We start from the raw sequence: 144,179 nt of genomic DNA, 5'->3' as shown, positions 1-144,179 counted from the left end.
CTGTATCAGAAATAGTGTGGCAAGCAGGAGCAGGGAAGATATTCTGGCCCTGTACTCAGCACTGGTTAGGCCACACCTTGAGTATTGTGTTCAGTTCTGGGCCCCTCAGTTTGGGAAAGATGTTGAGTTGCTGAAAGGTGTCCAGAGAAGGGCAACAAAGCTGGTGAGAGGCCTCGAGCACAAGCCCTATGAGGAGAGTCTGAGGGAGCTGGGATTGTTTAGCCTGGAGAAGAAGATGCTCAGGGAAGACCTTATTGCTATCTACAACTACCTGAAAGGGGATTGTATACAGGTGGGGGTTGGTCTCTTCTCCCAGGCAACCAGCACCAGAACAAGAGGACACAGTCTCAACCTGCACCAGGGTAGGCTCAAGGTGAGGAGAAAGTTCGTCACAGAATGAGTTGTTTGCTATTGGAATGTTCTGCCCAGGGAGGTGGTGGAGTCACTATCCCTGGAGGTGATAAAAAAAGGATTGGACATGGCACTTGAAGTCATGGTTTAGTTAGTCATGAGATGTTGCGTAATAGGTTGGACTTGATGATCTCTGAGGTCTTTTCCAACCTTATTGACTCTGTGATGCTATGATTCTATGAAATGGTACCACATCTAGGTAGCTGTGCTAAATCAGTGGTGAAGGAAAAGAATTTCAGACAGAAGGGATTTTTCATTTTGTTAAGGAAACTAAATTAAAATGTTCTTAAAATACCTGAAACGCTTCTTACTCAATGTGTACAACTCATTAAGGCTTATTTTATATTTCAATAAGAAAGTAGTTTTGAAATAAATGAAATGGGAATAGTAATGTTATTTGAGCAACAAAAGAGTTTGAATTTGCCATTTTCTAACAAAGAAATTTAATAAAAATTACATATATTCTTTAAGAAATTCAATACCAATGAATGAACTTTTCTCTGGGAAGCTCACCTAATTCTCCTTTATCTCAGTTTAATGCATGGAAAATCAATAGGTATATTGAATTGCTATAGATATAACTTGCATATACCCCCTTCTTGGTAACAATTAACAATTTCTGGAGACTTCTAGGATTTTTTTTCATATGTTTAAGTACTTTGCTCTTGGTACAACTTATGATGTCGTAGTTATTATACACTATGATGTTACACTGTAACTGCTTAAACACCATAGTAACTAAAAGTCTTATGAAAGGAATAAACTCACAGTAAAATGTAAGCACTGAATAAACCAAACCAAACCAACCAAATAAAGAAAGAAACAAACAAAAAGAGTTAATGACATCAGGTCATTAGAGCAAGAGTTATGAACAGAGAAATGTAAGAATAGGAGCACTTCTCCTGTGAGGACAGGATGAGAGAGTTGGGGTTGTTCAATTTGGAGAAGAGAAGGCTCTGAGAAGACCTTATTGTGGCCTTCCAGTACCTGAAGAGGGCCTACAAGAAAGCTGATGAGGGACTTTTTAGGCTGTCAGGTAGTGACAAGACTAGGGGGAATGGATCCAAGCTGGAGGAGGGGAGATTTAGATTAGATGGCAGGAAGAAGTTCCTCACCATAAGGGTGGTAAGACTCTGGGACAAGTTGACCAGAGAGGTGGTGGAAGCCCCATTCCTGGATGTTTTTAAGACCAGGCTAGATGAGGCTCTGGACAACCAGACCTAGTGGATGGGGTCCCTGCCCATGGCAGTGGGGCTGGAAATAGATGACCCGTGAGGTCCCTTCCAACTCTGACAATTCTGTGATTCTGTGAAATTCGTATTTTACATAGTTATGCCACAAAAATGTCAGTCAGAGCAACCTCCACAATATAGAAAAATGGGCCATTAGTCAGTTTCTTTGCTTTTGCCAATGATGTGTGTGGCAGAACATGGGCCAGCAGTCCTAAGGACAATGTTGACTATGCATGAGGGGAAGACTTCCCCATCTAAGTGGTGAAATACAGCAGCCTGATCTAACTTCAAGGCTTGTTTTCATCATGAGGCTGGATTAGATGACCTCAAAGCAATGCTGTGATTCAGGGAGCCTCTCAACTCCTAGCAACTCCTTTCCTGAGGGGAACAAAGGCCAAGGCATTAGCCAAGTGGCACAAACAACTGCACGCACCCACCACATAGGATCCTTGTGCTACTACCAAGTATGAGCATAATTCCAGCTTCACACTTTCTATAGGCTAAAACCAGCTGTTTATGAAAGTGCCCATTGGCCAATTCCAGCCTCAAGAAACTCAGAAGTATTACCCCAACTTGTAAATAAGTTGCCCTCTTTCTCATTGTCCCCTCCCTCATTGCCCAAGCTGCTAAGCTCGTTGCCTGCATGCCATAGCCTTTGCTATAGAATAGAATAGACCAGGTTGGAAGAGACCTTCAAGATCATCGTGTCCAACCCCTCATCCAACACCACCTAATCAACTAAACCATGCAACCAAGCACCCTATCAAGTCTCCTCCTAAACACCTCCAGTAATGACAACTCTACCACCTCCTCTGGCAGCCCATTTCAATGGGCAATCCCTCTCTCTGAGTAGAACTTCTTCCTAACCTCTAGACTAAACCTCCCCTGGCGCACCCTGAGACTGTGTCCTCTTGTTCTCCCACTGGTTGCGTGGGAGAAGAGACCAACATCCACCTGGCTACAACCTCCCTTCAGGTAGTTGTAGGGAGCAAGAAGGTCACCCCTGAGTCTCCTCTTCTCCAGGCTAAGCAACCCCAGCTCCTTCAGCCTCTCCTCAGAGGGCTTGTGTTCCAAACCCCTCACCAACTTTGTTGCCCTTCTCTGAACTCTCTCCAGCAAGTCAACATCCTTCCTAAACTGAGGGACCCAGAACTGGACACAGGACTCGAGGTGTGGCCTAACCAGTGCAGTGTACAGGGACAGAATGACCTCCCTGCTCCTGCTGGCCACACTGTTCCTGATGCAGGCCAGGATGCCATTGGCCCTCCTGGCTGCCTGGGCACACTGCAGGCTCATGTTCAGCCTATCATCTACCAGCACCCCTAGGTCCTTCTCTACCTGGCTGCTCTCCAGCCACTCTGACCCCAGCCTCTACCACTGCAATGGGTTGCTGTGGCCAATGTGCAGAACCCAGCACTTGGATGTGTTAAATCTCATGCCGTTGGACTCTGCCCATCTGTCCAGCCTGTCGAGGTCCCTCTGCAAAGCCTCTCTACCCTCCAGCAGATCAACTCCTGCCCCCAGCTTGGTGTCATCCGCAAATTTACTGATTGAGCCATTGCTACTAAGTCTACTCTCTCCTATATGCAAGCAAACTAGTGGCCTCTGCAAGACAAAGAGAAGCCAGCATCCAGGCAGGCTCTTCGAGCTTCAGCCCTGAGAGTATCTCCAGAGAAGGGACCTTTGCTGAAAGCCTGAGAAGCTACAGCATTGTATTGCCAGCCTCACCGGTCAGAAGAACCCGCCATATCTTCAAGAGGACTGAACTCCCAAGGATAAGATCTCCCACTGCTGGGGAAAGGACTTAGCTGAGTCCAGCAGCCCAAATATCTGCCTCGGCCTTAAGCAGCAGACTGATGAGCCACCACCATGCGTACCAGCTCACATAAAGCAGGAGCAGCGCTTAGCCACATGCCTGCATGACCTTGCCATTGTGGGAAAGAAGAGGAGCTGCCATTTCTGCCACTCCATACCCTGTGAACCCCAGGGAAATTCACAGCACTGTCTGTGCCCTGTGCTCTAGAGCAAGGACCACTCTGAGAGGGTCTCGCCTGCTCCTTCGAGCCAAGCACAGGGGAAGCTGCTGCTCTGTGTGGCTGTGCCTCTTCCACAGGGCCATCCTCACTGGCCCTGAAGGTTGGTGCTGTGAGGGCTGACCCCGTCAAGGGACCAGCCCTACAGGCCCTGCTGGGCCGATCCTGCAGGACTGCTCCCTGCTGCCTGAGTCCTGCCAAGGGAACCTGCTTACCAGCTAGCCTACGTTCTGCCCCCTGTACACTGCCGCCGGCAGGAGAAGGTTGCCCTCACTGTCACCATCTGAACCAGCCCAGGAGCTAGGCCCAGCAACAGCAGCCTGCCACAGCCTAGCACCAAATCTTGCTACAAACAAAGGACACAGTGTACCTTCCACATGCTTTCCACTCACTAGCACTCAGTTCAAAGCAGCCAGGACTAGCAGCGTAACGTTTCCAGTTCAAGCCCCTGACACAGCGTAATATTCTCTGCACATAGTTAAGCAGTCACCAATGTCCTGTCAAGTTGCCTCCTGGTGGACAAGTGGTGGAATTGTACCCTTCATTTTATTAATAGAAATTAATTCTGTAAATATTCCAATTGGGTCCAAATTGTAAATACTGAAGTACTTATGAGATGTATTTTACAATTGTGCACTACAATATGTATATAAAATAGTGATTCATTGGTTATTGATAATTTTAATAATAAAAATAATATTTGTCTAAGTCATATTTAATATTCATAAAATAATAACCTCTTCATTACATATTTTCAGGAAGAGCCTACCAAATCTATGAGGTGTACATAGAAAAGGGAGGTACATTTGAGGTGGCTGTTACACATCCACAAAGATGTTAGGAAGATATGTCCTTATTTTAATGACTAGAAGGAACTGAAGCAGCAGATTGATTAATTTTCAGTGATTAAAAAAAACCAAGTATTTAATCTGCAGTTGTAGATAAGGGCTGAACAGGAGACACAAGAGTGCCAACAGATACCTACAGAATCAGTGTGGAAAGTAGGTATATGCAATGAGAGGAAATGTTGCAAGGAAATTAGTGAACAAGTCTTATAAGGAATGGGCAAGGAAACCAAAATTGGTGAGCCTGAAGAAAAGGAGACCTTACCACTTTCTATAACTACTTGAAAGGAGGCTGTAGTGAGTTGGGTGTTGGTTGCTTTTTCCAGGTATGAAGGAATAGCACAAGAAGAAATGTCCTCAGGTTGCATCAGTGGAATTTTGGATATTAGGAAAAAAATTGTTTGCCAAAAGGTTTGTTCAGCATTGCAACAGGATGCTCAGGAAAGTGGTTGAGTCACCATCCCTGAAGGTGTTTAAAAGACATATAGATGTGGTGTTTATTGACATGGCTTAGTAGTGGACTTGGCAGTACTTGTTTAAAAGTTGGGTTTGATCATAAATGATTCTATGATTCAGCAATTATATATTTTAAAGAGTTCTAATTCTAGAAACTCAGATTATATTAAGTTATCTGAATTTTTTATTTGAATTTTTTTCCCAATTTTTAATGCATTTTTTTAATAGCACACTCTTAGTAGATAAACAAAGGAGATGAAGTTCAATAATGCTGGTATGACTTTCATATTAATTAAGGTTAACATCATGGGCTAGTTAAGAGTTTTGGGGGATTTTTAAGAACTGCCTAATCTTTGATTCCCAGCTCTAATCCAAAACTCAATTGTATGTATTATAAGAGTAAATCATGCATCTAACAAATCTTGAATTTCAGCATCAAGAGAAATGGGCTTTCCTTTGCTCTGTGAAATACAAGAAAAGGCAGAAGTCTACAAACACACTTCCAAGGGGTTCTGCTGACTTTTGTCCCCTGAAGAAATTTATTTCACCAGTACACTTTGTACCTTCAAGGATTTGCAAAGCACCTATTCAGCTGATGATTAGAACAGTTCTGACTAAGCAATTAGTAAAAAAATAAAAGTTTAAACATAACTGGTTCTGATTAATTAATAATATTTTGTGTGTGTGTACAGCTTTTTCACATGTATAATGTAATATCAGTCAAAATTTTCATTTCAATATCCTAGTGATTAATAAAATAATTATAAAATCTGACAGGTTTACCTTGCAAGTTTGGGGTTTTTTTATCAGTCTCTGTGAAAATTAAAAGAAGCATATAATTTCTTTGTTGTTCAGACACTTCCAATGAATTTATGGAAATGAATATATTGTATGTAATTCAATAATGGAATCTTGTCAGTTAATTCTTTCAAGGGGTGACAGAGTCATTCTGGTGAATTATTTGTGAATAAGAAATTATCCAGTTTCTGCAAACAAGGTTTCTGATTATCTAAAAAGAAATTGTTTAGTCATACTCGAAATTAATTTTTAAAGAGCTATAAACTGCATTTGTAAGTATTGTCCTATATATAAGCTCTATAATTAGGTAATTTTAACATTAGAAAAAAACCAAAAAACAACATACAAAGCTCTCAAAAAAAGAAGTCTGGGTTTTCTTTATTGAACAAAGTACACACTGCTCCATTGAGGTCTAGAGTGGTGATTTTATTCCTATCACAAGAGATTTGATCATGAATATCACTTGCTTCCAATGATCAGAAGCTGTTTCTTGCACTTTAAAAACAGAGAGGAGAGGAAACATGATACTACAAGACCTCATGAAGCCATGCATGTATCTAGGATGAAGAGACAATGAGCCTATGTAACTTTATCTATATAGACTGCCCTAGTTTTAAGCCATGAGCTGCCCAGGGCAAAAGGATGGAAAATATATTTTACCCTTTTCCAAGGAGTAAAGTAAAAAGTCTCCACACTGGATTGGAAGTTGCAGTGGAAAATGTATATGCAAATACATACAAAAGGCATTCAGGTAAACTAAATGCATTTGGGAGTACCAGGCCAAAACCTTCCAGAGCCTTCTGGAAACTTCCACCCCACTCAGCCTCAGAGAAATACAGGAAAATGGAACAGAATAACAGATTACAATATCCTGGGACAGACTTCCTGTACCTCTGGGACTCTCTAGCCTCTGGAGGACTCTTGGTTAATTGGTTAAAACAATTAACTCTTGATTCCCTTTAACCTACAGCATATGCCTAAGCTGTTCTTCATTGTGAAAGTCAACTATCACTTTAAAGTCAAACCTTCCTCAAACCCCTGTTATTTTTTATCACATATGTTATGAGTTTATGAATTTAATATGGTAAATGTGAATATTAATAAAAATATTGATAACTTTTTATTAATAAGAAAAACTTTCCAAAACCTATTAAATAGGTTTGATATACAGTTGGAATATGTATTTACAGAAGGAATGTACAATATTTAGGCAATATATTATATTAGGTGGTGGAGTCACCATCCCTGGAGGTGTTCAAGGGGGGATTGGACATGGCACTTGGTGCCATGGTCTAGTCATGAGGTCTGTGGTGACAGGTTGGACTTGATGATCTTTGAGGTCTCTTCCAACCTTGGTGATACTGTGATACTGGCAAATATAATGATTTTTTAAAATTTTAAGCAAACTGGGAGGAATAACAGGCAGAGAGAATTACCTGGTGAAAAATGCCACTCAAGCACATTGGGGAGACTCAACAAGAACCATAAATACAGGAGGCAATGAATTACTGTCTGGGTTCTACCCCAAATAGGGGAGTGTTGTTTCTGTATTATTATTTGGGGCACTCTTGTGCACCCAGCACCTCTGGTTGCCAACAGGAATGCCATGTGTTCTTCTATGGCTGATGTGGTTCCAGTATGATTGTGGGTGATACAATGTATTTTCCATGGAGGCACGGCAAAATTCTAGTTGCAAGGGCAAACAAAGCTTGGATCCTAAGGCTTGTGGCTTCTCAGCTTGCAGTCAGTAGGTTCATGACTTCTATCCCAGGTCTTGGACCACGCAGCCCAAGGCAGGGCAACTCAAGGCAGTCCAGGCAAGGCAAATTAAAGCAAGGCAGTCCAAGCAGGCAAGGCGAGGTGACTAGAAATCAGTCCGAGATTCAACTGGGCTAATAGGGCAACTGAAGACAGCAAAGTTACCCAATAAGAAGGGATTCTACCAGGCTATGGTCATAAAAGGCAGAAACATTGGCCTGGTCAGGGACAAGCAGTGGCAAGCAGCTGTAATACAGTGCAAATTATCTGCTGAGATACCAGCAACACCATACCATACTTTATAGAATTTATCAATACAGCATAAAAATCTTAATACATATATTTGCAGGCAAATATTAAATATTGGAATATTGTTAAGTACTAGATATCATGAGCCAAAAAAAATCTGAGAACTCAAAATGTTGCGGGACTTGGTCATTCTGCTTCTAACTGAACTACTTCATCTCCTCCTTGATCTTAAATGAAAGCACTTAGATTCTTTATCCAAATTAAATGCTAGATCTCTGTTGTAACATTATCAACATTTATAATTCAATTCATATTGATACTGCTAGAAATGTTTATTCTGGTACTTTAGAATAGAATAGAATAGAATAGAATAGAATAGAATAGAATAGAATAGAATAGAATAGAATAGAATAGAATAGAAAAAACTGGATTGGAAGAGACCTTCAAGATCATCGTGTCCAACCCATCAACCAATCCAACCAACCTAAACAACTAACCCATGGCACCAAGCACCCCATCAAGTCTCCTCCTGAAAACCACCAATGATGGTGACTCCACCACCTCCCCAGGCAGCCCATTCCAATGGGCAATCACTCTCTCTGTATAGAACTTCTTCCTCACATCCAACCTAAACCTCCCCTGGTGCAGCCTGAGACTGTGTCCTCTTGTTCTGGTACTGGCTGCCTGGGAGAAGAGACCACCATCCGTCTGTCTACAACCTCCCTTCAGGTAGTTGCAGAGAGTGATAAGGTCACCCTTGAGTCTCCTTTTCTCCAGGCTAAGCAACCCCAGCTCCCTTAGTCTTTCCTCATAGGGCTTGTGTTCCAAACCCCTCATCAACTTCATTGCCCTTCTCTGGTACCTAAATCTATTTGATAGCTCTTTTTGGTTGGTTAGTTGTTTTTTGGTGGTTTGTTTTATGGTGGGTTTTCTTTTTTTTTTTTTTTTTTTTAATGTTTCTTTGGTTTTGTTTTAGATAAAAAGAAATTAAAAGTTCCAGAAAGTTAATGGTAAACTGAATTGTGGTATGCTAGAGGACAGAGGAAGGAAGAATATTCCTAACTCAGGAATGACTGAGATGCACTATTGTAGAAATGTATTAAGATTTTTCGTATTTATTTATTTCCAAGATGTTTTGCATGCCCTCAGCTTCATCACTGAAGAACATTCCAATCCAGAACCTGTGGTACAGAGTCCTATTCTTGCTGACTACTGTTCACCTCTCAGTAGGTCGGTCTCTTCCTAGTGCATGTCTGGCTTTTTTAGTCTATATTGTTAAAGAAACATGTATTGCAAAAGTTTCCAGTTTTAACTGATTAAGAGGAGAAATTCATAATTGCTTTTTAATGTGTGTAATGAACCAACTTCTCAACATTTATATGTTAATGCAGATGACAATTTTTTGTCTCAGTGAATATGACGATGAATTGTCTCATAAGAGAAATCGTCACCTAACAGAATCACAAAATCACAGAAATATTCAGATTGTGAAACACCCTCAGGACCAACAAGTCCAACCAATAACACTGGCTCTGTGAGGTTTACCCCTAAACCATATCCCCAAACACCACATCCAAATAACCTTTAAACACGTCCAGGGTCGGTGACTCAATCACCTCCCTGGGCAGCACATTCCGATGCCTGATCACTCCTTCTGTAATTTTTTTTTTCCTAACATCCAGTCTAAACCTACCCAGTCACAGCTTGAGGCCACTCCCTCTTGTTCTGTCACTAATTACCTGTGAGAAGAGATCAGCACCAGCCTCTCTACTCCTTTCAGGTAGTTGAAGAGAGCGATAAGGTCTCCCCTCAGCCTCTTCTTTTTCAAACTAAACAGCCCCAGCTCCTTCAGTCACTCGTCACAAGATTTATTCTCCAGGCCCTTCACCAGCTTCCCTGCCCTCTTCTGCACTAGCTTCATCTCAGCTAACATGTATCTTTGAGGTCAATAAATCATAATGTATTTCCCTGAAGAAGTTAATATGCCCTGATTGGTAGCATGATTATGACTTGAAAACATATGTATAAATTTCTATTACAATACATTGGTAAACTCATGAAGAATCATGACAAAATGTGTTCCACGCTTTAATTTTAATTATAATACAATATTTCTACCTTGTTACAAGCTGATTGGATGTTATTGTTTAGGACTTTCATCTACTTGAATCATTGACAAAAACATTCCAATTTTATACATGTATATAGAACAATGACTATGTGCTTAAAATTCAACAGAAAATGCCATAACTGCATACAGCTATCTAAGCAGGAAACCAAGATTATTTTTTCTTTTGTGACAGGATTAAATTGGGCCATCTAGAGATAGACATAACCAACCTGGCCAGTACCCATCTGTTTTATATCCAAGTAACAATATGTCTTCTCAGTCTTCCTTCTCTTCGTAAACACAAGGTGTTTACTCAGTGTCAACGTTTGTCTCATACTCTTTTCCTCTTTCACCACTGCAAGAAAATTCAAAGCTATTAGTTTTACTGAGTGTTTATCTGTTGATAGGCTCTTGGTGAGGAAGGATTGCTTTTTAAGTCTTTAAAGAGTATTGAATACAATACTTCATGCTTAAAAACCGTACCTGTGATATTTAACAGTGCTATTTAACATTTGAATAGTCCATAACCAGGGAAAAAAATTGCTTCTGTTTGATTTTGCCAGGCATGTGACCAGATCAATAGAGGGTGATTAAAATTAATGAAGCTTTGAAAACCTTGAGGCCTCAACAAAAGAGAATGCTTAAATTTGTGAGATTTTCAGTCTAAAGAGATCTTAATGAAATTCTTGCCAAACTCTTTCTCACCCTAGCACACACAAACATTAAAAACAGCTAAACTGCTAAGCTTCATTCCCATGCATCCTTTTTCTTTCTTCTGTATTGCAGACACAGCGTTTTAATTTTTTTTCCCCCTGGCAAGTTTCACTCAAAAATGAAACAAACAAATCCTTGGAACGAAATATTGGCAGCTTTCAGGCTGGAGTTTCACCCTGGCAAGTGAGCATGCTGATCAAACAGCAAGGAATTTGTGAACTCTTTTGCCATATCACACTTGAAAGGATGCAAAAATAGTAAGTGAGAGACTGATGATACCTCTGATGATTCACCAGTCTTTAACTTCTGTGGAGAATATTTAATCATCACGGGCCTACACACATCTAGACTGAGTACATAATGCTATTAAGGTTAGATTGAGCAATTACTCTATGTTTGTACAGACAGCTTAATTCATTCTTCAGCTCTAGAAAGTGCTTTTGTGTATCTTACTAATACTTTAAGAAGGCTAAAACTTCAGTTATGAAGTTTGAGCTCTCACCTATGCAGATCACAAAAAAAGTGTCTTGCCATTCCTTAATATAGCAAAGTAATAGAAAAACTAATAACTAACTAAGTACTGAGTAAGAGTATCTTTTAGTCCCAAAATAACTCACTTTTTCACAAAAGCCAAAAGTAATTAAAAAAGTATTTAAACAAATTCTTCTCTTTCCTAACTTCTTCAACTCATGGGCCAGACTGCCAGCTTTGACTCTGAAGGTCTTCCAGAGCTATGTTTATTTTGTTCTACTTATCTCTAGATTCACATCCACTGGCAAATATCTTATTCTTATCTGCTTATATTCAGAAATTAAAACTGTAAAAACTAGCCCTCTCCAAAGCTTTTCTTAGTGAGGTCATAAGACATTTCCTATTAACTGGATGTTGCATATCATAGCAGGGATAAACATCCTATGACAGTGATCAACAAAAAATGGGATCTTTCCTCCCACTTTAATTTCCTGAAAGATCTGCTGAAGGCATGATATAATCTGTACTTTGCCAGCCAATTCTAAGAACAAAATACAAAAAAGGTTATTTAACTTTTATACCAGTATACAAACTAGGTATGTGACCTACACAAACTTTAAAATAAATTAAAAGCAAACAAACCCAAACAAAACCAAAACAACCAAAAGTTGTCAGAACTGGTTATTTAAAGTCTTTGGGAAAGTTGATGGAGTATGATTTCCTGCTTTTCAACATCAACAGCCCTTGGCTGGACTTAAAAGTTATCTCATGATTTCTGAGTGAAACAAATTAGCTGACACTAGAAAACCACCTACCATGCAGATGGACCTTTTCATATTGATTGCATGGGAAGTGAAGGAAACCTTCACAGGCTAGAGTCTGAAAGGAAATTGAAGAGCTATGTGGCACGTTCAGGAGGAACATGTCATGCTAAGCAGAGGTCAGCAAACTGTGTACAGCAGAGTAACCCTATATGTAAGAAAGATGCATTGTGTTGTTCCTTGCTGTTACTAAGTGAACTAATAAAATCCAACAGGCACTAGGATATGGGCTATTTTTTGAAGTGAAAAGTATAAATATTAGAACAATTCTGATAAAAATTAGATCTGTATTCCTGAACCTCAAACCTTAGATGAGAAGAACACAGGTTAGAATTTTAACTGGCCATTATGGCTGCAGTATCCAAAACCTAATTCCCAGATCTGAATAGCTTTATTCAGTCCTTTTAAAATCTGGATCTGTATCCAATTTTGAATGTTGTGATTCATGCTCTTATTAATGCAATTAATGTGAAAGGTGAGAAAATACCTAGAACAAATCATCTCCCACTAACAAATACAACTGCACTGTCTCCTCTTGCTGCTTTTATAAAAGCATGCTATGAGTCTTACATAGTCTGGAAGAAGTGATATTGACTGAAAACTCTGCCAAAAAGACACTATTTTCAGAGGGAGGTAGCATGTCTTGGTGTTCCCCTAGTCCTTAGTATTTGTTCTCAAATCACCTTTTTGCATGGAATTTTTTGAGTCAGGTTTCTGAAAACCCTGAGTGTCCTAGGATACTACTCAGAAAGCCTTTAGTATTAACATAAAGTTCAGGATTACATCTGGGAACCAGGCTCAAAGATATTGTAACAGCTTACTTATAAGAACCTATGGTTTTTATTGGTGCTGAATCCTAATGCAAAAACAAATGGATACTAAAATTATATGTCAATTTTGCAAAAGCCTGTGCCTAGTTACCTTTTTGGGGGGGGTCATTGTAATTTGTGATAGATTTGATGAATATATTTATCTGCACTAGAATAGATCACTACGATAATATTTGATTAGTGATGGTGAATTTGCCATTGATTATGAACGCACTCTTACCTGAGATGTCATTTAAAGGAGATTCATCACAGAAGTTGAAAGAGCTTAAGGAACACGCAGCTCAGCTGAATGACCTTGCATATGTCCATTGCTGAGAACTTTGCATTGCCTGGCTGCAGAAATTTAATGTCTTTACACGCAAATTTTTTCCAATTTAGAGAGAAGTGTTATGGTGATAAATTTCTACATGGAAAATCTTCTAGTCCGTGTCCTGAATTAATATATTTGAAGGCATCAAAATCTGTTGCACTGCATTGCGTGGAGATCTGTAATTCAAAATCACATTTTGAAACTGAGGAATAGAAATACAGATAAGAAATGTCTTTCTCAGTTTTCCATTACAATAAAAAAAATCAAAGATCCTGGACACAATTTGCACTAGACAATTAAAAGAATGAATAATAATAATTACTCTACAGAGAAGTTCTTAATTTATAATTCACTAATTGCAAACACCTTAGCCTTTTAGGATTAATTTTGTGGGAATTTTATACAGCCTGATGATACAGATTATTATAAAGATGTTAAGCAAACATTCACCATGCTGGAGATTCCTGTAGAGTTCTTTAAGATGAACATTTCCTATATTCTTTACTTCACAAGAATTTATTTTGGATATTTGTTTATAAAATGTCAATTAACCTAACATATTTGGTGTAAAGGATATATAAAGGTTTCAGATTATTACAAAGGAAAAAAAAATCAAATCAAGTTGAAAATAACTCTATCAAAATTTCCTGAGATGACTGAAAGATGTTGTACCAGGCAAACCACACTATTGATTTAAACTGAGAGGTTCACACATATATGTATTAATACTTGGAATGCTACTGCCGGAGACATGATCTGGGACAAGGGGTGTCTGCTCCTATGTGACAGACCAACAATCAAGGCCTGCAGTCCATATGCAGCAGAACTCCCACTGCACTCATCAAGTTTGATAACTTTAGAGGAAGATTCGTCAGTAGTTGTGAAGCAGGTATTAGTTTTATCTCATACTGTGAGCACCAACCAGTAACCTCCATTTAGTTGGGACTAGACAATTAATTTTTATGAAACTCCAGGTATTATACAGTGTTTGCTTCTGTGCTTCAATGTACTTCTTGCTTTGCCAGAATTCCCATTTTAAAATATTTCTTTCTGGCTTTTTATATGTCTACCCTAAAATTGTTCCTTTGAACTGAAACTTGGTATTTAAGACTAAAGTATTTCTTGGTCTAAGAAGAGGAGTGGAATTCAAAGCTAACTACTTCTATAAAACTAAATTGAAACAGATATTTGAAATTAATTTTATATACTCTTCTTTGCAACTCTTGTAAGTACAGAATTGAAATAACTATATTTCATGAAACTTTATTATTTATTAGTCAATAATTTTAGTCATTGGATGTTTGCTAGGAGCCCTGTTTTTCTGAAAAACTGGTGCAACAATTAAAACATTTGCTGCTGATATGTTCCTCAAAAATAAAGAGATTACATGAAATGAACTTGTCCCAAACAGGGCAAATATCACCAGTGGAGACAGGATACTGGACTAGATAGACTGTATTGGGTTAGGCTGGACTAGATTGAACTGTTCTGATTTTATGAGACTATTATTTTACATACACCTCACAGAAATGTGTATACATGTTTAAATAATTAAAGTGCCCATCTCAGAAAGCCATGAGGGAATGTAGATATAAATTACTTAAAAAATATGTTAACTGTAAAAAGGATTTTAAAACCCATGTGAAATCTTAATAAAAGATTTCTCATAGTGACTATTAATCAAGCACTATTAGAACAATACATACAACAACTGAAGAAAGGATATTTTTCTCTCTTGAAAGATCATATGTCAGAATTTGTTGCAGAAAGATATGAAATTGGTTGCACTAATTCAAATGCAGCATAAGTACCTCTCCTTAATTCCATCTTCCTAATAGCAATAATAAAATAAATGTTAGCATTTGTCAATGAGTGAAGACATCTGTTCTTCAATGACTGATGACTGGCAAAGGTCTTTGAAGGGATATTTATGCAAAGTCCACTCTTCAAAAGTCTTTTTTACAATGTCAGTTTATTTTTCAGTTAGGAAATTAGTTTTTTTTCTAATAAACTAAATATTTTCATTTAGACTATATTTCAACTCAGCATTTGCTTCCTTTTCTTTCTTCAGACACTTAATGTTTGCCCTTGTATTAAAATTACTGTAGAGATCCATTCAAAAGCACTGCCAATATTCCATTGGGAAGGTACCATAATGAATAGAAAAACAGTGACAGAAAAGTGAAAACAGTGCCAGAAAAGTGTAAACAACAGGTAGCTTATAGATAAGGGTGAAACATTACCTCTGTCCCCCGGAACTGAAGCACAGCAGGATACTCTCTGACATTGCCTCAGAGCCCATTGTGCCTAACTGCTGCAGGGACATATGGTGTCCGAATTCCTCATCTTTACAGTGTCATGTCTCACTTTTAATACTGTCTTCAGGAAGAAAAGTACAAAATAGGGCAGTTCTGGGGAGCTGTACAATCTGTCTGCCTTCAGTGCTGGTCCTTATCAAAACAAAAGCTTGCACAAATAGGAAGTTTTGTTAGAGAGCAGGTATAAAGCCAGAGCAATATAATATAATGACTTAGCCATAAAAGGGTTAAAAGACCTGATGTGTGTAAATTGTTATCTTTTAAGGATCAGGGAAGATGCAGTATAAGTTTATGCTTTATAATCTCATGTGAACACAATAACCGAAACAACTGCAAAGCAAGATTGCTTTCTAAGTTCAATTAAAACATGAATGTATGTGTCTGTACGCATTTTTCTCAAATACTTATTTTTTTTCTCTTTGGGCAATTCTAGCTGCTGTGCACTTAGGATAAAAGAGATTGAGTATTACATTCCATTCTCTCCAGCAGCTGTAGGAAGAACAGTTCCTGAATACCAATATGGATAGAAATTAATGTGAGTTTTACTATTTGCAATCCTAGACATGTTGTCGACATGTTGTCAACATATCTATTGCCAGGCTTCTCAGCCAGAATGCAGGTTTTCAACAACAACAACAACAACAACAAAGTCTTTATTTCCTAATAACATAAAAATTATAAACAGCAGAAATGAAGACTGAATCGGCCGAAGGGAGAGAAAGTGCTAGCAAACATTGGTTGTGATTACACTACTAAATAGGGGGAAAAATTGCAGTCATATTACCTGGTGAGTTAATACAATACATTGGGGAATGGGCATGTTATCTCCAGTAACAGGTCTGCTATCTGTTTTGTAACTTGAATACACTTTTAAATCTGCAGACTGACACTAATGAAAGGGAGAGAAAGAATATAACTCATAGTCAAATACTTTCCTCCAAATTGGGGCAAACAGGAACCTCAACAGTTGTATGAGTATTTATAGTTAAGGATAACCCTGCTAGCATATTACCAAGGTTCATGTTTGTGTAAGTCACATGCCTAGGTATGCAAACAAAGGCTCACGCACCCCCACAGTCAGAGTGCACACCCACAATCACCAGTGAAATGCCAGTGGCATGGCAGATACTATGTCATCTATGCTGAAAAGTGTACTAGTACTGCTCTGGCAGCTCTGGCTTCTCATCACCCCATTTGTCTGCTCTCTGCCCCATCAGCCAGAGATACATGGAGCAAGTCAGATAATGGATAGATCATAATTAATAAGAAAGTCTAGAAATGGTTGGATTTCTTTGACCTGTGTGAGTGGTGGAAGATTTCTGCACTGTCTGATGTACAAATAACCTGTCTAGAAGGAATAAAGTTGACCTGCTTCTGACCACAACCAGTGTCTTAAGACTAGTAGGACCATTTATTTGATTTATCATGGAAATTATTCTATTCCTCCCACAAATACAGTGCTACTAAGAGCCTTTAGTAAATCCATTTTTAGCGCTAACCTCTCTTAAAACTGAAATATTTCTCAGTGCTGGAAGAAGCAGCTCTGTTTCCTGAAACTGCCTCTCTTTACCTGAAGGTATTTTATTTGGAAAAGGTGACATCTGCCTTTTCACTGCCAACTTTTCCACCAGGACCTTTTCTTCCTTTCAGAAGTGTACCAAAGTGCTAAGAAAGGCAGGAAAATAAATCATTGTCTTTCACGTCAGAGTTCTACATAGCAATGTTGACAGAAAATTACATAATCTCAACTAGGTCCCCATGATTCGGACTATAGCATTTAAATTGCCCAGAATCACCACACAAGCCAACAAAATTCCTAATTAAGAAACTCTCAGATGACCCTTGTTGTTACCCACAAAGAATGTCATGAGAGTAGAGCCTTGCCTGTTGTCCCTTATTGCACACCTTTCAGACCAAACTATGCTCCAGATTTTACTTTGCTCCAGTATGGATGCACATGACTCACTTCTCCTAAACCTTACCAATTTCCATAATAGTCCCAGATTTATAGATTCCCAATTAGCCTTTTACAGAAAGTAGGAAACTTGGGGTTGATAGACGTGGATTGGTGCAACACTCAGGATGGCAATTTTCAAACTGTGAAACTGTATACAACTTCTTGAGGGTTTAGCCTGAAATTTCTTAATCCCCAGGCAACAAGAAGCACAATTAAAATTCCAACACACATAATTTGGACTGTATAGAGGTTTACCTTTTTAACTTTCTTTTAATGAGGGGTTGGCACAGCTTTTTACTGGGCCATTCCTGTCTAATTAGGAAAATTAGCAATAATCTTAAAAAAATATATATTCTTTTTTAAAGTGCAGCTATACCTTGCAGTAAAGCTTAGGTCTTACTGGTAATTTTGAAGTAATTAGTAATTTAATACTGTGGTAGGATCAATGACATGACAGTAGAAAACAAAGGCTTTTCGAGGAGGTAGAGAAGTTGTCCTGTAAATGCCAGTCTATGACACTGTGAACTTTGAACCTAGGGGAAAAAAATTACCCTGATTATGTTTGACAGGTGAAAAAGACCATTGAATATACTTGTTATTAATGCTGTTGTATTAGCATTTATTCAGGCAGTACTGCTGCTTGAACTGAACATGATGCTTGTACATATTCAGTCATACACATATATGTTCCATATGTGTCCTCAATCTCTACAACTGACAAGAATCACTTTCAGAGGCTGAGGCTGTTTCTTCTCACAACAGTTTTGTCAATGCCTCCATCTTGGGCTAGGGGTCCTAACTGCCTGCCTTCTCTACCGTCCACCTGAATGGAATTGGCCTCATTATCCCAGTATAAGAGCAACCAGATGTTAAGTTATTCATTTTCACTATAGTTAAAATCCTTTCTCACATTTCACAACTTCTTCATAGATAGAAGTTTGACGATGGACTCTGTGACTGCCCATTCAATGGATTTATTCAATAAGACCCACTCCTTCAGCCATCACTGTGTCAAATAAGCTGTATTGGTAATGTAACTGTTTTGTTTGTCTTTTCCTCCTTACAGGGTCAGCTTGTATTGATGTGAACTGAGTGGAGAACTAACTACTAGATGAGTGACAGATCCTCTTTATTAACCCTTCTCCCGTCCCAAAGGGGACTATAAACTGACAAGAAAGACAGACATGAACTGGAAAAGAAAACTAAACCAGCTTTCATAAAAACAATAAAATAAAGTATATACAAATATATACAAATCCAACACTGAATCCAACTGGCATAGTGGCAGTTGAGGAACCATCACCACTGATGATGTGGACGAGCACTGGAGAAGTCCCAGACTGGTCTCAGTGGCAGACAGGGTACGGATTCAGGAGCTGGAATCTGGAACTGTATACCACAGATTCACATACAATCAACCAGGTTGGAAGAGACTTCCAAGATCATCATGTCCAACTGATCACCCAACCATAACTAATCAACTAGACCATGGCACCAAGTGTCTCACCCAGTCTTTTCTTAAACACTTCCATGGATGTCGACCCCACCACCTCCCTGGGCAGCCCATTCCAGTAAGTAATCACTCTTTCTGTGAAGAACTTCTTTCTAAGATCAAGCCAAAACTTCCTTCTACACAGCTTGAGACTGTGTCCTCTTGTTTTGTTGGTGGTTACCTGGGAAAAGAGACCAACCCCCCACCCAGCTACAACCTTCATTCAGGTAGTTGTAGACAGCAATAAGGTCTTTCCTGAGCCTCCCCTGGTACAGGCTAAACAGATCTCTCAGCCTCTCCTCATAAGGCTTGTGCACCAAACCCTTCACCAGCTTTGTTGCCCTTCTCTGGACATGTTCCAGCAAGTCAACATCCTTCCTAAACTGAGGGGCCCAGAACTGGACACAGGACTCAAGGTGTGGCCTGACTAGTGCTAAGCAGAGGGGCACAGTGACTTCCCTGCCCCTGCTAGCCACACTATTCCTGATACAGGCCAGGATGCCATTTGACTTCTTGGCCACCTGGGCACACTGCTGGCTCATGTTCAGCCTAATATCAACCAGAACCCCCAGGTCCCTTTCTGTTTGGCTGCTCTCCAGCCACTCTGACCCCAGCTGGTAGCACTTCATGGGGTTGTTGTGACCAATGTTTAGAACCTTGCACTTAGATGTGTTAAATCTCATGCTGTTGGACTCCACCCATCCATCCAGCCTGTCAAGGTCCCTCTGGAGAGTTCTCCTACCTTCTAACAGATCAACACCTGCCCCAAACTTGCTGTTGTCTGCAAACTTACAGATAATGGACTCAATCCCCTCATCCAGATCATCAATAAAGATATTGAACAGGGTGGGGCCCAGCACTGATCCCTGGGGGACACCATTAGTGACTGGCTGCCAGCTGGATGTGGCACCATTCACCACCACTCTCTGGGCTTGGCCCGCCAGCCAGTTCCTAATCCAGCACAGAGTGCTGCTGTCCAAGCCATGGGCTGACAGCTTGGCCAGGAGTTTGCTCTGGGGGACGGTGTCAAAGGCCTTGCTGAAGTCCAGGTAGACTACATCCACAGCCTTCCCCACATCCACCAGCCAGTCACCTGATCATAGAAGGAGATCAGGTTGGTCAGGCAGGACCCGCCTCTCCTAAATCCATGCTGGCTGGGCCTGATCCCTTGGCCATCTTGTAGGTCCTGTGTGATTGCACCCAAGATGACAAGCTCCATAATCTTGCCTGGCACTGAGGTCAGGCTGACAGACCTGTAATTCCCTGGGTCCTCCTTCTGGCCCTTCTTGTGGATGGGCATCACATTGGCCAGCTTCCAGTAATCTGGGACCTCTCCAGTGAGCCAGGACTGTTGAAAAATGATGGAGAGTGGCTTGGCCAGCTCATCTGCCAGCTCTCTCAGCACCCTAGGATGGATCCCATCTGGTCCCATGGACTTATGGGGATCCAAGTGGCTAAGCAGGTCCCTTACTGCTTCCTCCTGGATCACAGGGGAACTATACCGCTCCCTGACTCCATCTGCCAGCTCAGGAGGCCACTTGTCCTGAAGGCAATATATTCTATTATTAAAGATTAAGGCAAAGAAGGTGTTAAGTGCCTCTGTCTTTTCCTCATCTTTTGTTACTACATTCCCCTCCATGTCCAATAAAGAGTGGAGGTTGTCCTTGCCCCTCCTTTTGCCATTAATATATTTATAAAAGCATTTTTGTTGTCCTTCACAGCAGACGCCAGTCTAAGCTCTAAATGGGCTTTTGCCTCTCTAATTTTTTTTTCTTACATGACCTAGTAATATCTTAACCAATTCCTGGGTTACCTCTCCTTTTTTTCCAAAGGTGATACACCCTCCTTTTTGCCCTTAATTCATTCAGAAGCTCATTGCCCAACCACGCCTGCCACCTACCTACCCTTTTGACTCATCTTCCGGCACATTGGCACAGCCTGTTCCTGAGACCTGATTTCTTTCTTGAATTAGGTCCAGCCTTCCTATTTTTAAGAGCCATTTCCCAAGGTACTTTCTGAGTTAGTTCCCTAAATATGTATGCGAGAATGGCCTGTCCCCCAAAGGTAAAAACATTCTGGGAAGGGAATTGGCAGGTCTCATTGACAGGGCTTTAAACTAGTTTTAAAGGGGAAAAGGGATGAAACTAGTCCCCTCAGGCAGGAGTCTGGGGGTGATAAGCTAGAGTCAGAGGTGAAACCAGCAGCCCAGATGAAGTGCATGTACACTAATGCATGAAGCATGGGTAACAAACAAGAAGAGCTGGAAGTCTTGTTGCAGCAGGAAAGTCATGATGTAGTTGCCATCACAGAGACATGGTGGGACGACTCACATGACTCACATTGCACTGCAATTGACAGCTACAGGCTCTTCAGGAGAGACAGGCAAGGAAGAAGGGGTGGAGGGGTGGCCATGTACATCAGGGAGGCACTAGATGCCATTGAGATGGAGATTAGGGATGATCAGGTTGAGTGTTTGTGGGTAAGAATTAGAGGGAAGACCGGCAGGGCAGACATCCTGGTTGGAGTCTGTTATAGACCACCCAACCAGGAGGAAGATGTTGATGAAGCATTCTATAGGCAGCTTAAGGCTGTCTCAAGATCACGTGACCCTGTCCTCATGGGCAACTTCAACCTGCCTGATATCTGCTGGGATCTCAACAGAGCAGAGAGGACACAGTCTAGGAGGTTCTTAGACTGCATGGAGGACAGCTTCTTATCCCAGGTGCTGCGTGAGCCTACCAGGGGCAAGGCTATGCTTGACCTCCTCTTCACCAACAGGGAAGGGCTGGTGGGTGATGTGGTGGTCGGAGGCTGTTTAGGGGCCAGCGACCATGAAATAATAGAATTTTCGGTATTTGGTCAAGCTAAGAGGGGCAGCAAGAAGACCTCCACCCTGGACTTCCGGAGGGCAGACTTCAGGTTGCTCAAGGAACTAACTCAGAGGGTTCCTTGGGAGAAAGCCCTTAAAAATAAAGGGGTCCAGGAGGGCTGGACCTGCTTCAAGGAAGAACTGATGAAGGCGCAGGAACAGGCTGTGCCAATGTGCCGGAAGATGAGCCGCCAGGGCAGACGGCCAGCCTGGATGGGTGATGAACTTTTAATAGAACTAAGGGAAAAAAAGAGGGTGTATCATCTTTGGAAGAAAGGTGAGGCAACCCATGGGATGTTTAAGGATGTTGCTAAATCACGTAGGAAGAAAATTAGGGAGGCAAAAGCACAATTGGAGCTTAAACTGACCTCTGCTGTGAAGGACAACAAAAAGTCCTTCAATAAATACATGAATAGCAAGAGGAAGGGCAAGGACAACCTCCACTCCTTGGTGGACACGGAGGGGAATGCTATAACAAAGGATGAGGAAAAGACAGAGGTACTTTACACCTTCTTTGCTTCAATTTTTACTAGCAGGACAGAACGTCTTCCAGACAGCTGGCCTGCAGAGCTGGCAGAAGGAGCCAGGGAGCAGCATAGTTTTCCTGTGTTCCAGGAGCAGGAAATTGGAGCTCTCCTCAGCTGCTTGGATCCCCACAAGTCCATGGGACCAGATGGGATCAATCCTAGGGTGCTGAGAGAGCTGGCAGATGAGCTGGCCAAGCCACTCTCCAACATTTTTCAACTGTCCACTGGAGAGGTCCCCGAAGACTGGAAGCTGGCCAACGTGGTGCCCATCCACAAGAAGGGCCAGTTGGATAGCCAAGGAATTACAGGTCTGTCAGCCTGACCTCAGTGCCAGGCAAGATTATGGAACAGGTCATCCTGAGTGCAATCACACAGCACTTACAGGATGGCCAAGGGATCAGGCCCAGCCAGCATGGATTTAGGAAGGGCAGGTCCTGCCTGACCAACCTGATCTCCTTCTATGATCAGGTGACCCGCCTGGTGGATGCGGGGCAGGCTGTGGATGTAGTCTACCTGGACCTCAGCAAGGCCCTTGACACCGTCCCCCATAGCAAACTCCTGGCCAAACTGTCAGCCCATGGCTTGGATGGGAGCACACTGCGATGGGTTAGGAACTGGCTGGAGGGCCGAGCCCAGAGAGTGGTGGTGAATGGTGCCACATCCAGCTGGCAGCCAGTCACCAGTGGTGTGCCCCAAGGATCAGTGCTGGGCCCCATGCTCTTTAACATCTTTATTGATGATCTGGATGAGGGCATCGAGTCCATCATCAGTAAATTTGCTGATGACACCAAGCTGGGGGCAGGAGTTGATCTGCTGGAGGGTAGAGAGGCTCTGCAGAGGGACCTCAACAGGCTGGACAGAAGGGCAAAATCCAAGGGCATGAGATTTAACACATCCAACACATCCAAGTTCTGCACATTGGCCACAACAACCCCATGCAGTGCTACAGGCTGGGGTCAGAGTGGCTGGAGAGCAGCCAGGTAGAGAGGGACCTGGGGGTACTAGTCAATGGTAGGCTGAAAATGAGCCTGCAGTGTGCCCAGGCAGCCAAGAGGGCCAATGGCATCCTGGCCTGCACCAGGAACAGTGTGGCTAGCAGGAGCAGGGAGGTCATTCTGTCCCTGTACACTGCACTGGTTAGGCCACACCTCGAGTACTGTGTCCAGTTCTGGGCCCCTCAGTTTAGGAAGGATGTTGACTTGCTGGAAGGTGTCCAGAGAAGGGCAACAAAGTTGGTGAGGGGTTTGGAACACAAGCCCTATGAGGAGAGGCTGAGAGAGCTGGGGTTGCTTAGCCTGGAGAGGAGGAGACTCAGGGGTGACCTTATTGCTCTCTACAACTACCTGAAGGGAGGTTGTACCCAGGTGGATGTTGGTCTCTTCTCCCAGGCAGCCAGTACCAGAACAAGAGGACACAGTCTCAGGCTGCACCAGGAGAGGTTTAGGTTGGATGTTAGGAAGAAGTTCTACACAGAGAGAGTGATTGCCCATTGGAATGGGCTTCCCGGGGAGGTGGTGGAGTCACCATCATTGGAGGTGTTCAGGAGGAGACTTGATGGGGTGCTTGGTGCCATGGTTAGTTGTTTAGGTGGGTTGGATTGGTTGATGGGTTAGACACAACGATCTTGAAGGTCTCTTCCAACCTGGCTTATTCTATTGTATTCTATAAGCCAAAGTCCACTCTCTGGAAGTCCAGAGTGGTGCTTTTGTTGATGTCCCTCCTAGTTTCGCTGCATATTGAAAACTTTATTATCTCATGGTCACTGGATGCCAGGCAGCCTCTGACCACCACATCTCCCTTCAACCCTTCTCTATTTGTAAAGAGTAGGTCAAGAAAAGTCTCACCCCTGGTAGGCTCACACAGCAGCTGTGACAAGAAGCTATCCTCCATACACTCTAGGAACCTTCTAGACTGCCTTCTTTCTGTTGTGTTAATTTCCCAGCAGATATCTGGCAGACTAAAGCTGCCCACAAGGACAAGGTCTGGTGATTTTAAGACAGCCTCTAGCTTCCTACAGAATAATTCATCAACCTCTTCATCCTGGTTGGGTGGTCTATAACAGACTCCAAACAGGATGTCAGCCTTGTTGGCCTTCCCTCTAATTCTCAACCACAGGCAGTCAACCTGATTGTCTTTAATCTCTAGTTCAATGGCATCTAGAGCGTCCCTAATGTGGAGGGCCACCCCTCCACCCCTTCTTCCTTGCCTGTCTCTCCTGAAGAGCCTGTAGCCATCAATTACTGCACTTTAGTCATGTGAGTCATCCCACCACATTTCTGTGATGGCAACTACATCATAGCTTTCCTGCTGCACCAAGGCTTCCAGCTCCTCTTGTTTGTTACCCATACTGCATGCATTAGTGTACATGCACTTCATCTGGGCTGCTGATTTCACCCCTGACTCTTGCTTACCACCCCCAGCCTCCTGTCCACAGAGACTGGTTTTGTCCCTTCCCCCTTCAAATCTAGTTTAAAGCCCTGTCATGAGCCGTGCCAACTACCTTCTTAAAACCCTTTTCTGCCTGTGGCATAGGCTATTCCTATTTGTTGTCAATAGGCCTGGCCTCTTGTAAATCAAGCCATGATCAAAAACCCAAAGTCCTGTTGGAGGCACCAGGCTTGACGCCAAGAACTGATCTGGTGAGTCCTTCTTAGACATTCTGGGTTGGTCCCTGCAATTGGGAGGATAGAAGACAGCACTACCTGCACTCCCACTCCCTTGACCAGTTGACCCAGGGCCCTGAAGTCTTTTTGAAGTCTCTTTAGCTTCCTTTTTTCAAGGTTGTATATTTAGGAACGCATGTGTTGGGATTGAAAACAACAGATCCTCAGATGTCAGTCATTGAAGAAGAAAGCTTGACTTTTGTGATCCCTCAGCTTTATACCAAAGATGACATATATGAAATGGTATTCACCTGATTGGTCAGTTTAGGGTCATCTGTCCTGTCCACTCCTCCCTGCAGATGAAGCCTTTTGTTCTGCACCCCCAATGTGGTACACAAGATTTATCAGTGACCTTGGTCTGCACACTAATCCTTAGTAGAAACTATACACATCTAGTGTTATCACTACTAAAAGCAGCAACTCTCTGTGAAACATGCCTTGGATTGCGGGAAGTGCAGGTGCTTAGGAAAGACCGAGCTGAAAAGTAACATTACTGAACAGAATCAGTTCTGTTTTAAATCAAACCGGCACAATATATTAGTGCAGAGCAGGTACATTGTACATAACCCTATTTTCCTATAAAGACAAATGCCCATAGGAGCTGAAATGAAAAGGTAAGCAATGTCGTTATAGGAAGAAACCCAGTGATAGAGAAATCAGGCTAGTTTAATATAGCCTTGTTATATGATGAAATTGACTAGCCATTTATTTATGAACACACCATACACAGATCCTAGTCTTCACTTATGTATAACAAATGCTTCTTTAGAAAAAATGTGAAGTCAAACACAGGTTGTTTAACTGTTTGTTAAAGGTCTGAAACAATGAAATAAAGTGTCCTTTCCTGTCAAATGGCAACTATTAATAGTTGTTCTTCCTCATACTGTTTATAGTTGTACAACTCTTTACCTGGACTCCAAAATAAATACACTAGGAAGAGTTTGAGAATTTTCCATAGGACATTAGCTATGTTTTCCTCTAGAAATCTGAATCTGGGAGTGTTTGTTATTATGCCAAACTATTGTTCACTATCAGCTGATTTAGAAGCTGAGAACAAGTCTTTTTCCAGGCTGTTCTTATTTATTTTATAGATACTGATGTCAGTCATGTTGCTGTATTACCCTAAACATTGTAGACTTCGAGTTTCATCAGAAATGTGCAGGTAATTAATAAATAGATAACATAGGATAGAGAGAATTCTTTTTCCCTACATATATATTAATTGATGTATTGCAGTTATGATATGCAGCAGCCATATTCCAGTTCTCTGTGAAGAGAACTATTTTGTAACCTACTGAATTATTGTATACTTCTGTTCATATGTGACTTAGCTATGTTAACAAGGTGTCCCTTGTGTCATCACAGCATCCTTTAGGACTATAATCTAACATGGGCAATATCACTGCAGTAAAATATGCATGTGATAGAATTGGGAAGACACTTTTCTGTTCTGATCTGATATTAAAACAAAAACTAGCATATTGTTGTTGGAGTTATATGCAAAATATTGCATTTCTATGATAACAGGTCACAGAATACTGCATGTCAGGTTTGGTGAAGGGAGACAAAAAGGTGTACTGTCTTCTGGGGCTGCCTGCTCACTCCCTGACTTTTCAGGACAAGAAACTGTTCTATCATGCATGAGCACTCCTATGCAGATGGGGTCTGCTGCTGAAATCCCAGTCCCTGCGACAAATTCAGTCTCTTCTGGGGACTTCTGTGGGAAACTCATAGCACTTACTCATGTTAAGTAGAGGTTACAAGGGTCAAACTAATACACTGTAAGTTTTATTTGCAGCTGGTAACATAGCCTCAGGATGAATTATGAGAACCAAAATATAACCCTTGGATGAATGATCAAGGAGTACTTTGAGATCTGATTTACTTAGGAAATACTGCACTTAACTACTTTCAGTAATTTAGATTGTTTGATGGATATCTCTACCCCCACACACGTACAACCGCTTTTGCTTATCTGTTAATTTAAAAGAGAGGTCAAATGTTCACTCTTTCCTTGGAAGGAAATGTGAATTGTTTATGCTTGAGAGGAGGAACTGGGGGTAATCTACACATTCTCATTGCTCCACTTGATTCATCAAGGAGAAGTGTTTTTGACTGGCCCAACAGAAGCACCCGGCTGGAGTATGGAAAAATAAAAAAAAAAAAAAATTAAAAATCAGTTCTCTGGAGGGCAAATTCATGCAAAAGCAACATGAAAGGATGAACTGTTCATGTGAAAGGAATCAATATTCACATGCAAATGAAGTCCCTGAAGTTTATGAAGCAGCCCGATGCTTAAATGACTTGCTTTCAAATAATCATGTGAAGGTTCAACTCTAGTTTATTCTGCCACAGGGAGTTTGAAAATGTTATTTCCCCCTGCATTTTTTATGGCAATGTAAAAAGGGAGAATTTGGGATCACTTACTCATAAAAACATATTTTGCCCCAGAAAGAGGAGCGTTGTGGAATAAAACCCAAGGTTATGTTAAACATTTTGCACCTGCACTGTCAAAACATTTCTTTCATGTTCTGATAATATGTGTAGTCTTAAGTCAGCAGAGGGATGTAGATGAATAGTCAAGAGAAATAAGAAAGGCTTTATGAAAGCCTTTTAAAGAGGTTTCTCTGGATATTTGGACGCACATTATTCCAGAATAGCTACCTGCAGTACAAAAGGGCATTTTGTTTTGGGGAAAAAAAAAATCTAGAAGGAATCCAGGATGCACTGTGCTGAAAAACTATGCTATTTGTACACTCCTGTGTTTTGGTAATTGTCTTTGTTTTGACTGAAGTCTATGAGCCAAGATGATGAAGACAAAGGGGACTAGATTATAATGGTACCTTTCATCTCTAGAGCAGTTAGTTGGAGGGCAGCACTAAATGTTTAGTCTGAAAATTTACTTGAAATGTCTTTATTTAAAAAATACAAATTGGTGAGTGGACTTCTCTGCTTTTTCCCATTAAAAAAGATCCTCCTGTCATAATGATCTTTATGAATAGAATAGAATAAACCAGGTTGGAAGAGACCTTCAAGACCATCGTGTCCAACCTATCATCCAACACCACCTAATCACCTAAACCATGGAACCAAGCATCCTGTCAAGCCTCGCCCTGAACACCCCCAGCCACGGCGACCCCACCACCTCCCTGGGCAGCCCATTCCAATGGGCAATCACTCTCTCTGTGTAAAACTTCCTCCTAACCTCCAGCCTAAACCTCCCTAATCACAGAAGCAGCATATTTTTATTCCTTTACAGAGGACTTTTATAATTTTTATAATTTGTAGGCGGTAAGAAAGTAAGTGTTCACTTTGAAGGAACTGGTTTAACCATTAAAACTAAATTTTAAGGTCCCAGTCCAGCATCTACTGAATGTAATGGAGATTACAAATTGACTTCAGAGCACAGAGACACAAGCTGAGAAACTTAAAAGGCCTATTTTTTTTTCAGCAGTATAAGTTTATGTCTGTTTAAATGGTTAAGAGCTAAAGAAGATGAAATCACATAGTCTGACCTCCTTGACGTCTGTCCGCATGAAAACTGTCCATGTAACATTATTAACATATGCCTTTTTCACCAGATTATTTCTTCTAACCTCCAGAACTTCATACTATTGGAGAAGAAGACATGCTTTTCTTAGACACTCAGATTTGGAATGCAGATTGTGGGATGGAGACATGAAATTGGAAGTTAGTGGCTCTGACTAATAGAAAGAACTAGGGTTCTATTCTCATCTAATATTTGCAACTGTGCTCAGGTTGAGTGCTACAAGCTAAATGAAGTAGGTCACAATCTCACAGAGTATGATCTGATGCTGGTGGAGCAATCATTAAAGTATAATTTCCTAGCTGATAATCTGAGAGTCTACAGATCCTAAAGTTTACACTATTCTACCTAGTTTCTCCAGGAAAACTTTTAATAATAATTCTGCAATTCACTTGGAACACAGAGTGGATATCCTCAGTGTTTTTATGTGCAATATGAAGGTTCTATCTCTTTATCTTTTTTTTATTTTTTAATTTCTCACATGGAGTTGATCTATACAGTATTAAGAGCTGTTCATGTTCTCAATATATTCATAATTTTAATGAGTAAAAGATAAATTCCAAAAGATGTTGTAAAACTAGGCAGGCATTTCCAAAAAGGTAGAGGGCTTCCTGGTTTGTTTCTTGGTAAATTAAGCAATATTTTCAATATTTCCCTGGAGCACCATTTACCAAAAGAAATACCATCTTGGTTTGTTTTCTTTAATTTCTACAGATCCAGGTTTGGAGCCCCACAGTTTCCTCCTGGATGAGTGTGCTCCCACAGCAAATGTAGCAAAACTTTTATGAAAAGCTGGAGCCTGCAATTCTTAACCCTCAGCTAGCTCAGGCTTCATAAGCCAAGGAGTAAGTGGGTTGAATGATCCCTTCTTCATTTTGCATATAACTTCAAATACTTGCATACAAATTGAATATGCCTGAATATATTCCTCACCATGAAGTGAGTAATCTTCACTTGTTTCCTCTAACCATCAAATGACAAGCCTTCAGGATGATCATGTCTCTAGAGGACACAACTAACAGTATAGCAGGTAACCCACTTTGGCCTTGAGAGATGTGCGTGAGTCTGCTCTTGAACAACAGTATATGCTTATTGAAATACAGAATAGCACACATAGCCCAGAGTAAACTGCAGATCAGGCTCTCTACAGAAAGACAGTACAGCAGAGGGGTTCAGTTACTCTGAGGAAGTGCTTGCTGAGTGAGTGGTATTCTCTGGTGTTTTCCAAGTGAGAACATCACATCCCTTAAATTCACTCTGTCATTTAGCCTCATTCAGGTTCAGAGCATGGATTTTCCATGAAAACATATGCCAAGTAGATCATCTCACACTCTGCCATATTACTTTTTGTCTTCTGGAACAATGCTTCTAAGAGTATCATGATAGAAAAGAAATTGAAATGTAGTTGGGCAAATAAGGAAGATGCAAAAAAATTATCCATATACTGCAATTCTTGTTTCAGGACTTGTGGTAAATTTTTTCATTATATTGCAGTTCCTCCTTCAGGACTAATTTTCATTTCAAGTTGGACAAACACTGACTGAAAAAAAAATCTACAAACCATCTCAGGAGCAGATAAATGTTGAGTCATAAAATTATACCTTGTTTTTTTCTTTCTTTCTTCTTTTCTTTTCTCCCTTCCCCCCCCTACGCCACCCCCCAGCCACTGTAAACTCTAATTGCACAGACCTTTCAGCTGGTAATTACATTCTGGATGAAATAACTTTACATTCCTTGCTACAAATCTGACACAAATCTGGAAGAGTCTTTCTCTACCATCTTTCCAGACTGGTCTAGAAACCTTGGTTAAGAGATTCTTTTAAAAGTATGTGGGTTTAAATTCTGTTAGCCTCAGATTACAGCTGTCTGGATACAAATTCTGGCCCCAGTATTGCTGCCTGAATGCTGAGAACCACATCTCCTCTAGAAATCGTAACTGCAAGGAAAAAAAAAATAAAGGAAAAAACCAGTCTCTTCCAAGTGGAAAATCATGAAAGTTCTGGGTCCTGAAGAGAAAGAACAGTTTCTTGCAATCTTTTGGCAGGTGCTAGGAATTTGGAAAATTGGTGAAAACATAGACACATCTTCATGTTTAGTTTTCATATTAACTAAGTTGCTGCATTTTCCTGTTCAACATATAGGGAAACCATTAGGAGGTGCCTGCCTTATTCTTTGTATGCTTAGGAGATTTAATAGGTGTGTCACTGATTCAGTTCATTCTTGGGGTCAGAAACCTCACACAGATTTTTCTCCTGTTTTCAGACATATTACCTTTAAAAAACTAAGACATTTTGAAAACTAGCACTGCTAAGAAAAACATTTATAAAGGTGCAGCTGTTTTCGTAGGTGTAACTACATTTCATATAAGAACAAGCCTTGAGAAGTGCAAAGCTTGGCAAACATCTTGTGGCAAGGGGGTTTGATTTTTATTTTTTTCCTTTCTTTCATGTAATTATACTGGGTGCAATTTTCATACTTTTCATTTCTAACTTAAATAAAAAATAATAAAAATGTTCAGATCTTGCTTTGAACTCATGAAGTGTGACTAAAGGACATGGATGCCAAGTAGTGATACAGAACTTTCTGAGGTGCTAAAAAGAGGTAGTTTCTCTTCTCTTTCTCCCAGACACTGTATTATTAATGTACCTTGTTTCCCTGTGTAGTTGCTGTTCCATAGTATAAAGCACAGTAAGCACTGTGCGCTAGATCTGAGATAATAACTTTCTTTTAGTATTTCTTATTTTTTCAGTCTTAGTTTTCATAGAGTTTCCTAAACAGAACATGAAAACAGAAAATCTCAAATGGAACTTTGTAACCCTACAGAACATACAGAATTTTAAAATTATTTAGTAAACATTGCTTGCTTTTTTATTGCTTGTATAAGGATAATTTTTTGTGATTACTGACCTCAAACAGCAATGACTTCTTGTGTTTACAGAAAAAAAAAACAGGTTCTGTCTCCAGCTGTTTCCTGACTGAGTCACCTTGCTTAACTAAATCATTTGGTCTTTTGAATCTCATCAAATCTGAGAGTTATTTCAATAAACAATGCATAGTACAGGAAACATTCAGAATACGCTTTATAGTACTGCTGGGACCTATATAACAACTATAGTAGAGCAAATAGTTCTTTAAATTTTATATCTGTGCATCTTATTTGTAAAAATAAGACGTCCTGACAATGCTGTGTGAAAATACTTTTTACTTTTATCAAAGGCAGAGTGTTTCTAAAGTGCTTCAGACCTAAATTGTATAGTCTGGGTATTTTATTGGGTGTTTTAACGAACCCTACAGAATGGGAAGAGACATTGGTACTGGTGTCTAGAAAAAGCTACTATGGCTGCTAAAGATGACTCTGTAGGTCAAGTGAGAATACAGTTAGTTTTAGTTCTGACTGTCTTGTGATAGTTATAAAGTCAATATTGGCACAGCATGCAGAGTTGAAAACTGGTGTGAGCTCATGTGTAGCTAAAGAACTATTAAAATATTCTCAATTAAAGTGCATGACTCCTCTTCCCCAGTGAATTTCAGTGGGATTTTGTGAACTTACTGAATAATTCTACTAATCACTCAAACAAAACATCATTCTATTACTCAGAGACTTGAATATGAAAAATTGGGGTGGTTGTGCTCCCTTTAAAAGTAGAATATAAGATGACATCCAGTAACAGAATACAGGCATAAAAGTCTATAGGTTTTCTTTTTCTAATTATTTCTCCACAAATCAAGCATACAAAGCCATAAACATTAGCCCAGTTTTCTCTCTCTTTTACTACTACTCTTTTACTGTTAGAAAATGGAGTGCTTTTTTGTTGGTTTTTGTTTGGTTGCTTGCTTTTTGGTTGTTGCTTTTTCTTATTGTTGTTGGCATCTTGGCCTCTAATGAATGCAATTATTTCATAGGTGTGTCTCTTTTCTAATGATCTTTGTTGCAACAATCTTTTAAAAGCCATCTTCAACCCTCCTGGAGCCACAGAAACCTGATATTGTATTCTGGCAGTTTTTATATAATTAAAAGACTCGGCATTACAACTAATCCTCCGTCATGCAATATTGTTGAGCTAGAAAAAAAACCGAGCTCATTCTTCTAATCTCACCTAATGAAGCAGATTCAGTTCTCTTGTGTTCACTTATGGTCCCAAGTTTGTTTCTTCTCTTTAATCATAAGCTTCATCAAGTAGTGAAGAAACTCATCAAATGTGAAAGATATTTTTATAATGAAGTGTAATCTTTTTTTAAAAAATGAAGGATGAAGATTAGTTGAATACAAGCTACTGTTAGTTATATATTACAGAGCTACAGCCTGGGGTCGGAGTGGCTGGAGAGCTGCCAAACAGAGAGGGACCTGGGGGTGCTGACTGACAGCTGCCTAAACATGAGCCAGCAGTGTGCCCAGGTGGCCAAGAAGGCCAATGGCATCCTGGCCTGCATCAAGAATAGTGTGGCCAGCAGGAGCAGAGAAGTCATTATGCCCCTGTACTCAGCACTGGTTAGGCCATACCTTGAGTGCTGTGTCCAGTTCTGGGCCCCTCAGTTTAGGAAGGACATTGAGACACTTGAATGTGTCCAGAGAAGGGCAACAAGGCTGGGGAGAGGCCTTGAGCACAAGCCCTACGAGGAAAGGCTGAGGGAGCTGGGATTGTTTAGCCTGGAGAAGAGGAGGGTCAGGGGAGACTTATTGCTGTCTACAACTACCAGAAGGGTGGTTGTAGCCAGGAGGGAGCTGGTCTCTTCTCTCAAGCAACCAGTGGCAAAAGAAGATGACAGTCTCAAGCTGCACCAGGGGAAGTTTAGGCTTGAGGTGAGGAGAAAGTTCTTCACTGAGAGAGTTGTTAGCCATTGGAATGTGCTGCCCAGGGAGGTGGTGGAGTCACCACCCCTGGAGGTGTTCAAGAGGGGATTGGACATCTTGGTGCCATAGTTTAGCCATGAGGTCTGTGGTGACAGGTTGGACTTGATGATCTTTGAGGTCTCTTCCAACCCTGGTGATTCTGTGATTCTGTGATTTGTCCTGTACATGCATTTTTCATTTATGAATGACCATATCATGGTAAAGAAATTAGCGTAATTTCTGTTGGTGATTTGCTGCTGTGGTGTTTTAATAAATTAATACTGACTTTAATATATTTTTAAAGTTTTAATTAGCACATTTTTATCAGCTATACCAGTAGTTATTTGGAACAAAACCTTATATGTCTATAGTGACATGGCCTCAATTTGTGTTGTTATTATTATTATTATTTAACAACATTGATATTCGTATTATTAGTGTATATTATTTCCTGGTTCTTGAGAGATTATTGCTAAATTTTGGCTAGCCAGAGCCTTGGAAAAGACTACAGGATTTCCAGGTGTTAACTAGGTGAACTTGGTCAGTTCCTCAGCCAAACAGATTCATCTGATTTGTCTTTTTCAGTGACCTTTTGACTTACAGCCATCTGCATTCTGTTCATGCTTTATTTCATTTTCTTTTACTGGAGAGCACTTTGGAATGTTTGTCATGAAAAGAGCTACATAAATATTAATGTATTGATAGTGTTATGGCTTTTCAAGCCTATTTTTCATTTCATGGGTTTTAAGAGCTACAAAATTTACTGACTATACAGAAAATATAGTATAATGGACTATCTGAAATGGCTTGAATGAGATAAAATATATGAATTATTAATCCCACGGAAGGCAGTGTTGTCTTGATTATAGACAAAATTTTCTGTGCCAATCCAAGTTTTTTCTTTTATTTTTACTGTAAAAAGTTTATGATGAATATACTCTGTACTACTAGTTTGTAAGTAAGCATATGTTCCTAATTACATCCTGAAAATAGTGATAAGAATTCATTTTATATGAACAGTGTTGTCACCAGAATGTACTTTGATCCTCCAAAAGCTACATGGGACATAGAGGCAAATATTCATAGGACTGTTCTTACAGGCAGTGCTAGCAGGCACCCTCTGCCATAAAATGCCAGCTTTCAACTCTGAGGCAAGGGGATGTTCTACGAATATCTTGACTTCATTTATTCCACCCTCTTTTTTTTTTTCATGACTTGCTGATTCCCTATCTTTTTTTTTTTTTTTTTTTCCTTCTCCTTTTCTTCTTTTTTTCTTTGCAGTGGATATTGTGCCATCTGGTCTCAACAGCTAAGTTATAAGCTGTGGGGCTCATTTATCACACCATGGGAGGGAAGCCGTCAAAATCTGTAAATCTGCAGCAGAGCATCTAATACAAACTAATGAAAACAAATGGAGCTCAAGGTAAAGGCTGCACTCAAATCATAACTTACTCATCTGTTTTCAAAATCATAAATGTTTAAGGCCTCTGAATCTGAGATAGGTTTTATAAGGTAGTGGCCAGATTCGACTGAACCAGATGGAGAACGCATCCAAGCCTGGACTGTTGCCCTTCTTTCTGATTTGAATCAGTTGTCAGGTTAGTGTGAGCTGAGATATGTTTTCCTATTAAAAACCAAACTCTAAACATGAATGTTCCATATGGAATAAAGGCTTGGAAGGTGTTGGATGACTTTTTTTTTTTTTCCCCATAGATTCATCTGCAGTCAATTATATCCACCTTCTCATAGCTCAGTGTTTCTTGCTTTTCATCACTGCTCACTGCTTTAGTGCATATTGAACATCCTTCAGGAATGCTTTCCCCCTACGAGTCCTAGTTTCCTTTCATTGTGTTTGTATTTCCAGCTAAGGCATACTATTAGATGTTTCTGCACCTACAGATCCACACATGATCTACTCACCTTCATGCAAAATTATAGTTACTTTGTCCTGGAAATCAACACCAATCCTCAAATTAGGTAAAACTTGAGTAGTTCAATACTATGAAGATTGTGTTCAAAACCAGGCTGCAGCTGTGTAACCTGCGCTGTATGTCATTACAGCTTGGATTTGTTGACCTTCAGAGCATGGATAAAGATTCCAGCTACTAACTCAAGTGATTGCCAAAGTGATTCTAGGATGTGTGTGATCACAAGTTATCTATTTATATTTTTGATCTCTAACCATTCTTTCAGGATTTGCTATATAAGGGCATTTTAGAAACCAATCAATCAATAAAGATCTCAGACTCACTTCAAGGGCAGAATATATACCTCCCTCTGAGACAGTTACACAGATATTGCCTATAAACTAAGACAAACATCAAGAAGTAGCACAGCTACTTCTGTACAACTACTTCTTTATTTTAGTCATTTTTTTAAATTGAAAAAATGTTACAAGACAATAAACCTGGGAGACTCTGCATGCATAGTGACTTTACTTTTAAGCTTACACAGGATAATATAACTATGTGTGACAATGAACTCTGTGTTGTTTTCTTCCATTGTTGTGCTGCATTTCTTGTTATCATGCCCAGAGCTGGAAGACAGTTACAGCCCAGCTTTCAAAGCATCCTTTTATATTGACAGGATTTTTATTCTTACTAGCACAAAAACTGAACAGCTATTTAGATGTTGAACTACTGTGTTCCATACTTTTTGTCTGAAGGTTATTTATTGGGAAAAGGAGAAAACAAATAAACCAAACCAAAACACAACAACAAAACACAAGAAAATACAACTCACAGCTCAAACTATTTAGCTTTAAATTGTAGATGTGTTGACTACATGTAGTGCATATGCAAGAGATTACGGGTAATGGTCAGTACTATATGTATTTTTATAATACAATTTAAAAAATTGGGGGATTTGGGGTTGTTTGGTTTGGAGTGGGTTGTTTTGGGGAGGGTCCCACGAGAGGATGGTGGACTATATGATTTATGATGAGAAATAAATGACAGATACCTGAAAATGAAGAAATATACTTTTCTCTGTGTGAGTATGAAAGATGTAACAAACATTGCCTTTCAGTCTGACTTGGTCCTTCCAGAGCAGACAGGAAATACGAAGAAAAGCTTTGGCATTCTGCCTTAAAATAGGTGTATTTTAGCAATCTCATATAATCCATAAATACCTAGTCCAGGGTCTGAAATGTTTTATCATTTGGTACTTCTCATGCAAATTAAACCTAAGAAACAAATTACTCAAATACCCTGATTCTGTGTAATGGTACATTCCCAGAAATGTCTGTTTAAAGACAGTAGTATGATGCTTTCATGGGGTACATGTTGGTTTCTTTTCTGTTTCTTATGTCAACCTTCAGAACATTCATAACGTCTGCAGAAGCTGATCAAGAGAGGGCTTTGCTGAGCAAAGCAGATGACCTTTATATCTCTCATTTTCCTGCCAATTTTTAATTAAGAGTTTATCTGATATTATAAGCAGAATTTTTATTGAAGATAGTTGCTAAGTTATGATGACATTTTCATTCTTTTGCACTGCACTTTCCCTAAGAATATAGTTCAACTTGTTACATTAGCATTTGCTGCATATTAATATCATCGGCCTGCTCGATTGCCACATATTAATATCCTCTCATTGTCCTAAAACCTGGTAAGCTCCAGTATGTTTACTCTGTGACCTGGCAGGAGAGTCCATGCAGCCTTTTTTTTCTCAAAATCCGATGGGTCCTTCTTATGTTTTGGAGGAGAAGAAAACATAACTTTGTGTGTTAGAAATGGAAGTATTTCACCATCAGCTGAAGCAATGTATACAGAGGTAATGAATGTGCATCACCAATTTGACAATGTTAAAAAAACAACAAAAAAAGTGAAAATAACTGTAACAATATTGATACTAGAAGCACTCTGCAAGGCTCTGGTTCGACCTCAGATATAATATTTGAAAAAATTCTTTAGAAAGAAAGATGAATTCAATCTCATTATTGTGCTAGCGGAGATATATCACACGAACAGAGATTGCCCTGTAAATTAAGGTAGAACAGGTATGGTATTTTTCAGATCAGTAAAAGACAGATTGAATGAATATGAATATTGGCCCACCAGAGAGACATGGGGGGAAAAAACCCAAAAACATATTTAAGCCAAAGCATGCAGCTGGAATGAGATCTAATAAGTCTGGAATGAGATCTAATAAGTCTAAGCAGATTATGAATATATTTTGGCTAAGAACTTGGAGACTTTGAACCATAACACCAATAAAGCATCGAAAGATTTGAAACAGAGGTAATTGCAGAGAGAAAATGTGAAGGTAATTTAGTTCATTAAGGGAACTGCAGAGGAGTACCTCTGCATGGTGCAGGTGGCAGATGGCATCCACCACTCGAGACTTCTCCAAAAGTCTGGTCCACCTGAGATATATCCTCAGGTCTTGCACTCCCTCATCACACATGCATATCCAGCAGGCTAATTACAGAGAAAAGGAAAATTGACAGTTATTACTAGAGATATGATTAGAAGGGAAAGATCCATGAACAAGGTCATTGCTATCTGTATATTAATTTAATTACACTTAACAATTTAAGGGTGATTTTATACAGAGAGCATTAGATTAAGTGAATAATACCCCGCTAAGGTCAGAAGATAGAAGGGAGGAAGTGGACCTTTGGTGGCCAGCAATTCCCACACTGGAAAAAGATAATTTAAAGTGCTATAATTTTGGTTTCAAAAGTGCTGTCCTTCTACTCTCAAAATTAGGCATGACATACAAGTTTTGAGGTGCTTGGCCAGTTTATCACAGTCATTGCACTTTTGACAGATAACCTCTCTAGCAGTGCCAAGGCAATGACGTCAAAGCCCCAGGCTGGAGTATTTGACTCAGCTCATGGAGTACTCCCATGGCATTGCCAAGCACAGTGTCCAGGCCAGTGTTCCACTTTAGGAGTTTTAGGTGGGGAAGGGCTATATAACTGTGTTGGTTTGGGCTGGGAGAATTCTCTCCTTAGCTGCTAGCATGGGGCTAGCGCAAAATGGTGTTAATAATGCAGGAATGTTTCTATTATTGCTGAACAATGCTTACACAGAGTCGAGGCCTACCCTGTTTCTCAAATCACCCCACCAGTGAGCAGGCTGACGTGATGGGTTTAGCCAGTTGAATCTGCTGGTGGGAATTCAAGGACATGTTGATGTCACGTCAGCTTTAAATTGAAATTGCTGGCCTGAGCAAGGTGCCATGAGGCTTGAAGTTCAGATTGTAACATGAGAAGCTTCCTGTTTCCTGTTCCTGCTTCCAGTTTCCTAGTTTGGGGCTTTTGGTCTTTTCCACTGGGCTGGCTGCAGGCTTGGAGATGGGGGGAGGTGCTTTATGGCTGGCTGATTTCTGCTGCTGCTTCTGTTTTTTGCTTTTCTGTGAAATAGCTAAAGCTATTGTGCATTGTATTATTCCCATTAAACTTCTAACCTCAATCCACAAGGTTTTTTTTTTGTGTTACTTTTTCTCCCAATATGTGTAGGGGAGGCTTGGTTGTTAGAAAGGGCTCTCTTGAAGCAGGACAGCAGACGATGCACAAGGTGGAAGGGGAGACAACTGGAATACAGCTTACCTCAACTGGCCAAATGTATATTCCATATCATATGACATCAGCATATATGGCTGGGGTGAAAAAAAGGGAAGATGGAGAACTTCTGCAGTGTTGGCATTTGACAAACACCTGAACACCTGCCTGCCAATGAAAAGCATTGAACAAATTCCATGGTTTTTGCTTTGCTTGCACATGAGGCTTTTGCTTTACCTATTAAACTGTCTTGTCTTTACCCACAAGTTTTCTCACTTTTACTTTTCCAAGTGTCTTCCGTATCCCTCTGGGGATTTGGGGGTGTGAACAAGCAACAGCATGATGCTTAGCTGAAGGCTGAAATTAAACCACAACCTTCCTTTTTGGAACCCAGTGTGGGACTCCAGGGGTTGAGATACATTCTGAACTGTACAAACAAAAATTTTCAACCTCCTTTGGACTGCATGAGGGCAGCATATGTTTGTGGGAAATGTGACTTTGCAGGGATAGGAGAGAATAGTGGGAGGAAGAATTTAAGTTGTGTAATGAACAGAAAATTGGAAGAAATGTGAGGCTGAGTAGCTGAAAGGTTGGAGAAGAGAAACAGCATATCAAAGTGAGGACCAAGAGAAAAAGAGAGAGTGGGGAACAAAATCTATAGGCAGAGACAGAGATGGGGGAAGGTGTTTGTGACAAATGGAAGCAAAAGCTCATCAGCAGGATTTGACTGATTTTTTTTCTGTTGTGCCCTTGATAATTTATCACACTTTCTCTTCAGAAAAGAACAGGAAAATGCTGGGGCTTCTTATCATTTATCTACATGAATGCTGCCAAACTCCCACTATTGGCCCCTATAGGGAAGGGAGTGCAAAATTGTGCCCTAAGGTCTTAACACTTTAAAGGGTTGGTTTTTTCCCCCTAGAGCTGATCCAGAAAGCAATAATTGTTGTGAGACCAAAGCTTTGCCTGAAATGTAAGATAGTGCTGGAAGCACTTTGCTCAGAGTTCTTCCAGGCATGTGTGAACAACCTGCACTATATGTCCCAATAATTTTGTATTTCTTTTTTTTTCCCCAAAAAACATTAGTTAACTAACTTGATCTTGAAGAGTAGGCTTATGATTACTATAGGCTCTGACTTACAGTTCTCACCAACCACTACTTAAGAGGATGCCTACAGCTTGAGCATATTTATTGCATTAAAAAAAGACACTTCAGAATGTCAAGCTGACACCCTACTTTTGGTGTCAGATACTTAACTCTGTGCATAAGAGCAAGTGGGATTGAGATTGAGGATCTGCCCAGAGTACAAGAAAAGATGCTGGCAGCAAGCTGGGGATATTTGAGAAAAGATGCCAGCAGCAAATTTGGGATACTTGAGTCTAGAGTGATGAAAGCTGCATAGTCATTGAGCTCTTGCTACAGAGAAGTATGGGATGCTATTTGCTCAAACACATGATTTTCCTATCCTGGTATTTACTCTTACTAAAATGGAATGAACAGGGTTCACCAGTGGTTCAAGTTTCATTGGCATTGCCAATATTAAACTTCTTGACCATAGAAACAGGCTTTCAACTCAGTCTCAGCAATGAAAGATTGGAACTGATTTTCAAGAAAGTGTTACTTTAAATGTAGATTCATATAATACTTAAGTGTTACCCTAATTAAAATCTGAGCACAGTAAAGAGTGGGGAAGTGCATGATCAGGGGTGCAGAGTTTTGGAGATACTCATATAAAATTAAGAAAACATTCGACATCAGCTGAGCTTCAGTCAACTTGGAAATGATGTGACAGTCTCAAACCTGAGTAGCAAATACACTGTACTTTTTGCATAGACTGTTTTGTACTGTACTTACTAGAGAGATGTAACTGTAGTGTCTATTCTTGGTTGAGGTAGACCATGTAAAGCACACCTGGTGTGGCATAAAACTATTAGGATTGAGGCCAAGATAATTACATGGTGTAATTTTGCTTTTCAAGAGCTGTTCTCACTTCTGACAAAAAATGTCACTATCCTTTGTTTTCTTTCAAAACAAATGTTGTCTTATAGCAGCAGACATACAGAGTTCGATGTTGGTGGCTGTGACACAGTGGGTCCTGCAGACTCTTGCAGCCTTTGATTCTCTTAAAAGTTAATATGTGCCGGATGCTCTTGGAAGAAGCAAAGCGACTGTGTCATTCACCACTCTAAAGCTGAGGCCAAGCATAGTTGTGAGACTATCAGATAGTGAAATAGCCCTCACCCAAGCTCTGTTCTTCTCATTCAGCTGCTGATTGTTATTTAAAATGATCCTTTCAACTGAATTCCTCATGGAGCTTTAAAGCAACATTGAAATATCAAATGTTGTTCTTCACTAGCGAATGACTATGGAGCATCATGTGGAATTTTTCCACACTGATGTATGTTCAAGTTTTTATTTGTTTTCTTTGAAAAAGCAGTAGTTCTGAATTTCATGTGAAGATTTACAGGTAAATGTTTTCTATTGTATATAACTGATCCTATTACAACTATTCTAACTAATTGTACATTTCTCGAGTATGCATTTATCAATTCACTACAGGGAAAAACCTCAAAGTGAAGGCCAATTTAACTATATTAGACTTTTTATATTTAGAAATCAAAATTAAATTATAACCATTTTAATAAATGAAATATAGGCCTTAGCACTGCAGACTTTCTAGGAGACATAGATTCTAAGTTCATCCTTTCCAAAACAATATCAGTCATGACTTGCCTGTATTTTCATCTCCTTTCAAATATATACTTATTAATCTATAGATATGCAGGGGGGGTTATGCACATACAAACACACTTTCATTCTCTGATATGGGAAACCTTGCCTTAAAAGGTGACCCTAATTTGCCCTCATCCAATTAGATGTCATTTTCTAACAAATAATGATATATCATAGTTCTGTAGGGCTGTACATATGTAAACAGTAATGGCCATGTTTAATTGCTGTGCCTATCTATACAAGATGAGTATGTAAACCATTGCAGTTAACTGGGTATCCTGTAGATAAGTATGATATATGATGAGAGGGCGTGCTAGAGATCTAATTGTGCATTAAACCAGTCACTGAGTTTAAAAAAAAAAAAAAAAAAAAAAAAAAAAGATTAAAGAGAGTGAAAAAAGTAATTGGAGAAGTAATACAAATAAAATATGTGTTTGGGGAAAATTAAGAAGTTAATGTGATGAACTGCATCCAGGACACTGCTAGGTCGTATTACAAATTGTACTCTAATGTTTTGAAATAAGAAAAATTTATAAAAGAAATGGTAATTGCTAAACAACTGAAAACTTTCCTAATGCATCTTCCAATAAATCTACATTACAATACAGTGGGGAAATAGATTATTCTGGATGAATTTAATGAATTTCACAAATGGATGTATTTCGACATGCTAGAATACAATGATATCCCAGATTGCCTGAACAGAGTGCAAGAGGGAATGTCTTTTACTTTTTTTTTCAATTAAAATAATATGCTTTCACTGTCCTGTTATTTGTCTCAGTACCATCTAATAAGCATGCACACTGATCCCAGAACACCTTGTTCTTTTTGTACTCTGTTTTTTTCTTTTCTTTTGCTTCAGTTTATTTAAGCAAGATTTCTCCAGCTTGAATTTGTGCAGACTACCCCCAAATCTACAATGATACAGCCAATAATTCACTCAAAAGAATGCACTTTCTTGGATGCATGCATGCCTAGAGATGTTTTGAACATTGTCTTCCCATTGCTTGTTTTCAAACCAGTTTAGTGCAAGTTCCAGAAGCATAAATGAAAGGGGTGTGCAGTCCTGGCAGGTAGCTGGAATGTTTTGTTGCTTGAGTTAGGATGATTTGATGCTATAATACTTATTTTTCCACAGGCTCCAGTCTTGCCACAGTGACACACCTAGTCTGCTCTTTGCAAATATGTTGGGTTTTATAAAGTTCATAAAACTAGCTGTGAAGATCAGGGCCAAAAATATAAGGGTGTTGTGAATCAAAAATAAAATTTGGTATCCTTTTTATAATCTCAAAAGTATGCACACATATTCCTCGCCTGTGACAGTGCAGCTTAAAGTAAACAACTGTGAATCTTTTCTCCCTAGCATCCCTACAATTCTTAGCAGCGTTTTCCTCCTTGTTGTGTAGTAGTTCTGTGAAAGAGTAAAGAGAGAATACTGTAGACAGTTAAGGCACTTCTGTAAAATGCAGAGAAGAGAAGATAAAAAAACAAGGAAAATGGATGGATATTACAATTACAGTATGAAGGCACAAATGGCAATACAAAACACAAATCATCATAAACATGTTTAAAGTGTTGTCTTATTTACATTAGGTTTTACATAATCTTCAATTAAGCAGAAGACAGCACTGAGTTTGTTGGTAGCCTGGCAGGTTTTTGCAGGCTTTGAAGCAAGCAAACATGGGTTCTGTAAAACTAAAGATTAGAAATGAGTATTGCAGCTGAAGGTAATGAGCAGTAGTTAGGAAAAAAAAGTTGGGGGAGGACCCATTTAAACAATGGAAGGAGTTGGTCTTAGAGGTACACAAGATGATCTGAAAAAGTCTAAGAAAAGCAAATTCACCAAGATTCAAGATGTTCAGAGAAATCTAAATTATGCTTGCAGTTATTGAGTTGATAAAAGAACATGCTTGCCACCACACTGGAGGCACTGACAGGTGACCAGTACAGAATTTTGTTACTTTGAGGTGTAATCCAATACTCAAGAGTTACACATGTACATTCCTTCAGAAGAAAACAAAGCTGCTTAGTAGTAGAACCCCAAAAACCTGATTTCAGTACAATGACAAGATATGGTAAGCAGTGTAATGCTGACCCTGTAGGAACTTTTGCCATTGGTCAAAAGCAATAGTGAAAATCAAGCTGGAAAATAATACCTGTAGCTGCTGTGCAGACTTTCTGTAACTGAGAAGTTGTCACATTTTTCATGTCATCAGCACTTATGCAGTGCCTTCTCTATAGCTGTTTACAACTAAAGGCACATGAAATTTCTGATTTAAAATTCTGTACAGACTTCAAAGATTATTTGCTGGCTGGATATTCCTTAGCTTTGGCCAGCTGTGCTAATAATTCTTTTGAAGCAATTGCTTTTGCTCAAAGGAGCTCCTTTTTGGATCAGGCACACGGTTTTGCAAGTTTCAGGTTTTGGACCTAGCATTAAGTCAGAGTGCTGGTCTGGAACTCTTTCTTTTGCCCCCAGTCTAGGAAGGGGATTAAGAGTAAGAACTCTTTCAGATTTTCTGACCATCTAAAACTGCTCATTTGGAACCCCTTCATGAATATTATATTCCATTGCAGGATGCACTGCTTGCAGTATCTAGGATAAAAACAAGTGAGTTGCTACTAATTGCTAAATCATTTAGCTATGATTTGTAGCATAAAATCATCATGAAGGTGCTTAAAAGAAGATAGTGAAAATTCTTGGTTTACAGGCAAAAAAACATCAAACAAAATATTCTACATTTATTTTCTTCTTAAAACTGTGCTCCTAATGCAATCATGCAGATGAGAAGCTGCAGTCACATCGAGTATTTGTTCCATTTTTGGTGCATGTATGTACTGGATTGGATGAGTATTAAAAATAAATAAATAAATAAATAATAGACACACACAAAGCCATACAGCTGAATTCAGGGAATGTGAAAGAGCATGAGAAATTCCCATTGGAACTGTTCCCATTGCATTGCATAAATAAAAGATAGAAAAGTTTTGGGGTGTGTTTCCCCTCCTCCAGTTTTCAGAGAATGCTGAGTGTGAGGAATGAAGCATTGCTGAGGCAATCAGCAGCACCTCTTCTTTCCCAGTTTGTGCCTTGTTTCCCCTTTCAGCCCCACCAGATTTCTCTCTCTTCCCTAACTCTTTGACAAAAGATTTCCAGCAGAGAGCAGCTGGTGCCTCATTTTGGCTGCTTTCCCCAGACTCTGGGGGCTTTCAGTAGAAATCAATGGCTGCTTATTTTCCCCAGTACTGTGGGTTTTGTGCATGGAATGACATGGCCTCAACCATACTGACCCATTCTGCTGAGCAATTTCCATTCAGACGTGCTCCTTTACAAATAGCGGAAATTAGCAGAGGGCCAGTGTCAAACTGCTTGTCACATCTTGTTTTCAATCTGTTGAAATCAGGTTTATAGTGTCCCATTCAGAAGCCTAGACTGCTTTTGAAGGCACACAATGCATTTCAGGCGTTCCATCAGGCGATAAATTCAGAACTTCACATTGCTATTAAAAAATAATCAAAATGATTAGTCTTTTGAATTTTCTGAAATAACTTATTTGCTTGGAATTTGTTATCTTAATTGCACTACGTCACTTACTCATAGGTATTCATCTCCATAAGATGTAAAATCATTCCTAGCTGATCTGTCAGTGTAACAGTTATACTATGTGAATAAGTCCTCCCATTGATTTAGCAGTAATGAATGAATGAGTAAGGGAATGAATGAATAATCAGAGGACTACTAAAATGGATGCAGTAAGCCTGAACTACTGGCATTCTCTTTGGCTTCTAGGAACTTCTGTCAAATACAGTTTTGTTTTATATCTCCACCTAATGAGCGCCCATGCTAGAACCTGAATGAGGGAGAATATGGCTGGAGTTACACTACGCATTATGAGCTGCTTCAAAAGGAGGAAGGGACTTTTCCAAAGTGCTTATAATCTTAAAACTTTGTGGAAAAATGTGTTTTAAATTACATTTCCCAGGAATATTATTCTGCAATTTAACAATAAATTATTGGTATATCATTAAGTTAGTTCAGCATAAAAGAAAACTTGACAACATGTTTAAACCTCTTCAAAACAGATAATAACTTTAGCTCAACTCATTTGAAAGTCTTCACACTTGCCAAGGACTTTATCTTTGATGCTTTGGGCATTTGGTGGTATTTGGTTGGCAAATAATAAAGCTATTGAATAACATATGCAAATGAACAGTATGTGATTTTCCACTAATTTTTAACAATATGCAGAGGTGAAGAGCTCCAGATAGAAGCACTACTCTCTACATGCTCTAAAGCAGCTGCTGTCATGTATTTGTGAGAACTTTCAAAAGGTTACACTACGACTACTTATTTGAATCTCAATATGTGTTTATTCAAATGAGCAATCAGTCACAATTTTCCCTTTCCTTTTAAAAGATTAAAAAAAAAAAAAAAATCAAAAGGGAGGTGGAAGAGCCCCACAGAAGCTTACTGCAGTAGTGGAAGGAAAGTTAGAAAAAAACTCAAACAAATGTTCTGTAACACACAGCACCTAAAACTGCTGAAAATTCCACGCTAAATTCCAGTATTCATTAACTGTCAGCTGTGAGGCCCGACTGCAAAGAATGAAGTTGTCTCTGTGTCACTGCCAATAAGGGGCTTCTTTTGCTAAGTGCGCTTCAGAAATTAACACCAGGAACTGTGTGTGGCTTGGAAGCAGATCTGGGAGTTCTTTGGGTACGGAGACATTAGCAAAGATACAGATTTCCTGTAAACCAAATTCTTAATCCCCGTACTTGAGCCTATGATCTTTGTTTTGGGTGTTCCACAATTAAACAATCTGTTCTTCTTCTTTCTCCAAAACAACTGCTATTGTAAGTCTGAAAGTCACAGAGAAAAGGTTGTTAGAGACAATAAGACAGAAAATAGAAAGAAATACCACACCTCTTAGAAGAAATAATTGTTAAAAGTATCTTTTAGGATCACTTATTATCTGTCAAGTCTCGTGTAACAGGACTATGGCCAAACTGCATTAATCACTGGCCTGACTTATGTTTAGCAAAGCTTTTCTCATGCTTCCCATGTATGACATTTTGAATTGTGGCCTGAATTCATCAAGATCAGTCCATTATTTCAAGTTAAATAGGCACAAAGCCAAATAGCAGCATATCACAGCTTTGGGATACAGATACCTCGGTCCAGAACTTAGTGTGATCTCTCCATTTACAGTAGTTTTCCTAACATAATTTTCACAGGGACTCAAAAAACTTATTTTACACATTGCATTTTAAAAGTATGCATCTGAATTCTCTGTGTCTATAGTGTCAAGTAAGATAGATCACATTCATTGTGAACCTATAGAAAGATGTATGAGCAAGCTTTTAATGTACTATTTCTTACCTGGCCTGTGGAACAGAATATGTAATCCTGAGCTCTTATTCTCACAGATTGGCATTAGGGGGTTGAAATTTTACACACTAGATGTACCTTTTAAAAATCTGTTTAAAAAGGAAATACTTCCCTTTTTTAACAATTTGTGCTCTCTTAGTTCTTTGTAATTTCATTTTTGCCAGTTGTGGCCAAAGTTTGCAAATGTGTGGAATTATGTTCTAAAAAAAAAAAAAAGAAAGAAAAAAGAAATTTAAAGAAAGAAAAAAAAGAAAGAAAAAAAAAGAAAACTAAAGAAAGGGGAAAAAAAAAAAAAAAGCACTGAGCCAAATATGACTTTGTAGAGTGGTTTTAAACAAATCTCTTTTTTATATATGTTATTTAGTTATCTATATTAAGAAGGCGAAGTCTGATCACAGACTTACAGAAGAAACTATTGAAATTGAGTTAGCTTTCTGAAGTTATTTGTCATTTTTAAAAGAGGGGAAAAAATTGTTATAAGCCTGGCTAAGACAAAATTAAAGCTCTCAAGGGTTTCAGTAGTTTCTATGATTGGAATGGTTTTGGAGCCTTGAAGATTATTTTCAAACATTGTGTTTTTTTGCTGACTATTTAAAAATATCTTTTTTCATGCATGTGTCCTTCTATACATCAGAAAATAGACTTTCAAAATAAATGTATGAAATCTCATTTCTAAATATAGGAAATGCAGGCATCTTCTAATATTCTATCTTCTATTATTATGGCTATTCCACAGAGCAAGTTTGGTTTAATTTCAATTTCAACTTCTTCCAGTGAAGCTGAAATGGCGTTTTCACTGCCATTTTGGGAATATTGCTGAGACGTAAAAGCCACATTCTCTCATCAGCCATGCTTACACACTTCTTAGATTAAAAGTCTAACCACAGCTTGCTCAGTCTTAAGAGATGCCAGCTAAATGCACTGCCAGTGTGAAGAGTGTCATGTGCAGTGAAAGGAATGCCATGTGTCCTCTTACAGTGAACACAGTCAGTCCTGTAATATCTTACATATGGAGGACAAAAAACCATCCTAATGACTAGAGGCCAGGGAATGAGACATGACTATTCCTTTTTATGAGCTCTATGATGCATAACTAATAAAATGACTGAAACAATATTTCTTACAGGTTTAGGAACAAAGATTTCAGATGTGGAATATTTTAATATAGGTATTAAGGATGTGTTTTAAACATGTAGAGCAGAGGATGGTCTGAATGACTGCCTAATTGAAGAGAAAGAACTGGTGTAGGGATCAAATCTTAAGACTGTAAAGAACTGTAAAGAAAATGTGAGAAAGTCTGTTGTTGAAATTTGGTGCAATGATTTGTTCCTGGAAAATATTGCTGTCTAGTGTGTTTATACAGCATACATGTTTTTCCTTTTTTATCACTAAATGGGTAATAAACCTATTTTACTATGTTCAGAAACAATTCAACAATTCCAGAGGGCACTGGTACACATACTTGTACCCCAAACAATACATCAAGAAGGCACTTCAAGCACAATAGCAAACAGGGTGATGAGAAGTGTATTCAACCAGAATAATTGGCCCTGAAGACTACAATTTAAAAGAGGATGGTGAATGTTACTGGGTAAAAGTAGCATGAAGCTTTTTCTCTCTGCACAGAAACATCAGAAGCAATACAGATTTCCAGAACACTTTAAAAATAAAAGATTTCATACTATTTTCTATTATTATTTTCCATAATTGTTGTGTGAAAGATATAGAAAATCTTCTGTCATATGCATGATCTCTTATTAATGAAGAATATTAAATTACTGATGTGCCTAGAAACACTAATATATCCTCTTTCTAATAACCTCTTAAATATGGTCTTGGAGTAAGTTACATAGCAGAAAGGATGCACCCTCAAGCAAAGTATCACAGCTATAGGTTGCTTTTTAAGGCAACTAACCTCCTGTATCCATATGTATGTTAATAACAGGAACTACCACTTCTACAGCACTTTACTTTCCAGAAGCACAGGAGTTTTGGAACATTAGGACTAGAATTTTGCAGCACTTAGGTACATATTGCACTGCTATGAATGTGTAGTGGTGATGGGTACACACTTGCTTTGGGAATATAAGTCCTTCATACTTTTAGTCTGTAATGGCGGTATCATGGGATACTGTATGTGCTGCAGATCTACACAGTGGTTATACTAGAAGGAATGTATACATAACTTGTCTCATGATTTAACTTTAGTATTCTTTCTTTTACAATAACAAAAACACTTTTCCAGAAATAGAAATCAATTTTTATTTCTATCTCCTGGTCCACAGCTTTAGGAGACACTCTCCTATTTCTATAATCTTATAGTATAATTATAGAAGTGCATAGTGTTAGAAGTAAGACTTGAAGAGGCAATATCATATGTTAGCCTGTCTTCAAGGCTTCCCAGATATCTGCAAACTGTACTGGAGCATTCTGTCTCTGACCTGGGAAAGCATCATTACTGAAGCAAGCATTTAAGTGGTCAAGAGTTACTTAATTTTTTCTGAATGGGCATGAAAATAAGTGTTCTTAACATGAGGGTACACAGACATACAGAGTTCTTAAAAATTTTAGTATACAATATCAAGATTTAAATTATCCTATTGTTTTATTATAAAAAAGCTGCTGATTACTTCACACACACTTTGTGTATGTGTCCTAAATTGTAAAGCTATGTTTCTTCTTTCAAGAAAATGCTTTATAGTTTTTTAAAATCATCTGTTTGTATTCAGGGAAGATACACCTAATCCATTTTGATGGTTTTTAACATGACAAGAGCCAAACGCTCTATGAGAACTTGTAGGAAATTTTGAGAAAGCTTTCAGGACTCAGCAAAGATCTGATTTCTTCACAGAATGTAAATAATATGCCACTTTCTTAGCACAAAAAGCATTGAGGAAGCAGCAGTACAGGGGAATTCTAAAATATCAAATACTCTGCTTTTTAAGTATTTGTGAAGAAAGATCCTATTTCAAAGAAGAATGGATTTCTGGCGGGGGGAAGTCTGAAAAAAAATATATATATATATATTTAAGTGTGGCCTTGAAACATTTAAACTTGTATAATTCAATTGTGGGAGTTTTTGGTTTTGTTTTTTTGCCATCCAGAAGGAAAACTTCCAATGAAGTGCCATTCAAAACTCTGGTGAATGAATTTTCAATATTACTCTTAGAAGATGTTGACTAATCAATTATGGAGTCAGAGCCCGGCTATTTAGAGAGTGACTCTAGATACACCCCTATGATGAATGCCAGTACAGTTATTGAGATTAATCGGAGCCCTTAAACCAGGATTCCATCCAACTAATGAGAGATAGAGTTCAGATGGTTTCCATTGGTGCTTCTGAAAGTGATGCGTGTGGGAGGACATCTTTAAGACTTCTGCAATAGCTGCAGTGTTGGACTTGGATTAATGTTGAGTTTAAGAAATCTTCACCCATAAAAATCATGTGTTACTCATTCTGATAGTTCAGACTTTTCTACTTCTGGGATAGAGGACAAAACAAAAGATTCTAGAGTAATGTATATGTTGTATAAATACTTAATTATTGCTATTGAGATAATAAATTGAAATTATTTGGGCATATCCTTTCTAGTCAATGGTGATTTCTGGTTTCAAGACAAAACTCTGCAGTATCACAAGCTTGGGCAAGTAGCTGTTGTCCTATAGCAAATTTTTGGAAGTCCATTAATTGCATATGAAATAGTCTGATTTTAGTACCAATATATAGTCCTCTGTCCTGTGAGGAAGGCTGGCTCTTGATTCAGTGCCCCTTAAAGCATGAATCTCTACCACTGATCAGCAATTGTATATGCTCTCTCAGCCTATCAAGGATTTAACAGAATGCTACATCCTGCATTGCCCCTGGGTGCATACAAGCACATGTACGTAGAATCCCACACTGTCCTCATATTTGAGAGATACACATTGTTAAAATATTACTTTACTCCCATTTGTGCTTTCTGGGACTTCAGATTTTTTGCTTTGTTTTTTCACTTTTTGACTCATTCTGCTCTGACAGTATCATGATATTTTGTGCTTGTCCCACGCTTCCTGACCCCTTTTTTGAGTAACTGTTCAGGCTTCCAGCACAATCACAGGCCATTTAATTGGTTCTATGAGTACACTGTAATTGCCCCTTCAGATGTTAAATAAATAATGAGCAACTCATATATGTCAAATAATTTCACCAATAGAGAAAAAACAAAATCAGTCTTAACAGCAAAGGAGATGCTCTGCAAAAGACTTTTTTTTTCTACTTGTGAAGTGCTTATCACACAAATCAAGGTTAATCTGTAACCCTCAGTCAGAGTCTCAGGTGCAATTAGTGCTTGTTTACACCAGTGGCATCATTATGCAAACTGAACAAACCCTGTTATTTGAGGTACAACCCTTATTCCACATATGTATGCATTTCATATGCAGCTGTATGCTGTGTTTGGTACCCTGCTGTTGGGTGCTCTGTTAAGCTGCAGAAACAATTTCAGTGAGTTATATTGTTTGGACAACAGAATTTATTGACCCATCTTTTCATGTGCTGGTTACACTTGGAAAAAAGCTGGATGGTGCAGTTACTTTGCCATCTGTGGCAGCAGTAAGAAAATGTGAGGGTGATGGTCATGATTCTTACTGACATCTTATATCCTGGTATCTAATAGCAGCTGACGAAGAGACACCTGCATATGTTCCCTGAATTCTTTAAAGGTTGCAGATTCAAAGCTAGGGGGAAAAAAAAAAAAAAAGAAAAAAGAAAAAAAAAAACCACACCAACAAGTAAAGTGATTTTGAAGTGCAAATTTTGTTTATGTGAACTGAATATTGAAGAAACCATAACAAGACTTGCATCTAGAAATGATATCAGTAGCAATACCACCAGGGGTTCTATTCCTGATGGACTTAGACATATCAAAGCTCTCGTAAAGATGAGAAATGAAATAGTGTTGTGTATTTCTCCTTAGCTGAATTCCTTTGGGTTCTATTCCTACAGTATTTATCAAAACAGCACTTTTCAGTAGCTCCTCTGAGGATAATAGCATTCCATTTCAGTTCACATATTTAGTTCACATGTTGTTGGACCAGACCTGGGGCAAGGGGATGGGGAGAGGTGGGAAACAACCAAGCATCAGCTAGCCAAAAGAGAGGAATAATATATTTCACAGTTTGCAGTCCATGATTATTTTCTCAGTAGTCACATAAAAATTTTACTTAATAAATTTCATGGAGTGGACAATGGAAGAAAGTTAGCACTTGTGCATCACATCAAAACAGGTTATCATAGATGCAGCTATTTCTTTGAACAGCAATTTTAACAGTGGGACAAAAAAATCCAGATGCCATTTGTCCTGTGTCTTTTCTATTAACCTAACTGTGCTAATCTACTTTTTTTGTTTGGTTGATTTTATTTTTTTTAAAGTTTTGTGGAATGACTTTAAGATCATTGAGTCCAACCACTACCTAACTCTACTAAGTCTGGTGCTAAACCATATCCCTTAGCACCACATATTAGCATCTTTTTATACACCTCCTGGGATGGTCGTTCAACCACCTCCCTGGGGAGCCTATTCCAGTGTTTTATAACCCTTTTAGTGAGGAAATTTCTTCTAATATCCAATTTAAACTTCCCCAAGTGCAGCTAAAGACCAGTTTTTAACCCAGCAAAGCATTCGCTCACCCAAGCCATCAGCGAGCAGTTTCTCCAGGAGGACGCTGTGGGAGACATGTCAAAGGCCTTATTAAAGTCCAGGTAAACAGCATTTACAGCCTTTCCCTCAGCCACTAAGTTGATCACCTTGTTGTGGAAGGAGATCAGGTTCATCAAGCAGGACCTGCCCTTCATGAACCCGTGTCAGCTGGGAGTAATCACCTGGTTGTCCTGCATGTGTGCTGCATAATGGCATGTTTCAATATTTTTTATTAAGTAATAATTCTTGCATATGGATTTAATATTATGTTTATCTCATAGCTTCCCTGTTAATAATTAAATTTTGAATTGCAGTGTCATATCTATGATAATATCATCTCTGCCATGATAATTGTCTAAAATGCTCTCCTCTAATTTACAAGTTCTATGGATGCTATAAAGGAATTTTGTAATAGTAAGACTCAAGTGGGAATGAAATGTATTCACTGTACAAATCACTGACCAGTATTTTGAATAAAGTGGAAATCACAGAATCACGGAATTGTTGGGGTTAGAAGGAACCTCAAAGATCATCCCATTCCAACCCCCTGCCATGGGCAGAGACACCTCACACTAGATCAGGTTGCTCAGAGCCACATCCAGACTGGCCTTAAAAACCTCCAGGAATGGGGCTTCCACCACCCGGCTGGGCAACCTGTTCCAGTCTCCCACCACCCTCATGGTGAAGAACATTTTCCTAACATCCAATCTGAATCTACCCACTTCTAGTTTTGCTCCATCCCCCCTAGTCCTATCCTAAAAAGTCCTTCACCAGCTTTCTTGCAGGCCCCCTTGGGATACTGGAAGGTTGCAATAAGGTTTCCCCAGATCTTCCTCTTCTCCAAACTGAATAGCCCCAACTCTCTCAGTTTTTTTCCATAGGGGAGGTGATCTTAAATGGGAAGGGGTGTCTTTTTTATTTTTCTAAACAATTTATCTTTCTAATAATAAATAATTTCATATTAACCAGAAATACAGGGCAAATAACTTTTCAAATATTTTAATGATACCCTTTATGAATAGGATCACCTCCCTTAGTTTTGTATGTCAGTATTTGAAATATTTGTTTATTATTCCCTTGATGGCAAATGGAGAGAAATAGACCTTTCTGAAGTGTGATTCATGTTATCCATTTCAGACATCTACCTCAGGATGAAATAAATTATATTGTAGAGACACATTTTTTCTCCATTGATTTCAAATAGTACCTAGGTTATTAATTCAGGGATAGGTGTCTGTAACATCTAAACTTCTAATGCAGAAAAAAAAATCGTATCTCTGAAGCTAGGGGATATGAATCCCAGCCCATATTTCAGTTCTAGAAATATTCTTGCCAGTTCAACTTAAGAAAAATACAACTGCTAGGTACAATACATCTTTTTTAAGAAAACATAGCACCACTGATGCCTTTTTATTCTCCCTTTATCCACGTAGCTGTCAACCACAGGTAACAACTTTGCACTTATGGGTAATATTTGTAATCCAGATATACCATGGAATCTGAGCTAAATCTGAAAAGTAATTTAGAGGCATATCTGACATTTTAAAATGGAACATTGTTAGACTGAAGTTTACATCCCAAATGCCAACAAACATGACAATGTGAATGTGATCCTGCCTTTTTAAAATATCCAAGCTGAATGATAGCATCTAAAGTAGAGAAAATGCCAGTGAAGAGATAAACTAAAATACCTTTTAGGGAAAAAAAGCATTACAGAGCAAAAAGGTTAAGAACAGATGCTTGGATACAAAACCTCTAAGAGAATTCTAGAAGATTCAAGATTGGAAATCTGCCCTTGACCATGCCACTTACTGGTATGAACAGATTGGAACAGTATCAGGCACTCCATGTGCCAAGTTGATTGTGAGGGATTGAGAAGAAAACACAGAAGACACATCCTATTACAGTCTTAGCATTATATGTACTGTTTTGGAATGGTCAAATATCTTTTCATAGCAAAAACACTGCGTGTTTGGAAAAAGTGACATCTCGACAGGCTTCATCTGGGAAACCAATTAAGGTCATAACAATGAAATACCATATTGAGACAGAGCACAGCCAATTAGTCACTGAGAAAAAAATCCCTCTATGAGTAATGATTGAAGAGAGTAATTCTTGAAAATTTGAAATGTTTGCCTCCATATACAATGGGATATTGCTAACTGCAGTCTTTTCATATTCTGCAAATTATTCCAGTAAAATGAGACAATAACTTTGTGTTCCTTAAGATGAAAATGAAAACCAGATGCACATATTCAACCCATTTTCTGAACACTGTTTTTCAGGAGAGAGATTGAGTGTATGGATTCTGGGGGTGAATATGCCACTGGAATAAGTACATTGATGTAGTCTCCAATTTACAATGCAGCAGACAGGAGCCATCATTATGTTTTTCCTAAGTGTGGAAAGGTGCATTGTGTTCAAAGGGCACTTCACTTAAACTAAGCAAAATGTAGCAAATACCCCTTCAGAGGCATGAGGATTACCCTGGACAAGACTGAGGAAGGAAGGGTACTTTGAAAGATGGCTGCTCAGATGGTAAGTGCTCAGAGTCTGCAGGGAGTATAGGTGAGCATGCAAACAACCTTCCAGAACAGGCAATGTACTACCAGTTCTGTGCATTTTGAGACAGCCATGTACCAGCACTGCAATGAAGAGACAGAAGCATGGCTTCACTTAGTGCCTCTTGCTGCTTAAAGTGTTTTTCTTCCATGGAGTTTTTTATTTGTCCTTCGCAATTGCTAGTTTACTCTGGTGTTAGCTACTGTAACCTGAGTCTATTCTGGCAACACTCCAGAGAACAAATGCAGAAATGCATGAAAGAAGAGGTATTTCATGTGCCAGTGGAATTTTGTTTCCACTGAAGAAATACAGTGGCTGGGAGTACTTTCTGTGTTGGAAACTTGCCAAGCACACACACACACGCAAAAATAATCTACAAACCCCTTTCTTTTAGAAAAGAATGAAGAGATTTTGTTTTGTGACATTCAGTATCTTAAATGAAATGCAGAAGAAGAGTTACCTGTGCTGCAGAGCACATGAGAAACAAAGCTGTAAAGAGTTGAACAACGGACACTCCTTCTTCCTACACAATTATCTGTACTGCAATTATTTGAAATGGTTAATTCAATATAATTAGCATAATACTCATATGTCATTCTTAAAAATTTTATTGAACAGAATTTCTGTGGCTTACTTTTCAGTAAAAGAAACATTCTGTGAACTTTCTCCTTAGATATACTTTAATATTCTTAAACAACTCCAGCAAAATGGTTGCTTAGAAGACTCCTACTTCTAATTGTTGTGTATATGTACATGCAGTTCTTGTACAGAGGAAAAGAGAGCTGTTATGTATTCATAATACTCAACCCAAATGAAATACACCTTCTTTGTGGAAGGTCCAGTTGTCATCTGTCCAAGTATCCACAGAATGATACAGAGCCACAAGTAATGGGGATGTTCTGTGAGTTTTACTTTGGGATGCACACAGTGCCTCCAAAGAGATCTAAAGTTCTAGAGAAAGATCTATAGACAAGGAAGAGGCTGAAATGCTAAGATTCAACTACAGAAAAGTTGAGAATTATTAAGAAAACCATGAATCCTCCTACTGTATCAAGAAACTCATATGACACAAGTTGTGAAAGCCATCCATGGACATATTCTGTGTGCTATGGCTTTGTAACATTAGGGCAGGGTCTCAGAGCATTCACACAGGTGTAATGTAGGGGTAGTCACTCTGTTGATCTAAGTATGTGTTCTGGCTTCAGGGAGTATCTTATCCATCACTACAGTATGGGATTTGTCTCTTGACTTATTATCAGATTACCTCATTTGAAAACAACAACAGTTAGTGATATGAGTATTCCTCATGTTGATCTGTGTTTTGCTAGGGCCAGTATTAGACTTTACCATCACAGCAAGCTGAATTTGCGAAACAGACTAGATAGAACTGGGGAGCTCTTGTTCCTAGATTTGCTGTTTAAGACTGCTGGCATGTTCAGCTAAGCATCTGAGGACTGAGACTCTCAAGTAGTACTTTACAACTTTCTTTTTCACTCTAAGGTGCAGTGTTGTAATATGGGCATAGGTGTTAGACCACCCTAGAGCATGTTCCAGGCCCAGATGTTGCCAGGTGAAGACATTTATTATGTTACACAGCAAAGTTATGCACTCTATCAGAAGGCACATGTGTCACATCTTATTTGATTATTTTCTACTGGCATGCATATAATTAAGGCATACAATAGGTTAAAATAACAAAACAATATTCTAACACATCCAACCAAATTTGACAAGTTTCTCCCTTCAGTTACAAGATGTTTACATTCTTTTCTAAGTCAGAGACCAAATATAGCCTTTCCAAATCTATCCAAACCCAACCCTTCTCCTACAGTACAGAATCATTATTTAGAAAGGAAAGCTAAGGGTTTGATGACACCATGTATCTTCAGAATTGGAGGCAAGTAATCTATTTCTGCATATATTTGCAACAAGTGAAAAGTAACTAAACCCATAAAACAAAAGATCAAGATGTCCTTTTTCTGGTCCACTAATACAAGTTAAGACACCTTAGGTTTTGATTCAGACCTCTCCTCAAAAAAAAAAAAAAATTAATTAGCATCTAATTTCCAGCACATAATAGAGGAAAATCATGACCTTCTTGTGTCTCTTTTCCCCATCTCTGTTAACCTGTGGCCAGAGAGTGAAACTGCATCAATAAAGAGATGAAAATAGCCTCACTTGAGAATACTTTGGCAGTTTGTTATCCTTGTGAATGTTAAGTCTTAGTTTCCTCTACCTGCTCTAGACATGGTGGCATGAGGCTGAACTAAGAGATTTACCAGTGCCATGTCTAAACATTCTTAAGTGTTTAAGAACTGGTTATGATCTGTAAGTGGTACCATATAAAGCGTCATAGACAAGATTAAGACCAGCTCTGAGATTTCATAGGATACCAGAGATGTTGTTGGTGTCCCATGGTCTTTCGTATGCATGTAGTAGGTGCATTGCTCCAGACCAAGAAATGGATAGTCCATTTCACTTGATGTTGCATATCTAGCCTCAGGCAGGCCTGCAGGATCACCCTATAAGGAGGAGAAGTCAACTGTGGAATGGAAATCAAGAGTTTTGGCAGTCATGATTCAATATCTAGAACTGAATACCTTTCTTTTGTTCCTATATCTTATTCAGATGTCACGTAAATATAGAAAAATCAATGTTTACGAACTGCAGTCAACTACAGGGAATGACTGACAAGCATCAACAGTAGATACCTACCTTCAGATGCCACAACTGACACTGGTAATATCTACCTCCCTCCTGTGTCAGTAGAAGGAGCTTTACACCCTAACAGAGAAATTTTTAGTATGTTTACTTATGTGAGATGATTTCTACACTCATTTTTACCTAAAAATTGGATTGGGGTGCCTAAAATGGCAGTCAGTACCCATGTCCTGAATGACTTACCTAATGCCACAGAAAAAATTCATAGAAAAGAGGTCTGCAAGAGAAAGCAGACATTATTAGAATTAATCTAGACACTTAACCTGACTGCTCTTCTACTAAAGCATAGCAGCCCAGGCAGCCAAGAGGGCCAATGGTATCCTGGCCTGCATCAAGAACAGTGTGGCCAGCAGGAGCAGGGAGGTCATTCTGCCCCTGTACACTGCACTGGTTAGGCCACACCTCAAGCACTGTGTCCAGTTCTGGACCCCTCAGTTTAGGAAGGATGTTGACTTGCTGGAGCGTGTCCAGAGAAGTTGGTGAGGGGTTTGGAACACAAGCCCTATGAGGGCAGACTGAGGGAGCTGGGGTTGCTTAGCCTGGAGAAGAGGAGACTCAGGGGTGACCTTATCGCTCTCTACAACTACCTGAAGGGAGGTTGTAGACAGGCGGATGTTGGTCTCTTCTCCCAGGCAGCCAGTACCAGAACAAGAGGACACAGTCTCAGGCTGTGCCAGGGAAGGTTTAGGGTGGATGTTAGGAAGAAGTTCTATACAGAGAGAGTGATTGCCCATTGGAATGGGCTGCCTGGGGAGGTGGTGGAGTCACCATCATTGGAGGTGTTCAGGAGGAGACTTGATGGGGTGCTGGGTGCTATGGTTTAGTTGTTTAGGTTGGTTGGATTGGTAGGTGGGTTGGATTGGTTGGTGGGTTGGATTGGTTGATTGGTTGGATGCGAAGATCTTGAAGGTCTCTTCCAACCTGGTTTATTCTATTCTATTCTAGTCTACTTGCTTTAACCAACATTTGCCTCCAGATGCCATCATGCTAATTCCTTTTAGCATTACTATTAGTTTGCTATGCTCTCAATTCAATTATTATGTCAGCGGGTTTGGTAGATTAAAAATAACTTCTATCTATTGAAAATATGGGGGGGGATTTTTTTTTAAAATATTTTATAGTCAATGCACTTTGAATTTTTTTTTCTTAGAAAATAATAGTGATATTTCACTGATAACAGTTCTTAATAATCTCCTCTGAAGGTATATTGAGCAAGAACTAAGGTGTCATAGCTAAGAGACCAATCAAAAACTTGCTCAAAGGAAGATAATATGATTTTGCTGTATTGATTTTTTTCCCCCATTATTTGTATTGTTTGCTCATGCTTTTGGTTGGATTTGTCCTGGAACTTATTCTTCAAGTCTTCATGAAGAGAGCTTGCAAAATAAACAATGACTTAGCACTGTATCATTGCTGATCAACTAGTGTTAGAAGATTAAGAGTTCATACACTTCTTAAGACTTTGAGTAGACAATGGGCTTCACATATTTTCTGGCCCAGTCAATAACCTCACAACATCAGTATTGTGTAAATATCTAAATGTGGCTAAATTCATCTTTACATTCAAACCATGATTTTACTGCCTTTTCTTTTCCTTTCTTTCTTTTTTTTTTCTATTAACTGTTTCATGAGACAGATTATTCTGTGTTTGTAAAACCTTTTAACAATGGCAAAAAAATATGGCCTTGCTACATCCCTCTTTTTAAAAGCAGCATTTCTGTTATTCTCTAGCTTTCTTACAGCATTTCAACAGCAACCCGACAGTGTGCACTTAAAATAACGTCTTGGGTTTTGTTCTGTCTCCATTTATGTGGTATCTGAAATTAATTAACTGACAAATGTGCCATGCTATCAAAAAATTTTATAGCTTTCTTCTTGCATATTTGAGTGTTGTAATAATTCTGTTCCAGAGTGTTTGGGCATCACAAACTTTTAACACAAAGGGAAATTTAATTTTTACTGGTACAGTAGCTTGTGGCTGAAGACCACCCTTAGAGAGGCCCCAAGTGGTTTTACACTCCAGTGGGCTCATTGTAAAAGCAACATAATAGAATGAAGCATGGAGCTGGGAGCATAGGAGGGGAGGAAATGGCACACAACTCTAATACTGATTTTGGCAAGAATGAATAATTCAAGCAGCCTGATGAAAAATCAAAATGTAACCTGCCTTTTCAGAAAGAAAAGAATGAAAGAGAGAAAGAAAGAGAAAATCTGAAAGATTGAAAGAGAGAGTGAAAGAAAGAGGGAAGGAAAGAAGGACCCCAGAAGGAAGGAATTCAGAAGGAATGAAGGGAGGAAAGAAGGAAGGGGGAAAGCCAGGGAGGAAAGAAGGAAGAGAAGAAAAGAAAAGAGAAGAAAAGAAAAGAGAAGAAAAGAAAAGAGAAGAAAAGAAAAGAGAAGAAAAGAAAAGAGAAGAAAAGAAAAGAAAAGAAAAGAAAAGAAAAGGAAAGAAAAGGAAAGAAAAGGAAAGAAAAGGAAAGAAAAGAAAAGAAAAGAAAAGAAAAGAAAAGAAAAGAAAAGAAAAGAAAAGAAAAGAAAAGAAAAGAAAAGAAAAGAAAAGAAAAGAAAAGAAAAGAAAAGAAAAGAAAAGAAAAGAAAAGAAAAGAAAAGAAAAGAAAAGAAAAGAAAAAAAAGAAGAAAAAAGAAAAAAGAAAAGAAAAAAGAGGAAAAGGGGAGAAAAGAGGGGGGTGGAAATACAAGAGGAAAAATGTTTTGATTGAAACAGTTGCCTTCTCTTTCTGTAGATCACCTTCAGGTTTTCTCTAGTATGCCGTTTCCTATAGATGTTAAACAGTAGGTTGTTAGGTTTATTTTTTAAAAAGACCCAAAACAAACAACAAAACAAAACAAACAGAGCAGGATATATATATATACCAACCCAGCTGTACCCCAGTAGTTTCAGAGATATGAAGCCCTGTTCCTTTTCCAGTGTCTGTCCCATATGCTCTCCATCTTCCTTTCCCTGCTTTTAATCATCTTCCAATGGTGCAGGCACAATGTGGTACACAGCTTTATGGCATCTACATACTGACCTATGCATTCATCTCTTCTGCTTATTTCTAATTTTGCGTATACATTTTCTTTGCTCCTCACAATCCAGGACCCAAAATGTGATTTTGTTTGCTCTTTAAGATTGGGATAATATCTCTGAACGTAGTGTAAGTACCCTAGTCTTTCACATATTTCACAGTGCTAAAATTCAATTAAATGTGAGTGTTGAGTGATGAAGTCATTGTGAGGCTGTTTGTCAGCTGCACTAGTTTCCACCCTCATCACTTTGGCAATCTTCAGACTTTTCCCTTGATTAAGTAGCTTTGCCATTTTCTTAGCTTTTTTTTTTTTTAACTAGATCAGGACTTTCTATTCCAACAGGTTATAGTCACCGCTCTGATTTACTGCTTAAATTGCTCAATTTTTTTGTCTCTTTGTTTTATTTTGTTCTTGTTGGGTTTTTTATTTTTTATCTGACTGGTGAAAGGACTTCTTGTTATTCCACTGTCTCAAGTTCATATTATACATATTATTATACATTATATCTGAGAAGCCACTAGTCACATACAATATTTCTGATTCGTTCCTCATGTTGCACATACATGTTGTCCTGAGCCTATGACTCCTCTTTAGCAGTTCAAATTACCACTTATTTGGTTATCAATGAGTTTGTTTTCTTGTTACAGCACCATTTGAGAGATTTTTACTTAGGAAAGAACAAGGGGGAAATATATTACAATCATTGTGTATCCAGTTTATCCAAGTTTTTCTCTTTTAGATTTGAAATATGCTCACAAACTGTTTGTGAACTGTATTAATTACAGAAATGTAGGTTATGTGGAGAGGTACAGGGGCAGATGGCATATAGTCATATTTTCTTTATGATATTATAGTATATAATTTATATCACCAGAGGCAAAATGTCATGGGTTATCCTTACTTCAGGAAAAAGGGTGATACAGGAAATTGTATTATTATTGAGTGCTCAAGAAAACCACTCACTGAGATATCAAAAGTGGTATCACTGTTTTGTACATAATACCCTCCCAGAATCTGTAACAATGCCATTAAAAATAAAATTTCAATATTGATGCAAAACGAAAAATGAAGTAAAGTAAGGGAGGAAAAAATCCTACACTTCTGGGTTGTAAAATTGTACTGAGAATAATTTAAAATGAGTCTCTGAGTAAAACCAAGTATTTTAAAGATGCTTTAGGAATATTTAATGACAAGGATTTGAATAGAGAAGAAATAAATAAATATCCCAGCCTTGCATAAACCTCTTCAATTGGAAAGAAATATATCAGAAAACACAGCACGGTATGGTATGTTATTAATGCAGCACTTCTGTTATTAACGCATCATCCTTATATTAATGCAGCTTTGGGGTAGGAAGGGGTTGAGTGCAATATTGGTTTTGATTTGGTAAGATTTGGAGCTGTTTTCATAGAACAGAGAACTTGAGTATCTCTGCCAGGCTTCAGAAACCACAGAAGTGGACACTTTGCATGCTGTCACTTTTCCTATATATATCTTAACTTCTGTTAAAGGAACATTCATTCTACAGCTTTTCTTATACCAAATGAAAATCAGGGGTGTTACTCCAGTATCATACTCCCTTTGGATGTTGTGATTCTTTTGGAGCAATTTGGTGAAGATCAACGACATCCTAAAGTGTTCTGATAACCAAATATCTTTAACAAGCCTTATGAGGAGAGGCTAAGGGAGCTGGAATTGTTTAGCCTGGAGAAGAGGAGGCTCAGGGGAGACCTTATTGCTGTCTGCAACTACCTGAAGGGGTAGACAGGTGGGGGCTGGTCTCTTCTCCCAGGCAACTAGCACCAGAACGAGAGGACACAGTCTCAAACTGCACTAGGGGAAGTTTAGGCTCAAGGTGAGGAGGGAGTTCTTCACAGAGTTGTTGGGAGGTGATGGAGTCACTGACCCTTGAGGTACTCAAAAGGGGATTGGACATGGCACTTGAAGCCATGGTTTAGTAGTCATGAGGTGCTGGGTGACAAGTTGGACTTGATGATCTCTGAGATCTTTTCCAACCTTATTGATTCTATGATTCTATGAGCAAGTTTTTAGTTTTTTCCCCTTGTAGATATAAATTTGCTTTGGCAGTGTGTTGCTTTATATACAGTTTTGTTCTTCACGGGATTCTTTATTAAACAGACTATTGAGCCAGTCATGACTTCCCAGCTTGAAAAGCACACAAGGTTGGTGGGAACACCTATGGTTGCCTGAAGTATGAGAATTCAAAGCACATCTGTACTGAAAAGCAGAGATTTTATCAATCTTCTCTCCCAGATCATACTGCAGTACTTTAAAACATGGCTCTTCCAGGGCAATGATCATTGAAGGGATGCTTCTTCCCCTGGCTGCTTTGACTGCAATGTGACAGGCTCCAGTAGAAGGGCACAGAGATGGCTGGAGCTGGTGATACACTAGACTCAGTGAATTATGTTTGTCAGAGCCTCTAAAGCAGCAATTCTGTGTCTGTCTTTGGCTGTGAAACTTGAGTATGACATTTACTCATTCCTGTATTTTGCATTCTCATATCTTCTCCAGTATGGAAAGGTATTTTCCTATTACTCAACTCTCTAAGTTGACAGCTTTAGCCTAACTTCTACTACAGACCTTTCCACAAACTCTAATGTACATGAGTTACCTCTGCATAACTTTTCCTTTTTATAAGCTCCAACAGGATTTAGGAAATTTAAGTATTACAGAAGGTTTTCCTTGATATATTGCTATCATTTTCATCTTACAGGATATGCCTGTTGTCAAAATCTTGTTGCATATTTGCTAATTTTTTTACTGAGGTCTGCCACCTCTATTCACAGTGTTCTGTCCACATCAAGTTTTATTTCTATCAATAAATTCCATGTATCTGCAACTCAGCATGAAACAATCTAGCCTGTATTTTTTTAAACTCTTCTCTGCATTATGAGTGCTTTCTCTGTCTGGCATTGCAGAAGTGACAGAGCCATTTCACAGACACTATTTCTACCAGTTTACGTTTGAAGGCCTGTATTTACGTTCCCTATAATTTAGACTTGGATTATTGCTTTGATTTGAAAATCACCAAGTGAATTTCAGATGCAAACTGCCACATGACTATTAGCCTAAAAATAGAGGTTATCTCCATTTGCATGGTAATAATCTGTTCTCTTCCAAGACATGTCAAAACAATCTGAAGAGAGTAATATTTTTTGTGAACAAACTGCTGGACATTCTTTCTTATTCTCAAATGATCTTTGTGCCAGTGGAATATTATTCAATTTGAAGAGTATTATTAAAAGTCTGATTGCAGAAAAGAATCTGAATTCAACATGAGAAACATCAATGAAATACTGAACAGTGAGTTGCCTAACTGGGATTGAGATAAACAGTGTTACATAGGAAACACATTTGTCCTGGCAGGACACTGCAATATAAAATTTGACCTTCTATGTATTCAAGACTCCAAGATTTCCACAAGCTCAGGCAAAAAATGACTCCTTGGACTTTTCACCAGAATCCTCACAAGAAGTAGTGATGATTCACTTCTGGATTCTGAAAGTGTTTGAAACACACTACCCCCCAGAAAGAAGATGAACGGATTTTATCAGTTTGTAAAATACCTTCACTCTAACTGACTATAGACTAAAACCTAAGATTGCCTCAGTTGTGCTCAGTAGCCTTAGATGATAGACAAATATTTGTTGAAACATGCTCATAGTAATGACCCTTTGCATATCAGACATTGCTCTGTCTTGCAAAATCATATTTTATAGTATTGATATAGAGGTTGCTTTTCCTTGGGAAAGTTGTTTTCTCTGTGTCTTAATTTCATTTATATCTCAGGTAATTAGATGTGCCTCTTAATTATGTTTTATAACAATCTTCAGAGAAGAAGGGTGTGTTGTCTGATGCAAAGAGAGTTGGAAAAAACAAATGGTATCATAAATAGTAAAAGGCAAAATGTTTACAATTGCCTTCCTGTGGCATACTGTATGATTCTGTCCTTGGGCATTAGAGTCACACAGCACAGGAGTGTAAGTATTAGTAAGATACTGTCAAGCTGCAAATAAGAAATCCACTGATTTAACTGATATGCACTTGTTTTTCTTAGCAAATGATTAATATGTTACTTGGCTTCCAGAACATCTGCAATAAAGCGGCAGAGGCTGGGCTGTTTGAGTTTGTGTTCCACAGTGCTGTTCTAGTTCTCAAGTAATGAACTGTTGTCTAGTAAATTCTTCGCAGCTTGGTATGAGTTATTAGTGTAGTTCAGGATTCATCTGCGCTCTGTGTGTGTGAGCTCTAACATTTGTGTTGTGTGGTTTGTTGGTGCTTATTCTAGTATCTGAAATGTTTGAAATATTGTTTCAGCTTGGCCTATCCTTTTTATGGCTTAAGTGACATTATACTACTAAACTATCTATTTTGCCAAGTAATCCAATCCATAAAGCACTACAACATTATCTTACAAAGTCCGAATCAAATTCTAGCACCACAAAGTAATACCCAGGAGGATGTAAAACATAGTAGAAGACACAAGCAAAATGAATCCTCTATGACAATTTTTTTCTCTATAGTTACCACAAAACAAATTATTTTCAATTTTCTTTTATTTTTTAAGTAGGTAGTAGAGATATCCTGTTCCTTACTTCATTCTGCCCCTGTACACTGCACTGGTTAGGCCACACCTTGAGTATTGTGACCAGTTCTGGGCCCCTCACTTTAGGAAGGATGTTGACTTGCTGGAGCGTGTCCAGAAAAGGGCAACAAGGTTGGTGAGGGGCTTGGAGCACAAGCCCTATGAGAAGAGATTGAGGGAGCTGGGGTTGCTTAGCCTGGAGAAGAGGAGACTCAGGGGTGACCTTATTGCTCTCTACAACTACCTGAAGGGGGATTGTAGTGAGGCAGAGGTTGGTCTCTTTTCCCAAGCAACCAGCACCAGAACAAGAGGGCACAGTCTCAGGCTGCGTCAGGGGAGGTTTAGGCTGGAGGTCAGGAGGAAGTTGTACACAGAGAGAGTGATTGCCCACTGGAATGGGCTGCCTGAGGAGGTGGTGGGGTCACCGTCGCTGGGGGTGTTCAGGGCGAGGCTTGACAGGATGCTTGGTTGCATGGTTTAGTTGATTGGGTAGTGTTGGATGATAGCTTGGACATGATGATCTCGAAGGTCTCTTCCAACCTGGTTTATGCTATTCTATTCTATTCTATTCTATTCTATTCTATTCTATTCTATTCTATTCTATTCTATTCTATCATAAGTGGTAGAGATGCATAGAAACTTAGCTCTTTGAGAAGCACCACAGAAATGGTAACAATTGCCTCATGTTTCCAGATTTGCTGCCATTCTGTGGGACAACTTCATCTGGGGAACATACCTTTATCAGATACACAAAGACAACATGATTTAGAGAGAGTGAGCTACCCAAACAGTCTTCAAAAAGTAAAAATATGTGAGGTTGTGTTAGCTATTTCCTTTACCTTTAAGTGGGGAAACGTCCCTTCCCTCTGATAATTCCTACTGTGCAAGATATTTTATGTAATTTGTAAGATCCACATGCATGAGAGCCAAGTGGTTCTCCCAGGACAGACAGTGCTTGTGGAATACATGTTTTCTTCTATCTAGCCTGGTTTGAGAACCTTCCTCTGTGTCACTAGCCTGCACTTTTGACATTCAAGCTTAAGTGTTCCTCACCAAGAGTCATTCTGGTAAGTCACTAGTAACTTTTGCAATCATCTGTCAGAGATTTCAGGAGAAAAAATTCCAATGTAATTCCACCCATATTACCATTGAGAGTATCTATCAGTTGTTATAGATTTTGATCCAGCAATGAACTGAAAATTATAATTTTCATTTATATTTCCTATTGAAATTATCACATCAATGAATTAAGGAAAAGGGGGAGATCAGGAAATACTTTGTATAAAAAGTAAGCACCATGCCCTCCATTTATACTCATTTTTAAACTTGACTTATTTCTTCTTTTATAACTTAAGAATATCTTTCTCAAGGACTTTTAAGCACTTGGACTTCACTGTAATGGAAACATTTGGTAAATTAAATTATATGATTAAATACTCTCTCTGAGAACTGCTTCAGAGGCTCATGAAAATCTCCAAAGATACTAGGTGACTTCCATGGACTTTGGAGTTTATATTCACCGAAATCAATTATGACATGTCTAGTTGATTTGTGAAAGTGATAATTAACGCAGTCCTAGTTAATTAAATTGATAGTATCATGCAATTAGAATAACATGATATGCAAATATTCTCAGCAGCAATTTCATGCATAATCTGCAGACTTTGAATTATTTGACAGAACCTCTCCTTACCAGTGAATACAAAATAAAGAATGGAGTTGTTTTATTCTCAAATGTTAATGAACAGGGGCAAGGGGGGGAGGGAAGGATACTGAGATCATGTGTTATTTTACAAGCTCTTACTCTACAAGCAGATCTCTACAATCAGGATCTTTCAAGGTGCTTTGCAGTAGCACACTTTATTAAGTGAATATCATGACAGTCACCAGTACAAGCACAGAGGGAAGCAGTACGTTATCCCCAATATCGTACTTTTAAAGGTTTATAACATCTTATGAAGACATCAGATTTTTGTTTTGTTATATCATACTTTTAAAGGTTTATAACATCTTATGAAGACATCAGATTTTTGTTTTGTTTTGTTTTAATCCATATTATAAAGCAGTACTTTCACTAAAATATTTTAATACTTTTATAATAATCTATTTTACCTGGGGAAGAAGAGGCTTACACATGGATGTCTTATTTCTGCTGCCTAGGTTGTGACATAATAATGCTGCTGATTTGAAAATGCACTGGATTGTAGCCAGTGGTAGGCAGGTGACTGTTTTGTATCACTATACTAATCAGAAATTAAAGACATTAAAGAACATCCAGTAAAAACCCTTCTCAGAGTAAACAGATTTGGGTCTTCTGATTGATTTTATTATGTATAGCAATTAACGGTTCTAGAAAAGAAGACAGATTATCAGAATTTCCAAGTTAGGACATATATTTCCTCAATTCAGTGACATAGGAATTTTAATATTTTTATTGAAGTATTGTAAGTTCAAGAACTGCATGACAGAATTTAAATTTTAAGATTGTATGCTGCTGTCACATCAAGAGTGGTGATTTTATGCAATAGTATTTAATTAGTATTATGAAGAAAATATCTTCCAGGATGGCCACTTTCAAAACCAGCAACAGTTCTAGACTGTGGTCAGATTTGCAATTACACCACAGACATAAAATTATTGAATAATTACTCACCAAGAAGAAAAAAAATCTACTTCTAGTCATCTCACAAAGGCCAATATATTTACTATAATAGTTTTTCCCTTTAATGTTCGCTTCAGATCATCTTATGGCTTTTTAAAAGTACAAGTAGCATCTGTTTTATGTAGTGTAGTAAGAGTGCTTTTATAGATTTCAACAGCTTGTTTATTATACTTGCCATGATTTGATTTAATGTTATGATCACCCTTTCTTTCCATATTCTGTGATGTCACCCTGCATGCTGTATGTTCTCCTTGTATTTACATAAAACCATTAAGAATCAGAGATGAGTCTTTTCAGTTTCAAAGTACAACATGACCAGTCCCATAGGATAAAGGGCTTTTTGCTCTCTGAAGTGTAACTTATTATGTCAAGGCTGAAATTGATTTGTCAGAGGGGTCACCAGTATTGTAAGGTGGTTTTAATTTCACTCTAGAGTTTAGACTCTGTTTACCAAGGGTAATTAAGTAAAACCTGCAATTTCAGAAAGCCACTTAAAGGTTGAATTAGACATTGTTTGTGTTGTACTACACAAACTAAAGTGGCCATTATTATTATTATAAATACTTATGACCTGAAAAATGAAGAGGGAAAGTACATTCCACTTATTTATCAGCCTATACAATTAAAAACACACAAATAACAAAACAAAAAAAAAATCAAAACCAAAAAAGCAAATGCAAAACCAAACCCAGAAACAAACAAAAACAAAACAGTTCTTCCCCTTATTTTTCAATCAGATCTGTAGAAAATATGATTGTACACAATTTTGCTTAGAAAAGTGCAAAACTATGCCTGCCTGTAATTCCAACCTATATTATGCTTTCACACTATTTCAGCTGCAACTGAGAGCATTGCCAGTTAAATGCAATCACATTAATAAAAGATGTGGACTTCTAAACTTTGTTGCTTTTTTAATGTTAATTTTGTGTATCTCTAGAAGGACTCCTTGTTCTGTTTCTGTCTGGGGTTTTGTTGTGGGTTTTTTTCCACAGCTGGTTAAATTAGCATAACAATACTGACCTTAATCCACTTGATTACATCGAGGTTAGCAAAGAAAGGTGCGGCCACACGTTTCATGCCTGAGAGACAACAGAAATTCAGATTCTGAACTAGCGGTGTTATTGACAGCTCTCCCACTCTTAGGGGGTTACATATTGTGTGATAGTTGGTGAGTAGACAGCTTTCTTCCTACATTGTCTTATTTTCTTATTTCAAAAAATCATCTATTTTTACCTGTTTCTTGTGAAGGTAATGCATTTCATAACAAGGCTATCAAAAGCTTGTCATATACTCGCATACACACGATGTGAAGGAAGGCCTTCCACAGAAATTATCGCTGGTAATAAAAACAACTAGGGAGTTCTGTCCACTTAAACAGTAAATGTCATGAGTCTGCCTGGACTTGAAAGTAAAATTGTTGGATTTCTTATTTAATTGCTTCCTGTATGTTTCTAATAGAGTACTTTTAACTAGGATGTTAAAGATCTAAACTGTTGCACTCAGGATATCTGAGTACCAGTAGTTGTGGCCAGATGTATCTCTGTTCTTCTTCCAACTATATTCTTTATAGAATCCCATATGGAATATAAAATGTGCTTCCTCATGTTTAACCACAGATATAATTGTCACCCTTTCCAAAGGTGGTCACGACATAAGGGCACACACAGGGTTTATAACATGTATCAGTACTATTTATTTTAAAGATTGGAAATGCCAGGAAGTTGTGGTTAACTTTGAAGATTCTGATATGCTTTGAGAGGGGAAAAAAAACTAATAGAGATTGGATCAAGTTGGGAAGCCATGGTAAGCATGAAGCTATTTGAGAATGTGCTATGTAGCATCTGAGGTTTTGCTTGATCCAATATGTGCTATATAAACAGCCATCCTGAATATTCTGTGGTGGGTCAGTGGAATATAACTACAGCCTACTAGTTTGCAATAAGTCATTGTAGTATGCTGGTGGCATAATTCTTCAGGTTCACAGAAGAGCCTAACTTGAATGGTGACCCATGAATGTGCTTTGAGTGGGGTCTTCCAACAGATTGCAAGTCCTATTTTAACTGGCCTTTGAAGTCAGGACCAGCTTTAAACAATGACAGTAACAGATAGTGTCTGCTTATCTCATGTAAGAGATAGAAGAAGCTTGTAGCCAGATCAAATGAACTGAATTAAGTCATTGGGAAGGTTGTATTGTTTTAAATGTGATTTGTTTGATAAAATAACATTCAGTAAAGCTGATTGGACAAGGTACTGAATTCTTGATAGGGCAGCTCAGATGCAGATTCAAATAGATGGCTATACAGCTGTCTGACAACAGGAAAAAAAAAAAGAAAAAAAGAAAAAAAAAAAAGAGTCCTTTCTAGGCACTTGGTTTAAAACTTACTTGTGTAAATGAAATAAATTTCTGTTTCTAATAGATCTGATAAAAAAATAATTGGGTTACTGTTGAAAGATGCACTGAAAAAAAGTATCAGAAAAACCAAACTTTGAACCTTTTCATATTCATTTCAATTTTTCTTGAAGAAACAGCTAAATAGTCACACAAAGTAATAACTTCAAGAAAAATGTTACTGCAAGATGCTTTTGATGCAGTTGTAGTTGAGCGCTCATAGTCAAATTGCAAACAAAGACATTAAGAGTCTGAGCAGCATAGGTGTATTCAGGTGGTTACAAATTCAGCATATTTTGTTTTACTTTAGGCTTAGATTTCATTATCTTTTTGTACCTGAGAAGTGGGTTTTCTGAATCTCATCTTTTCAAATATATTAAATATCTTCAGTACCTCTAAAAAAGCTTCATGATTTAAAGCTACTCAGCATTTACGAAGAATTACATTGTTAAGCAGGATTCATATTTTCCATCAAAACCCACTGTATGGCATGAAGGCCTTTTAAATTTGATACACTTGAAAAATTCCTAGAATATACTTGCTGGGAACATATATTATTCTGTTACTGGAAACTGATAAAAGATTTATTGATAAGCTGGTTTGGAGTTCTTTTGGAAGGTAGCTCAAAGTCCAACTGATTCAAACTCTAGGGGAGGCCGTATGTAACATATGAGTAGGGCACCACACTGCTGCTTAGAAGTTGGAGCTCTTTTCCCACTTCTTTTACTCACTTTTATGGAACAGTCACTTCTTCTCTTTTCTGTTTTAAAAAGCAGGGCTGGGAGATAGTGGCATTTTGGTGCTTTTGGCAATAAATACTGACAAATGAGGATGACAGAACAAATAAAACTTGTATTAGAAATAATTCCTCCCCCCCCGCTTAAGTGATTTCTTGCTTTGATTTCATTGATTCTTTAATTTCATGACAAAACTTTTCTTAGAGATTTGTCATGTTTAGGTCATGAATCAACTTTGTCTACATCATCACCCACCTTGAAGTAAAACACTGGAAAAAGGTGCATATATATAATTGCAATGTTAGCTCAAGATATGTAACTGCATCAGTAGGTATTGGAAACAGCAAGATGTATGGATGTGTAGGGTATTGAGGGTTCCCTATCCTCTATATATACTCTTAGAAACTGAAGCTATGAGCATGCTCAAGTCAGGGTCCATTGGTGCACAGTGGCTGAGTTGCATCTTTATCTCCTCTAAAAGAATCCAGCTTGAACAATCTGAGATAATTTTGTGAGGGGAGCCCAACTGTTGCAAGCAGGCAGAATTTGTTTCTTTCAACAACTATCTTCTGACTAAAACTAATATAAAGACGTCTTCATTTTTTCATTAGGCTGCAAGTGGCACAGGGGTATAGCTGGGATCTGACTCCTTTCAGATAAAGTTTTTTTCTCATTAAGGTGTTTTAATTCTCCATACAGGTGAGTAGAAGCAACTCTTTATCCTGTTACCTAGTGAAAAATACTTAGGAAATTATAGAGAAGGAAGCACGTCAGGAAAAGGGAGCATGATGCCTTTTCTGAGTGCATTTGTTTCTACAAGAACCTTGTTTCAAATGAATATATTTTTCTGCCAATGTTTTTTGCATATTGCATGAGTATCTATTAAATTCATGACAAAAGAAGCTGTTTGGGAAAATGGAAGAATGTCTCAGGAGCCAGCAGTTTCTGCTGCACTTCCTTCTGTTGAGAAATTATTCTTTTACAGGTAGGTCTACTGGCAAAATAAAGACTGTGTGATGAATTCATTGCAGAACAAGTTGCCACTGACTGAAGGGCTGCTGTTTGTCCCATGTTCTTTCCATGTCTGGTAATTTGCCTCCAGTCTGTGTTTCACAAAATCAGACCCAGTGAGCAGAAACAGTTGCTCTTACATTTCTAATCCATGAGCTGCTAAGGGAAATATTTATGAAAAAGATTAGAGCCAAAATAGACTGAAGTTGTTACTGTCTGTTGTATCAACAACCCAAGTTTTAAAATTATCTCACTTCCCCTGATGGTACTGAGGTCCTTTACGTGAGTTAGTCATCTCTCCCTGTTTTGTAAGCTTGAAATAGGGACAAGGACATATGAATTTGAAATGAAGCCTCATTTGTAAATCTGCCTGATTTCATGTGTTTAAATTAGATAATTTATTTTAGCATAAATGCATGGGTGGTTTTGAACTTCGTGCATGAAATACACTTGATATGGAAAACATTTCAGCTTCTGCAGCCATTTGGTACAATGAAGGTTAGCACATACGGTATGTAAAATCTGAATCCCTCTCAGGGAAATCCTTATTTGAATTGTAGATGAGAAATTTCTAAAAGTATAATTAGCTTAGCTTGATACCTCTTTCTCCTCATTCTGTGAAGAAATATCACCCATAAACAAAGAAAGAAAGGAGGACGTTTTCTCTTGCCTCTTAGCAGCTGGGAAGCATTGCACTGTCATGTTCTCTAATTCATACCTCGCCTCTTATTCAGCAAGTCCCAAGTGGATTCTCAGTTTGGGCTGTCTTAACAAACTGAGCAATAAAACCAAGAAATAATATAATAATACCCTCCTTAACAGTAGCTGATGATAGTGCCCCAGGAAAGCATTCTAGCCAAGTAAAGTGATTTTTAAAGTTGTATTATTTTCCTCTGATTTGAAAGTCAAACACAACACATCATTTTGTTCTTGGACAGACTACTAATTGACACCTAATTCTAGTTTGCTCTGCAATGACATGGCTGATAGCATTGTCCACTCATACGTTATCAGAGTAATGTGGTTATTACTGTTTATTTGTTTGTTTCTTTATTCTTCTGAAAAGCATATTCTAATCTGGGGCTAGCAAGCTCTTCTGATCATTTTTTACTTCTGGACCTAATACTCTCATCTGTAAAGACCAGGAGCAGCTTTTCACACACGCTTGTTAAGTACAAGGGTAAGTGAAGTGGGACAGGAGACTTCTTTATACTTTTAAAAGGTATATTGATTGAAAACATTGTCCATTAAAAATAAGTAGAGGAGAATATATGCCCTAAAATGAAGGTCCTATTCAATATTCCCTGGAATTTGGAGAGAGGTTGAGGACTTAGTATTTTGAAACAGACTTCCCTCTTAAAGAAAAAAAATAAAATAAAAAGAGAGGGAGATTAGAGGCTTACACCCCAGCTCAAGATGAAAGGATAGAAGCAGTGCATCTTGGTAAGGAGAAATGGAAGATGAATGATGTGGCTGGGAGATGGATATATTACCCAGCAATGGAGTGAGCAGACTCGGGAGATAAGAACGAGTTGAACTATGCAAAAAAAGCATAAGCATCAGGCATTGTTGCCAGCACTTTCTTTCAAGAGAAGCTTAAGTAATACTTACATTAAAAGTAAATTTGTTTTTCCTTCCTTTTATCAACATTCAAACCACATGGTAAATGTATCAAAGCTAAGAATTAGGTATTTTGTTTGCTTTTGACTTTTTTTACTTCCTTCCTCTCCTTAATGAATGATGAGATTCTCACTTCATAATGTGATCTCAAGGACTCAGGACTTGAAATAAAATCCATTCCCCTGAGGGTGATTCAGACTATGTAATTGTGGAAAGAATCTGAGGTAACATCGTAGAATCCTAAAATTAAGAAGAAATGTCTGAATTGTGCAGGATTTAAAAGAGCTTAAATTTTGTAATAAGTCTTAGCTCTGGGATATTCAGTAAAAGGTTGAAAATACATAGAAAATAGAGAAAAATTCTAAATGATTGTTTGGATCAGAATGAGGAAAAAAACCAACAGAATTTATGTAAGACAGAAATGCAAATTCTTACTGCTGATGACAAAAATGTTTATTTTTAAAATACTTTTTTTTTAATCATTAAAAGACATACTGTGGGGGTTTTTATGTTAAATCATAAAAGTTTAGTGTAATTTCCACCTGACCCTCCTTTTCAAGCACTAATATCAAACAGACTTGATATTCACTTAGTGTCAGCTGTGAAATACTGTAGTCAATAAGCATGATCTCACCTATCAGATGAAAGTAAAATATATACAAACCTATCACCTCATATTCCCTGTGCTGACAGTTTTCTATTATTTATTTCTTTTCTGCAGATATTCTACCTTTATTTGACAGTGCACACAACTTTTTGATTGCTAAAAGAAATTACATTTTAAAAAATAAAGAAAGAGTAAGAAAAGTCCTTATAATCCACTCTATTTCACCCTTTACATTGTTTTTCTGTCAGGAGCTATACTCTGAAGTAAACACAACTGTTTGTGTATGCCACAATTTCAAGACAATTTTGGCACGTTCAAGCTCTTGCTAACGACCTGTAATTTTGTTTTCATCCACTTAACTTCACAGGTTGGATACCTTTGAAGGGATTCTTGAACCTGTCTTTAAACTATAAAGTTCTGTAAATCTGCATTCAAACCTAAAACAGTCTTAAAGATGGCAGCTGGCAACACGCTAAGTTCAGATGGCTTGCCAAGTAACTGGGGCAGCAGCATGCTTCGAAGGGTGGAATTGCTACTACTGTAACGATAGAGGCATGTTAGCTCTCCTCTTATTGCCAATCAGTTTAGTTGGCTGAATTTGCGCTTCTTTGTATCTTCCAGTATTTATTTGACAGGCTCTTTCACAGTGTTTTTGTTCTGGAAGACAAGTGAAAAATGTATCACTTCATAGGGTTGAGCAAATAGTCTTTTCCCTACTAATGTAAAAATTGCATTTGATTAATGATGACACATTATTGTGAAAAGTTAGACTGAAAGTGAGAACTCCAACTTGTCCCTCTTGTGCGTGTACTTCAGTCACTTCCCTTCTCTTGTATTTCCCTTCTCTTCCCTTCCCTTAGTTGCAAAACTCTTCCTCCAGCCTATGCGACTTTTCAGAATACCTTGTATCTTTTGCAGCAAAAAACTTTCAGAAAACCATTTAAAGTCGTGTCTATAAGATCCTTTAGCATTTTGGAAAGCTCTCTGAAGATGAAAAGTGAGATTTATATGCCCGTAGGCTTTTATCCTAAAATTGCTGTTTAAATTCTGGTGCTTTTTATTTATTTATTTTAACCCCTTCTCTTCTATTCTTCCTTCCCTCCATCCATGTGCTCTGACAAGACTTATCAGTCCAAACTTTCCCCCATCTCTCATGCATTAAAGTTTTGAAATATGTTTGGGGGGTTGTTTGGTTGACTAGTTGTGTTGAAAACCTGGATCTCACCGTACTGGAATTAAATTTCCTGTGAAAATTTAACTAAGCGTGAAAAAACCCTGGAGTTTGCACCAGTCAAACAAATACATTGTGTCTCTAGGGCAGAAAAGAGTATGCAGAGGACTTCTGCAGGAGACTGGAATACTGACAGCTGAAAGCCAGAATGTGAATGCGGATAGACTGCCATTCACTCCACGAAGCACTAAGTGAAGCAGTGATAGGCACAACCCAGTGCTAGTTGTGCTGGCCACAGAGCATTTTCTTCAGATCCCTTCCAGCCAGCCTTATTGAATTCCCTTAAACTCTCCAGAGGCTCTAAAGTACTGAGGTACTTACCCATTCAAGAAGGTCTAGTTATAAGCTATGCCAATGTAGTTTTGTTGTGTGTTCAGTATAATCTATTTTAAGCATATTGAGCAATCAATTTAAACTTGTTATTGTCACTGGGGTTTGAAAATTTAATAAGCAATTACACGAGTCCATTCTTTTCTTTTTAATTTTTGCTAAGATATTGTTCAATTTCAGACCCTAAAGCAATCATGCTCTCCAGAATATTGAACTAAACGAGTCCATAAGTCAGGCCAGCTCTAAACTGTATTTTTCCTCACTGATTTATTTGTCTGAATGATACAGTATCTCCTTGTGAAATGAATGAAAAGGAAATGCAAATCAGAAGTTAGACCATAAATACAGGGTACTGCAATGCTTATCAAATCAATAGGCAGCAGATCACATGACTCTATTCCTATATTTTTTTTGTTACTGTGTTGCTCTGCTTTCTGTCAGCACCTAAGAGAGTAAAAAAAAATGTGTCCTCCTTCAAAATACAATTCCTTGTGCAGTTCCATATGTCCCTCATTGATATTAGAAGAGAATATCCAGAGAATCTACGACTGCATAACTGAATTATTTTGGTTTCCTTTTTCCATTTCCTTTTCCCATTTTTTTGACAAAGGACTTTATTTCTCCAGTGTTTTTCTAATTTAGTTTTAACTGGAGGAAAAACATTACTTAAATTATTTTCTATTTTTATAATGTATCAAGAAGACCTGGAACACATTTCAAAATATGAATGAATTCTATTTTAAACAATGGTGATGCTACTCAGACACATTTAGGCTAATACTTTAGTTAAAAAATAAAACAGCAAAAAAAAAAAAAATCACATTCCATTCTTATTATGTCAATTTCCATATTGCAGTAAAACCCCATAATTTTAATCAGATTTTCTCCAGTACTCATCACATTAGAAATACAAAAGATCAAAGGAAATCCTCTATGAGTAAGGTACAGCTACAGAGACACCTGAATTACTATGCTGGATATTAATTTAGTGTTTGAGAAGCTAAAGCTCAAAAGACAGAACTCTGGAAAAGTCAGAGGTGTTTTGTTGGTTTTTGTGGGTTTTTTTTCTCAATGTTTTGTAAAAGCTGACACATGTTTCAACTGAAGATATTCTTCATGTATGTTCTTGAAAATTGCATCTTTATATTAAAATCAGAGCAAGATTTTTTTATTTTTTTTTTTTTAAGAATTGTGTAGCCTGAAATTAAATTGAAACTTCAATGTATCTTAGAAAGTGTCCAGTGGAGTGAAAGGATTTTATTTTTAAACAAGATGCTGTTGTATTCAAATGGAATTGATTTATTTAACCCCAACATTTTCATTTCCCTACAGAAATAAAACTGCATGGATTTTGACTTTTGCAACAAAATAAGTGTACACCATTTTAGGGACTGCTGTTTTCAATTATCAACTAGAAGTCCCAGTAATATGCTAGGAACAAATTCATTATCTAGTAGATTCCTAATTTTCTTCTAAGAAAATCCTTTTTGATAACGTCAGCTTTTGTCTAATTCTTCTGTTTCTCCCTAGAGAAAATCCAGTATATTCTCAGTCATAAGAAAAGCTCCTGGACAAAAAACTCTGTGGTTATCATCACATGTCTTTTGGGTTGTTTGGAGGGGTGGTTGTTTGGTTTTGATTGGTTGATTGGTTGGTTTGGTTTATTTTTCTGTTGCTGTTTTTTTTTGGTTTGTGGGTGTTTTAAATGTTCCTGGGCACAGACAGGACCCTATTTGGAGTGTCTTTGTATAGTTCTGACCAAAATCACTTTTTTGGAGGTGCTTTAAAGCTAGGTTACTTCTTTACTTCAGTTCCTTCACTTACACTCTTCCTGGTAGAGAAATTGGTGATGCACGTCAAAACAGTGTGCAATTTAATACATACAGTCAAAAATATCAGGAATTTGCAGTGGCTAGAATAGCAGCTATCTCATCTTTAGTGTGTATTTATTTCTCCTCTGTTTTCACTTCTCTGAAAATAAAACCACGTTGATAAAGTAAGTGAGCAAGGCAAAGGAATCATCACTGGTGGATGCATTTCTAATATAAGCAGATATCCATTTATGAGTAGCAAATAAATGAGAGTTTCCTCTTTTATCTGTACCTATTTTCAGGCAATTTCCTTTTGTTTGCAGAAATGCATGCCTACAATCCGTGGTGAGGTTACTGTGGATCAGATGAGATATTTTTGTTCTCAGTGAAATGGCCAATATCCACTTGAAAAATTGACTTACAATCCAGAAAAACAGATTGTGACACACTCTTTGGAGTGGTGGCATTTGTTACAACAGGCCAAGTTCCCACCTACAAGTATTACACTCCCTTGAAAGATTAACCTGTCATTTATATTTAAAGTTTATTTATTTTTATCTATTTTCTGATTCGCAGTTTCTAGTAAATGAAATACCGTGCTGCTTTGTTGACCTTTCTTATCTCTGTGTAGGCTGTTGCTTGTTACTGAATCATGTTACATTGCTAAGAGTGTGATGAATTGAATGGGTTTTGTTTCTATTTGACAAATAAAAGGTTGACTTTTCTGATTCTTAAAAAAAAGTAACTATGAAGCAACATTTAAAGTGTAGAAAGGACACAGAAATAATGTCTCCAGTGTTTATGTGCACACACTTGTTTGTTCATACATGCACACACACAGAGGCATTTGTTAAATAATATTTAAAAAAAAACAAAAAACAAAAAAAAAAAAAACCAAAAACAAGAAAAGCTTTCATGGTCTTGGCAGGGATGCTTCAATTTCTTTCCTTCCTTCTGTAAGAGATAAAATCTGCCTAGATTACACATGTTGAGAATAAATCTGCTTCTGTGCTATCTTCCTGCTAAAAATGTGATTCTACAAATGTCTCCTTTAGATGTACTCTAGTGACTAAGCTTGGTTATTTGTAACTTATTAAGACAATCTGGCATGAAATCAAAATCAAGAATCTTTCTCTTGAAGTTTCATTTAATTTTTAAAAGACAGCATGAATACATTTGAAACTGGTTTCCCCAGATGCATGCTTCAGCAATTTATACCCACTATCTAACTGCTGGGAGGAAGCAAATTGACTTTTTGGACACACTGTGATATTTGTTACACAGGACCCTCATTTTTTAAAATAGAGGAACACTCTTACTCTTCCACATTTCCACCTGAAATAATAGGTTACTGAAAATTAGTGTTGCAATTGATGTTTATTTTGCATGGTGAATTGAGCACTGACTTACCAGGTATATTTGTTTACTCTTAGTACCTGCAGAATTGTGTTGCTTACTTTCAGCTCTTTTATCACAGTATCACAGTATAACTAAGGTTGGAAGAGACCCCAAGGATCATTAAGTCCAACCTGTCCCAACAGACCTCATGATTTTTTATTTTATTTTTTTCACTTTCTACATCATTTATTTGAAGGCTTGAAGAACACACAAGGTGGGGGGAGGAGGGAAGAAGAAGAAGGCAGCTCAGCATTTATTGGCTTCAAAGAACTGGAAAAGCTCAGTTACAAAACCTGATGCAATCAGGAGAGCAAACAGAGCAGGGCCCAAGAGCCACCTGTACCAGACAGCAACCACCACCAAACCCTGGTCCTTCCAATGGGCTTTGGGTGCTCAGGAGCTGCTCCAGAAGAACTTAGCCCTCTTGGGAAGTGGGGAGAGGTGAACAACAAGGTCTAAACCCAGCTCTCCCCCTGCCCTGTTTCATTGTCACTCAAGCACCCCCAGAGCCAGGAGGAAATGTGTCCCTTCTACATTTGCCATGGACAACTCCACAACCACCTTGAGGCTGGAGCTGGCTCCTGAGAGGAGGCTTGGTGCCTGCAGACCACAGCCCCTGGCAGCAGCAGTGGGAGACAGAGCTACAGTCACCACCTTGTGGGTCAGAAAGGCAGCTGTGGCATGACAGTGTCACCACCATGCTCTGGTTGGGTGTCCCTTGGGACCAGCCACAGTCCTGAAGGTGCCAGCTCAGGGCAGCAGCAGATGGAGAACCCCTCAGGAGGGAAGGTCAAGCTGATGGACTAAGGGAAGGTCTCCACATCACCCATGTTCCTCACATCCTGGGCACAGAGGGAGGCAAGGAAGAGCTCTGGAACCCTTGATAACCTCAAATCACTCAAGAAAGAGCTCAAGGGTTCCAAACCCTGCTCAGGACCCTTTGTCAGCTCACACAAACACTGGTTGGGGTCACCACCTCTCCCCTCAAGCTCCAGCCCATGGCTTCACCAAGAAGCAGAGGGTGAAACCAACCTGGAGCATGAAGGTTGGGTTGTGTAAGGGACAGTGTGTGCAAGCCTGTGCTCTGCTACACCTCAACAGGATTAATGAAGACCTGAAGATGCCATTAGTAACTGTAGCATTTCTGGAAAGAAACTAGTCATCACTTTAGAAAACAGCATAGGCAAAAGTGCATACTATGATGGGAGAAGGACATCAAAAGAAGTGTCTTTATCTTTTCTCTGAAGTGTGACTAAAATATAAACATGCAATATATACATAGTTCAATTAAAATGCAGTTCTCTATGTAAATATCAATATATTAAAATATTTCTTCTGTTCATTTTGTGCCTATCCATGTCTTTTATTTCAACCTGACTTCCATATTCCACTTGCTATTGTGTGAGTCCACTTTATTGCTTTCCATTGTTCATTCAGCTATTTCTTCACTCATCATGATCCATTTATCCTTCGCTCTGCAAATTCTGGTCTTTATCTTTTGTATCTAAAACACCACTCTGCCTTTCTCTACCATTTTCTCCCATTTACCAACTGTCTTTACATCTGTTTTTCAGTCTGTGATTACTCTTCTGTGTATCTGACTTTCACATCTTCACATTGAATGTAAGGACTTTTGCTGTTTGTTCTTATGGCAGAATTTTCTCATTCTTCCCATTCTGTCTATGTTTTTTCCTTCACTCTGCTTGACTCTGGACACTGTGTTGCTCAGCCAGGTAATCAGTGAATTGCAGGGAGACAAGGTGCTAAATAGTTCTGAGTCAAACACAAAACCCATTTTCTCCTTTTTGCTAGCTTGCTATTCCTCCACCACTTCACTCTTCAGCAGTTTGCATTCACAGAATGAATACCCTCCAAGTATCTTTGCCCTCCTTACCCTTCTGTCCCTCTATGACATTTTTGCCAATAGCATAGCTTTTCCCCTTTGCCTGAACTTCATATCTCCTCTTGTTTTGCTAGTGTTTTCATCTTATTGTGAATAATTTGCAATAGACATTTTCTGAAGGGTTTCAAAGGTTTAACATAATGTATATTTTTCACAGAACAGTAGAGAAATGTAAGTCCTCCTAAGGCTCACATACTATGTGGGTTTAGTATAGAACTGTAGAATTGTCTGGGTTGGAAGGAACCTCCAAAGGTCATCTAGTCCAACCCCCTCTGCAATAAGGAGGGGCATCCTCAACTAGATCAGGTTGCACAGAGCCCTGGGGAGCCTCGCCTTGAATATCTTCAGGGATGGGACCTCAACTACTTCCCTGGGCAACCTGTTCCAATGTTCCAATGCCCTCATGCTTGTTCCTAACATCCAGTCTAAATTTGCTCTTCTCTAGTTTGAAGCAATTTACCCTCATGCTATCACTACAGGCCTTTGCAAACAGGCTCTTTCCACCCATCTTGTAGGCCCCTTTCAGGTACAGTAAGGTCATTATTAGATCTCCCTGGAGCCTTCTCTTCTGCAGTCTGAACATCCCTAGCTCACTCAACCTGCCTTTGTAGCAGAATCTGCTGGATCTGCTGATGCAGCCTAGGATGCGATTGGCCTTCTGGGGTGCAAGCTCACATAGCCTGCTCATGTCCCACTTCTCATCCATCAGCAACCCCATGTCCATTTCCACAGGGCTGCTTTCTAACACTTTCTAACTCCTCATTCCCTAATCTGCGTTCAGAATTGTTACAACCTAGGTGCAGGACCCTGCACTTGCTCTTGTTAAATCTCATGAGGTTCACCTGGGCCCATCTCTTCAGCCTGTGCCCAGGTCCTTCTGGATGACATCCTGTCCCTCTGGTGTATTGACAGCACCACTCAGCTTGCTGCCATCTGCAAACTTGCTTATAATGCACTCAATCTCACTGTCTACATCATTGATAAAAATATTACACAGCACAAGTACAGACCCTTGAGGAACACCACTTGTCACTGCGCTCCATGTGGACTTCAAGCCATTGAGCCCTACTCTCTGGATGTGACCATCCAGCCAGTTCCTTATCCAGTGAAGAGTCCACCTATCAAATCCATATATCTCATTCTACTTGTCTAGTAGAATTTTGTGGGGGACCATGTCAAATGCCTTGCAGAAGTCCAGATGGATCACACCCACAGGTCATGCCTTGTCCACTGATACAGTCACCTTATCACAGAAAGCCACTAAGTTGGTCAGGCAGGATTTGCCCCAAGTAAAGCCATGCTGGCTGTCTTGAATCACCTCCCTGTCTTCCATGTGCCTTAGCATGGCATCTAGGAGGACCTGTTCCATGATCCTCCCAGGCACAGAGGTGGGGCTGGCAGGTCAGTTGTTCCCATGATCCTCCTTTTACCCTTTTCAAAAAATGGGTGTGATGTTTCCTTTCTTCCAGTCCCCAGGGACTTCACCTGACTGCCATGTCTTTTCAAATATCATGGAGAGTGGCTTGGCAACTATATCTGCTAGTTCCCTCAGAATTCTGGGATATATCCCATCAGATCCCATGGACTTGCATTTAGTCAAGTTCCTCAGATGGTCATGCACCTTGTCTTCACTTACAGGGGGAGGGACTTTATCTCCCTGGTCTCCAGCTTGTAGGCCATCAACATGAGTCCCATGAGAGAGGGGTTGCCATTGAAGATTGAGACAAAAATACTGTTTAGAATCTCAGCTTTCTCCTTGCCCATTTTTACTAGTTCACAACTGCTGCTCATCAGCAGTAGTATGCTTTTTTAACCTTCCTTTTCTGGTTTATGTACCTGTAGAAGCCCTCTTGTTTTCTTTACATCCCTTGCCAAGTTCAGCGCCAATTGCACCTCGACCTTCCTGACCTATCTCTTAGAGCCTGACTGTCAATTACAGTATAACCAAGAGCAGCGTAAAAACTTGTTTCCAAACAGGTGTCTTCTGCAACCAGGTTCTTCTAAGAAAGGTAATAAGATGTCTCTTATTTGTCACTGCCCCTCTTTTTTACTGCCTGTGGATCAGAAAAACCCTACTGTTATCTAAAATATAGGATTGGCTGATGATGCTGGAAGTTCAGTGCGATAACATGTGGTGAATTTCACCTCAGTGACCTGACATGCTACACAATAATTTTAAACAGAGAGCAATGCTATTTCAAAACAACAATAAGGACAACATCAGGACATGCACTGTGTATCAGAGAGACCATGAGTTAACTCACTGAATAGGGCCACAAAAATATAGTAACAGCCATTAACAGAATTGTTGATTGTGTGGACTGCAGCTTAGAGACCCCTGCTCTTTCCCATTCAAATAAATTGGAAGATTGCAGGAGAATTTACTGCTATCCAGTAAGCATGCCTGCTCAGAACATGCTGAAGACTGTCGCTGCCCTCTGTTTCATTTATTATGTTTGACTAAGGCTGCTTTTTAATGTAGTTCCTTTCACAACAGAAGAAAAATATCCAGCCCGGCGTCCAGGAAAAGATGGTCTACATTGAATGATTGGTCTACACTGATGAAATGAATGATTTTTGACAACACAGAGTATTTTCTTCTCCATAATGAAGTTATAAAACCTTTTATTTAACCTCACTCCACCCAGTTCTTCAAAACTGCATAGAATGACAACCTGTTTATGGATGCACAAAAGGATATTGGTTGGTTATAACCTCACTGCAGCATGAACACTATTACAAACAATTGCAAAGATAATGCTCAAAAAAATTAAAATATAATGCTGGCATAAGTATTAGCTTTTCACTTTCTTGGTGTAATCTATTAAGGGATAAAAGCATTTTAACCTACCGTAACAATTTGAAAGAGCAAAGGTAAAAGCACTAGCTGGTTCTGATCCTAGTTGTCCTTTTCTCAGTTACTTTACTGTTGTAAGATCTTTGCATTATTACTGTTTCATTGATTGACTTCTCTCTGTGTGTGCATGTAAGAGCTAGTAGAAGAGGTATACTCTAAGCTCATGTATTTTGTGCCAGAGATGGTACCTAATATAATGAGGTCTCAGTGGATTATTATGAAGGTAGTGTACGTTTGTATAGTATTGTGGTCTCTATTTAATAAAAAACTTGTTCATCTGGCAAAAAAAAACCCACCTCCCTGAAGTGAATAGGTGTTCAGTTTGAATTATATTAAATAGGTTTGGATAAGTTACTTCTGGTAGTTGTTGCTTATTACTTTTAATAATGCAGATTCAAAATCTGTCAAAGAAAATTGAAATAAGGAATGGGGGAGGGAAATCAGCTTTGTTGGTTACTCTTCTGAAAATAACTGTTTGCCCCTTTTTTTAATTTTTATTTTATTGTTGTTGCTGTTTGGTTTTGTTTTGTGGTGGTTTTCTTTTTTATTTGTTTTGTTTTTGTTGTTTGTTTTGTGTTTTTATTACTGTTTGGTTGGTTTGGTTTATTTCACGTTCTTATTCTATTTAAAGCCATTACTTGTTTGGGTTGATTGTGCTGTGGTGAAAGCTTTAATACCACACTTTTTGGTTGGTCAAATGGTGCCAGTAAAAAACACAGACACAAAGTAATAGCTGATGTTAAGTAATCATAAAAAGGAAAAATTTGGCTTTGGGCAAAGACTGGACATCTAAGTATCATAAAGATTGAGATAGTAGGTTTCTCTGTACAAGCATATCTGCTCATAGTGATACTTAATCTTTCACATTTGGGAGCTCTGTGCATGTGATATAAGGCACTGAAAAAGTTGGGGTTGTTTTGTTTAGTTTTTAATTAGGTTTTAATTGCATAAATACCTATAACATTCTAGTCAGTGTTTGTATACATTATCACTGTAACAGAAATTAGTTAAAAATTCTGTGATTATTGAGTTGGTATGCATTGTTGAACCATTAAGGCCAGTGTTTTTCAAATGATCTGTCTGGGTTATATATCACTTTCCTAAGTGCAGCAGACCCTTGACTAATGCATGCTTACATCATTAAAGTATTGGTCTGGCTAAACTTCAGCATATTATACAAAACCAACTGTGACTTAAGCCTTACCTAATGGAAAGGGGGAAATTTAACTTTTATCAATTGTTATTAAGTGTTTTTCTCTCTTCTGGTCTTTTCAAGTCCATTAAACTTAATAAAACATCAGAGAATTCAGGGTTTTAAACATGTAAACTGCATTATAAGTCCAAAATAGCGTATGCAGAATTGCTTCAGTAGACCAATATAGTGTTTATTCTCTTATTAAATATCTACAGGTGCACTATGTTATGTTAAAGTAACATGATTGACATGAATTTTGCATGTTTCTGATCATCTGCTTCTATCAAACTATACCAGGCTGAAAATGTCTAAGATAACTCATACCAAGTTTTGCATCAAATATCAGAGCAGGTACAGCTAAGGCCATCACAGAAGTATCTCCAAGCATTCTCTACCTGGCACTGAGTAAATCACATCACTTGCTGCACAGGGGTTTTCTGTGTAGATCCTCTGGTGTGTAAATAGTATGAGTTTCTAAAATCAGCTGCATGGGAAAAATCCAGAAGGTACCATTTCAAAGTGTTTCCCTGATTCACTATCAAGACTGGGAAATGAGTCCCTTCCATGGAACTGTGATTCCAGGCAATCTGAGTAGCAGCTCACATGGAGAGCAGCACAGATAAACACAACTAATGCCAGAATGTCCTAAATTAAGCGGTGCTATCTTAATCAAAACATTGAACACTGAATGCAGAACTTTTTTTCAAAGCAAAAGTTAATGTGTTTTTCTTATTTTCTTTGGGGAAAAAAAAAGGAGGAGAAAAAAAAAGGCTGGAAAACTCTTAAAGCTGGGTAACAAGAAATTGAGTTGGTTTTGCTGGGTAACCGGGGGGATGCCCAGACTGCCTGATTGCTTCCCAGCTGCTGTGAGTTCAGCGTGTGGCTTCTTTGGCAAGCCTGTGACCCTGTACTAAAATGGTTATCTATTCTTAACTGAGTAATGTGGTTAGGTAACAGAGCACAGACATTATGATCAACCACAATGTGATGGGTTCTGCAGATCCATAGAAAAGATGTTAGCAGAAAGCACAAATAAATGAGGAGCTTATTTTACATCTGTTGTAATAACTAGATAATGTCCTGATGACAACACAAAAAGTACAGATAATATACAGAATAAGAAAATCTGTGGTAATTTGATCTTTCTTCCAGAGAAGGAATTAGAATCATAGAATCAGTGTCAAATTTGTGTTAGGAGGGAAAAGTAGGTGTCACTCCCCATGAAACTCAGAACGCAAAGTTTTGGATAATTTTAGATTATTTAAAAGTTTACATTACTGTAATTTGATGAAAAAGCAGCAGTGACACTCATAGGAATTGAAATCTTCTGGTGAAAATAACAGTAGGGATTGCAAGGTATAAAAACAGTCCAGTCAGGTAGCAATGCTGGAAGAGGTGTTGCTAGACTTGCATCTGTTTCACTACTGACCTCTTTCTCAGATTTCAACAACACAGATACACGTAGCTTTTGTTTCTTCTGTTTCCCTTCACAGATGCAGCTGTTGTTGCTTGAGTGCTGCTTTCTGACATAATAACAGTAAAATGCATTGTCTCACTAATGCAATTAATTTTACTTAATTCCATGACTTTCTGCTACAGAAGTTCGGTGGTAAAACCAAATAAGAAAATTTAAAATTCAGAAAATTTAAAAAAAAAAAAAAGAGAGAGAGAGGAAAAAAAGAAGAAAAAAAAAGGGGGGGGGGGGGGGGGGGGGGGGGAGGGGGGAAGAACAAAAAGAGAAAAAAAATTAAAAAGCAAAAAAAAAGAAGAAAATAAAGGAGAAAAAAAGAGAGCACCATTCAGAAATCCAACCATTTAATAGAGTTAGAATAGCTTTTGATCCAGGGTTTGTATCAAGGAGTCAAACTGCTCGCTAGCCTGTGCTTTACTCTGTTGAGTGCTGAGTGTGTGTGCCTTGACCACAGGCAATGAGTTCAGCATTAGTACTGGTGCAGAACAATTTTTTTATGATTACTTTGCAGAAATAACACGAATTCAAATAAAATCATATGTTTATTTCAACAAACCATTGAAGAAAAAAAAAATTAAAAAAATATTAGCATAAAGCAGTTTCATTCACATTCCAACTGGAAATTTTAAGCTGGACTGTGATGGGGACCATATATTTTATGGTCCCTATTCTTAAATAATGGTAAAGGTGATGGGGTGCTTATAAGGCAAAGAGTATTAAACACTATGCTTCATAAGGTAGTATTCTCTTTTATTTTCCTGTCAAATAGGTGGGCATATGTACCATAGCTGGATAGAATTAGGTTCTGTAAGTTTTTGTCTTTTTTTTTTTTTTTTTTGTTAAAAAAGCAGAATAGGAATGAAAAATACTAAAAACAAACCAAAACAAACACACAAACAAACAAACAAACAAAAAACCACCACACCCCACATGATATTAGCAACTACTAACAAGAATCTGGGACTTTGACTTGGACCAAATGTGTTTTAAGATGCTTCCAGTAGGCAGCTTTCAGCCATCTGAAGATCTATGACTTGCCATTCTCATTCTACTCTTCTGTAGTCCACTCAAGTTACTCAACTCAGAAGAAAACTGTTGTGTTCCATTCTTCACTCGCCTTACTAAATTCAGTCTCTCATAGATTTTGACATAGTATTTCACTTTCACAAGTAACTGTGTTTAAATAATTTTGTCATTTAGATTTTCTTACCCACGTTCCAATTCACACTGTTTTACATAAGTGAATGAAAAAGGGAGAAAAAATTATTGCTCCTCTGAAGATGTGACGTCACCCCTAGAAAGTAGCCTAGCTTTTCTTTTGGCCTTAGTTATCCTTGTGGGACCAGAAAGGCATACCAATATCCCCTCTGTGACATTTCCCACCTTGCTTTCACCTTGATCTTTAAATATCAATGTTTCATGAATAAAGAGAGAGGAAAGAGAAACAGTGCCCAGGAGCCTAGAGATCCTGGTACTTGCCCTGCTAAGCTGAGGACAAGTAGCAATAGTCATTGTGCATATAGGGGGTACTCCATGTATGCAGTTATTAACTACAATCTATGTATATCTGTATGCATGCATGAGTCTTGTTATTCTTAGGGAAATATTTACCATGTATGGGCAATTAACTTCAGTCTTACAGTAGCATAAATGCAGGAACCATTTTATTGCACTGCCACTTTCTAGACATTTCCTGTGTTTCATTCTCCAGGGGTTCCTTCCAACCCCTATCATTCTATGATTCATGAAATCATGAAACTGTATGTTTTCTTTTAGAAACAGATTTCAGTCCTCTCTACCTTGGCAATCTATTCAGTCACCCCAAACTCCAGGTCTGACCCACAATTACATCAACATTCTGCTAAATTTAAAGAGGTGTTTATGTCTTTTATCTTCTGTTCTGCTTGAGAAGAGCTCCCCTCAAACCACCACAAAACTGTACTATTATCAACCTCTGAATTTGTTTTTTCCTCTTCTGTGGTTATGCAAATTTTGGTAGTAGGGTGCTATTACAAAGGCGGTCAGACTAATCAGCTTTCCTTTCCCTGTTTGTTTATGCTCTCCCATCTAGTCTATATACATATATTATCTTTATCTTTTACTTTATCCATAAGATTCTTGTGCCAGAGAGCATCTCTTGTCTTTTCATCTTTCTGTGTTACATTTGTCCTGGTGATTTCCCAGTCTCTGCCAAGGGAACCTGGGTGTTGAAGCAAGGTTAATATTTTTTTTAAATAAGTGACTGTTAAAAAGCTTAAAATATATTTAAAACTACAATGTGTAACATCAAAGCTTTATTAAAAAAAATAACCAACAACCATTAATATTTAGCTAGAAATTTCCATTTCACACTTCATCTGTTCTTTAGTTTTTAGGTCTCTGCTTCTTTCACTGGGATGCATCTTCAAATGGAGCTGTTGTTGGAGGATCAGAAATGTAGAATCTATTAGAATAGACTAGACTAGACTAGACTAGACTAGAATAAACCAGGTTGGAAGAGACCTTCAAGATCATCGTGTCCAACCTATCATCCAACACCACCTAACCAACTAAACCATGCAACCAAGCATCCTGTCAAGCCTCGTCCTGAACACCCCCAGCGACGGAGACCCCATCACCTCCTAGGGCAGCCCATTCCAATGGGCAATCACTCTCTCTGTGTACAACTTCCTCCTAACCTCCAGCCTAAACCTCCCCTGGTGCAGCCTGAGACTGTCTTCTTGTTCTGGTACTGGTTGCCTAGGAGAAGAGACCAACCTCTGCCTGACTACAACCTCCCTTCAGGTAGTTGCAGAGAGCAATAAGGTCTCCCCTGAGCGTCCTCTTCTCCAGGCTAAGCAACCCCAGCTCCCTCAGCCTCTCCTCATAGGGCTTGTGCTCAAGGCCTCTCCCCAGCCTTGTTGCCCTTCTCTGGACACGTTCAAGTGTATCAATGTCTCCTTAAACTGAGGGGCCCAGAACTGGACACAGGACTCGAGGTGTGGCCTAACCAATACAGAGTACAGGGGCACAATGACCTCCCTGCTCCTGCTGGCCTATTCCTATTCTTAATGCCGGCCAGGATGCCATTGGCCCTCTTGGCCACCTGGGCACACCGCTGGCTCATGTTTAGGTGGCTGTCAATCAGCACCCCCAGGCCCCTCTCTGTCTGGGAGCTCTCCAGCCACTCCAGCCTGTAGCTCTGCATGGGGTTGCCATGGCCAAAGTGCAGCACCTGGCACTTGGACTTGTTAAATGCCATGCTATTGGACTCCACCCATCTGTCCAGTCAGTCGAGGTCCCTCTGCAGAGCCTTTCTATCCTCTAACTGACCAACATCTGCTCCTAACTTGGTGTCATCTGCAAATTTGCTGGTGACTGACTCAACCCCCTCATCCACATCATCGATGAAGATGTTAAAGAGGATGGGGCCCAGCACTGACCCCGGGGGGACACCACTGGTGACTAGCCACCAGCTGGATGTGGCACCATTCACCACCACTCTCTGGGCTCGGCCCTCCAGCCAGTTCCTAACCCAGCACAGAGTGTTGCTGTCCAAGCCACCAGCTGACAGCTTAGCCAGCAGTTTGCTGTGGGGGACGGTGTCAAAGGCCTTGCTGAAGTCCAGATAGACTACATCCACAGGCCTCCCCACATCCACCAGACGGGTCACCTGATCATAGAAGGAGATCAGGTTGGAGAGGCAGGACCTGCCCTTCCTAAATCCATGTTGGCTGGACCTGAGCCCTTGGCCATCCTTCAGGTGCACAGTTATTGCCGCCAGGATAATCTACTCCATCACTTTCCCTGGCACTGAGGTCAGGCTGACTGGCCTGGAGTTTCCAGGTTCGTCCATCCATCCCTTCTTGTGGATGGGGACCACATTGGCCAGTTTCCACTCATCTGGGACCTCACAGGTGAGCCAGGACTGGAGGAAAATGATGGAGAGCAGCTTGGCCAGCTCATCTGCCAGCTCTCTCAGCACCCTAGGATGGATCCCATCCGGTCCCATGGACTTGTGAGTGTCCAAGCAGCTCAGCAGGTCCCGAACCAATTCCTCATGGATTTCCGGGGCATTACACTGCTCCCCGACCCCATCACCCAGCTCAGGAGGCCACTCGTCCTGAACTCCTGCCTTGCTGTTAAATATTGAGGTAAAGAAGATGTTCAGGACCTCAGCTTTTTCTTCATCTTCAGTCACCATTTTCCCCTCCAGGTCCAGTAAGGAGTGGAGGTTCTTCTTGCCCTTCTTTTTACTGTTAATATATTTGTAAAAATGCTTTTTATTGTCTTTGACAGAGGTGGCCAGTTTCAGTTCCAACTGGGTCTTTGCCTCTCTAATTTTTTTCCTACATAATCTAACCACTTCCTTGAACATACCTCGGGAAGCCTTCCCCTCCTTCCAAAGGTGATACAGCCTCTTTTTTTCCCTTAAATCCTTCAGGAGCTGCTTGTCCATCCAGGCCGGTCGCCTTCCCTGCCAGCTCATCTTTCAGCACATGGGGACCGCCAGTTCCTGTGCCTTCAAGAGCTCCTGTTTGAAGTAGGTCCAACCCTCTTGGACCCCTTGGTTCACAAGGGTTGGTACCCAGGGAACTTTACAAATAAGTTTCCTAAAGAGGCTGAAGTTTGCCCTTCGGAAGTCCAAGGTGAAGGTTCTGTTGGTGCTCCTCCCTATCTCCCTGCATATTGAAAACTTCACTATCTTGTGGTCACTGCACCCTAGGCAGCCTCCCACGGTCACATCCCCCACCAGCCCTTCCCTATTGGAGAGCAGCAGGTCAAGCAGAGCCTGACCCCTGGTAAGCTCACTTAACAGCAGCATCAGGAAGCAGTCCTCCATTCGCTTCAGGAATCTTCTGGACTGCCTTCTCTCTGCTGAATTAAGTTCCCAGCAGATATCTGGCAGGTTGAAGTCACCCACAAGGACAAGATCTGATGATCTTGAGACAGCCTCCAGCTGTTTGTAGAACAATTCATCAATCTCCTCATCCTGGTTGGGTGGTCTATAACAGACTCCAACCAGGATGTCAGATTTGTTAGGCTGCCCTCTGATTTTAACCCACAGGCTCTCAATCCCCTCATTTTCCACCTCAAGTTCTGTGGCAGACAGTGACTCCCTGATATACAGAGCCACCCCTCCTCCTCTTCTCCCTCGCCTATCCCTCCTAAAGAGCCTGTAACCCCACTGTGTAGCACTCCAATCGTGCATGTTATCCCACCAAGTTTCTGAGATGGCGACTATACCATAGTCACCCTGGTGGACCAGGACTTCCAGCTCCTCTTGCTTATTGCCCATGCTGCATGCATTGATGTACATGCACTGCAGCTGGGCTCCCGACTTCTCAATTGACCCTAATTAGTGCCCTACTCTTTCCTCTGCAGAGGGACCAATTTCCTCACCCACCCCCTTCAGACCTAGTTTAAAGCCCTCCTAATGAGCCCTGCCAACTCTAGTGCTAGGACTCTCTTACCCCTTCTAGATAAATGCACCACATCAGGACCCAGCAGGTCAGATGCAGTAAAAGTTGCCCCATGATGGAAGAAACCAAAGTTCCTCTGCTGGCACCATCCCCTGAGCCACTTGTTGATGGTGTGGGTTCTCCCGTTCCTCTCAGTGTACACCCCTGCCACTGAGGGAACTGAGCAGAACACCACTTGATCTCCTGCCCCATCAATCAATTGTCCAAGGGCCCTGAACTCATTTTTAATCGCCCTGGTGCCCTTCTTGTCAATTTCATCACTCCCAGCCTGTATTACCAGCAGAGGGTCATAGTCAGAGGGCTGGAGGGACCTTGACAGGCTGGAGAGGTGGGCACAGGCCAACGTCATGAGGTTCAACAAGACCAAGTGCATGGTCCTGCATCTGGGTTGAGGCAATCCCAGGCACAAATCCAGGCTGGGCAGTGACTGGCTGGAAAGCAGCCCTGAGGAGAGAGACCTGGGGGTGCTGATGGACGAGAAGCTCAACAAGAGCTCTCAATGTGCACTTGCAGCCCAGAAAGCCAATCAGATCCTGGGCTGCATCAAGAGAAATGTGGCCAGCAGGTCAAGGGAGGTCATTCTCCCCCTCTACTCAGCTCTGGTGAGACCCCACCTGGAGTACTGTATCCAGTTCTGGAGTCCCTATTACAAGAGGGATATGGACGTGCTGGAAGGTGTCCAGAGAAGGGCCACGAGGATGATCAGAGGGCTGGAGCACCACTCCTGTGAGGACAGACTGAAAGAGTTGGGGCTGTTCAGTCTGGAGAAGAGAAGGCTCTGAGGTGACCTCACTGTGGCCTTGCAGTATCTGAAGGGGGCCTACAAGAAGGTTGGGGAGAGACTTCTCAGGATATCAGGTAGTGATAGGACTAGGGGGAATGGAATGAAGCTGGAGCTGGAGAGATTCAGGCTGGATGTGAGGAGGAAGTTCTTCACCATGAGAGTGGGGAAGCCCTGGAATGGATTGTCCAGGGAGGTGGTTTGTGCGCCATCCCTGGAAGTGTATAAGACCAGGCTGGCCAGAGCCTTGTCCAGCCTGATCTAGTGTGGGGTGTCCCTGCCCATGGCAGGGAGGTTGAAACTAGATGATCCTTGTGGTCCCTTCCAACCCTGACTGATACTGTGATACTATAATACATACTTTTGAGAATTGTATTTTATACTATGCTCTGAAAATTAGAATAGAATAGAATAGAATAGAATAGAATAGAATAGAATAGAATAGAATAGAATAGAATAGAATAGAATAGAATAGAATAGAATAGAATAGGACCAGGTTGGAAGAGACCTTCAAGATCATCGCATCCAAACCATCATCCAGCACTACCTAATCAAATAAACTATGCAACCAAGCATTCCTTCAAGGCTCCTACTAAACACCTCCAATAATGGTGACTCCACCACCAGCCCAGGCAGCCCATTCCAATGGGCAATCACTTTCTCTGTGTAGAATTTCTTCTGAACATCCAGTCTAAACCTCCCCTGGCGTCGATTGAGACTGTGTCCTCTTGTTCTGGTGCTGGTTGCCTGGGAGAAGAGACCAACATCCACCTGTCTACAACCTCCCTTCAGGTAGTTGTAGACAGCAGTAAGGGTCCCCCCTGAACCTCCTCTTCTCCAGGCTAAGCAGCCCCAGCTCCCTCAGCCTCTCCTCATAGGGCTTGTGTTCCAAACCCCTCACCAACTTTGTTGCCCTTCTCTGGACACCTTCCAGCAAGTCAACATCCTTCCTAAACTGAGGGGCCCAGAACTGGATGCAGGACTCAAGGTGTGGCCTAACCAGTGCAGTGTAGAAGGGCAGAATGACCTCCCTGCTCCTGCTGGCCACACTATTCCTTTTACAGGCCAGGATGCCATTGGCCTTCTTGGCTGCCTGGGCACACTGCAGGCTCATGTTCAGCCTACTGTCAACCAGTACCCCCAGGTCCCTCTCTGCCTGGCTGCTCTCAAGCCTCTCTGACCCCTGCCTGTAGCACTTCATGGGGTTACTGTGGCCAATGTGCAGAACCCGGCACTTGGATGTGTTAAATCTCATGCCGTTGGATTCTGCCCATCTGTCCAGCCTGTCAAGGTCCCTCTGCAGAGCCTCTCTACCCTCCAGCAGATCAACTCCTGCCCCCAGCTTGGTGTCATCTGCAAATTTACTGATGATGGACTCAATGCCCTCATCCAGATCATCAATGAAGATATTAAAGAGCATTATTGCAAACTAAGCAATAATGTAAAGAGATTAGCTCTACACAAGTTTTCTGAAACTGCTGAAGGACTGCACTACTGAAAACAGCAGTAGCAGATTTTTTTTATGAGAACAAGTTCTTGCAAGTAATTTTAAAATATGAGTAGCAGTATTGGACAGGGCTGAATAAGAATACTTTTACTAATATAAGTCACTAGACCCAGCATTTCATTCTGTACAGATATTTAGATGGTCTGTGAGCTTCATTTAATGCTTCATGTTGCAGATCTCTGAATAGAAGAGATCAAAACAGACATCTGTAGCTTTTAGTTCACGGGCTTTTAGTTTAGTAGATGCAAATAAATTAGTGGCATAATTGCTTGTCAAGCTCTTAAAGAAAATGAAGGGCAAGATGAAGTATGTGAATGTCCACAGTAAGATTTTTCAAGATTACCTGTTCAATTATGTCTTCTTTCTCAAAAGGATGAAATATCTGGGAATTTTAGGCATCCTGATTGGAGCAGAAGGTCCAACTCCCAGTGAGAATGAAGGAAAATAAACCACCACAGAAATTACTTTCATTTAGTTGGTCTAACAGTGAGAAAAAGGCAATAATGAAACATTTTTTTTGATGCAAACTCCCTTTAAGGTTTCATCTTCTATTTTATTTTCTCGGAAATTTTGATTTTATTGTCATGTGTTTATTTCCAGTCATAATGTGCCTTTGGATTCCCATTGAGGTTTTCAGCATTTAGAAAAAATAAGTAAAAATTATTCTTAATTATGTTTTTTTTAAGTGGGATGAACAGTGTGTGGCTATTTGTTTTATTGCAATTTATCTATCTATTATTACAAGAGAGTTTTAGCAGTGTACAAGGTTCAGGATCCATTCTTGAATTCTACAAGCTCTCTCCAAAACATTTTTTCATACATAGCAAAACTTCTGTCTGCAGGCAAGCTTCATAGTAGATATAAAATAGAGATACTGGTGTTATAATCTAGTTTTATGAAAGTACCAGATCACAAACGTTGAAAGAAACAAATAGAGCTCCAGAAATTATTCAAAAAGAAATACAGAAGGCAAAACATTATTATGCCACTGCATAAATTCATCATATAGCTACATTTTGAATGCTTCCATTTCTTTTATATTATTTCTGAGATGTGAGAATGAGAACTGAGGAAAGTGCAAGGAAATGTATGAGGAATGATCAAAGTTAAGGAATACTATCTATATAAGGAATAACTAAATAGAATCAGGCTCTTCAGAGTAGAAAAGAAATGACTGAGGAGAGATAGAATAAAGTTTTATAAAATTATGAGTAGAATGGAAAGAGAGAATAAGTAATCACTATTTTCTTTATGTTTCAGTAGGAGGGTTAGGGAGCATGAAAAGAAATAAGTTGGAAAAACAGAAGGAGATAGTGCTTCACGTAGCTCCTCATAATATTGTTTGCACTCAAACTTTATGTAGGCTCAAAAATTATTTGGACAAATTAAGAAAAGTCTTAAGCACTATACAAAAGCAAGAGTTGTAACTCAGGAAAACATTGGGTTGTGATTGCTAGCTGTAGATACAGGCACAGAGCATTTTGTGTTTCCTGATATGTGTGATGACATTCTGGCCAAAGACAAACTTTGGAGTCAGTCAGCAGAGTCATGCAGAGCATAGTTACACTTTTTAAGTGTAGATGTACATGTAAAAGATGGGCTTTAAGAACATAAATGCGTTTTGTAACTTTTATTATTCATTTTCTTTTAACAAATTTTCGGATATTCCACAATCTACAAGACTTTTATGGGTGAGAAATAAAGCATCAGAAACCCATTTTTATATTGCAATTTAACATATCCTTTAAATTACCAAAATCAATAAATTGTTTATGTTAAATAGTGTATTTCTAGGAGAAGTAGTTTCATTTGACTTAGATTTTTTAGACTCTGAAACAGTTCAACACTTTCTCATTTAGAAAATTAAGAAAAAAAATAAAGGAAGGCAGTACAACATAGTAACAGAAAAACAGATTTTAGCAGTTTATCTGTCAAGTTGTTGTGGACCTCTGCTTGCCATCTTTGTCTGGAAGAGACCACCCTCACACACACACACACATTTGCTCTACCAGGATCCCTGCAAGCCATACAACATTTTCCAATATAACCAGACATTATTCTCAACAATTGTTGTTGCATTTAAAATGCACTCATTCTATGTGTATTCTTTAGCTTTTCCCTATAACTTGGAGCCAGATGGTGCCAGCAGGAGCTCGTAATGTGAACCTGTTCTCACAAATAAGGAATTTTTGAAGACGTTGCCCTGCAGTGAACTGCTGTAATATCAAAGGCTACTGATGGGGGGTTTTTTTCTCCTTTTTTTTTTTTTCTTCAGAGGAAGGGGTTGATTTGCTGGTATTGAATGGGGTGAGAACACAGATTTCTTCCCCTTTTTCCGGGTCTGAATATAAAGATGGTACTGATTATTGCTATCCTCTGCACAGAACATCAGAGCAATGCAAAGCTTATTGTATATGACACAGCCCCCCATGAGTATTGACAGCACTTCATTTAACTTCTTTCCATTTAAGCTGTTTTTTAGCCATTAGAAGCCTCAATGTATGAAACAGGTAGTGCAAAAGCATGCAATTTCAGCATACAAATAGAAGTAATTTTAAAATTTATTTGTTTTTGTCTGCTTTCTTCTATTCTAGCCATTGTAACTTGCATATCTACAATAGCAATTAAATTTGGTATCTGAAAATGGGGAAAAAAATATTTTCAGGACATACAATATTTATTGATCATGATAAATACTTTGTTAAAGATGTGTTCCAGCACCCTTACTCAGTGAACAAAATAAGATCAGCGTGCTTTGTGCTACATAGTGAGGGAATAAGAAGTATAACAGCTACCCAAAGAAAAACTCCCAATGATCAAATACAAGAATCAAGTTTGATTTTATCTTAAGACAAGGATACCTTATTTGGAAGAACTAAAACTGAGATTTTAGCTCTGTGAGACATCTGATATTCTGGTGTTTTGGATTTTTTTGCTTGTTTGTTTTGTGGGTGTTTGGTTTTTTTTTTTGTTGGTTTGGTTTGGTTTGGTTGTGTCATATTGTTTCGTATTTTCACAAGGAAAATCTAAGTTGGAAAGTTTTCCAGAAAACAAATATTTTCAAGAAGGGTCAATTCAGCAGCAAAGGCATTTTTCATTTTGAGCAGGCTAAGACTTATTTTGCATCCACCTAAGCCAGTATTGTGGCTTATAGGAAAAGCAACACAGCTGTGTCATACTTTAAAATTTTGACTTCTCAACTGCCAGGGAAATGTAATTTATCTGGGAGTATACCTCTGTGCATAAACTTGTTGTGATATGTCATGAGAAATATAGTCTAACGACATGTGCAGCACCCATACTGTGTGACTTTAATGAGGCTTTAAAGCTGCTTAGGAAAAAGTATAATATATTCAAAGAGACTGGACTGAAATTTGTTGAGGTGGATAAGATTAAATGGAGAAAACAAGTTTCACAACAACAACAAAAAGTTGAAAATATACTTTCCTACAGACTTCTTGATTTGCAAAACCTGAGTTTTTGGTTAATATAGCGAGCTTAATTAAGGTTATGAACAGCAATAAGTATGAGCCAGAGATATTGTCAGACCAATTTTCCAACCTTTACTCATGGCCAGTAACTCCTCAATTTCATACAGTCCTGGTAATCTCACTTGTTTTATGATAGAAAGTTACATGTTCCACATGAATGAGTTTTGAAGAACTGGGTCTCGATTTATTCTACAATGTAGCTAACACCGAACACTGTTTGAAGATGTGTAAGACATCCTGTGAGATGATGCAAATAGTAGCTAAATATTTGACTTAGGTTTGAATGTTTTCAGTTGTATCTACTAGCAAAAATAATTTTGCTTCAAGCACAACCATATTTTTTCTCTCTGTGTTGACTCTTTCTTTATTCTCAAGGATGTCGTTTACAGAGAAGTAATATACAGTTACTACTATAATTTCTTCCCTAAAGTTCATATTTTTGGAGGCTTCCCAATTCTTTTATTTTCAACATTTTGAAAGCACAGAGTTCTAAGGAAGCTAGGTGGAAAATAAAGGAAAACAGTATTTATCTATTCCTTTTGGTGTTCTAAGGTATGCATTATCAGTATCTTTTATTAATACTTTTATTGATTCCCGTGTTTAAATTTGCTTGTCTTTTCCATAAGCTGATGGAGTGATTTCCAAAATTCCTTCAAATTTTATGGTTTTCACTGCGTTAAAGAATGAGCAAGGCTCAGAAAGTCCAGGAAAAACAAAAACAAAACCAAAACCAACCAACCAAACAAAACCCCACCCAACTTGTTTTCAAATACAATACATCCTTATCTACACAATAATCCAAAACCTTCTTTGAAACTACAGTGTTGGAAATCATATTTGTGTTGGGGTTTTATGGCTGTATATCCTACAGTGCTATTTAATCTTGTCAAAATCCTGACGCATTTTGATTCAGGTTCCTAGAGAGGTAGGATATTATTATCTTTATGGAACAAACACTGGCAACAATTGGAATAGGAGAACGGCCTAGTGATCTAGCTATCAAACCCTCCCTTCTTCATACTTTATTTTTATTCTCTTAAAAGATCAAATTCACTGATTCTCAAACCCTTTTTCTAGGTAATAACAGAAAATAAATCAGAAAACCTAGCTATATCAGGGCTTGCATTCTTTGCTCATTAAAGGCTATTGCTGTAGGGAATTGTCTAATTTCTATTTAAACTATAAAGGAAGTTGTACACACACTTATAATGACTGGACACCCCATTACAAACTATTTCAGTTTTAATGTTGGATGCATAAATGTATTTCTTTTCTCTGGTTCCTACTGAAATATAGAGACTTTCCCATATATTTCTCATAACTCTTCCTTCAGTTAAAAGTTTCTCTTGCATTCTACATGAGAAAGAACATTAGCATAAACATTAGTTTAGATTTCCTAGTTAATATACAGGAGTTTAATTCTTACTTTGGCTAGTAACAAACAATGCCTAAAACTGAACATGACTCATACATAATTAATTGTTTTTTTTCTCTTTGCCATCTCGAAAATCACACTGGTGCTTAGCTTACCAAATTTCTTTTTCACACCTGTGTCTTAACAAACCAAAACCATGTCTCTGTTTCATGACATGCCTTCTTTTTGTCTCATGTGTTCAGTACCTTTTCCCTTATAGCTCTTTATCCCGAATAGAAATAAGAAATAAGAAATGCTTTTAGTGTTGCATAGCAGCAGTCTGCACTGTGACAGGTACTTCATTCAGTCATTGATGGGTCATTTTCACCAGATGAGTACAGCTGTGAAATTAAAACTTTTCAAGTTAGTGAATAACTACATTGGAGAATTATTTTTGATGTCTGACAGCAATTAATACATTTTTACAATATCTTAATAATTTAAAAAACTATTCATTGGTAAAGATTCCCTATTCATTAAGTCATTTGTTTTCTTTAAATCGGGGGAAAAAGAACAGTTCCATAAAATATTTGAAAGGAAATGATGGGGTTTTTTTCCTTTTAAGGTCACCTTTCAGGCTACAAATGCCTCAGACTATACCCTGCTTTCTCTGACTTGCATGCTGTGGAATGGTGTATCAGGTCACATCTATTTTCTGTATAACCTCAAAAGACAATACTGAATTCCCCACAGCAAAGCATTAATTATTCTGAAAGAATGATTGCATTCTTCCTGGTTGCTTTTAAGTTCTGTGTTGTGCAAAAGTTGGCTATCAAGGGTAAGACTGGTAGGTTCAACTGTAACAGAAATGTAAAAAAACACCCAACAAAACAAAACAAAAATGATTACATGCTGTGGGTTCAGTAGAATGTGTGCATAATTCCGAATACATTAAGAGTATGCTACACTATAAACTGCTGGCAGCACTGGAAACGTGTTTTTCATTATGCTAGTTTATTAAGGTGATGATCATTTTAACCATGTTTAAATAGCTGACTTCTGCAATTAAATGCTATCTGTTGTTTCCTATATCCTGCTCTTTTATGCACATGCATGCACATGAAATATCATTCCCTTTCACAGCATATCTACTTCAGCAAAGTTGTTTAGAAAGAAGAGTCAGATTGAATCAAGTTGTTGAATTTTCAACATTTTCTTTTATTCCTACCATTCCCCTTATCCCAGCTCCAAGCTTCTTGTTACCATTTAAATTTTTTTTTGCATTAATGTCATATTCTATACATAGTTTAGGGAAGAGTGAGATTATGTATTCTCTCTGCAGAATAAGGACAAGGTGGGTTAACCCTGGATGGATGCCAGGTGTCCACCAAAGCAGCTATTTCATTCCCCCTCCTCATCGGGACAGGGGAAAGAAAATAGAGTGAAAGGCTCTTGGGTTGAGATAAGGATGGTGAGATCATTCAACAGTTGCAGTGATGGGCTTAACAAAATCAACTTGGGAGAAATTAGTTTAATTCATTACCAATCAAATTAGAGTAGAACAATGACAAATAAAAACTAAATCTTAAAACACCCTTTCCCCACACTTCCCTTCTTCCTAGGCTCAGCTTTACTCTCAGTTTCTTCACTTCTGCTAGCAAGAGGTGCAGGGGAACACAGAATGGGAATCATAGTCAGTTCATCACATAGTTTATTCCACCACTCTTTCCTCCTCAGGAGAAGGACTCTTTAAACTCTTCTTCCAATTTAGGTCTTCCCCCAGGTTACAGTACTTCATAAAATGTTGCAATGTGGATTGCTTTTTGGAACAGACTGCTCCTATGTGAGTTGCCTATGGGATGATATATTCTGCTAGCAGACCCACTCCAGAACAGGTTTTCATTGGGGTCACAGCCAGGTTTAGACACATTTGCTCCAGCGTAAAGTCCTTCATGGACTGGAGGTGAGTATCTGCTCCACTGTGGACCTCTGCAAGCTACAAGGGATATAGTCTGACTCACCATGGTCTTCACCACAGGCTGCAGAATAATATCTGCTCTGGTGCCTGAAGTATGTCCTCTCCCTCCTTTACTGACCTTGGTGCCTGCAGTTGTTTCTCTCTCATATTCTGATTCCTCTCTCTCAGCTGCAACTGTTTAAGGGTTTATTCCTTCACAAATATGCTATCACAAAGGCATTACCACCATCATTTGATGAGCTCAGCCTTGGCCAGCAGGGAGGCCATCTTGGAGCCAACTGGCATTGACTCTGTCAGACACAGGGAAAGCTTCTAGCAGCTTCTTACAGTAGCTACATCTGTCCCACCCTCCCTACCAAAGCCTTGCCATACAAACCCAATACAGGAAGAAGGCATTATTTATCATTTCAAGGTGGGTTCAGAATGCCACTAAAACATGATTGTTTGGTGTTTTGAATCAGTGCACACTTAATAATTTGCGTTATTTTTTTAAAGAGTCAGCCATGTATCTCCCAGGATTGTTAATTTTAAATTTAAAACAGTCTTGCAGAAAACTGAAAATTCTAGAGGACTGAAAGAAAGCTGATATATCAATAACTTCAAAAGGCAAATGGGATGACCTGGATAACTACTAGCTTGTCATTGTGACATTGATCTAGGCAAAATAACAGAATTACTTAGATGGGATTCAATTAATAAAGAATTAAGTACATAATTAGTTCCTATGAACAAATACTATGGAAACTGTGCCTTTAAAACAATCCTGACACTTCTTTTGTTGGTTAGTATTTAACTGGATGTTAAAGACAGTATTACTATTACAATTTTCTGGAAAATAAGGTTTTCTCCTTAGCCTCATCTCATCCTGTGTTTTCATCAGCAACACACTAATTCAGTTGCCTGAAGAACAAGTGTAGAGGAAAGTAAGCAAAAAGTACCTTGCATAAAATGATCTTGATCAAATTGAAGAAAAGCAGGGAAAAGTAAACAGATTCTGAGAGGTAACAATAATTAAAGGATTGGACAGTATACCTTATAATGAAATCCTCCTTGAACTTAATCTGAAAGTTAAAAGGAAATGGCTTGTTCATAACCTAGAAGTATCAATATAGAAAAGAGGAACCTCAGAATAGAGGCTTTTCAATAAAGCAGACAAGGACAGAATAGCATTCACTAGCTAAAAGCTAAAGCTAGAGAACATCAGTTCCAAATGGAAAGCACATTTTCAATAGTGGTTCTAAATGGAACTTTCTCATAGCAGTAGCAAATTTTCTATCACTGGAAAATAGAAATGGACATTTGCAGCTTTTCTAAAAGACTTCTTCTGGTTCAAATAGTCATTAATTCAGCAGAGTCCTGTTAGGCAGGAGAGGAGGCCAGAAAAGATGATCATGGTGATCCCATTTAGCTTTATTATCTACATATCTGTAAAGAGCCTGCAACTTTAATTCTGCTGTACAGTGTAAGAATGCCATCTGCCATCTCTATAGATGCACATTTATCTTGTTTAGACTAAAGGCAGGGGGGAAGAAAAAAAAAGACATCTACTTTGTTCCTGGGTATCAGAAGGCTGGAAGCTTTAAATGTGGTCTTGACAAACTGAATATTATTCCTCCTGTGAGATTTCCCTTCTCTAACCACATAGTTTCAATTTGCCTGAAATTAGACTGATATTCTACACAATACGCCAAGAACCACATAATTTATAGGAATCAGTAGGTTTTTGCTTATGTTAACATAAAATCTTTTTTAAATTAGCTTTCTTAATGCTCCCTTTCTGATTGTCCATTCACTGACTCGATGCCTGAAACTGGCTGCTCATCTTTTCTGCCAGAGTGTTCATGTGCAAAGTAAGCTGTTGGGAAACAATCCAGCATGAGACATTAAGTTAGAGCTAGCTGCTAATTTACTTCTTACCCCTCAGTGTTAGTTTTGAGGGCTTTCAATCCATGTGACAGTGTGGTCTTCAAAGTGTTAGCAACCACACTTAGCTCCTTTCAGCAGTATCTACAAGACATTGCCAACTTGAAAGAACAGTTTAAAATTTTCCTGGTTTACCAGCAGTAAAGGAGAGTGCAAAAGAGATGGGAGGGAAAGGTCTGATATTGAATAAGGTCATCAGAGTACCTCTGCAAAGATGTGAGGGCTTGGTGGGGCCATGATGAGTTAGGCAGTACAGTGCTGGCAGCACTGTACTGTAGTAGTTCATTTGTATTCTTAACAGCCCTGGAAGAGACAAACATAAGCAATCATGGCTCTATCCTGTTACTTTCTCACCTGTCCCTCTGCAGCTCATGCAAGGCACAAAATTCCTACTTGCTGTACGGTGTTGCCAGCCTACCTAGTGGCATTCTGTAAATCATTGCTTGTGTTTTGTGCTGACACATGCCCATCCCTATTCTTTGTGACAGTTCTTGACAGTCACATCCCAGCTTAAGGTTGTTGAGTAGGTGAATTTTGCAAGCTCACACAATACTGTTCTCCAGTTGGCCAAAGTCATCTTTAACTAAGCCAAAGACAGAGGAGGTTTTGGGAGGAGATTGAAGTGATTTTGTCTTTATTCAAAGTGAGACAGGAGATGCCTGACCTTATTTTTGTAAGTTCCTGTGCAGCTTGTGGCTATATCCACACTAAAACTTAATTCCAAAACAAAGGCTTTAGATTTTAGAAGAGCAAACTTCAGCATGCTCAGGGCTCAGTTGGTAGGCATCTCATGGGAAGCTTCCATGGAGGATAAAGGATCTAGCAAGTGCTGTTTTTTTTCCAAGAGCACTCCCCTAGACACACAAAACCAGTTCATCCCCTCTAAAGGCAAGGGAAGCAGGCAGAACAAGAGATTGTCTTGACTTAACCCTGAGCTTTGGGTCTGCTTAGAACCAAAGGAGAAATGTACCAGAGATGGAAAAATGGAACAATATTTATTGAAGATTACAAGGGCATTATCAGGATACACAGAGATGCAGTTAGGAAAGCAGAAGCTCAGCTTGAACTAGAATTGGCTGAAGATGTCAAAAACTTCAAGGGTCATTCAAATATTAACAGCAAACAGAAACAGAAAGAAATTGTAGGCCCACTATTACACAGGAGAGGTGAACTTGTCAACAACATTGAAAATGGCAGAGGTCCTTAATGCCTTCTTCACCTCTGTCTTTACCAATACTGTTGAGTCCCAGGCCATGGGAACAAAAATGCAGATTGATGCAGACACAGGCCCACCTCTGGTGCATGAAGAGTTGGTCCATCAGCTATCACAGGAGCTTGACCTGCACAAATAAATGGACCCAGGTGCCTTCTGTCTGAGTGTATTAAGAGCAATGGCTGATGTTGTTAACAGGCCTCTCTCAGTCAGGGAGAGTCATTGGACCAACATTGTTTAATATTTTCATAACTGGTATGAATTTTGGGATCAAGAGCACCCTGCTGAAGTTTGCAGATGACACAAAAATGGGTGAGGACATTGACACTCCAAATGGGAGAGCCAAACTGGACAGCCTGAATGAGTGGGTTAGCAAGATCCTCATGAAGTTCAAGGTGGGCAAATGTAAGGTTTTGCACCTGGGAATACATAACCTAGGAGTGCAGCTCAGAGTGGGATACACCTGGCTGGAGAGCAGCCCCATGGAGAGTGACCTAGGGGTCCTGGTGCATAATAATAAGATCAGCATGAGTGAACAGTGTGTGCCACAGCAGCAAAGAAAGCTGATCGGATGTTGGGTTGCATCAACCAGGTCATTACCAGCAGAGACAAAGAAGTCAAAGAAGTCATTGTTCCACTCAACACTTGCCAGACCACAGCTGGAGTACTGGGTGCAGATGTGAACAGGCTGGAAAGTGTCCAGAAAAGGGAAAAGGGCCACAAGAATGATCAGAGGAATGAAAGACCTGTCATCTGAGGAAAGGCTGAGAGAACTGGGTTTGTTTGAGAAGAGAAGGCTTAGACAATACCTTATTGCCACATACCAGTGCATAAAGGGTAGCTACCAGGACCATGGAGACTCCCTTTTTACAAGGAGGGACACGGAAATGATGAGGGGTAATGGGTACAAGTTACTCCAGGAGAGATTCTGAACTGAATTCAGAATAAAGTTTTCCACCATGGAAACAGTTGGACATTGGAATAATCTCCCAGGAGAAGTAGTGGGTTCCTCTGCATTGACCAGTTTTAAGACTCAGCTTGACAGGGTGCTGGCCCATTGTATTTAAACTGCACTATCACCTAGAGAAGTTGGACCAGATGATCCTTGGAGTCCCTTCCAACCTGGAATTCTGTAATTCTGTGTAGTTCTGTGAGTTAAAAGAAAGAAGTAATATCTCATTTTACATGGAATGTAAAACAGAAAGCACCTGCACTTTTAAGCCCCACTTTTATGAGATTCACCAGGACTGCCAATATGAATCAAAAAAGAGACTTTTTATGTGGCTGCTCTGAAGAAAACAGTGTGATCCATGCCAGAGGATTGCTACTACTTACTGCATACATGTCAGCTGAAAACTGCTTTGTTCATTCCTGATTTATGAAGATGCAGATTGCTGTGCACCTGGCCTGTGTCTGACACTCATGCAAGACCTGTGAGGCCCTGGAGCACTGATTTGATAGGGGCTGAATTAATGAGGCAGGAATTATAAAAACTGAGTTATCTTTATTTTTCCCAAAAACCCCACCCACAAATTAGGTATAAAAAATTATTTGATTCTTTACAGGTTCTATTCGGTTGCAAATTCTACCAGGATACTTATGGGCAACTTTAGTACAATTTAGATAATTCAGAGACTAGAAAAGGCTATGCCACAAAATAGCTTTACCCCACTTATAATCAGAGGCAAACCAGGAACCTTAGGGAAAGTCAATGAGAATGCCAAATTTAGGCTGGATGTTAGGAAGAAATTCTTCACAGAAAGGGTGATTGGCCATTGGAATGGGCTGTCCAGGGAGGTGGTGGAGTCAACATCACTGGAGGTGTTTAGGAAAAGACTGGATGGGGTGCTCGGTTGGACTCGATGATCTCAAAGGTCTCTTCCAATCTGGTTAATTCTATTCTATTCTATTCTATTCTATTCTATTCTATTCTATTCTGTTCTAGGACAGAGCAGGAGTTCGGTGACAGTCCCTAGGTATCTTGTCAATGGCAGGCTCCAGGAACTGCAGGTTTTATAATCCAATTTGTGGATAATGTGGCACGATCCAAAGGAAAAGGACCCACGAGAATGAAAGTGTCCATAGACACGGCTGCTACGAGGGAAAACTTGTGAGCAGCATCACTGCAAGAAAGCTGCAGGTTTCATGGCAGGCAAGGTCCCTTCACGGCAGCCAGGGTCTGGGAAGAAGAGGTCCAAGTGGAGCGAGCAGGATGAAGGTTGGAGCCAGAGTAGGAGAGCAAGAGCAAGGGCAGGAGCAGGAGTAAGATGATGGCGAGAGCCCGGATCACTTTCTGGTCACTCTGTTTAAGGCATTTCTAGAAAGTGTGTCCAAGGCCAACGTATAATGGGTGTGAAGCAGCCCACTTAATCATAGCTCCCAAAATCAACGGACCTCCCCACTGGGGGAAGGAACCTCTGCTCTGCGGGGGGGGGGGGGGGGGGGGGGGGGGGGGTGGAGGGGGGGTGGAGGGAGGGGGAGTAATTATCTGTCCCCAGGCAATTTCGCAACTTGGAAGGCAATTTCGTGCCTTTGTCTTTTCCCATTCAAACCTCCACTGACGGGGATGAGGGAAGCGGATTTGGAGCACGCTGTAACAAGCATCCCTTCTAATTGCAGCTATTGCCTCTCCTTCACTGAGCACCGTATGGCAGTGTTTACTGCGAGGGTCTAGGTCATTGCTCCCAGGTGGGGCCTTTGTGTGTTCTGGAGCATACATATTTGCTGGAAGTGACCAAAATAATCCAACATACTGACCACTTCTGCAAGTGCTGTTAAGATGCTCTGCTGTAGTGAAGTTGAAGGTTTTAAGGTGAGTCATCTTCATTATGCCCTGACAGATAGCCTGAGGAAACAACTAAGTAAAAACCTGACTGTGGGTGTGTCTCCAGCTTTAAACATTCACAAGTAAAGGACTTAGCACTCAGAAATGGTTCCTTGAGATTCATTCACTCAACTGAATACACAGAAATTTAAATTCCAATCTGATAAGCCCTGCTGAGCCCATGCTATTCCTGTTCGGAATGACAGGGGCAAGCAGGAAAGCAGTCCAGTGGCCACAGCAGGATAGATGATGTAGGTCTGGATCCACACAGATAGTTTACATTTTTTTTATTGATGCTCACTCTGAAAAAAATAAAATAAAATTGGAAAGCCTTGCTAAAACTGCACCCCACATTGAGGCTGGTTATACTGCCTGACATCCTAGTTAGTGTTTGAGATATTTGTAAGGTTATGGTGTCAGCTTTACCTGTGCCTGTTACACAATGTGAATCATATTTAACTCAGTTTTCAAAGGATTCTAATAAGTGCCCCCTATCCAAACACTGGAAATTCATGTTATGGACTTTAAAAAATTGTTTTCAATAGATGCAGAACAAATGCATTCACTTAACAAGTATGGATTTGTGTAAGTGTTTGATGCTTCTGTGCTATCCTGAAATGCCTCTCAGATTTAGAAAGAGACAATAATTCCTTTCATCATTCACTTTTGGCTGTCCTTTCTCAAAGCAGAGAGAAAATCTGTCTTTTCTGAACTCCCAGGTTTTATTTCTTTTTCAGTATATAGGGCTGGAGTAGTCCATAACTTTTGCATCGTAGCATATATCATACTTCTAGATGAAGTTATCCATTATATTCAAATGTTGTGACCACCAAGATTTTCACTTGAAATCTACAACTCATTAAATTGCTACAGGTCTTAAAAACCTTGTCCGTTTTCATGACTGATGTTGTGGTCCACACAAGATTCATAGAATCATTAAGGTTGGAAAAGACCTTTAAGATCATCAAGTCCAACTGTGCAAGATTTCACCTTGAGAACTAGTGAGTTGATGAAGCTGTTATTAGAAAAGGTGACATCATTATGAACTCCAGAGAGTAATAATCCTGCAGGAGTCTGTATAGCTTCATCTTTGTTAGTGTAATCTAACAAGAAGGAGAAAACCAAAAAAGATAAAATGTTACCATTCAGCCTTTCTCTTCCTGAGGGACTGAGCTGATCAAGTGCTATCACCAGGGACATCCATAACTACTTCACAAGCACCTACAAATTAGAAGGAACACGGCTTCTAAGTATTACTGATCAAACCAGAGGATTCTTATTTTATGAAGCTTAATATAGTCAAGATTAGAACTAATTACAGTTGAAATTAGTGTAGAAGCTCTGTATATTTCTCTAATAGTTTTAGTACTAATCTTTTACACAGAGGGCCTTGAAATCAAATTCCTGAGCATTTTGAAAGTTCAAAAATATATGCAATACTACCCAGAACTCTGTATCTCAGCTGTGGTGATGTTATGAACACAGACTCAAATCAAGAGCTAAATTGGTTGACAAAGCAAGTTCAGCTCATTTCCCACAAGTGCCATAAAGTACTAGTTATCTTAGGGGGAAAGTATTGTCTCTTCTGTATTTGAACATAAGCCTAAATATTTGAAATCATAGTTGTTTTGTCATTGAGATGCAAATATGCTTTGAATATTCTTCAGAATGGAATATCTTGTTAGGCAGAAAATTTAAAAATAGACCAAATGATCTGGGAGGCTTAGTAAATTCTGGAAGGGGCTTTATGAAGGGTCTTGTGGTAAAGACTAAATAGCAGTTCTTTTGCAATTTCTTATGGAAATGTTGATTTATGTTTTGATACTTATGAACATATCTTTAAAAAGATAAGTGTGTTGGGTGTGTTATTATGAAACCTACTATGTATTTCATATTGTGCAGTCAAATCCTGCTGTAACCTGAAACTCCCACAGTTTTGAAAGCCTTCAGATGGATTACATCTCCAATTAGACAAACCCAAACTTAATTTGCTATTGAAAGCAAACATATAATTTTAAAGAAGGCAGTAAATAGTTTGTCTCTTTCAAGTTTATGATGTAGTGTCTTACTGGTGTACCATTGCATATTACATATGTGTAATACAAAATGGGAGAATAAATGTAAGCACTATTTGTAGTAGGTAGCAGCTTGGAAAGGCAGATATTCTTTGGCTGACCAGGAAAATTCAAGACTGTAAATTAAATGTGCGATGGATAAACTGTAGCTGTAGCTTTTCCAAGAGAAAAGGGAAGAGATATTATTCTGAATAGAACAACATAAGACCAAATAAATTCCTAGAAAAAACACTTAATTCATTCAAAATCTGGAAAAGAATTTCAGCTACTTTATACCAATGCACCAACATAGTGCCAAATTCAGTTAATCAATTTTTTTTTGTCTCAATACATTCCAAAGTTAAATTTGTCCAAGCTCCCTACAAGCAGATTGATCAAGTGCTGTATATAGATGTAGTATAAGGATGAACAACTGGTTTGGGAACAGCTTTTATGCTATCTGGATTTGTATTTCCATCTGTTGAGAATGGATTCAAATCCATTTGGCTCTGTAAACATGTAGTTGATAATAGTTCATGTTGAAATCTGAATTTAGAGGAAGTACTAAAATTGTTAATTATAGGGTGGAGAAATTAAGGCTGCAGCAGAAGCAGAAAGTTGATTCTATTTTTGGTCTTACCAACAAACACAGAAGCAGATGTTCTGTTTTAGCAGTTTGGTTATAGAAGTTACACAGAGCCAACACTCTTATCAGGCAGTCCTGTGCTCTTCCTTTGGCCGGCAACGTGATCCAGCTTTTGTGAGCAGGGGCTATGAATGAAATATTAAGTTATGTTATCAGTCAGCTTCCTAACTGTCCAGTAGAAATCATCTCAAAGAAGCTGGGAATACAAAGGAAATCTACCAGGATTTGGTTTAGCTCCTTCACTATTGACTGTTTATTAAGAGCAATGGCAAATTCACAGAGCTGATCAACAAGCTATTTTTTTCTGGTATACCTTGAGAACTGTTTGATTACTGGGGTTCTACTTCATGATATAGGTGGCTTCCACAGGTCTTAGGGAAGCTATCTGTACTTTGCCCACGTAGAGAGCTATTTTTGTAAATTTAACTAGCAAATTTGGGGGGTTGCAGCTCAGAACATCCAGGTGGTGCATAAGTACTTTAGAAGGCAGTTGTTCAAGTAATCCTCTGTCTTCAGACTAAGAAAATAAAACAAGTGTCTCAGCTTCATTCTGTTCACCTGATAACTGTCCTCAAAGAGTATTAAATGATTATAAAAATCAGGTCTAACAAAGCACTGACTGCACTTTAATCCCTTAAAATGTGCTTGGCACCTCCTGGGGATTTTCTGAGGACTCAGCTCTTGTTTCTGAGTTTAGAAACTGTGGCACTCGGACAAGGAAGATAATCAGTCTCTGTTGCTTTTCCTTCAATATAAATTACAGTATACAATATACAATGTAGCTGCAGCATAGCTGTGAAGAAATGAATCAGTTGCAAGACTTTAGACAAGGACAAATCACATACCATATTGTGAGAGCAAATTGTGGTAAAACCACATGTGTTTATGCTAACCGACACATTGATGAATCCAAATTATCCTCAGCGGTCCTGAAGAGTGTCGTGGTCAGTACTGCATTAGTCACTTGGCTCTTGACAGCTGTGGTGCATTTCAGTTGTGGTAGAAGTTTTCTGTGGGGGTAAAATGGCCTGTTTGGGAGTACTACTATTGCTAACAAAAAAAAAATAAAAAAAAAAAAAATTAGGGGAAAGGTCCTGCATTAAATTTAATGTTCATAAATGTGGTACTGTATACTTCTAACAGGAATGTGATCAATTTGATTTACTTTAACCATGAATTAACTTTAACCTAAATATTCTGCTTCACAAAATGCTACAGAAATCTAATACTGATTTTTCTCATGGATGGATGAAAGCCATCATCCCAGCTATGAAAACCTGAGAAAACCTACATGGAACATATAGTTAAAATCCGACTGAGATGAAGGTGAGAAAGCATTGTGGTAACACAAGATTTTACCTTTCAAATAATTAATCCCTTTATGATGAGTTTGGAAGGACCAAGTATGACTTTTTTAGAATACATAGAATAGAATACATAGAATAAACCAGGTTGGAAGAGACCTTCAAGATCATCGCGTCCAACCCATCAACCAATCCAACACCGCCCAAGCAACTAACCCACGGCACCAAGCACCCTGTCAAGTCTTCTCCTAAAAACCTCCAGTGATGGCGACTCCACCACCTCCCCAGGCAGCCCATTCCAATGGGCAATCACTCTTTCTGTATAGAACTTTTTTCTAACATCCAGCCTGAACCTCCCCTGGCGCAGCCTGAGACTGTGTCCTCTTGTTTTTCTGCTACTAAATAGATTGCGTTTGCTTTTAAACATGTTAATGTCCACTGCTTTGTGAGGAAACCTGGGGCTTTGCCTCCAGTTTTGCTCATCTTTGTTGGGAAGATGCCTGTAATTTAGAGAACAATTGAGGAGACAGAAATTATATATAAAAAATAAAAATTCTTCAAGATTTTGTTCATTTGGTGAGGAATTTCGAACACTGAAAATGACCTTTTTGTGATTGCATTGTGTAAAATATTTGTTACACTCAGGTATGATCTGATATCTCTAAAGCAGTCTGTAAAATACTTCCTGATGTTTAGCTTTACTGTTTTTGTTCGCAATAAAAAAAATTCATCTGTTTTCTGGAAAATGCATTAAAAATTTTGAGAGGCTGCAAAGCTTTGCTATCACAAGGAGTTTCCTTTAAAGTTTAAGTTCTTCTGTAATTTTTAATTCCTTCAACAGCTTATCTTTTTGGATTAAAACTTGAATACTAATTAAAAGATCAGTAACTGTAGAGGTTTAAGGCCTTTTGTTGATTTCACCTTAATAAAGTTCTTTAAGTTGCAGATCAAATGCAATGTTGTGTTTGAACTTTTGCTTCCCTTGTCCTCCAAAATATCATTATGTTTTCCAAAGAAACTGTGGTTTTGTCATTAGGATACAATTTGTCTTCTCAATGAAGCAGGAAATTATAATGCTAAGTATCTTCCATCTTTCAGTTTTTTGATGATGGTCTTCTCTTTGTTGATGGACGTGATCCATGTGATCCAAAATTTTGGCTAGACTTTCACATTTTGGACCTGTGCTTTAGCTAAATGTGATTCTTACAAAAATGGAAACTTTTTCTAGTGGATTTTGTACCCCTGGGAATTAACAGATCAAGTTGACTATGTATGAGTCAGCAGTGCACCCAGGTAGTCAAAAAAGCCAATGGCATCCTGGCTTGTATTAGAAACATGGTGGCCTCAGGGACAGAGAGGTGATCATCCCTGGTGAGGCCACACCTCAAATACTGTGTTCAGTTCAGGGACCCTCACTACAAGGACATTGAAGTACTGGAGCAGGTCCAGAGAAGGACAATGTGGGTCGTGGAGGGCCTGGAGCCCATGACCCACAAAGAGCATCTGAAGCATCTGGGGTTGTTCAGTCTGGAGAAGAGGGAGCTGAAGGGAGACCTCGTCACTCCCTACAAGTGCCTGAAGGGAGGTTGGAACAAGGTGGAGACCAGGCTCGTCTCCTCGGTGGCAAGTGACCAGGATAGAGGAAATTGTTACAAGCTGCTCCAGGGGAGTTTCAGGATGGATATTAGGAAATATTTCTTCACTGAAAGTGTTATCAGACATTGGAATGGTCCCAATGGCCTAGGGCAGTGGTGTAGTCATCATCCCTAGAGGTGTTTAAGTTGAGCTTGGACCTGGCACTTAGGCACATGATTTAGTGTTGACCCTTCAGTGCTTGGTCAAGGATTGGACTGGATGATCTTTGAGGTCTCGTCCATTCTGTGATTCTGTGTGGTTCTGTGGTTTATGGTTTATATTTCCCAATAACTAACCAGGAAACGTGGCAGTGAGTTTTGTGAAAACACTCTGTTCACTTTTAGACACCACTGGATGTCTGATTATGCTAGATGTAAGTTGAAAGAGGAACCAGTCTGAAAACTAACCAGAACTTATGTGTCTATAAATGTCAGTCATCAAATTGTACATGATGGTCAGCCATTTCAAAATACGACATGCCTCATCTTGCGAAAGACAAGAAATTATTTACCTATAAAGAGGAGAAACCTTCTTGATTTTGTGCCATTTCTGTATTTTTTCCCATGTTAGATTTTTACAAGTTTAAGTTTAAAATGCATCTCTCCCATCATTCAGTACCATATACTAAATCATAGTAATGATATCTGGTGCATAAACGTTACAGGTTTCTTAAAGGATTCTTGCTGTCTGTATATATTCTACAGGTTTCAAGACATTTCAATTTGTAAAAGAGCACAAAGGTATAGAAATTTACTGTGACAAAGCAGTACAAGACAGGTTTAATTACTCATTATGAACTTTCATTATTTAAATGGTCTGGATTTTTTAGACATGCAATATTGCCACAATAATTATTTAATTTCAGCTGACATCAGTGGGGCTTCTTTCTCTTCAGATATTGAAACATCCCTTTAGTTGAAATCTAAGCTTTTCTCTGTACATAATGTTTTGGTTTGTATCACTTAGTACTTCAAATTATCCTAGCCTGTTTCAATTATCTCTGGGCCTAGTAGCAGTTATCCCTCAGGTGTGATTGCCACACCAATAACCTATTGCTATTTACCACTATAGCCTTGGGGAAGGGGGATGAACACAGAACAGTGAGTACAGTTTCATTTGAAATTGCTAAATATTTTCTTAGGCATCTAGAGTTATTTACACACAGAAATGTTCAGTTACCATCAGTGTCCACATTTGTTCAGGTGTGAGACCTGTGTTGGCTATGTTTACATCTGCAAACACCCGTTATAAAGTAATATTGCAAAGAAATACTCTAGAGTTAGCCAGAAGGTTTAGCTCATTTTAAAGATCTCCTTAATAACTAAAGCTGCCTACTAAAGTAATTAAAACAGTGAAACTGCCTTCACTTTTCTTTGCTAATAATAATAATAATAGAAAATACACATTCTATCATGTAGGTACAGAAGAAAAAATTGCATTTTAATACAGTGTATTTGTTATGTCCTTATGCTTTTGACCTGGTTTCTATGTAAGATTCACCTGCAGGCTCTGAGAAGGGAATTAAAAATCCTTCAGAGTTTTCTCTGGGTTTTGAGACTTTGAATATCTTTGATTCTTTCTCATAGACTCTAGGAATGAAAATGAACTTTCCAACTCTTCATTCAGGACTGAAAGTCTGAGTATGTTTTCCTAAATAAAGTCACCTGGCAAATGGTAGGAATCTAAGACCAGTAAAGCCATTCTGCTTCAATCACTGTGGCAGAATCATCTGTGGTCATTTTCAGACAGTTACAGCATATGCACATATATATGTGTATGTGCATATAGAAACATTTACACAGATATTTATCTGTGTGAAATTTCAGTGAGAGTAATAGCAAACTGTATTGCAAGGCTTGCTTTTGTTTCTTATAATGTGATAGTTAGCTCTGCACTTATCTGCCAAAGTAGTCTGAAATCCAGCTGCCTGAACACAGGAGTCTATAGTCACTTGAGAAGCCTTCATTATCATGCCTGTCCTCCAGCAGCTGCTCCACAGCAAAGCAAATGTCCTAGAAATCCTGTGTCATGTGTGCCATGCTTGCAGATCTATCTTAATACAGACTCTGAAATAGCACTAGGATACCTGTTCCAAGCAGCTGCATTTAGCCTCTGGAGACTGGTCTTTTCACCAACTCAATAGGCTGAAGGCTGTATATACACCAAGAAGGCTTTTGTCATTCAAATGTAAAAAAGTTAATTTGACTGGTTGATACACTTACTTATGCTTAACTTCTATTGCTCTATGTAAAAGCTATTTGCAATAAAATTGTGTCAGAGGAGATAAACATTTTGTTTAGCCTTTTGTTGGCCTACTTAACTTTCCTCTCAATCAGTGGTGGGAGCTTAAGTGTGTGCAAACACACCATTGTCTTTGTGCTCCCTCAAGTAGCTCCCAGCCTCTGCGTTAGCATTTTATCTTTCATTGCAGCCCAGGAAAGCCAGAAGCAACAGGAAAATTAGCTCAGGTGCTTATGCAGGGTCACACTGTGACTCGTGTCTGTGGAGACAACAGCAAACTTCTCCTTCCCAAATGTCCAGATTGCCAAAAGGAGGAGTAACTGAAGCATGTTGCTCCTAATCTAATTTGGTGGAGAAGTTCAGAGGCATTAGCTTCCTCTCACAGTCATGTTAGCATCTACCTGGAGCCAGCAAGAGCAGCGGAAGTTCTGTATCACACTTAGCAAGGAAGGAAAGCAGAAGGCACAGTGACTGGATTGATGGGCTGAGGGCAGCTGCATGATGTCTGACAAGGCTAAGTGCCAGGTCCTGCATCTGGGTCAAAACAACCCCATACAATGCTACAGGCTTTAGTAAGAGTAGCCAGAATGCTGCCTAGTAGAGAAAGGTGTTGATCAACAGCTGGATGAACATGAGCCAGCAGTGTGCTCAGGTGGCCAAGAAGGCCAGCAGCATCCTGGCCTGTATCAGGAATAGTGTGGCAAGCAGGAGCATGAAAGTGATTGTGCCCTTGTACTCATCTCTGGTGAGACTGCACCCTGAATATGGGGTTCAGTTTTGGACCCCACACTACAACAAGGACGTTGAGGTCCTGGAACATGTCCAGAGAAGGATGACAAAGCTGGTGAAGGATCTGGAGAACAAGTCTTATGAGAAGCAGCTGAGGGAACAAGGGGTGTTTAGCCTGGCTAAGTGCCTCAGGAGAGATTTTATTGTTCTCTACAACTGCACAAAAGGAGATTGTATTGAGGTAGATATTGGTCTCTCCTCCGTAGTAACAATCGATAGGATGAGAGAAAATGGCCTCAAATTGCACTAAGGAGGGCTTTAAATTGGATATTCGAAGAAATTTCTTCACCAAAAGTGTTGTCAAACACTGGAATAGGCTTCCAAGGAAGGTGGTTCAATCCCCATGCCTGGAGCTGTTTAAAAGACTCATAGATGTGGTTCTAAGGGACATTGTTTAACAACAGGCTTGATGGTTAGATAATGGTTGTACTCAAAGACCTCAAAAGTCATTTCCAACCAAAATGATTCTTTGATTCTATAATTCATAGATTCATAGAATGTGTTGGGTTGGAAAAGACCTTAAAGATCATCAAGTTCCAACTTCACTGCCATGAACAGGGACACCTTCCACTAGATGACCAGGCTTCATCCAGCCTGGCTTTGAACACCTCCAGGAAGGGAGCATCCATGATTTCCCTGGGCAACCTGTTTCAATGTCTCATCACCCTTAAGGTAAAGAATTTGTTTCTAATGTCTTGTTTAAATCTGCCCTCCTCAGGTTTCAATCCATTCCCTCTCATCCTATTGTTACAAGTCCTTCTAAAGAGTCACTTTCCAGCATTCCTGTAGGCTTCCTTCTGGTATGAAAAGCCACTCTAAGGTCTCCCCAGAGCAGCGTTTTCTCCAGACTGAACAGTCTGAGCTCTCTCAGCCTGTTGCCACAGGAGAAGTGCTCTAGGCCTCTGATCATCTCCATGGCCCTGCTCTGGACCCACTCCAGTAGTTTGATGTCCTTCTTTTACTTTATGAATTTGTTCCTTAGGCAATGACTGGAATGCTAACCCAACGGCTGTTTTGTTAACCTACACACAGCATGCTCAACAACATACACCATTATCACAACTTCAGTCCCTGGTGAGTTGCATCAGACCCTGCTGATCAGCACTAAATAGTGTGCTCTATTTGCAACTTCTGTTCTCTGGCTGCTTTTGTTTTATTTTTGTGAGTAAGCTCAATTTTTGCTCCCCTTGGTGCCTCTTTGTTTTGCTTCACTAAGCAGATAAAATAAGTAGCTGTATCTACTTCTGGTTTATGCTGCTTTTAACACCAGCTCCCCATGGATGCTGTGCCTTGCACTGGGATTTTGGCAGGGTGCAGAGGAAGGCAAAGGGCTTTCATCTGCCATCTCTTGGCAGGTACCTTGGAGAACCTCAAATGCAGCTAGAGATCTGCCCCAGGGTGTTTTATAACCACTGATAAGCCTCCTCACTGAGTTGCATTTGCTGACACAGCTCAAAAATTCCCCCGAAAGAAGAGGCCTTGTTACTATATGAGTCAGTAAAACAGTATTTATTTGGACCACTGCTTGATAATAATAGCTTGAGGGCATAGCTTTGGACTAAAATAAATAGTTTGTGTAGGAGGTTTCCATGGTCTGCTGGACCATCATATAGGAAAAGTAGAATTGCTTTGACGAGAGCTGGTGAATTTTGTATGTTTAAATAGACTTATCCAGGTTTGAGCAATTTGAAAATGCTACTAATACTGTCAAGCTGTCTTTAGAGGGCATGCACAGGGGGTTTCAGGACAGCTCTGCTGGGTGTAAATTTGCTTTCTGCATCCTGAAGCTGAGTCTGGAGATTCATCACCTTGTTTGCCAGCACCAGTTCACCATCCAGAGCTTTGCTCTAGCCTCAGATACTGGGTGACTTAGTAAAATGTATTTTAATGTTAAGAGAAGGAATAACTCAAAATCTTATGCGCAAAGAATTAAGCTGGGCAATAGAAAAAAATCTTATCAAACAGGAGAAAATAGAGTTGCACTTGAGGCTTCTGTAACCAGTTACGTATATTGTATGAAGCTATTATGCACAGTTATTATAGCAGGGAGGCGTTGTTCAAAGACTTTTTTAATAGATAAGACAAAGAAAGGTCAGTGCTATTCTCAGAGCTATTCACAGGAGATTCTATTAATAAATATCAGGAAATAATTTACAAAATAGTACTTTCATAATAATAAGGTTATGAAAGATAATAGTATCTACTGTGGTAAATCTTCTTTTATTCATCAAGATCATTCCACAAAATAAAACTGAAGACAATTAATTTCCATAAAAACAATGAGAAACCCCAGCATTAGTTGTTCAAATTCTGCCTGGAATCTTTTCTGTGGCTGTTCAGCTTCAGGAAATTATAAGCAAAGTCACTGGAAGGAAACAGATGAACTGCCTCTTGGGATGGAAGCCAAGCTGAATGTTATTCTAAAAAAGTTCTTATGTTGTGTCATAGTATCAGGGGGAAAATTTCACCCACCCTTCCTTTTTGGTGCACACAATTGAAAACATAAAGGACTTAATCATGTTTCTTTCTTCTGCCTGTCTGGCTGTAAATCTGAAAAGTCTTCATGGGTGTCTTAGAAAGTAACTTAGGGTACGCATCAATTAATGGAGGGAAAAAGAAGCCTATGTTCTCTGTCCCAGTAGTGTGAAAGACAGTATCTCCACAAGAGGCTTTTTTAAATTGCAAAAGAACATAAGTAAAAGCTCAAAAAAATTCTATCCTGTAGTTTTGAACATCTAACATTTTGATGACAAGCCTATAAAAAGCTACAGCTACCACTGGGTACAGCACTTAAAGAAATTCTTATGTGGGCATATGTACCATCCATAAAAAGCCCTTTCTAAATATACTTTAAATCAGTTTAATGGAATAAACTGTAACTATAAAGTGTAAAAGTGACTTTAAGATCAGCTAAAATGACTAAAGGCTGCTTCTCCAGCAGATTCTATTTATTTATTCGTTTATTTTCATGTAACTCTATCAGTCTATGTCTATCAACAAACTGTTTTAAGAACACACTTTTTCTTGGGAGAAGTGTTGTACTGCACACAACTCAAGAATAGTTGGCAGGGTTCCCAGTACTATTGAAGTAGAGGTGCAGAGTATCTGTGCTATTTTCTCTGGGCCTCCAAGTTAAGTGTTGACTGGAATAGATAATAAGCAAAAATCTTCACTCTTCTCTGTGTTTATATGAAGCACAACAAAGATTTTACTGTTATTGAAGAATGCTATGAGATGAGAGAACATAAAACTTTATTGTCTAGAAAAGAGAAACCTCATGGTGAGGGGAGAGGGGGATGACACAACAGTACCTTACAAAATTTCTTCATAGCAATAATATATCTAAGAGGTCCAAACAAGGAAGAGCAAGAAATGCAAGTTTGGACTCTGAGCATTCAAGCAAGGCAACTGAGCAACAGAGAGAGCTGGTCGAGGGGAGGATGGGGAACTAGACATTTTAAGGAAAAAGATATAGCTGTTGGGACCTGCTGGTGATATTGTTGTGGAAAGTCTAGAATGACCAAATGGGTGTTTCCTGTCTCAGTTTCCTGTGAGGCATATCCTTCTACTTCCTTTGCAGCTACAGAAAAAGCTTGTCTGCTATGGGACTGCTGTGATGGTATCACTGTGGGAAGATTGTAGGAGACTTTTTATCTATTTATACTAATTTTAAGCATGAAGCTTTAGTAGCGGTAGTTTGGGGAAGCTCAGTACTTCTGGTTATAACTAAGTCAAGCATGTAACTGCATCTTTAGGTACCTTTAAGAACTAGGAGAGAGGAAAGAGAGGTATTTTTGAAGAGGCCTAAATACGGTTTTCTAAAACTCATTTGTGAGAGTGCATATTTAGTGATTTATTGATAGTATGGAGACTGCTAGTGTAACAAGAAAACAAAAGAACATTTTAAATCACTCAATTAGCTCACATAACAATTCTTAAATGCATACATTTTCATCAAGTGTTGCAGTATTTTACAAACTATATTTATTACTCCCTGGATTCACTTTGTTATTTCAGTGGAACTATGAGGTAGGTATAATCTGGTACTATACCAAAGTCAGTACTATCTTGGCAGAAAATAATTTATGGTATAGTAAGTGATTCTTCACCAACTTTCAGTGTTTATCCTAGCTGAGAAATCTGTTGTTAAAAGCCTGAGATGCCTGCTGTTAAAAACTGGGAGATGCTCCTGGAACATGAGGAAGTTTGATGACAACAATGACCTGGGCCTCCTCAAGTAGTTTATCTAGAGCATAGGTAAAGCTGTTGTTTACTCTTCAGGCAGTAGTTTGTAACAGTAGAAACTGTGATGGAAAAAGTATCTCTCCTCTTTCAAAATAATAAAGCCATACCTCCTCCAGATTTTTTCCAAAAATCCTTCCACCAGCAGCCCCTGCACTAACTTTAGTACAGTGGGCATTCTGTTCAAGTGAACCGTTTATTGTGTTGCCATTTGTTTTTGACAAAGTGAATCATATTTGCATAATGCTTGACTAATTTACTATCAAAATATTAGTTTGATATTACTCCATACTGTATAAGCAGCTTACTCCTGTATCTGTCTAGTGCAGCAGTATAATGAAAGTATTGATAGGAAGAGTCCTGTCTCACATAGCATTGTGCTAAGCTAATACAATGACACAGAAACTTGCTAAGACACTGTCAGGTATTAAAATATGAATATTTAATGTAGATATACAGAATATATGAATGCTAATGTTGCCCATTGTACTTCCTAGATACGGCCTTGGGGTATTAGAAAGTTGTGTGTTCCTGATTAATCCAAGACTTGTACCACATGAGCACATGTGCACTGCCCTGATAAGGTTAAAAGTATATTTTGCAATGCAAACATATTAGGAGTATAAACTATTTTGAGTTACTCTTAGTTTCTGAGGCTTTGATACTAACTCATTGACTTTTTCTAACTGTGAGAATAGTAATTATTTTCTTATTGATTCCACTGGAATGTAATAATTTCTTCTAGAACATAGTTTACTCATATTCTAGAACATATTCTATTAAAGTATCGATTTATTCTAGAATACTGGAAATTTGAGTTCCTGAGCTTCACTTCTTAGACAGGGCAAGCTGTGTTATGTCTTTTACATGAATACAATAAAGCAATAGTTTTGAGGTATTTTCCTCTCCGTATCATCTGACCTGTGATCCTGTTGCAGTCTTAGTCAAATGAGAATTAATAAGTCTGTAAAGATCTGAGGGAAGACACCAATTCCAGAAGTCTAGTCTTTACTAGGTAAGTACTACATATCTACAACACAACCTTCTTTCATGGAACATTCTAACTGCTCTGAAAGGCTTAAAAGAATTCATGGAATGTTTGACAAATTTCTGAATGTGTGTGGAAAATGGTAAATATGAAAAAAATATATATTTCCTCTAAATTTATTTGTAAAATTGGGGTTGATATCAGCAGTGAAGGATTAAAACTTCATCCTCACATTTCCAGGACAGCTTATCATTAAGCATCTCAGCACCCAATGCTTTTCTCTGCACACTAGCCAGCTGCTCAGAGTTTCTAGTTATTTTGGTGAAGAAACATTCCATGACAGCTGAGAAATGTTTAAGATGATGTTAGCCAAATAGTTTAGGCTGACAAATTACAGATAACATGTGGAAATTATATTTGCATTATTGTAGGATACATACTATTAATAATGAAATATGTATCTTGAAATTTGCACATGAATAGGTATGCAGAATAGGCATATATATAGAGATCTGTTTAATACCAAGTAACATGTGTATGCATATAATTAACATGAAAGAAAAAGAATTTGTGTTGCATTTAATATAGATACTAACTGCAGAAGACGTTGTTTGTATGAATCTCTTTTTAGTTTAATATTGTGCCAGGAATAAATGATGCAAAGTCTCATTGATTTCTGGGTACCAATATGGGAAAAGCAGTTAAATACTGATTTACAGACAGATAGAGAACATATGTGCCTAGATGTAGGGCATAGGAAACATTGAAGTGAAATCTGATAAAAATTAGATCAGATGGAGTAGTCTGTGGTGAAAAATGGAAACTGAACCTCAGTTCCAGAGAACACCAAAGGTGACCAAATATGCAAAAAGAGATGGTGCAGCATAAAGACAAGTTTACCAGCAAAGAAGAGCTTGCCATGGATTTAAAAGTTTGGAGTGAAAAATAAATATTACTTTGTAAATAATAAAGGGCACGAACAGCATATTTTTAAAAAATATGAGGGAAACTGCATTGTGATGCTGTGGTAGTAAAGAGGATTGAGCACTAGAAGAGTAATTTTAATTACTTGGAAGCTAAGTAATTCATATATAAACAAATTTGGCAGAGGACACTGAGATGAGAGAACCAACTTAAATTATTGCAGAATTGGAAGTTCTTGCAAGTGTTGATAGCATTTTACTAAGTACTAAAGGGACTAAGGAAAAAAAATATATATAATCTTGATTTTTTTTTAACTTAAAAACATTGTATTTCTGTATAATAATTTTTTATAAAGAGATGTCCTCCTCTTAAATTCAACTAAGTTGCTCTTGAGGAGAAACATGTAAATATTACCTCTCAGCCTGATGAGCCACAGGTCATAATGAGTCCCTGTGGAAATAAGAATGGGACCTGAGGCAGTTCTTTGTAGAATCATCTGATGAAGACAAGAATAAATTTAGGATGTATCATTAGATGCATCTCCTGGAAAAAGGGATGATGCAATTGTATATCCTCCCTCAGACTCAAAGGACAAAAGGATGAGATGAAGATACAAGCCCGCAGAAACCATCATGGATGTCAGAGGACACAGTCTCAAGCTGCGCCAGGGGACGTTTAGGCTCAAGGTAAGGAGAAAGTTCTTCACAGAGAGAGTTGTTAGCCGGTGGAATGTGCTGCCCAGGGAGGTGGTGGAGTCACCATCCCTGGAGGTGTTCAAGAGGGGACTGGACGTTGCACTTGATGCCATGGTTTAGTAGTCATGAGGTGTTGGGTGACAGGTTGGACTTGATGATCTTTGAGGTCTTTTCCAACTTTATTGATTCTATGATTCTATGATGTAATTTTAAAGAACTGGAAGACAAGAAGTGATTGGAGAGTGTGACTGCCTAAAATCCAGAATTTCTGGGGAACAAAGGAACATGGAAGAAAATAAATGGATGGGAGTGAACTTTCATTAAGAGTCTGCTCAAAGCATACCTGTGCAGTTGGGACACCAGAGTGGCTATAAACAGTAGACGTCTGGTTCAAACATTGGTTCAAAGTGCAACCTATTTTAAAATGTGATTTAAAATGTGATAAAGACATGAAAATTAGAAGACTTCATAATGGTCTCTATCAAATTGGTGTTGAGTTCATTGACAATAAGAAATTATAGTGTTTGAAACACTTTGTTTCAAAATAAATATGTAGATTTTTCATTACAAAATTCCTTTTTTCTTTGACAATTGTGTATAACTCCAGAGGTAAAAGGAAAAGAATAAGCAAAGAAACAAAGTGATAATATAATCAAAACATAGTGGGGTATTGACTATCAGCTAAGTGAGTGGGATTGTATTCTTATTCTTAACTATCTAGTTGTGAAGAGCTTTAGGTTCAGTTGCATTTCAGTAGAAAACATTTTAAGCTAAAATTCATTTAATAGAAATATTGCATTTGAAGAATATATTGGTATATTTTGATAAGCTAATTAAAAGGTCCATGTTTGCCCAGTGTTAACCATAATTACAAAAATGAGGCAAAATTTCTTTGCTCTGAATATTTGGGGTCATAGAATCATAGAATCAGTCAGGGTTGGAAGGGACCACAAGGATCATCTAGTTCTAACCCCCCTGCCATGGGCAGGGACACCCCACATTAGATCAGGCTGGCCAGAGCCTCATCCAGCCTGGTCTTAAATGCCTCCAGGGATGGGGCCTCAACCGTCTCCCTGGACAATCCATTCCAGGGCTTCACCACTCTCATGGTGAAGAACTACTTCCTCACATCCAGCCTGAATCTCCCCACGTCCAGCTTCATTCCATTCCCCCTAGTCCTATCACTACCTGATATCCTAAGAAGTCCCTCCCCAGCCTTCTTGTAGGCCCCCTTCAGATTCTGGAAGGCCACCATAAGGTCACCTCAGAGCTTTCTCTTCTCCAGACTGAACATCCCCAACTCTTTCACTCTGTCCTCATAGGAAAGGTGCTCCAGTCCCTGCTTATTGTACATTTCCATGAAGCCTCAGAAAAGACGATCCCCTATTTAGTTATTCACTAGAGCTACAGATGTGTTTACAATTGTTTGAATATATCATACATTTTTAAAAATACTTATGCACAGAAAATACTTTCAGTAATTAGGAATGACTGTAAGTCATACAAACTTTTCTGGTTGTTGTTTTTTGGGTTTTTTTTTAACTTCTTAACAAAGATAAAACATCTATCCCAGAAAAGGAGACGTTTCCCAGAGGGCTGCCTGATGATGTGAGGCAGTCGGCTAGTTTTACCATCCAGAAAGTGAGTTATTCAGTAACATTGCTGTAATAATCCCACAGTCCTCCCAGCCTTCTCCCCAGGTAGATATGTGGTCATTGTAGAGACCTGCTTAATTTTATTTTTATGTTCCAGAACTATGAAGCCTGCCATCCTCTTAGGACAATTCAGAATGACATCTTTTAGTATCCTGCTACAATGCTAGTCACCAAGATCTGCGTGTTAGCTAGTGATCGAATATGTGAAGACTTGGATGGGAGGAAAAAAAAAATTTCTGTCTTTTGCATCTACCAAATGGAGATCAATAAATTCATATGCAATCTAACATCTAATTCAAAATTTCTAGAAATACTACCTTTATGCTTTAGGTAGTCAGCTAAAATTAAGAGCTCATTTGTCTCTTGGTACCCAGCCTCCAATTTTTATTTTTTTCAGTAAATTCAGTAATCATTCTAGCTTGCCTGCTGACTGGCAATCAGATTCAATGTCATGCAACAATTACCAAAAACCTCTGCAAAATTCAGTAAGTACTCTCTAGGATTTTTAATATGTATATATCATAAATATTCTATATGTCTTTTCATACAATCTTTTGAGATAGAGGAGTGAAAATAGTCTTTGAAATAATATTCAGACTCCGAAATTTTTCTTTCAAGAGAAAGACGCAAAAATCCTGGCTGATTTAACTGGGAGAATGAGGGCAAGTGGCCTTCTGCAGCCTGACATCTCTCCATAGAACACTTCGGGGTGGAAGGCACTTTTTATTGTCATCTAATGTAATGTCCTCTGCAAAACTAGATCAGGTTGCTCAGAGTCCTATCTAACCACACCTAGAATGTTGATCTGTCTCTCCAGCTTTACTCTGTTATTTCCTCACCAGCTCTGATTTCTTCCATGATTGATTTTGCACCAAGAGAAAGCCCTTGAGAAAAACACAACTGTTTTTTTCTTACTACTTTCATGATGTGTGGTGGGTTGAAGTTTCGGCACCCCCCTCTCCCAGCATTAACTTTGCCAGATCAGTTCAGTTCAAAGCAAATGAAGCTGTATTTACAAGCAAAATCTATACTCTATAATGGAATGCAATGAATATGTACAAAATATACAGTATTTACAATATTATACAGATATTTACAGTTAGCAAACAACACAAAATCCTCTTCCAGTCAGAGACCGGGGAAGCCGTTCCTCTGCCCCTACCCCTTATCCCTCTGTTCCAAAAGAGAAAGAGGAGTGGAGAGAGAAAGCAGTAGGTTAGACTTAGCCAAGGCCTGCCAAAGCACGTTATCTCTCCTAAGCAAAGCAAAACAGCTGAGATCAGAAGAGAAGAGAGAAAGAGCTGTTATGGTACAGCTCATCTTATTCTACATATTAATCTAATGAATTTGTTTAGAATAATCTTTTGTTTTCCTTCTTACACCCAATAGTGATTTATTTATATTTTTCTACTTTTCTGCTCAAAATCTGTAACTAAATTTTAAAGGCATAGCCAAAAACCACCACGTGATGTCATTTTCATTATGAGTCGATCTTATGCTTAGAAAAAAGGTCACTTCATCAATCAGATATGCTTGTATGTGTGGCAATTCCTGCATCCCATCTTCCTTGTCCACTTTACTAAACCTTTCCATGTAGAAACAAAGATACTGGATTGCTGTTGTAGTGACAATTTAAACAACAAAAATCCACACACTTAGTAGTGATAACTTGCATCTGAGGATGCATCGTGATGAGGTATATGCATGATCCCTGTTGCATTCCTTTTAGTCTTTAACATGGACACACCTTGCTGCAGATGTTTCATCTAGGTTTTACTTGTTTTTCAGTAATTGCTCCACACTTGCAATTTAACCTCACATATCTACTGCTATAAAGTTTATTCTAGAATCAGAGATTTTATAGTTATCATTGTTAGTGATATTTTCTTCAAACTCATAAGGCAACTATTCAGCTGGTATCAATTAGCGTTGTGTCTTTAACTTCAATAGTTGAATACTGAGTTGCCATAACCACAGATTTGGCCTAAAATTTATTTGGCTTTGGGATATGTTCCTCTGAGAATTCCTTAATTAACACCAAATTTTCATCAGTCCTTTCTCCCCTCCCCCTGCTAATTGCTACTACTGTGCTGCACGAAGGGCAGAAACATCTGAGAATTGAATCTTGTGCTGCATGATCACTTTTTCATTTTCTGTAGGGACAAGGTACAACAGGTAAAGACAAATGATTAATCTTTCCAAATGCGTTTAGTTCCTCATTGAAACTTGAGTTTCCATGTGATTTTTTTATTTTCATTCTCACTTTTCAAAGTTCATATTCTCCACCCAAGTTAAACGTCACAGCAGTGTTAAATGAAGACAATTGGAAAATATGAAAGCAATTAAGAGTAACAGAAAATAGGACTGATCCATTTATTGTACCTCATTACAGCTTCATGCTTTAATGTAGTTAACATTTTGAAATCTAACAGCAGAAAAAAAAAAAAGAAGAAGAAGAAGAACAGAAAAGTAATTTTAACCATTCTCTTCTTAGCAATCACATGTAGAAACTCTTAAATATAGATGCTCAGTCACTGAGATTTTGTTTGGAGATCCAGTTCTGTCGTTTACAATTTATGTTTTCTAATTTTACTAGATTATCATTTAATCATTTCTATAAGCATGTACTACTTCTGCTTCCACTGATAACATTTTTATCACTGAGGAGGTAGCACCTTGCACTTTCATTGTGTCTGTCATGAACACTGACAAATTACACTAATGGATTTTGGGTGTTTTTATTGTTGTTGGGTTTGTTGTTTTTTTTTAACATTGGTCTTGGTTCATATAATCTATTCAGTCATAAGGAAGAGTTTCTTCTCCACTTCTCATGTATGCCACTTTCCTGAGTTGAGTCACTTTGTAGTTTTTATTACAAGATACGTGCATAGTGCTGAGATGTACACATGTTCTTTAAAGATGATCATAAGCTGTGCTAATTAAAAGCACTGAAATCTATATGTTCTCTTATAATTCAGTGTTATTTCAAAAGCCCTTAAATGTACACTGAAACAGAAAACCTTAAGAGGTAATCTCTTCTCATATTAAGAGACTGAAGTAATTGTAAGACATAAAACTTGGGAAATCTTATTTAAGCAGCCTTATGCTTTCATTTAAAAATTACTCCATTTATGTGAAATTGCAATTTCTTAGGTTCAATATACTTTTGGTCTTTCCTTGTTGATTTGGATTTGTTCATTTGATCTGACTTTACTGGGGGAAGATCACCATGTGTGCTGCATATGACCAAGTGACCCGCCTGGTAGATGTGGGGAAGGCTGTGGATGTAGTCTATCTGGACTTCAGTAAGGCCTTTGACACTGTCCCCCATAGCAGACTCTTGGCCAAGCTGTGGTGTGCTCGTGGCTTGGACAGGTGCACTCTTCACTGGGTTAGGAACTGGCTGAACAGCCAAGCCCAGAGAGTGGTGGTGAATGGTGTCACATCCAGCTGGCAGACAGTCACTAGTGGTGTGCCCCGGGGATCAGTGCTGGGCCCCATCCTGTTCAATATCTTTACTGATGAGCTGGATGAGGAGATTGAGTCCATCATCAGTAAATTTGCAGATGACACCAAGCCGGGGGGCAGGTGTTGATCTCTTAGAGGGTAGGAGGGCTCTGCAGAGGGACCTTGACAGGCTGGAGAGATGGGCAGAGTCCAACAGCATGAGATTTAACACATCGCAGTGTTGGGTTCTACACACTGGCCACAACAACCCCATGCAGTGCTACAGACTGGGGTCAGAGTGGCTGAAGAGAGTGAGAGAAAAAGTGACTGGCCTTTGGAATAGGCTGCCTGGGGAGGTGGTGGAGTCACCATCACTGGAAGTGTTTAAGAGACTGCATGGGGCACTTAGTGCCATGGTTTAGTTCATTAGATAGTGTTGGGCGACAGGTTGGACTCAGTGATCTCAAAGGTCTTTTCCAACCTGTTTATTCCTGTATTCTGTATTTTAGGAAATACTGGAGTATTCTTTGATGTTAGATTCCTTCTTTCCATTTTATCAGAATGGGATCATTTTGTGCAGCATAGAGAACAGTCTTCTTTGCCTTGTGGTGAAGCAACCACAAACTCCTGGTACTTCTGGCTGATGTGGAAAGGTTTAAAATGCCTATAGTCTGTGGAACTGCAGGCCATAATTGCAGGTAAGCAGCCAGACCTACACTGTTAAAAGCAGCCACAAAACTGCCTGAAACTGAGGAAAAGGGAGCTCATCATAAGGTGTCAATGAGAAAAATCATGTTCTCCAATGGATCAAAAGCTTGGTTTGGTTTTATTTTTTTTTATTTTTATAGGCCCTGGCACATTTTTGATAAAACTACCTTTTCAGAAAATTGCAGATTCAAATTAATGGAACCATTAAAGGCATGTTGGTTTTGTCAAGCTCTGTGAGTAAGGAAAGGAAGAGTAAAAAACCTCTCAACACTTAATTTTATTCTTTGCAGAACAAAATTATGTCCTCTGAGTTGAAAAGCAAAGCTTCCTTTTACAATTCATATACTTTAAGCAAATTTGAAGTTTAATAGATAAAAGTATTCAACAAAGTTTAACCCAAACCACATTTTCAATTTTCATTTGTGGAACCGTGATAAAGCAGAATGATGATCTTTCACATAACTCTGCCAAAATCAGCTTCTGTATGGGGCCAGATCGCAGAGACCATGATGCAAAGTACCTCCACTCCACACCCTCCCAGCCAACCAACCCCTAACATAACTGATTTATTTCAGATTGTATATCCTTCAGCCTAGAAATCTGTAGCCACTTTTACCTTTTCTCTGGTAAATTTGTGCATGATACTTACAAAAATGTAAAATGGCTAGATTTTAATGAAAAAGCTAATATTCTGCCCAAATGGGCTGATAAATTCTATTTATTCCTTCTGTTCCCTGCATCTCTACTATTCATAGAATTATAGAAAAGTAGGTGTCAGGAGCTAGCTCCAGAGATCACCTGATCCAACCCTCTGCTAAAGAAGGGCAACCTAGAGCAGGTTACACTTGAACATATCCAGGTGGACTTTGGAAGTTTCCACAGAAGGAAACTCAGCCTCTCTGGGCTGCCTGTCTCAATGCTCTGGCACCTTCAAGGTTTTTTCATTATGTTTAGGTGGACAGTCCTCTATCATAGTTGGTGCCCATTGTTCCTTGTCCTACCCTTTAGAGGGCGGGAGATATCTGCAGAGGGACCTTAACAGGCTGGACAGGTGGGCAGAGTCCAATGGCATGAGATTTAACACATCTAAGTGCTGGGTTCTACACATTGGCCACAACAACCCCATGCAGCAATATAGGCTGGGGTCACAGGGGCTGGAGAGTGGCCAGCCAGAGAGGGACCTGGGGGTACTGGGGGTTCTGGTTGATAGTAGGCTGAACATGAGCCTGCAGTGTGCCCAGGGGGTCGAGAAGGCCAATGGCATCCTGGCCTGTATCAGGAATAGTGTGGGGAGCAGGAGCAGGGAAGTCCTTCTGGCCCTGTAATCAACACTGGTTAGGCCACACCTTGAGTCCCGTGTCCATTTCTGGGCCCCTCAGTTTAGGAGGAGGGACTCTGCCACCTGCCTGGGGAGGTGGTGGAGTCACCATCACTGGAGGTGTTTAGGAAGAAACTGAATGGGGTGCTTGGTGCCATGGTTTAGTTGATTAGATAGTGTTGGGTGATAGGTTGGACTTGATCTCTCTCTTTTCCAACCTGGTTAATTCTATTCTATTCTATTCTATTCTATTCTATTCTATTCTATTCTATTCTATTCTATTCTATTCTATTCTATTCTAAACTGGGTACCACTGAGAAGAGTCTGGCCCCATATTCTTGACACTCACCCTTTAGATATTTATAATATTTTGATATTAATATATTCCTCTGCATGTAATGCTTTTCAAATATTTGTACACCAGTACTATGGTCTCTCTATATCATTGTCTAATCATTAAGCAAGGTAACCATTTTAAATTTGTGAACCATCCACTCAGGGTAATACTTTTGTCATGATAGTTTTTTGTTTGACTGGGTTTTTCAAATTTCCTTCTTTCACTGAATCAGTCTCACCCTCACGGATCTCTTGAAAAGGATCTTATTTAGCACAACAGGCTTTCCTCTTTGAGATGAGCTAGCCGTGTTTATCCCAGTAGCAGTTTGGAAACCTAATACAGCCTCCTGCAGTATGGAACTCTAAACACCTGTGAAGAAGCACATTTGAAAAAGGAAATAAAGATTGTCAACCCAAAATCCATCAAACTACAAGTTTTGAAGGAAATAAAATACAAGTGTGATTTTGAAACTCTGATTTTGGCACAATTAACTGGAGATAGTTATGCTTATTTATTGAAAAAAACTTTAAAGCAATTGCAATAATCATTAAAAATTCTGAAGAATGAACTGATAAATTTTTAAAGAAGTTTTTAACCTTTATCTAAGTCAGAATAGTGTTTTTCTATTAAAAACAAACGAACAAACAAAAGCAGAAAAGAAAGGGAAGGATACATGCAAAGGGACATATTAAAGGGATTTCTGTCATGACTGAGCACAGGAAAAAATTGTGGGACTTATCACAACTTCAATGTATATATTCAAACAAGAGCATATTACAGCCCAATTTTTGCTACTCTTAACACAGTCAGTTTTGTTCCTGATCCAAGTTGGTAACCCCGACACAAGTGTATGAATGTTATTTTTCCACTTTGCAAAACCTTTCTTTAAGCAGATGCAGAGGCCTATGCTTCATACGCTGCCAAACAGTACATGTTGCATTGCAAAAAAGATATTTCCGTTTTGAGAAGCAAGAACAAGCAAAGTTAAGCCGGAAAGACTAACAGAGTCAAAGCATTTGATGAAGAAATCAATGACTGATTAAATCAAGGACATTAATATTTCCCTCTTGACAGGCACTTACTGCTTTGGCATGTGTAGCGGCTCCAGGAAGGGAGCACTTGGCGTTTGCAAGGACCATACTAACATTGATCATACCATACGCCAGATTGTCTGGCTATTTCATTTGAAACTGCTGTGTGTGTGTAATGCCAGTCCTTTGAAATAAAAAAAACACCCATGATGAGTTGTTGGCTATTGTCCTGATGCTCTGGCTAAGTCTAATTGATCTGTGATCATGATTCATACTAGTGGCTGCAAGAATTCAAAATAAACTACTTGAGGATTTTTGTTTTCCCTTCAGTCTCATCATATGCTGCAGCTGATTCAGCACTAGGCTACATTCCTCTCCCTTGCAACGTTGTCAACATTAAAGGGTAAAAGAGAGTACAGGCAATGAAATAAACAGTTGTTAGAAATTGAGCAGTGAGACTGGGACCCTAGTCTCTTCCAATCATCAGCCCCAGCAGCATACTGTCATGGTCACAACCCAATGAATCCTTACTAACTCACTCAGATTGCAGAGACTACAGTCCACCATAGTTAGGAATTTGGTGGGGGGGAAATTGAAATCATTCCAGATGAGAAGATAACAGGCTTCAAATCTTCTGACTAAGGCCTTTAATAGTGAGTAGTATTTGTATGGAAAGTATAGGGGAAATCAACAGAGAGACAGGTTGCAGGCAAAGGGTAAAGAGAGACACCTTCATTTTCATCTACTTATTGCTGCCTCTGAAAAGCATTCTTTGGCTTTTAAAAGAAAAAGAATTATTAAAAACAAAATAAACAAAAAAACCCTTCTCCTTTAGAGAACTATGCCTTATGAGTAGAGGAACTTGGCCCTTGTGTTTTAATTTAAGGTGATATATAAGAACCAGCCCTCCTGGTGGCAATTCCTAGTGGATAGCTACAAGATCTCATTGTTCAGCAGACTCTTGGAGGCAGGTCCTCTATTTTGGTGTATAACACTGCCTACACATTTTAAGGGAATCATATATGAATACATGACTCTGATTCTGAAATGAATGTGAAGGGCGTAAAAGCTAAACACACTTGTGTTCTTATACATTTTTGTAAGTCAAATTTCTTGAGATCCTAAATATGAAAACAAACAAACAAACAAACAAACAAACAAACAAACAAAAAACCCTCACACACACACAAAAACCCCACACCAAACTCTCAGGGAAATTCTATTGTTAGGAAGAAATTCTTCACAAAAAGAGTGATTTATTTGCCCTTAGAATGGGGTGCCTAGGGAGGGGGTGGAATCATCATCACTGGAAGTGTTTAAAAAGAGACTGGGTGAGGCACTTAGTGCCATGGTTTAGTTGATGAGATGGTGTTGTGTGATAGGTTGGACTTGATGATCTCAAAGGTCTTTCCCAACCTGGTTAATTCTGTATTTCATTAACTATTTACAATACATTGAAGCATGAACAGATGTCACCCTGTGATCTCCATGTTGCAGACTATAGGCATTTTTAGCTGTCATTCTGCCTTGGCTAGAAATACAGACGTGTGTCAGATAGCACATGCCTGATGAATCTCATGGCAGGAACAAGTAGGAACATTTTTACTGGTGGTCAGTCTATATGTAATTAATTGAGTCATTGCACTTACACTGGCTCCTCCAACAGGCCTCAAATACCTTGAGTTTACCAACTGAGCACATTATATTGCTGTTTCTTTGAAACTTTAGAATGTTGTTGCTTCTCTTTTTCTGAGAGCCTTCAAAATCTGTGGGGATCCTTCACAAATGCACAGCAGCAAGGAAAGGGATATAAGATGATAAAAGAAGATTCACCATCATCTTATGTAATAAAACACAGTGGTAGTGAGTTTAAAAAATTGATTTATTACTATATACAATGCAAATAACCAGGCTAAGGACTATATTTACAATCTCATTGAGCCATTGTATAGCTCTTTATTTTTACATATGGAACACAGAAGACATATTCTCAACTATGAATAATGTTTCTAGCATAAATAGTTTCCAGAAATGTTCATTCCAATACTACAGCTTTCTATGGCTGCTAACATCAGAAACATCTTCAGAAGTAGTCAGCCAGGCACAGATCTAATTGCCATAGCTGAAAATAAATGCAATTTAAAATGTGACACAGATGTATCCAGACCATAGATGCTAGAACATATTTCCATAATCTTATGGCAATTTAGCAGTCACTCACTAACATCCCTGTTGGAAATTCTGAGATAAACTCTTTTCAGCAGGCCAACACACTTGTAGGTTTCCTGAATTTTACTCAAAACTTCTGAAAACCAGAGTTCAGGAAAGCAAAACTTTTTGTTTCATTTCCTGCTACACAGAAATGTAGATCCGAGGGGAAATAATTGTACAGAAGGTATTGTAAACAACCCTCTACTGGCCTATGAATGTTTCTTGGTTTTCAGCAAGAGTAAGAAGCTGAAATGTATGACAGAAGAGAAGTCAAAGCAGTCATACAGTTCTACTGTGTGCTCTGAAGTGGGATTAGATACACAGGCACAGGTTCTTGCCTCTTGTTTCTTTTAAAACATTGAATGTGTGGTTCTACACAGCTGCCTCAGGTAGTCTTTTATGGCATTAATTACCCTTACAGTTACATTTTTTTTTTCTAATATCTAGCCTAAATCTTCTTTGCTACCGATTAAGCTGTACTTTTTGTTTTGCCTCATAATAACCCCACTCTAAATAAAATGTTAAACATAACCCACTTGAAAATTTCACATGAAGCAAGTATCACAGGCAGAACCATTTTCTAATGCATTTCCTAAGCTAATCAGTGATTGCAATAAAAGTGATTCAGGTGTAGCATGGTGTGTGACACAAGGTAATGCAAGAAATAAAGCTGTGTAATATATTTTCTGTGGGTCTATTTCTTTTTTTTTTTTTTTATTCATATCAGACAAAAAATTCTCTCAGCTCTCTTTTTCTTGAAGAAATATAATGAACTCTCTCAAGGAATATCTGAATTTTGTTCCATTGTATTTAATTTTGGGGGGGAAAAAAAATCATACAAGGATCGTGGAATGCATTTTCATGCATCCTTAAAAATTTATGGTTAGATTGTACCAAAAATCACCCAGAGAATAAACTAAAAAGGAAAATTTCACCTCTGCCTTCTTCAGAATGGATTAAAGAGTAATAGCTCACAAATAGGGAGCAAGAAAAAAATTAACTTGATCCTGGGTCATGGGGGCGGTTGTTTTGGTTTTGTATGTTGTTTTTTTCTGAAAGCTTTCCAAACTAATTCTGATTTTCGATTGTCCTGGCATTTAAAAAGCACGATCACACAACCAATGTACATTTCTAAATAATAATGGATCTAATTCCACACTGTGTGTAGATAATTTTGCAGTTTCACCAGTAAACATAACTCTTCTACAGCTATTAAGGAACAAGGAACATCTGTTCCTGGCTATAAATATGTCATGTCACCAGCAAGAAGACATTACTAGCATATTACTCCAAAAGCCACATTTACATATATAAAAATATTGCGTCCTGCAGAACAGCTGCCATGTCACCTCAAATTTGTCTAATATAGGACTGTGTTAAAGCATACTTACCTTTTTCCATGATTGTGTTTCCAGACAGGAGCTCCTGTACAGAAGGATTCATCTTCACACATCATAGGATACTGTAAGAAGATGAACTTGGATGCATGTGTAATAGACTGCACTTAGTCAATAGCCACTGCACTTTTCCAGTGTTATTTAATTGTTTCAATATTGGAGTTTGATCTAAAATGGACTCTCTCTCTGGGTAATTTTTAGTACCATCCATCTGCATATCCTGAAGATTACATGGATATGCACTCCAAGATCTTTATGTTATTTTCTTCTAAAAATTAAATACAAAGTTTAATAATTTCTTTCCTCAGTGATAGACTAGTAGCAGAGGTGAAAGTGATGATTCATTATGATAATTTTTTTTGAGGTGGCTCTTCCATTTTGTTTTGTTTGGTCAGAGTGCACTCTATTATAGAGAAGAAAAGTAGAAGTTTAATAATAATAATAACCCCTAAAATATTTTCTGCAACTGTACTTTCTTCACTGTTTTGTGGTGATAAGTTCTGAAGTCCAAGATAAATTAATGCCTAAGGAAAAAAAAAAAGCACACCAGCTTTAGCATGATCTGTGTGCTCTCCCAAAAAAACTGAACAAATTCAGTGCTTCCTTAAGGTTGTAACTTTACTCAGCACTTCAAGAAAAAAACTATTAATGAGATCTAAAAACTATTACATTCAAGTCTGTTCACCTACATCAGTCCAAGCTCAGTGATAACTGAAGCTTGCATTATGATGGTGAAACAATAGCTTGTTGGTGACCTTGGTAAGGAAGACATGAGGGGCCCTCCAACTATGGGCACTGGAAGATGAAGCTAGATTTGGCTCAGACAGCAGATAACTGTGAAGTGCTGTGCAGAAGCTGGGATAGATGCCTCTCACATATCCCATGAATATTTTTCATGTAGTCTGCAGACCACACTTGCTTGTAGCAACAGTGAGACATCTGTGATAAATATTGTCTTCAATTCAGTATTCAGGCTACCTAGTATTAACATTAATGACCAAGCACTGCATGAAGGAAGATGGGCAAGTGAAGAACTAACTAAGTGACAATATTAGCAAGAAACACTTTTAACAAAGGCAGCAGAGGTGGTAAGTAGAAACAGCAGGGAATGATAGGCATTGGGCATAGAATCTCTTGGTCACAGTAAAATAATAACTTCAAAGGCATGTAATGTGGTATTAATACTGTGCAAAAGTAGGAGAATGCCTTTGTTTTTCACCTTTGTCCTACTCCAGTCTGTCCCTGCCCTTTCAGGGTATATACACTGCAGAGGCTATGTCAATCTGCTCCTCCATTTTAGCACAGAAGACAAATTTCTTCCCTGAGAACAGTTGAAAAATGGCTATAGCCTTTATTTCCAGCTCTGTATGGAGAGGAATTTTAACTCAACAGCAGTTAGCATGTAGCCATTTTCTGGATAAATGTGCCAGGGAGGTGATGAGTGAGACCCCTATCCTCTCTCACTTAGAGAACCAAGATTTCTTACTTAAAGTATAAATCTTGTCTAAGATTTAAATGCTAAAATAAACATATTATTGTGGGTAGATAGACAGCTTTCAAAGTGTTTCAGGAAAACAGCTGAGCTTGTCTAGGACATGAGCATTATAGCACTATTGGTGTTTTCATTTATTTTCTCCCTTAATGTGTGCATTTGGGAAGAAACTATGTTAATGAAACAGAAACTTGCATATTTTTTTTCTTACTTTGTGTTCCACAAACCTTGTAAGTGGAAAACGTTTTGAGGTCTTCAAATGTTTCTAGTTATCAAAGAATCAGAGAATCACATTCTTGTTGGTACACCTTTCTGCTCCACTGGAAATTTCTCAGAGCTCGGCCTTTTATTAAGCGAGTCAGATTTTGTTCTTTAAGCCCTAAGACTGTTAATGAATAGAGGTGACTTTAATTGTTTCGAACAACCCTCCTCCACCTCCTCCTAGCCATGAAGAAGAGAAAAGTATTTTCCATTTTAATATTTGGGCTTAGTAAGACATCTTGGTGGAAGAGAATTTGAAGCTTATTTGTAGTACGACCCTCAGAGTGAGTGATAGGTTGGTTCTGAGCTGAATCTATAGAACTTATCTATGCTCAAATTAAAATTTAAGGAATTTAATACAAACTGCTTTTTACTCTCTGCTTAGCTACACATGCACACGTGTATGCATGCACATGCATACACATCCATATTTTGACATGCACACTTTACACACACATACACAAATACACACGATTTCCATCCATGAAGATGCAAATACAATTTAAGCCCTTCAATAGATACTTCTTCCTCTCCAGACTTTCATTCTTGCAATCTCAGGTACTATTTATATAAAATTTCTTGGTTTTATTTTTTTAATTTATACCAATTGTAATAAAATGTATATTTGTATATATTTTATAAATAATGTTTCCTGGCAGTGGGATCTTCAAACAGCACTGTAACTTATTTACAAAGTGTATTTACAGGTTCTATTGTTCAGTTGTGGGTATTGCATTCTACATATGAAGACAGTTAAATGATTCCAGCACAGATCCAAGAATTTCCAATACAGAGATTCAAATTGGAGATAAAGGTTCTGTGATCTGCAGTTTCCCACAAGGGGGATTCTGTAGCAAATTAGTCAGGGACTCACGACTTGCTCCTCTGTCCGATATCTTCCCAGATGCTCTGACTATGATTCAAGCAGCCCTTGGCTGAGAGAGGGCTAGGGAGACTCCTTCTTGTATGCTCTGTTGCTGGGCTGTAGCCTTTCTGTGGCTCTTCTGGGATTCAATTCTCTTGGAGCTTTTTCCCTTTTTGCCTTGGTCCAGATGCAAGGCCTGGGTGTAGTTGTTGCCTGTTAGGACAAACTTCTTCAGCTGCTACCCAAGCAGCCTTTGGCTCTTGTTGCTGTCCAGGGGAGAACAAGGCAAGTTGCCTAACCTCTTGTCTGGTTTAAATACAATTAATGCCCTTTGGTAATAGAGAAACCTGATAACTGACCCTATAGGATGGGGCATATCTAAACATGGCCAAGGGCACACACAGTTCAGAGCTGTGTTACAAAGTTAATTACATGTGCTGCATGTTTATCTGGACCACCTGGACCCCAGGAACTGACCAGGTTTGCCCATTCACAGGAGCTTAGTGCATTGTCTGGGCATGTTTCAGGGTTTGACCCTTCAGGAGACCAGTTCTCAAAAATACTATCAGAATTACAAAGTTAATAAATGTCTTGGAGATTAGCTTATGTTGTTTACACGAGTATTTATGTGGATCTCTTTATGAGTTAATCATCCACATTTATGTTAGATTAAGTACATTATTTGGTACTGCAGGTGCAACTTTATTCAATCTTTCCTGAGATTTTGAGGGGAGGAAGGGGTTGAATGTGTTTTCTGTTTGTTTGGGATGTGGGGGTTTATGTAGTTATTCTTAATACATTTTTCATAAAAACAAAACTTCTGTAAAAGCCAATGGCACAATTTTGTCTTTAAAAAAAAAAAAATCCCTTCACTGGAATAATAGAATCATAATATCAATAAGGTTGGAAAATACCTCAGAGGTCATCCAGTCCCCAACACCTCATGGCTAAATAAACCATGGATTCAAGTGACACTTCCAACACTCTTTTGAACACCACCAGCAACAGTGACTCCACCACCTCCTTGGGCAGCACATTCCAATTGCCAGTCACTTTTTCTGTGAAGAACTTTCTGCTCACCTCCAGCCTAAACGTCCCCTGGTGCTGCTTGAGACTGGGTCTTCTTGTTCTGCCACTGGTTGCCTGGAAGAAGAGGCCAACCTGCTCCTGGCTACAACCTCCCTTCAGGTAGTTGTAGACAGCAAGAAGGTCTCCTCTGAGCCTCCTCTTCTCCAGGTTAAATAACCAGCCTGTCAAGGTCCCTCTGCAGAGCACCTCCTATCCTCTAACAGATCAACACCTGCCCCTAGCTTGGTGTCATCTGCAAATTTACTAATGATGGACTCAATCCCCTCATCCAGCTCATCAATAAAGATATTGAACAGGATGGGCCCAGCACTGATCCCTAGGGGATACCACTAGTGACTGTCTGTCAGCTGGATGTGGCACCATTCACCACCACTCTCTGGACTTGGCCCTCCATCCAGTTCCTCACCCAGCACAGAGTGCTGCTGTCCAAGCCATGGGCTGACAGCTTGGCCAGGAGTTTGCTATGGGGGACAGTGTCAAAGGCCTTACTGAAGTCCAGATAGACTACATCCACAGCCTTCCCCACATCCACCAGGCAGTTCACCTGGTCATAGAAGGTGATCAGGTTGATGAGGCAGGACCTGCCCTTCCTAAATCCATGTTGGCTGGGCCTGATCCCTTGGCCATCCTGCAGGTGTGCTGTGATTGCCCCCAGGATGATCTGCTCCATAATTTTCCCTGGCACTGAGGTCAGGCTGACAGGACTGTAGTTTGCAGGTTCCTCCATCTGGCCCTTCTTGTGGATGGGCATCACACTGGCCAGTTTCCAGTCATCTGGGACCTCTCCAGTGAGCCAGGACTGGTGGGAAATGATGAAGAGCAGCTTGGCCAGCTCATCTGCCAGCTCTCTCAGCACTGTAGCATGGATCCCATCTGGTCCCATGGACTTGTGAGTATCCAAGTGGCTCAGCAAGTCCCTAACTATTTCCTCATGGATTTCAGGTCAATTATATTGCTCCCTGACCCCATCTACCATTTCAGGAGGCCAGTTTCCTGAACTCCTCCTGCCTTACTGTTGAAAATTGAGGCAAAGAAGGTATTTAGTACCTCAGCCTTTTCCTCATCTTTAGTTACAATGTTTCCCTCCAGGGCCAATAAGGAGTGGAGGTTCTTCTTGCCCCTCTTTTTAGCATTAATATATTTATAAAAATGCTTTTTATTGTCTTTCACAGAATGGGCCAGCTTAAGTTCTAACTGGGCTTTTGCCTCTCTAATTTTTCTCCTACATGACCTAACAACATCCTTAAATGTACCATGAGTTGCCTCCCCCCCTTTCCAAAGGCGATACACCCTCTTTTTTCCCCTTAATTTCTTCAAGAGCTGCTTGCTCATCCAGGCCAGTAGCCTACCCCACTGGCTCATCTTTTGGCATGTGGGAACTGCATGCATTGGTGCACATGCACTTCAGCTGGGTTGCTGATTTTTCAACTAACTCTAGTTCATGTCCCTCTCTCTGGAGAGCACCCACCCCATTCAAACCTACTTTAAAGCCCTCCCAATGAGCCCTGCCAACTCTAGTGCTAGAGCCCTCTTGCGCTTTCTAGGTAGATGCACCCCATCTAGGTCTAGCAGGTCAGCTGCAGTAAAAGTTGCCACTTCATCAAAGAACCCAAAATTCTGAGGCTGGCACCATCCCTTGAGCCATTTGTTGATGGCATGGGCTCTCCTGTTCATTTCAGTGGGATGGGTCAGGACAACATATAGGACCCTCTGTTCCCCTCAGCAGAGAGTCACCAACAATTACCCTCCTCTTTTTCTTTATGGCACTAGTCCTGATGGTGGTCCTGGTTTGCTTTAGACATCCCTTTAGATGGTTCACCTTCTGTCATCTTGTCACCATTCCCTCAACATGTAGGGCCTCATACTTATCGTGCAAGGGCAACAGGGGAGGTGAAAAGGCCAGGATGGATTCCACATGCTTCTCCCAACAGGGACCTGTATCCATTCCCCCCTTTTTCTGGGGACACCTCCTTCAATAGTGGAGGTCTGTAGAGACTGCTCCCACATATCTAACTCCCTTTCAAATTCCCTTATAGTCCTGAGTCGTGATACTACATCCTTTAACTTGGCCTCTAGATTGAGAAGATAATTCACCTGGTCACACCTCACACAGGTGTTGTCTCCTTCACCCTCCATTCCAAGTGCCAGCCTCCACCTCTCTATGCATCTAGCAGCCTGGACACCTGTGTGCTTGTGCACCAGCTCTGTTTGAGTACCTACCATTTTTCTAGTAGCCTTTGGCTGAGTCGTTACCATGGCTGGATCTCTTCAGGTAGGTGAAATTAAGTTTGGGGGGTTTATTGTTTGTTTTTAAATATATATATTCCACCTGACTACTGTATCTTGCCCAAGCTACCACAGAGGCTTCTGCACTCAGTTGGCTGACCTGGCACATGCCGCTCTCTGCAATCCAGCCAGAAGCTCTCTTGCCAAATGGTGGTCATGCAACTTAGCTCTGCCTTGTTTAAATTTCCTGTGGCTGACATCACCCTCTTGATCGGGCACGTGAGAAGACAACCCTGATGGTCCTCACTGTCTGCTGAGGTCCTCCTGCCCCAAAAAGGCCCCCAAAAGAAACCAAAATAGAGCACCTCTCAGCTCCAGCATGCCAGTCCCGGTGCTGCTCCTGAGCAGCTCTCTTGCCAACTCAGATAATTTCACCATTTTCAAAGAGTGGTTCAAGAAGACTACCCTGGAAGAAAGTAAAGGTCATCTGAGAAAGGGACTCAAAAATCAAAATTCCTGGATTACATCATAAGTACAAAATGGGAACTTCAAAAGGATGTTTCAATTTTTATTTTTTTCTTTAAGGTACACTGATATTGATGATCAGCGACATGTCTTCCTTGTAAAGCAATAGATAGTTGTAAAGATTATGGACAGCAAATGTGCAAATGAAAGGCAGCAGGAATGGTAGGGCTGTCTTCCTTTCCAGCTCAGTTTGTACTTCTGAGAGCAGAATATTCTGAGACCTTTTTTTAAACCCATGATTGTGAGTTAATCATTAAACCTACCCCCTGCACACCCTCTTCCACTGAAATGACCACAAGCTGTTGGAAATGTAGCTGCAGGGTAGTCACTGGCCAACTTCCCAGTTGTCTCTGCCATATGTCTGAATTTCAACCCAATGGAAACAGGCAGCTAGCTAGAAAAGGTGTCCTGTATTTTAAGTTGTTTGTCAAATTACTCACCAACAGTTCTGTAAATGGTAGAAATGGCCCAGAGGAGAAAAATCCATAGACAAATCATGCTTTCGTTCTAAACTTCTCCAAATGTAGCAATGTTCCAATTTGTGGTTTTGATTTGGATCCAGATGAAATTAACATAGGTTTAATAATACTCAGAAAGGCTAACTAAGATCTGTTTGTGCTAGTAACAACCATTTCACTATATCTATCCAAGCACCAGAATTCATTAATTGCTATGTACGAGATACTGTGCTTTGTTATATTTTGTGACATTACATTATTTATGAAGCCTCTACCAGCAAGCAGGTGTGTATAAATTTTCCAGCTTCTTTGCTCAGATTGGCATAAAGCAGTTATTGATTGATCAAAATTCAAACCAGAAGTGATATTTTGCTTTTCAAAATGTATTCAATTTGAGAGAAGAAATAGTTTTATTGTGTGTCTTGCTTATGTTCAGAAACAGAGCATGATGGGAAGTTATTTTCTGAATGCTTCCAAATGAATGCAGTTGTAAGATCATAATGGTTGGCTAGGATGTGAGCCACTAACCATAAAGTCTACATCCTATCTAGCAAATATTAAGTCTGCTGGTGCTGATGCATTGCTTTTCTCTGTTGCTGCCAGATTATTCTACAATCATTCAGATCAAATTGGTTTGCTGTTTAAGTTGCTTTGCTTTTCTAACATGTCACATTTATAAGAAATGTTACAAATTATGGATAACCTATTCATAAAATGTTTTAATGTCAAAGGAAATGAACATCTAGAGATGTGTCATCTTTAAAATGTTCCAGCCAGAAGAAAGGGAGGAATCTATTTTGCAAAATACTGACTATTCCTGCTTAGAATATTGCTGTGCAGTAATCACAGACTCGATGGCTTTGGTTGGAAGGGATCTATAAGATCATCTAGTTCTAACCCTCTGCTACGGGCAGAGACACCCATTAGACCTGGTTGCTCAAAACCTCATCCAACCTGGACTCAAACACCTCCAAGAAGAGGGCATCCAGAACTTCCCTGGGCAACCTGTTCCAGTGTCTCACCACCCTCACTGGGAAGTATTTCTTCCTAATCTCCAGTCTAAATGTCCCCTCTTCTAGCTCACAGCCATTGCTCCTTCTCCTATTCCTACAAGCCCTTACAAAAATGTTTTTTCCAGCTCTTGTGTAGCCCCCTTCAGATACTGGAAGGCTGACATGCAGTGCTGCAGTCTGGGGTCAGAGTGGCTGGAGAGCAGCCAGGCAGAAAGAGCCCAGGAGGTGTTTAGGAGGAGTCTGGATGAGACACTTGGTGCCATGGTTTAGTTGATTGATGGTGTTGGGTGATAGGTTGGACACGATGATCTTGAAGGTCTCTTCCAACCTGGTCTATTCTATTCTATTTCTATTCTATTCTATTCTATTCTATTCTATTCTATTCTATTCTATTCTATTCTATTCTATTCTATTCCATTCTATTCCATTCTATTCTATTCTATTCTATTCTATTCTCTAAGGTATCCCTATGGCCTTCTCTTCTCCAGACTGAACAAACCAACTCTCTCAGACTGTCTCCACAGAGAAAAAGAGGAAAGGTCCATAGAGGAAAAGTCTAGATAAAATTTAAGATTTTTCTTTAATTTTCAATGTAGATGTCAAAGAAAGAAGGGACAATAAATTTGTACAAGCAATGAGACTGTGATTTTATGTGTGCAAAAATGAAAGCAGGCACGAATTTTCACTACCAATTGAAAGGCTTCAAATCTACTTACACATTTTCTATCAAAAATTAAAATGGTGCAGCACAGGATTAGAAATGCTTTAAAGATAAAAAAATATCTTCAGTCTTATCACATGATTCTTCATGTTAGAGAAATTTGTCTTTATTTTTCATGCCTTCCTATCTAACTCTTCAACTTTTTTTCCTCGTGGTCTCTAATTCCCAAATTTTAGCTACAAAACTGCATTAGATAGGCTGAATAATTTTCTTGCTCATCTGTTTTTGCTGCTTTAATATCTGCTACCCCTATGTACTGCTTTAGGCTGATTTTTTCTCTTTTTGTCTGTGAAAACAACATTCCAGTGATGCAACTCTGGCAATAATTTTGGGTGTATGGATTCCCTTCTCAAAATGTTTAATTTGCTTGGCCTTGTATTTCTTGAAGTTGTGTTTGGTTGAGGTTTTTTATTTTGTTTGGTTTGTTGGGTTTTTTTTACTATATAGTATACATGCCATAAATTGCACCACAGAAGTACACTATTTTCACTGTGAACTTTCACAGTTGCAGATATATGAACATAATACAATGATTTTTTTTTTTCCTGTAATGCTTTTCAAAGTGTTAAAAAAATTTTATTTGTGGAGAAGATCATGCAAGGATTCGTTTTTTTCTGCATGAGTCCTTTTGTTTTCATTATTCTGGCACCTGCAAAAATCAGATTAGTATTGTGTAGG

Source organism: Dryobates pubescens, chromosome Z, assembly GCF_014839835.1.
Source record: "Dryobates pubescens isolate bDryPub1 chromosome Z, bDryPub1.pri, whole genome shotgun sequence".
Taxonomy (NCBI): domain Eukaryota; kingdom Metazoa; phylum Chordata; class Aves; order Piciformes; family Picidae; genus Dryobates; species Dryobates pubescens.
Note: the sequence above shows the minus strand (reverse complement) of the source record.